This window comes from Varanus komodoensis, unplaced genomic scaffold (assembly GCF_004798865.1).
Source record: "Varanus komodoensis strain SLA01 unplaced genomic scaffold, ASM479886v1 scaffold28, whole genome shotgun sequence".
Lineage (NCBI taxonomy): Eukaryota > Metazoa > Chordata > Lepidosauria > Squamata > Varanidae > Varanus > Varanus komodoensis.
Genome location: NW_025335727.1, coordinates 1,813,345 through 1,933,449, shown reverse-complemented (window position 1 = coordinate 1,933,449; position 120,105 = coordinate 1,813,345). Strand labels below are relative to the sequence as shown.

At 45.2% G+C, this 120,105-nt stretch overlaps 4 protein-coding genes across 4 annotated transcripts in view; all 4 read right to left on the bottom strand.

The window, feature by feature from the left end:
- The window catches only part of LOC123025566 (kininogen-1-like), a 36,745-nt gene extending 18,741 nt beyond the window's left edge, over positions 1 to 18,004 (bottom strand). Inside the window, exons 1-7 of the mRNA XM_044434396.1 lie at positions 17,705 to 18,004; positions 15,236 to 15,346; positions 8,855 to 8,939; positions 5,718 to 5,890; positions 5,266 to 5,373; positions 1,487 to 1,568; positions 98 to 264 (exon numbers count right to left, since the gene is read on the bottom strand). Of these exons, the coding sequence (XP_044290331.1) occupies positions 98 to 264; positions 1,487 to 1,568; positions 5,266 to 5,373; positions 5,718 to 5,890; positions 8,855 to 8,939; positions 15,236 to 15,346; positions 17,705 to 17,890 (912 nt within the window). The 5' untranslated portion in view covers positions 17,891 to 18,004. The remainder of the gene's footprint in view (positions 1 to 97; positions 265 to 1,486; positions 1,569 to 5,265; positions 5,374 to 5,717; positions 5,891 to 8,854; positions 8,940 to 15,235; positions 15,347 to 17,704) is intronic.
- A 15,521-nt stretch (positions 18,005 to 33,525) lies between these two features.
- HRG (histidine rich glycoprotein) lies at positions 33,526 to 49,161 on the bottom strand. Its single transcript, XM_044434622.1, has 7 exons — positions 48,871 to 49,161; positions 40,633 to 40,743; positions 39,789 to 39,876; positions 38,051 to 38,217; positions 36,621 to 36,728; positions 35,922 to 36,011; positions 33,526 to 34,436 (listed from the first exon to the last, which is right to left on the bottom strand). Exons 1-7 carry the CDS (start codon positions 49,096 to 49,098, stop codon positions 33,627 to 33,629), a joined length of 1,602 nt encoding a protein of 533 aa, XP_044290557.1. The 5' UTR covers positions 49,099 to 49,161; the 3' UTR covers positions 33,526 to 33,626.
- An 8,414-nt stretch (positions 49,162 to 57,575) lies between these two features.
- Positions 57,576 to 74,174, bottom strand: LOC123025663 (fetuin-B-like). Its single transcript, XM_044434623.1, has 8 exons — positions 73,877 to 74,174; positions 70,964 to 71,074; positions 69,548 to 69,635; positions 67,359 to 67,525; positions 65,108 to 65,221; positions 63,440 to 63,529; positions 59,186 to 59,297; positions 57,576 to 59,137 (listed from the first exon to the last, which is right to left on the bottom strand). The coding sequence occupies exons 1-8, from the start codon at positions 74,108 to 74,110 to the stop codon at positions 58,731 to 58,733; spliced, it is 1,323 nt and encodes a 440-aa protein (XP_044290558.1). The 5' UTR covers positions 74,111 to 74,174; the 3' UTR covers positions 57,576 to 58,730.
- A 6,594-nt stretch (positions 74,175 to 80,768) lies between these two features.
- On the bottom strand, positions 80,769 to 90,104 carry AHSG (alpha 2-HS glycoprotein). The gene is made up of 7 exons (XM_044434643.1): positions 89,822 to 90,104; positions 88,540 to 88,650; positions 87,102 to 87,186; positions 86,019 to 86,182; positions 84,064 to 84,171; positions 83,254 to 83,352; positions 80,769 to 81,701 (listed from the first exon to the last, which is right to left on the bottom strand). Exons 1-7 carry the CDS (start codon positions 90,029 to 90,031, stop codon positions 81,459 to 81,461), a joined length of 1,020 nt encoding a protein of 339 aa, XP_044290578.1. The 5' UTR covers positions 90,032 to 90,104; the 3' UTR covers positions 80,769 to 81,458.
- Positions 90,105 to 120,105: the final 30,001 nt, after the last annotated feature.

The window sequence follows — 120,105 nt, the reverse complement described above, 5'->3', positions numbered from 1 at the left end:
GTTTGAACAGAATTCAGATCCATATTGAACAGATCACCCCAACTGAACACTGAGTCTGAACAAAATTGAAATATAAATGTAACAGAAATGTTCCAACCTGGCTTGTTGCTTTTGTTATCTGTACGATTGCATAATGGAAGTCATTCTGGCTTTCTGAATTATACTTTTCCAGAGCAGCTGCTAGAGGTTCCTGCAGTTCTGGATTGTGAATTGAAATGCTTACTGGGCATCCAACACAAACAGGAGCAGGAACAATTTCGTCAGCTGTTAAAAAAAACCCCCCACAAATGTTATTCAAATCAAAGGATTCTTGATTTGCAGCTCGGGTTCACGTGTTACTTGGATTAGTTGATCATTCTAAGATGATAAGAGCCATGCAGAATAATGAATATTTGCTGCTGACACAGTGACCAACCGGATGCCTGTAGGAAGCCTGAAAGCAGAACAGGAGAACAGCAGCAACCTCCTGCTCATGTTCTCCAGCAACTGGCATACAGAGGAATATGGCTTCCTATACTGGACATACTAGAGAGCCATCGTGGCTAGTAGCCACTCATAGCGTCATTCCCAGTGAATTGGTGGAAGCCCTTTGAGTGGCCATCACTATGTCCAGGTTCAGACACGACGACAAGCTACAGTGTAAACCACAATTGCATGGCTTGTCATTACGTCTGAACTCAGCAGCAAGGGCAAGTGTGGTAAGGATGGTCTGTATGGACCCACACAGAAGAAAAAATGGTCTATTCCGTGGTTTATCCTATACTTACTGAAATTCATTTGCCAGTCCATAAGCCTGTTCTCACAATATGGAGGGATCCTTTTGATGCTCCTTCAAATACATTTTTCTTTCAAGCACCCTAGATAATTTGCTGTAACCAGCAAACATGGTTCTTCACTGCTCATACCTTCAAATTCCTTTTAATTTTAGCACCCTAAATAATTTGGTGGTAAAAAAAACTGCAGATGGGTCACCACTGTTTATGTCGCTCTGTTGGGAGAAGTTACCTTTTATTTCTGCTTCTTGTTTTAACCAGTTACTGATCCATAAGACGGTCTTTCCTCATATTCCATGGCGGTTACACTTTCTGAGCAGTCTTTGGTGAAGAATTTTGTCAAAACCCTTTTTAAGTCTAGGAAAAGGTTCCAAATGAGTCTTCTTGTTCTCATTTGTTGGTGTTGTATATTAACTGCAAATATCTACGTCCAAGCCCTAGGAAACAAATCCTCCAGCTGCTTTCTGGAAGTCACAAGCAAGTCATAAACGTGATGACCTTCCCTTATTTATTTCCAGCATTCACTATTCAGCTATATACTGAAGGTTCAATTTAGCTAAAATAGCTGTTCACAAAGCCGCCTTCCATTGATCTTTCCATTTTTTCAAAATCTAAGTTATTAGCAATGAAACAGACACCCATGCAGCTGAATACATAAAATGTGGACATGTGAAATTCTTGGCGTTTGAGGCATGGAAGGAGCAATTACAAACCTTTAAGTTTGCAGTCCTGCGTCGCACTCACAAGCTCATTTGTAAAGTGCACATAGGCAGTGATTGTGCAGATACCCTCACGCTGGAGGGGAACACAAAGGGAAAAAGAAAAGAAAAGATGAAGTCACAAGTCCTGGGCACAAATATAAATACTTCTGGTTAGTATTTAAATCTCAAGCTTGACCCTTATAAATACATCTCAAGTTATGTCCTTCTTGGGTGAAGTGGAAAAAGAAGCAGATTAGGAAAAAAGGAATACAGTCCATTGAATCGTAGTGAGATCCCAATTTCTTTCCCCAGTCAAATTCATTTTTCTTCCTTATAAGGCAGCGGAAATTTTCAAAACCAGATTTATTGTTCATTAATGAAGCATCAAAAGAACTCTGCACCACCAACAAAAAGACCTGTGACAGGGAGGGATGAGAATTCCTAGCTCCTTCCAGCTCCTTCTCTGGGAATCTGTAACAATATAGAGACTCAGACTGATAGGAATCCCAATGGCATGCAAATAATCATGCTATGTTGTCTTGGGAAATCTAAGTATATGTGCCCTTTAGCACAGAACACAGAAAGTGCACTAGATGTTTGATTTGAAAGGTAAAGAGCTGAAAGGTAAAATGTATTTCAGAACTTTCAGAAAACAGTGGTACTATCCATGCACATGGTTTATTTAAGTGTTGAGTTACCAAGCAAAGGAGCTTAAACAATATATACAAGCAGCCCCACACCAGAAATCAGATAAATGGATGCAGGCATGCTTATCCTATGGTGTAGTGTAAGGATGGCATAATGTATATAGAAATGCAGGATTGAAATAAAGTTACTGTGCCTACGGACTTGGGCTTACCTAAGCCCAACCCATAGGCAAGATTATTTCTTAGTTCAGAGTGAAGTCTCTAAACTGCTATTCCATTTTGGCTCTCAGCATCTTATGGATCATTTTGCATCTCTATTAAATTCTCTCTCTCCAGTACACACTTAGTTCAGCTGCATTTCTACTTAACAAAGATGTGTGGGTCACGGTCTCAGGGAAAAAGTACCACACTTTCTTCTGGATACACTATCAGCCTTAATCTATCCATGAGACTGAATGCTAGAAAAGGGAGAGAAAAATACCAGCTGTTTCCCCACCAGTAGCTGGTAAATTCCAGGTGAGCCTGGCTGGAATCTTCATGTGTGAAATCAGAGTCCCACTCCTTCCAGCTGCACTGCAGATACAGGCGGCCGAGGATTATTTAGCAACTTCCTTTTTATAGAAATCTCTGCCTCAAGTTAAATTGCTTGCTCTCTTAATCTTTTTATTTCTTTTGGCAACTGTGCCAATGCAGCTCTCTTTGCCAAGAGGAAAGGCACAACTTATTACCGTGCTGTTTCCTGAAGTGCTTTGGCTGAATGTCAAAAAGTCCCTGAAGGGAGGCGGAAAAAAAAACACCTGCTGTAGTCCAGTAGTTAAACAATAGTGCAGCCCTCAAGTCTGCCCCGAAGTTGTCGGAGCCTGTCTCCCTCTACCCCTTTCTCTCCACTTTGGATTTTCGTGCTTTGTAAAATGGGAATAGCACTGGCTCACATCACAAGGTTGTTGGAGCATCCATCACAATAAATATGCCATGCTGGCTGCGAGATGATGGGAATTGTAGCCCAGCACATCTGAAGGGTACCAGGTTGGGAAAGGCTGTTCTAAATGAAAGTACTGCGTAAGCAGGAGGATTTCTGAGGGTTGGTTCAGTCCAGCTGAATGTGTTCCATAGGCTGAATTTATGCAGTGAGAAGCAAGCACGGATGAGTTTATCGTTGCTCCCAGGATACTATGCATAGAGTTGCAGTCATGCAGATCTTAAGAAAACGGCTATTTTGCTATGTCCTCCAGTTTTTTGGTTTGTGTGTATATGTATGAATTAATGTATATGGTAGAAGAGCTGAGTTTGAGTCTGGGGGATAAAACTGGCCTTGGAGACCTGATCTGGCCCCCTGTGGCTCCCCAGAGGGCTGCACATCTTCCCTCACATCCTCAGGTGGCTCCCAATAACCTCTCAGCCACTGATTTTTGGGTAGTTCTCCAGCTTTTGCATGCCCACACCCCACCCTCATTAAAAAATATTAAATTGCCTCTCCTAAGTTTTCGTTACTTGCTGTAGGAGTTTTAGGCTAAAATATGCTAAAATATTGGGAATTTTGACTGAACCCCCCTGCCCTTTGACCCAACCCTCTCTGCTTTGGAGTTCTGTCTAAAAATCTCCCCTGGAAGAAATGTTTTTGACACTCCTGAAACATACTCTGTCATGGCAAGCTCTTGGACACGAACATTAACCACAGTACCACTGGATTTGAGCCTCCATATGGGACTGTTATTCAAGATGGGATCAAAACTGCAGTCTGAAGAGAATTACCAGAAATTATCTCTTTTGCGCCATCCTTTCCACTTTTCAGTTACTTTTCCAATGAGCTCCCTTCCTCCCTTTTTTGAGTAGGTTCTTCCTTTCCTTGCTCCCAAACTCAAATATTTCCATCCCTTATTAAGAGCTGCCTTTTTTTTGGGCAGGGGGAGGCATAGGAGAAAAGGGAGTGGTTCAAGTTAAAGGGAAAATAGATTCACTAAATAAATCTGCACAAAGACACACACCAACAACAACAATGAACAACAGAAAAATTGCAATGTTTGACAAAGAGAAAGATTCTGCAGGGAAAGGGCTTGAGGTAATGCAGAAAGACTGAATCATGAAGAAAACTTGAAATGAAGCGACCCCACTGTATCACACAAGAACCTGTCATTTCGTCGCTAACCTATCACTATTCCAACTATGCTATACAACTGAAACAAAATGAAGGACAGTGAGAATTTTATTGAATAACTCAATAGAACTCTAGTTCTCTCCTAATGTCTGGATTCCCTGGTAAAACATGCCCAAGGATCAGAAAGTGGATCTGTCAGTCACTCAGCTGTATAGTGGTACCTTGGCCCACGAACTTAATCCATTCCAGGACTCTGGTCGTGGCCCAAATTGTCGTGAGCCAAGTCAAATTTCCCCATAAGGGCCAATCTGTTCTGCAACTATTTTTTTACTCACAAAAATTTGAAGCAAAGTGACAAAGAACAACAAAGATCGTGGCCATCTCCCCTGCAGTGATCGTGCAGGGGGGTGGGGGGAGGCGGGCGCGGGCGTGCTCGAGCAGGGAACACAGGAGCAATCGCGGCCATCTTCCCCCCCGCTCGCGATCGTCACCCAATGCAGAGTTCGTGACCTGCAGCAAATCTTTTATGACATTTATGGTTGCGACCCGATTTGGTCGTGAACTGAGGCGTTTGTGAGCCAAGGTACCACTGTACATCCTTCTCCTGGCCAAAGTTTCAAAGAAACAAAATATACGATTTGCCAGAGGTATAAAAGTTCCACATTTCTAAACAGCAGATGCATAATAATAATAATTTAGTGTCAGTTCTGGTTCAGTTTGAAGGAAAGCCAACTTCCCTTTGGGAAGCATCAGCAATGGATAGAAATGTCCCATTTCTGCTTGGGCTTCAAATGAATCTGATGCACATCATTCATGTACATCCTGGATTTTTCCTCTGTCTTATTTTGGACACAATTCCATAGATAGATAGGGCTTCAAATGAATCTGATGCACATCATTCATGTACATCCTGGATTTTTCCTCTATCTTATTTTGGATACAATTCCATAGACAGACAGACATGCACATGCAGAGAGAGAGAGAGAGAACAGAATTGTGAAACTTTTACAAATTTGGGGATAGTAATATATACAAAGAGGCTCACTTACACCTTCAGGAATGGCCTGGCATTCTGGAGTCAGAAGAGGTAATTCAGCCTTGGAACAATTTGTTGTTTTTATGGAATACTGAACTTTGTAATTCCATCCAGCGACCACCTGGAAAAAATATTTAGGAAAGTTTGCAAATGACTCACTAAAGTACCTGCTTGGTAGTTGGAGGTGGTAATGGAGCAGGGAAACAGCTACAGAAAACTGCATGGCCATCATCAGCAATGTTATATGTATTTTTCCAAGCTTTCCATTCATTCATCTAATACTGTTCTTTCCCATTTAAATGTTACAGCTTTAAAATATAAAACATGGTTCAGAGAGAGGATTGAATTTCCCCCTCCTTCTCCCTAGCTTTCTGGACATCTGATTTTGCAGACCTGACCATAAACATACCCAGAAGGCCTCCTTCTGCAAAATAGAAATGGGTCATTCTGACAGCACATACAAACCTGACTCTCTGCTGTTAATATTTTTTTCACTCCAAAAAGGGCATTCTCATCACTTTCATTGTTAAATAGCTCTATGCCATGTTTCACAACTGGTTGCAGCTCTGAAGCCTTGGTGCTTATGCGTGTCCAGCAACCGAGGCATGGAGCTTGGGAGGAGGCCACCTTCCCTGGGGCTGAAAAACAAGCAGATCAGATACAGTGAGCCAACTTCCTTGCATAATGTGTCAAGGTAGCAAGCCCTACAGGTAAGAATAGGGGCATTTAGGGGAAACAGTGATTCCTGATGTCAAATATCTGGTGGAGGTGCAATTCATAACAGAAAAATAATGGTAGGAAAAATGTCCCACTCTGACACACCCCCTCCCTATTGCAGTTGTTTTTGATAGAAATGTAAAGAGAAAAGCAGTTCAGTCACATAGCGTCATCTTTATTGTCCTTCTGGACCAGAGACAGTGTCAGGGCCAAATACAGCTGGAGTCCCAAATCTTTTATTTGGAACCTCAAATCTCTAGGAGGCCAATTGCTGTCCAGGGGCACTTGCTGAAATAAAAGTACGAGGCCCTAAATGAAGGCTGTTGCATCTGATTCCCATTGGATTAGGTGGCTTTTTCCCCACATGGGTTTCATTTCTTGCTGCCCCCCATCTTGAGTTTTTCAGCCCGAGGTTTTTTCCTGAAATCAAATGTCTCCCTAGGAGACAAGATCCTTCCAAGAAACACACACACAGATGCACAAATGCACACACTGACAGACGTACAGACTTTAGAACATATCGAGATTAGCAGATGTGAATCTGTGTGTTTTTTCGGTACCTAGCACCACTCTGGTGGACAAAGTCAACATGCAAAGATTGCGAGTGAGAGGAATAAAGGGGAAGGTACAGCAACTGTAAGGTAAGAATGGGTGGACTTCAGGCTTGTGAGCTCTACTTTTTTCACTTGAATCCTGGGTCCTGCAACTGGACCCCCAGGCAGACAAACATGCACTAAGAAGTAAGGAACAAGGTGTTCATAAGCACATGCTCAGTGCAGGAACTTATAATTGGTATGATAACCTATGGTGTAGGGTGGAGGACAGGAAGGCCTGGAGGAATGTTGTCCATGGGGTTGCGATGGGTCAGACACGACTTCGCGACTAACAACAACAGGGGAGAGAATTTTGACTTCGAACATATGAGTTTTGATTCTCACTTGGCCATGAAGCTCACTGGGTGATGGGCAAGCCCCTCACTCGCAGGCTAACCTACCTCACAGGATTGTTCTTTTGAGGATACAAGGGGGAATACAAGGATTATGGAAGCCAGCTTGGGTTCCTTGCAAGTGGAAAAAAGGTAGGATATACATGTCATAAACAAATAAAAATCGTTCCACATCCAAGTCTACTTCTGATCCACACACCCAGTGTTCTTTTTCAGCAGCCTTATTTAGAGGGCAAAGTCATTTTAGTCGTGGTACTGTTGTTGGCAACTGAAGGTCAGAAGCTCTTGCAGATATATTGCAGATCAACCAGAGAATTATTAGCAGATCTCGGTCTCCCATCTGTTCTTTCCTGCTGTAAACATATACATACTGTTGCTGGACTTGATGGTAGCAATCCTACTCAATTTTAAGCCCCTATTCCTCTGTCCTGTGAATTTTATCTAGATGAAAACAAAGCAGCCTCCATATAATATGCACATTTGGTGCATTTGGAGGAGTAGGGAAAGTTTGTCCATGGTGGTATCCTCCAAGGAGGAACTTCTGCCAGGTTTTGGAATCTCAGCTGTAGTTCTCAGGAGTACACAACACAGATAATTTTCTCAGTTTTCAGAAAGAAGTCAGAAAATCCCGTTGTGGAATATGCACACCTGCAATTTAATGTTGGTGACAACTAGGTGTCACCATTGCCTTATAAGTAAGTTTGAAGCAAGTTGTTAAATAGACTTAAAGTAAAACTGGACCTTTATAAAAGAAGCTTAACTAAGAGGTTTTCAAGCAATGCAGGTTCCTATTAATCTGGGGCAGAAACATAAACCTCCCTCGTGCTCATGTCCTCCTTGTGGATTTTCCGCAGTCAACTGCATGATCGCAGTGGGGACAGAACTGAACTGGACGGTCCTTTGGTCTAATCTAGTATGCCTTTTCTTTTGTTCATGTGAATTAATTAAGCAAGGAAGGGGAAAAGAAAGAAGAATCAAAACAGAAAATACAAGTGAATATACAATTTAATATTCTAGTCCATAAACCAGAGGGAAGGGAGCCCAACTGTCAATTTATTTAAATACAGGTTCTGTCCTAAGGAAGGTGTCAAGCTTTGCAGTCCTGGACTCAGTTACTGGCAGTTGGCTGTGGGGCCACCCCAAATGTTAAATCTGTGGGGGACATAATGTTTCTGCCTCTTTTGCTTCCTTTCCTACTATTTACCAGTCTCCTTATGGCTTGTCTTTTCTGTCTCTGTCTCTGTAACTTTTTCAGAGCCTTCCTTTATAATTCCTGTCTCCTTATTAGTCCAACTCCAGTTTTGTACTGAATTGACACATCATAATCAAACTTGGGATATTTATTTAACTGCAATATTATTTATTTTTTTACTTGTATCCTTACTTTTCAGCTGAGAAAAATAGAATCCAGATTGCTTGCAACCATAAATAAAAGTTGACTGAAGCAATAGCAAACAAATGCATTAAAACACAATTAAAACACAACAACAGAAGAGAAACAATATCCAAATCAACAAGAACCATTTCAGTGCCAAAAGCCTGCTCAAACAAAATGTTTTTGCCTGCTGGTAGACTTTCGGCAGAGACGGTGTAGACCTAGGCCCCCTTCATAGGGAATTCCACCGCTTGGACATCGCTAAGTCAAGAAGGCTTTTTAATCAAATCTTCTGGCACTGCTTCTGTGCCAGATCTTCTGGAGGATGTTTCCTTACTCTAGCCTTCCCCAACCTGGTACCCTTCAGATGAGTCAGACTACACTTCTTATCATCTCCCAGCCAGTATGGCCAATGTGGGAGCATGATGGGAATTATAGTCCAACAAATTCGGAAGACACCAGCTTAGGGAAAGCTGTCCTCCTTTTATATGAACGTTTCTTTTCACCATTCCTAGACAATCCCACTCAGTCCACCTTCTGAGTGCTCCCTTAAAATGAACATACCTAGGTTGATTTGGCATGTCTGCTGAACACTGGAAAGGTTTAAAGAATCATCAATGTGAACTTCAGCTAAACACTCGCCTGAGTCCTACAAGGAGACAAAGGGCAAAATTTAGCTTTCTTCTGCCTTCCATAGAAATGTGGCCACATCATACTTACTCTAGTTTGTGCCTCACCAGCAATTAATAATTAACCCCCACAAATAATAATAATACCAATTTCCTTTTGGTTTCGCAACTGAAATAGAAGATATCAGCAAAAGGGATATTGCCTCTCGATCAGTCTTGCCCTATTCCCCTGCTTCAGGTAATTGAGCTGCTTCTTTGTTTTTAAAGACGCTGTAGAAAGCTCATTTGTTCCTTGCCTTAAAGTGCTAAACTTTTTAAAGTGCTAAACTGTTCCAAGGATTGGGAGATTTCCTGGCTGGCCAGCCATTCAGTACCATGTGCAGATAGCCTCTGCTTCAGTTCAGATCTGCAGAATCCATTTCCCCAACCCTCAAACACAAGGCTGGAATGTTTGGGGTGAATGAAGGGCACTTCCACAGTGGTCTTGCAACTTGTGGCTACCCATAACCTTCCAAACTTGCAAGATTATGGGCATCCTACTAAGAATGGAAAGAGCACGCAGGCAAAGGACACACCTGCTCTTCTAACCACTCCACAAGACACCTGCAGCCAAATAAGTATTTTGCACCTGCTTGTGAGGTGGGCTGCTTGAGGCCCCAACAGAACCTCATGCCTCCCCTTGCCAGTCCTCCAGGAATGTCCTCCCAGAACTACTCACTAGCATAATTTCCCAGGCCAGTCTTCCATCCTCAGAGCTGCAGCCAATGCAGAAAGAACCACACTGACTGTGACAGCAGAGGGAACAGTCCCAGCTCTGAGCTCTCCCATGGCCATCTAGACAGCCAGAGTACTGTATCCTTCAAAATTCTAATACTTCTTGCCACTTCTAGGAAATGTTTTCTTCCTGTGTATCCCTTCTCATTCTCACAGTTCTAAGGAGGATGCTGTGGGTCCTATTCCATTTTCTGCCCTCGTTAAAGTAGCAAGGCCAAGGAGCAGAGCTTTTCCCATCCATCCACTCTATGTGTATGGCCCTGGTACTGCTTTTATATCATTCTGCCAAAAAGTAACATGTTTGCTTCTAAAGCATTTGCTGGTAGCTGGTTGTTCTGATGATCATTGCTGAAATTATTATCTGTGAGTGTTACTGTTTGACCTCTCTGTTGGTGTTGCTAGGTGGTCTCCATTCATAAAAGGTACCTTTACTAATTTTCAGGAGATCCCCTTGCCCTTTCAGAACTCACACCATTCAACATGGTCTGCCAACTCTCTGCTGGTGTTTTTAGGTGATTGGTGGGCTGCAATGGGGAAGAGGGCTGAGGAAGGTCACTTGTGTCATTCCAGTCCACACACCTAAATCTGGATCTAACCCAATGACTTTTAAACCGATCTTTTAGAAGTATTTTACTGACTTTGTAAAGATGTGTTTTAAAAGTTTAGGTGCCTTTGCCAGGCAGAGTGTGTACTTGAAAAATAAATACATACATTATATTTGATGTATGAGCTGATTTAGATAAGTAATTCTTTTAAAAATATTATTTTATACCGTTTCCATCCTGAACTTATCCAGCAATGACTTCTTTACATAGATATCCTGAGATCTGTTGATCTTTTGTTTACCCAAAGGATTAATGTAATGTTGAAAGTAAGCAAGTGAAAACATGTTATCATATAACAGATCATTGCTGGAAACATGGTTTAGGAGGAACGGTGTTATCTATGGTTGGTAGCTTCATGAGAAAAGAAGAGAAAAAGATGAATGTTTACTGGAGAACTGCTTAAACATCATTCATGAAATGACACAGTATTCGAAAAAGATAATCTTGGTTAGCTATTTGAAAGACAGCATGGACGAGTCTGATATGGAATTAATAGTGAGTACATTGATCTCTGTAAACGATGGGATTACCATGGAAATGAAAGTCTTTGGAATTGTCAGCAGCAAATATATCTCTTTTCTAGGGTCCCAGGCAGCAGTGGATTTGCTAGGGATGTAAGGGCTTTGTTCCTGGGTGCTAGCTATCATGTGAACAGATAACCACACAGATGCTGCTTATGTGCAATTGTATTCATTTGTGTGCTTGCTTCAGTTATAGCCTTTTTCTTCCTAGGAGCCCTCGCCTGGAGTCTCAGCTGCTTCCTGTGTGTAAATCTGGGAGTTACATATGCAGATGCCCATCCTTTGTTGTCATAAGCCATCAAGTTGTCTCCAACTTATGAATGAATGCCCTTCAGAATGTCCTGCTCTTGACAACCCTGCTCAGTTCTTGCAAATTCCAAGTTGGAGGTTCCTTTAGGGATTCTGTCCATTGCATATTTGGTCTTTGCTTCCTTCTTCTTCCTTCAGCTTTCCTCAGTGTGATTGTTGTCTCCAGTGACTCTTGTCTTCTCAAGATGTGCCCAAAGTATGACAGCTTCAGTTTTGTCAATTTTGCTTCTAGAGACAGTTCTGGCTTGACTTGATCTGGGACCCATTTGTTTGTCTTTCTGTCCACCCAAGGTATTCACAAAGCACTCCTTTAGCTTTCAAGCAGATCAATTTTGTTCCTTTCAGCTTTCTTCACTGTCCACCTTTCATGCCTGCAGTGATCAGGAATACAATAGTGTGGATGATCTTGGCCTTGGTCTCCAGCGCAACATCCAACATCTTTTCTAGTTCCTTCATTGCTCCCCTTCTAAGATCAGTATTCTAGTTTCTTGGTTTCAGTCTCCCTTTGAATTGATGACTGAGCCAAAGCGTGCTAAATCTTTCACAGTTTCAGTTTCTTCATTGGTGACAGTCAAGTTGTGTGATTTATTTATTTATTTAGAAAATTTCTATGCCGCCCCATTCACCGAAGCCTCGGGGTGGCTCACAAATATATCAGTTAAAATATTATACAATAAAAATATAAAACAAGTTAACAATATAAAATAAGTCGCCCTGGCCGAAGAATAAAATAAATAAACAGTATTAACAGTTAAAATGACGTTTGAATAAAAAGGTCTTCGCCTGGTGCCGAAAAACAAAGGTCTTCTGCAGTCATGGATTTGGTTTTCTTAATGTTCAGCTGCAGTCCCGCTTTTTCATGTTCTTTACTTTCATTGGAAATCCTTTCAGTTCACTGCTCCTTTTTCCCAGTAATATGGTATCATCTGCATATCTTGTGGCTTCCAGCAATTGGTACTCCTTCCTCTGATCCTTATCCAGCTTTTCTTTTCAATCTGTTCTACATACAGATTGAACGGATAGAGAGGTGAAGTACATCATTGTCTGACGCCTTTGCCTGTGGGAAACCATTCTGTTTCTCAATTTTCTGTCCTAACAGTAGCTTCTTGTCCACAATACAGGCTATGAATCAGGACAGTCAAGCACCAAGGCACACCTATTGCTTTCAGGACCTTCCATAGTTTCTTATGTTCCACACAGTTACAGGCTTTGTTGTAGTCTATAATGCACAGATTGAGCTTCTGAAATTCTTTGATGAGCTCCAGTAGCGAATGCATATTTGTAATATCAACTCAAGTATCTTTTGCTCTTTAGAATCCAGCTTGGACATGAGCCATTTCTCACTCAATATTCTTTGTTGCAAATAAAGGGGTGGGTAACAGGAAGAGGGCCCCTTCTGTTGGTGCTCCCCATATTTGGAATGCTCTCCCTAAGGAGATTCTCCTGGCTCCATTTTTGTATTCCTTTTGGTACCAGACTTATATTTAAAAAGTAATTTTAATATCTGGTTCCTCCCATGGATGCCACTATGGCCTGCTGGATTTATTCATTCATTGGAATTTTATATTTTTATTCCAATGAATAGGGTTTTTATTATTTAAAATTTTATTGTTGAGTTTTAACATTGTGTTTTTAGAATGTGTCATTTTAGCAGTGTGAGCTGCCTAGAGATGCTACAGGTGGAGTAGGCAGCATATAAATATTTTAAATAAATAAATAAATAAACAAACACCTTGAGCATCACTTTACTTATATGGGAAATCAGTGTAATGATCCTGTGGTTGTGTGCCGTTGCATCCCTACCTTGACGATTGGAATGTGTACTGAACATTTCTATTCTGTGGGGGAGGGTGTCATTGTTTGTTTTCCATATGTTTTGGCACATTCTTGTTAGGATTTGGATCAGTTCATTCTATGCACGATTATTCTTCAAAGGAGTCCTGCATCTTTTTATCTCTTTGGTATAGTTCCTCCATATATTGTTTCCACCTTCTTTTTATTTTCTCCTGGTCACATAGTATGTTCTCCTCTTGGTCATTCAACCTTCCCAATCTAGGTTTGAAATTCACTCTGCTTAGTTCTTCTGGAGGGGGCCTCTTGTGTTTCCTCTTTTGTTGTTCTCTTCTATTTCTTTGTACTGTTCATTGTAATAGCTCTTTTTGCCTCTTGTTCCCAAGTTGGGATGTGAGATGGCATTCTGCGGGTGCAACAGGCTGCTTTGCGATTTGCCAAAATTGTTACATCACAACCTTTTAATCAAAAATTATCCCAATAATTTGTCTAATTGTTCAATTTATATTTGAATTTTATGCAATGAGTTAAAAGCTTTTTTTAGCTCAATTTGTTCGCCCATAGTATTTATTTATTTATTTATTTATAAAATTTCTATGCCGCCCCATTCGCAGAAGCCTTGGGGCGGCTCACAAATATATCAATTAAAATATAATACAATAAAATATAAAACAAGTTTACAATATAAAATAAGTCACCCTGGCCGAAGAATAAAATAAATAAATAGTATTAACAGTTAAAATGACGTTTGAATAAAAAGGTCTTTGCCTGGCGCCGAAAAACAAATAACGACGGCGCCAGGCGGACCTCTCTGGGGAGCGCATTCCATAGATTGGGTGCCACCGTAGAGAAAGCCCTCCTCCGAGTACTTACCCTCCTAATTTCCTTCACGGAGGGTTCCTGGAGAAAGGCCTCTCCCACAGCTCTCAAGGGGCAGGTGGGCGTATATGGATGTAAGCGCTCCTTCAGGTAACCAGGACCCAAGCCGTTTAAGGCTTTATAGGTCTTCACCAACACCTTGAATTGGGCCTGGACTTCAATGGGAAGCCTGTTGTATTGTCTGTTGCTTATTTTGTGGTTCAAAACTTAGAAATTTGATTTCATCTTCAAATGTAATAGTACTTTTGCTGGGGCCATGAACATAAATCAAACATTTTCTAAGGGTGCAAGGGATTGAAATGTTGGGAACCACTGCTTTACATGATAGTCACTGTATAGTTTCATCCAGGATTCTGACCCTACTTCTGTCACCTTTTGCTTTTGTTTCCCTATGACCCTCTATGCCTTTTGTTTCTTTTAGTTATAGGAATTGTCTTTTGACAGCATTTCCTTGTAAAGTCTGTGCTTTTTTGGTCCACAGTTCTTCTCGCTCATAGTCAGTAATGCAAATCCGTTCTTTATGTGGGCTTTAAATTCCTCAGCAATGTTATTTAAGTTTTATTTTGGCACCTTGCTTGTAAATGATCTTTTTCAGCTTTACTCTGATTTTTGATATTAAGAGTTGCCACAGTCGGCTTCCTGGCCTTGCTTTGGAAGTGAAAAGGGAACTTCTGCATGTCCTGCTTTCAAATACATAGTCAGTTTGATTTCTGTATACAGTCATTTGATTGGTTCCTTGAACTAAGTATTTAGAATATATGATTATTTGTTTCACATATTTCTAAGGGTCATTCTCCTGCCTTTTTTGTCACTCCCAGGCCAAATTCTCCTGCAACATTGGATGCTGCTTTGTCTATCTGCCATGTTCTTCTAATCACATCCCAAGGCTTGCTTCACACGACTATTCCATCAGCCAGTGTTGTTTCTAGACATTTAAAAGTGGTGTTTCTAGACACTTAAAAGCCTCAGAACCCTAGTCCTTAGGTCACAAATCTGCATAAAATGTAAAATTATTTATGGAAATGTAGAAATAATTACTAAGATCTATTTAAATTTCACAGAAGGCAAAACCAGCCAATTATTTTTTTCACCCAAATAATCTCAAATAATTTTTTCAGTGAAGGTGCATCCTGCCCCAGCCCAATGGAAAAAAGTATTTTTTCTAAGCTTAATTGCCATAGAGAAATTGGAGGAGGGCGTATGTTATATCATATGGGGAAGGGGGAGTTAACTCTTGAAAATCCTTCTGCATGGCAATTAAGCCAGTTGCACCAGTATACCCCCAGAGCTCAGAAAAAAGGATTTGGGGCCAGGACCCAAGGCTAGTACTGCTGCCTGCCGATCCTGCTCGAGCTGAAGGCAGCACTGTTTGTTCTCCCACTGTTCCCGCGCGTGCCCCTTGCATCTTGAAGAGGAGGCAGGCAGACGGATACTTACTCCCTCCGAGGCTGCTATGAAGCTGCACTTTTCCCAGGGAATGTCTTCTCCAACGGCACAAGTGCTTTCTCTTATTTGATACTTCACAAGGAAATTTTTGCCAGGGCCTTCCTGGAGAAAACATTTAGGTTAGCAGTCTTCGTGTCATTGTTGAGAGTGAGCCACAGCTTCTTGGGAGGCAGAAGAGTTTCAAAAGGATTTCTTAAGAGTGTATGGCAGAATATTACAATTGCTTCCTATTGTCTGTTATTACATTGCATTTATATCTTACCATTCTTCCTCTTGCCATGAGCCCAAGATGCATTACAAGGATTGATTGATTGATTGATTTTATTTAGGAGATTTATAGGCCGTCCATCACTGTCGTCTCTGGACGGCTTACAGAATATTATGAATCCTAAACAAAATAAATTGGCTATACCATGAACTGAGCATAAAAATGGCGTGGTTTAAATAAAATAAATAAATATACAATTAAAATTGATTAATAGAGGTTCATATCCTCTGCATTGTAACATTGCAGCAACAACCCTGTGAAGTAGGCCAGGCTGAGAGTGAGTGACTAGGCCAAAGCCACCTAGCGATATCCATGGCTGGTGGCATGGCTAGAACCCAGGCTCCCAGTCCAGCACTCTTAACCACTACACCAGACTGGCTCTCATGCTGACATATCTTTTAGCATATCTAAATTTCCTGTCAAGTGTTTACCAAGTTCAAGGACTGTAAGGAAAAGGTACTAAACCTTGAGCCATTACTACTAGAGCAGTACTTGTGCTTAATGGCAAACTGCTGAGATACAGTGCATTTTATGCATGGTTCCAAAGGAGCCCTGTTCCCTGCAGTGACGAATAAGCAGAGATCAGAATGGAAGCTTCTGAAAGTGTGCAAAGAAAGTCGGCCAGCTTTCCCCCAAAACCTTTTTGTAGCGAGTGCTCCCAGGCCGGCCCTCTGCATGGTCGTTTGGATAGCTGCCAAATGGTAGGCCTGCCTCTGCATGTTCTAAATCTGTTCTGCCCCATACTGAGAATGTGGCCCAAAAAAACCCCTTCAGAGAGTAGCAGCTTTGTTTTATTCCTAGTAGGGTGTGGAAGCTCATCTGAATGTTGTTAATTAATTAATTAAAACATTTACATGCTGCCTATTTCAGCCATGGCATCTCTACACAGCTTGTTGCAGAAATCCAGATAGATCCTTATAGAAAAGTGTTGCATATAGGTGCCTTCATAATATAAAATCAAACCTGCAGTGTCCCTACTGCTCTTGCCCAGAAAGAATGCGAATTCCAAGCCAGATTTCCTTTGCTCCCTGAAGTGTTATCAGTGGCCTGTTCATTTTAGAGGCTGCAACTCTCCGCTCACCTGAGACTCTGCTATTTTTAGTTGCAAGTTAAGCTTGTTACTTTATTAGTATTTCACTGCATTGGAGGCTGCAGCAAACTGCCCTATCTTTTTGCATATCAATACCCACACCCAAACCCTGTCATGATTCTCCTTGCCATGTCATTGATATTTATTGTACCATTAGGCCATGTCCCCTCTGCAGTTTCTTCACATTGTTTTGTTCATGAATACGTTATCGGTTGGTAGGTACCCATTATTTGCTCATCATCAACCCTGCTGCTATGTATGGACTCAGAACCTATACAACACTCTGTGTATGTTCTAAAAGCTTGTAGTTGGTGGGCATTCCTCTGTCCAGCAGCACAATTCATAAGGTTTGTCTCTGCAGAGGGTTTTCCTGGGGCTCAGTGCAATTAAACTGCTGAGGTTCATAACAAATATGTCTCCCCGTGGATCCGAGCGTACATTCTCAAAATCTGCGAGTTCAGCATGTCCTGACAGTGTCAAAAGCTGTGTGCAGTTGAGGGCCTCCCAGTGTCCAGATGCTTCAAGCCCGTCTCCCCCTCAGCTGTGAAGCATTGTGGGAAATTGTGGGGAGAGTGCGGTTCTTAGAGCAGGAGCCCCTGCCAGATAGTGGTGGGACTAGGAACACTGGCGTCAGGGAGGTGGTGACAAAAGAAGAAACAAAGAAGCCTCAGGTGACACAAATGCAGACTTCTTTTCTTTTCTTTTCCTTTCCTTTTTGGGAATTCCCACATGTACATCTTGGAAGGGAGGACTACTTCTGCCAGAGCCCACTGGTCCCAATATGAATCATGTGTCCCCACACTTGAGGCAAGCAAGCAAGCAAGCAAGCAAGCAAGCAAGCAAGCAAGCAAGCAAGCAAGCGCAGGGTTGATGACATCTTCATATTGGTATGAATTTCATTTTATTCTGGTCAGATCTATTAAAGTAAAAGAGAGAGAGAGAGTGCCATAGAGGATGATGCCATGCCATGTAAATGGCCCCATTGATTATTATTTTTTTTCTTCTGCCATAAATCGCTAGTCCTTACATGTAAAGGGTACAAAATATGATGTACTCTTATATTCTCTTGTGAGTTATTCTCACTGTTGAAATGTTTACTTACTGTTCTGCTGGCTTCAAGAATCACATTGAGAGCAAATAGATGTCCATTTTTCCTACCCCTGTTGTATTCCTTCAGTGCTATATCAACGGCATTGAACACTTCGTTGTCATTGCAATCCACTTCTTGCAAAGCAATAGCTTGGCTACAGCACAAAATGCAGAGGAACAGTAGAATGAAGAGTCCCATATCTGGGCAAAGAAGCTCCTTCTGAAACAGACAGAATGAAGAGGTACGCTTTAAAAAGCTAACAAGAAACTGCCTTTTGGCAAACTCGACAGCCTGTTCCTGTTTAAAGTAATCAGTCAAAAACAGTGGGCAGGAGTGCTTAATGGACTCAAGTCTCATTCTGTGTACACTGCAAACAGCTTTTTGAGTTTATCCAAACATCTGCTGTATTTTTGCCTACCATGTTATGCTATGTTTGCCCACCTGCTATTCATTTTACAGGCTGAACCTCAGAATGTCAGGGTCAGAACAAAGACTTCCAGCTGTCAGTCAGTTTTGGAACATTCCACAGTCTTGTCAATATGTTGAGTACAAAATACCATTAAATGGAGAGAAAGTAGAGCCTGAATCTTACATTTTAGACTGAAGGCTAGAGGAACAGTGTATAATGGAATTGTAGGATTCAATAATCTATTCCAATACCAACAATGAGCTCTCTTCCCTCTGACCTGGCAACCTTCAGGGAACGTGGGTTTGCCACGCAGTGTCGGGGGCAGAAGCAGCCTAAAAGAGATTCAAAGCCAAGAGACCGGTGGTTCTATGGAAACTGCCAGCTGTTAAAAGCTAAACAGTTCAGCATGGTGCATACGGTGTTAGAGTTTAGATCAGGGAGAGAGGCAGATTTAAATGCTCAGACAGGGAGGCAATCTGGGCAGGTTTGCACATCACACTAATCCAACCTGTGAGTAAGTCACAACAGACAATTGGGCTCACTGTGGGTACTCTGCAACTTCCCCCTTAGTCCTTCTGAGGGTACCCCAGAGGACTCCATGGCAGTACCGAAAGGGCTTCTCTCTCCCTGCTGTGATCACAAGCCCCTTTTGCTCACTATGGACAAGGGCAGCTTGTCTGAGAGCAGCAAACCACCCTGTCAAGCCATGGGTTGTTATAGGGATTGTTGTGCCTTCACTGGGTTGTCATGTCACCTAAACCTGGGCAAGTACCCCTAAATAGGAAACAGCGAGCAGACCTCTCAGCTAGAGTAACAAAACCCCCTTGCTGCTACTCCCCTGCAATTTCTATTACCCGAGATTGCAAAATACCATCTCCAAATTGATAGCCAGCAACAGCCCCTCCAAAGTGCACGTTGGAATGGCTATCACTGGTTGACCACCTATTAAAAATGTGTCTCAAATGTGGACAGGTTTTAAAAAATATTTCTTTGGATCTTTTTTAGTTAGACTTGTGCAACTTGGGAGGTACAAAGTTCCATGGATTAGATAGTGAGAAGCCTTACCTGGGTAATGCCAAAGCACAACTGGTGCCAAACAAGCACCATTGAAATAGAAGGTTTCATTTAGCTTTCAAAAAGCCTCTTTGCTTTGATGCAACATCTGTCAAAGAACAAGCTGGGAAGTCAGAGCAAAGCTATGAGTGACCTTTGCTTGCAAGAAAGAGTAGGCAATGTTTCTGTCCCTTTGCAGCATGATCCTCAGGTTTTTGACTGTCCCCCATAGGTTGTAGGGTGCATGTTCCCTCATAGGTGTCTCCATTGTTTTCACCTACTCCTGAGACTCCACTGGTCTACAAATGTTGGGAAATTATTGACCTCTCAGATAAAATGTGCCAGTTCTTTCATATTTTGATTAGATGAATTTGAGAACAGGTGATAAAGGTGCTGGTTGGCTAAAGTTTTCAACATATTTCACAATAAAGATTTATACACAGGCGAGTATATTTGCCTTCAAGGGAGGGAGGTGTCTGATGATCCACTCCCCAATGAGGACAGGGAAATTTTTTAAAAGTTTCATTTTCTCCCTTATTTTTAACCATTTGTGTAGAGTGGGGGGATTTTGTCATGAAAAGTAGATGGGGAAAGCTCAAATCGTCATTGTTCTAAATTGGAGATGCACATATTTAAACAGAGGCAAGTCAAACATGAGTACAAGCATGGTTGCACTAAGAAGAGGAATGTGCTGTGAGGAGCAGCTATGGATTCTTTTAAGTATTAAAGAAAATAAATAAAACCCTCAGTCACTTTACTGATAAAGAAAGGTAAGTGCTGACTCCACTCCATGCCTCAGAAATGGCACATATACATATACTGACAGACTCTTGGTTTTCAGTTTGCAAGGCATGAACACTCAGACTCATGGGGAAGATCCACACATCTGAACTTCTGTGGCTTTATTGAATTGGGGCCCTAGTTCCTGCAGTAACTAATGACAACATGCTCCTAGGTAGAGACAAACGCAACTACAAAAATCACAGCCCATGTACAGACGCTTTTATAATCTGCTAGTCACATACACCAATACAGAGTGTTAAGTTTCCAGATAATGTTAGTACAACAGCATCTTGATGTCTTTAGGCATGACATAATGTTCTAAACTGATCAGAAATACTGGTAACAATAGTATGGAAAATATTATTGATTGCTTTATTGACATGTCAGTTCAGTATATCCCTTGTAGTTTGGATCGTCCTGTGTCTGTTTAAACATGCAAATGTGTCTGATTGAGGGACCATTCAGGAAAACTGGTTTGACAGCTGCACTGCACAGGCACTTGCTGCTGGGGAACTAGATGATTAAGTGGGTCCATTCAGAAACAAATGGACATCTTTATCTCTGCTCTCTGCAGATGATGGGAATACCAGTATTTTGGTATTTCTCTAGTGATAGCCTATGTACAGCAGCTTCTCAGTCCAGCTGAGAATTCCATCTTCTTAAGGGAACACTAATGCTGAACAGTAACCTGCCTTGGAATGTTGCTGCTTTCTGAGAAAGTGGTGAAAGTTTGATTTTATAACACAAAGGCACATACTCGTAGAAGCAACCTATTTCTACCAGGATTTATCTGAATTTTCTCAACAATACATATACATACTCAGGTGCAAGTCCTCTGCAGGACAAGACGTCTCATCACAGCAGGAGTAGAGAGGACTTGTGCCACAAAGTCCTCTGAGATACATGCTGGGAGCAAGCAGGAGGATGAAGGGGGAAACAGACCTTGGAATGCTCATGAGTGCCTGAACATTTGCTGGCAGCAACACGGCTCAGCAAGTCATCAATCAATGCACCATAACCTGTCACAAGGTCCATACTGTCCCGTTCTTAATTCTGTGCTTTCAGTAAGTAGAGCCATCAGTGCTGATGCTTGTGGCAGCTGCACTCAAGGACCTGACATTTGGCAGCTATAGGGTGTGTTCTCATGCCCCTTCAGCACAGGACTGAAGGACGTACTTCCTCCCTGCACCTCCATGGCCTCCTAGGAGGCCTAGCACAGGGGTCGGCAACCTGTGGCTTCGGAGCTGCATGGTGCTCTTGAATGCCTCTGCTGTGTCCCCGTCGCTCACGTCACAGCCACCGCTGATCTGAGGCCCTTGCCGGCACAGTGCTTTGACAAATCGAAGAAAAGAAAAGTTTCTTAAGAAAACCAAACGTTTAATGATACTTGGGTAGTTTCATTTGCTTTTACTGCTGACGAACTTATAGGGTTTGCTGTTTAATACTTGCAACCCTTTAGCACTGACTTTGACTCTTCCGGAAGCTGTTCTCCTATTCAAAATATATGAAAGGAATCCTACTAGTTTATAATGTAAGATTAAAAACAACAGTTTTTAGTGACTGAACAAGAGCTGCAGCTAAATCATAATGAAGATATACATATCATGAATGTAAAAAACAATATATGCAGTGTTATCTTCATTTCAGAGACCAAAAGGGTTTGCGGCTCCCAGTGTTTTCTTTTGAGTGGGAAACGGGCCCGAATGGCTCTGAGTGCTAAGGCTGCTGGCCCCTGGCCTGGGCGAATGCATCTTGTCACCAGCCTGAATGGCAGGCAGAGCTGATTGTGAAGAGGATCAGGTTTGCGTCAGCTGGCCGAAGTGTCCTCCCTTCCCTGTGTGTTCCACTTGCCATTTCGGGCCACACTGAGAAAGGAGGAAGGTGGAGTCGGCTCGCCAAAGTGGCCTTTTCTTTCCTACCAGGTCCAAATGGCAGCCAGGAACTGCCTGCTGCCTCCTCAAGCTACCAGCAAGACTTGTGGTGTCAGCACACAGTGGAAATCCGGGAAGCAGATGCAGAAGCCCAGAGTGCTGCCATCATCAGAACTGTTCAGGCTTTCTGCTGCTCTTGCCTGGCAGCTCCATACATTTCAGGGTTTCATCTGGTTTGTTATGTAGCCTGCATTTAGGTGACACGGCAACCCAGGAGCGCTGTGTGTTGGAATGGGTTTGTTGCACTGGGCGTGAGCTTGGACGACACACTAAGCCACGGTGACTTCGGTGCTATGGAGGTTGAGCATGATTGCACATTACAGTAATCCAGGCATGAAGTTACCAGGGTGTGGATAACCGGTGGGGCTCTGCTTGTTCATATAGGGATATAGTTGGAAAATCGGCCTCAGTGGATAGAAGGTGCTTCTGGCCATCAGAGTCAAGCTTGTGACGTGAGGAATAACTCTGGATCCAGGAGCACCCCCAGACTACATACTTTGTCCTAAGACTCCATCCAAGAGAGGTTGAGAGTCTCCCAGATGGACCAAGAGCACCCTCATCTTGTCTGGGTTAAGCTTCAGCTTATTGGCCTTCCTCCAGCCCATTACCAAGCAAGTACTGATTCAGAACAGTCAGTGCCTCACCTGGTTTTGATGAAAAGGAGAGATAGAACAGAGTGTCATCTGCATCTTGATGACATCTCAGCCCAAACCTCCAAATAACCTAGAATATGTTTTGAGTTACCCTTAACTCTCAAGTTGAATATTGTCAAACATGTTTGACACAGTCATATTTGTCTAGGAAAGAGGGAATTTCTCTAATGTGTGGAGTTAAAATGAAGCTGAAAGAGGGGAATTAAGACAGTTAAATTTCTCCAAAATGCTTGAAAGGTACTTAAAAACTAGAACAGTAGAAACTCAGCCAAAAGGCACAGTGCCAGTCAGGAAATAAAGTATTCTGGCCTTGAGGACATTGGCATGGTTGACTAACAGTGTCAAGGGAAATATTTGACTAATCTATGGGGCAACCACATGTGACATGCTGTGTGCATTTCCAGTCGTCATACCTCAAAATCATGTTCTGTATCCTTAGGGAAAAGAAAAGGACAGCTAATATGATCCCATCCCTTGGGAAACTACTATGAGGAGATCTGGGTTTGTTTGGGATATCTCTGCCAAGTAAGGGGAGATATGATAGAAATATACCAAATTATGCTTGGTGTGAAGAAAATGGATAGGGAGAAGTTATTCTCATACAATCAACTCAGGGTTCTCTCACGAAGCTAAATGGTGCCAGACTCAGGACAGATAAAAGGGAGTTCTTCACACAGTGCAGATTTAAACTAGGGAAATCATTATTACAAGAAGTAGTCATGGCCACCAACTTGAATGGGTTTAAAAGGAGATTCTTATAGAGGATACATCTATTGATGATTCCTGGCCCTGAATGGCTGCATCTAACCTCCAACATCGGAGGCCGTATGTCTTTAAACATCAGGATGGCCACTGTGAATGGGTTCACACAACCCATCATGAGTTCTTAACCACAAGAGGTTACTGTCACATGGAAACCTAGGCCAGTTTTTGAAGCAAATGAGCTGAGCCAACAGTGCATGCTCTGTTGTACCCATGACAGGTTGCCATTGTGTGTGAACCCAGACAGCCGAAGCCATTATAGGCAAAGAGAACTGATTAGAGAGCTCCATGGTAAGAGCAGCAAAACCTTCCCCTTTGGGGGCTGGTTTTTGGCTGGGACATACAAGGCAATGAAAGTAACATATGAATTCAAGTAGGCTATACATCAAGCATGCTTTGATTTCGACGAAAACATTTACAGTTGCCCCTACTATTATGAAATTGAAAGGATAACGAGCTACTGCCCAGGAGAGAATTCTGCTGTTAACTGTTATAGTTCAATTAAGACAATCAGGCCCAAATTGGGAGGACCTGCTGAATTTGTATCGGAATTGTTTTCCAAGTCCATTTGCCGAACAGAGAGGTGATGCTAGAGGACAAGCAATTTTCATCTCAGACACACACATTTCTTGCATTCCACACCACACAGTAGCCTGAGTTCTTTGATTGCATCTGTACTATGTGAAGTTTTCCCTTCTAACCTCGATTCTTCAAAACCACCGCCTACCCTGGGGTTAGAGCCACAAAGTCTCTGAAAGGAAAGGGTGCTGGGGAGAAGTCCCTAGGTCCAGGTTGAATATCGTACATTTCAGGCAAACAGCTCGCAAGATTCCAGAAAGCAGTAATATTCAGAACTGTGTGTCTGCTATACTTAAAATTAAAAAAAAATATCTGGGTCAGAGTTACCCAATTTGCAAAAAGATGCAAGGATTCACTGATGAAAAACAAGTTATTGCTCAAACATATCTCTTCAACTGTTGGTTGACCAGTTTGTTTAAAAGCTAATATTGCCAAGGCTGGCTAAATTACACAAGTTCTTTACCAAGAGATTGGAAGTGTGTCACTTGCTTCAACTGTGGAAATAGTTTTCTTTGCTATGATTTGTTCTGACCCTGCTCATCATGGTGGGTGGGAGGGTAGGGCAGTGAAGGATTCCAGCTCCTTATTCAGGTGTATTCAGGCATCTCCCCAAACTTTCAACAATATCCCTGCAGCTAAATGGTTTAAAATATTTTTTAAAGCAAAGCTTAGGTTCTAAGAATGCCAAATTCAGTAATCAATTCTAAATCTTGTTGAACAAAATACGAAGATACATGTTTGACTGTATCCTGAATGAAGTCTCTTACCTCTTTAAAAAGAAAAAAAAAAAAAACAAGCCAGACAAAATACTGTTAAAAATTAGAATGATTCTCAAATGCATCTGATTAACTGCTTAAGATTTGGCTATAAATTGGACCTGTAATTGGACACCAAATCTGAGAAGTATATGTTCAAGTCAGACAGTAGGCAAAATTGGAAACAAATGATGCAATATATATGACAATGAAGCAGGAGTCTTAAGATGTTTCTGTAAAATATGGTTTATCTATACCTATATACAAGCTGAAAATAAGATGGAGGACTGGGGTCTAGTGGAGCAAACCGGTCTCTCTGCCTTCTTGCAAGTTCCAGCCCAACAGATTCTATGTGTCTACTATGCTCTAATGCAGCAGTCACTAGAACCCAGGATAGATTTGCCAAGAACAAGTCCTGCCATACCAAATTTTATTTCATTTTTCAGTTGGGTTCATACTGTGGACATAAGTTTCTTGACTTCAGCTGTTAATAGGGACTGATCCATGAGACCGTATTATGCCAGTCCTCTATCAGTTACACTGGTTACTGGTTGAAGTCTGGGCCCAATACAAACTGCTGACGATTTATAAAGCTCTAAACAGCTTGAGGCCAGAATCTCTATAGGGTCGCCTGTCTCCATATGGCCCTACTCAGTCCTTCAGATTGTTCATGGAGGTCCTTCTCCAGGAACTCCCCCTAAAGAGGCAAGGGGGATGATGGTTAGAAGGGCCTTCTCTGTGGTTGTACCTCATCTTTGGAACATGGACCTGGTGCAGTCATTGCTTGCTTTCTTGTGCCAGGTGAAACCCTTTTTTATTTGCTAGGCATTTTAATAGATCTAAATCTATTTTAATAGATACATAGATTTATATTGTTTTATGTGAACTATTTTGCTAGTGTATTCATTTCCATGAGTTGTCAATGTTTCATATTTGGTTTTAGCTGATTATCTGCAGTGTTTCTATTCCTGTTCTTATTCTTATATTTTTCTTATTCTGTAAACCCCGAGGGTGTGGAATGGGCTTCCACGAGAGGTCGTTGAGGCCCCATCGGTGAGGGAGTTCAAGGATAGGCTGGACGTGCACATGGTGGGCATGTCGTGAGTGGAGCCAGCTGGTGCCGGAGGTCAGACTAGATGACCCAGGAGACCCCTTCTGACTCACTCTGTTTCTATGTAAACCACCCAGAGAACCCCATAGGCTACGGGATGATACAGAAATGTAATGAATGAATGAATGAATGAATGAAAGAATGAATGTGTAAGCCGCTCTGGGTTCCTTGCAAGAGGAAAAAGGACAGGATACAAACACAACAACCCTTTAATTACTCTAAGTCACTTTCAGACTGCATTTTTTGTGGGGTGTGAGACATTTCCAGCAGAATCGGGGAAACAGGATGCATGTGGCTGACCCCTGCTGTGCCCCCAGACTTCACTGGGGTGGTTGAGAAGATTTTGGAAGCTGCTCAATTTGAGATGGAACAGAATCTTTCAGGTAGGGCTTCCCCACACAAGGCATTCATTTTGCTCTCGTGACCCCTCACTGACAGGAGCTTGTGGGGCCTGTCAGTGACACCGCTGTCCTCTGCCAAGTTTTTGTGGGTATTTTTAGGGTGAAGAAAAGCTGCTGTTGAATTTTAAATCAGGACAAATTGCGACAGGAGCCTCATGAAAACCCGAAAATCTGCTCTACTGCAACTGTTCCACAGTGCCACCTTGTGGTTAGCTGATAAAATAGGTAGCAAGGGCCAGGAATACGAATCTTCTGCAAAGTGCCAAATGTATTCATTTTTTCTCTGCAATTAATGAATAGACGAATGAATTAAAAACAACAGCAGCTAATGAGAAACAAGACCCTGTCCCAAAATTAATGAATGTTGGTATGTAAATATGGGTCGGGCACAACTTTGTGACTAAACAAAATGTAAATATTGAAGTAACACCATAAATGGAATGTTATCAATTATACATACACTTCAGGTAAAGGCAGACCAAATATCCATGCATAAGTCCCTTCAAAGTGGCATCTATGTGGCATTTTTATCTCAACCACTCAAATATTGAAAGCATTGTTAAGTCTTCAGCCCACTGCATTATACAAGGTAAACGGTTATCTTTCCAGTGTTATAAATGGCCTTTTTCCAAAAAAAAAAAAAAAAAAGATTAAACCCAGTGGTTTTAGGACCAGAGTTAAGCCTGTCTTATGTTGGCTGAAACTCCAGCCAGTCAGGATATTGGAACCCAGGCCCATGCCTCAACTGAGATTCCTGATAATGGACAACTGATAATTTTGTGCAGTGTCAAAACTCTGCATGGTTACCCCATACCCTCCATGAAGCCCCACTCCTCCTTGATTGGCAAAGATGTCCCATGCAATGCTAACCTCATATTGCCTGGGGCTCACTGCTAGATGAAGGCTTTCTGCTGTTTAACCCATCCTGCTCGCTACTGAGGTAAGCGGCAAGCTGACATGTGTCAACTCACAGGTGGATTCTCTCCCAGTAAAGCTCAGGCGCTTCATAGGGCAATGCAGGGCCAGGACAATGTGGGTCATCCTTACTGGTCCCTGACAGGTTGGGCACTGTGTGAGTGATGGACTAGATGGACCCTTGGTCAGATCCAGCAGGGATCTTCCTATGTGCTGAAGATGCTCTAGCTAATGAATAACACATAAAATCTAGCAGTCCGTAAGTCATGCACCCTTTGACTTGGATAGCTTCTAGTATTTGTGTGTTGTCATTTACAGTTCACAGAAATGCTTCTGCATCCATGACTCCCGGTTGCAAACAGGTGATTTCAGCTGACAGTCTAGAACTGTGGATACCTTTGGCAATTGCTCTGGAAATGTATAACCCAGAAAGCAAAGACTGTTTCTATTACGAAGTGGAAGCACTAACCAAAGCTACAAGACGGGTATAACCTATGCTGCCACCCTTGTATTCTGAGTTAGTTAGTTAATGAATTAATTAATTGAAACCTTTCAAATACCCTCATTTATTCTAAAAGAATCTCATGATGATTTCTGTACTTGTTCGTTTGTTCGTTCATTGTTGTTGTTTTGGTTGTTTTCATGAATGTCACAATAAAAAACAAGTGCAAAAGCAAAGCAAAGGCAGTGGCCAACAGCGGCCATGTTGGCTGTACATGGTGGGAGTTATAATCCCACATGTCTGGCGGGCACTAGGTTGGGGAAGGCTGCCTTTACATGCATCAATATGAACCATGTTTGGGCATTCCTAATAATCCCTATCCATCCACTGAGTGTTAATTTGAAGTGTGCACACCTAAGATGGTAATGCCTTTTTGCTGGAGAAGTCTGGAGAAACATCACTGAGAACTTTGGCTGTACAGTGGCCTGACTACTGCAGGGTGAATAAAAGCAGCAGCAATTAGCTTTCCTCTGCCCCATGAAGAAAGCAAGCTGTCATATGTTAACTGGTGCACCATATTTACCCTGTAGTAGTTAGGTACATTAGAATGCAGCAGGAATAAAGAACGCATTATAGATAACACAGAAGCAAGACCTTATCTGCATATTATCTTAAGGTGAAGACAGATGCTCAGTAAAAACAGGGCTGAGAGTGAGCTCTTGCGGCATGGGGGTGAGCTCAGGTTCCATCTGGTTTCAGAACTGAAATAAGGGATGCACATAATTAATATTTGCTGATGACTCCAAACTATTTAGAGTGGTTAAAACCAAAAGGGATTGAGAGGAGCTCCAAAGGGATCCCTCCGGGCTGGGAGAATGGGTGTCAAAATGGCAAATGTATGTCAGTGTATGCAAATGTAAAGTCAATCATGTTGGAGCAAAAGAAATCCCAACTTCAAGTATACACTGATGGGATCTGAGCTAGCAGTAACTGAGCAAGAAAGGGATTTTGGGCCGGGGTGGAGAGCTTGATGAAAATGTCAACCCAGTGGGCATCTGCTATGAAAAAGGCAAACTCCATACTGGGCATAATTGAGAACAGAATAGAAAATAGAACTCTCCTGGTTGCCTATCTGAAAAAGGACATTATTGTGTTGGAAAAAGCACAGAGAAGGGCAATGAAAATGATGAAGGGGCTGCAACAACTCCCCTGTGAGTAGCAGCTACAACAAGTGGGATTGTTCAGCTTAGAAAAAACCGTGAGTTAAGGGAGACATGATAGAGGGATTTAAAATTGCCCATGGTTGCAGAAAGAGGAAAGGGAGACATTTTTCTCCCTCTCCCATAACACCAGAGCCTGGGGTCATCCTATGAAGCTGATTGGTGGGCAGCTTAGGACAGATAAAAGGAATTTCTTCTTCATACAGCATAAAGCAAGGGGTTCACTGCTGTGGGAAGTGGTGTTGGCCACCAATCTGGTTGACTGGAAAAGAGGATTAGACAGATTCATGAAAGGGAAGGCTATCAGTGGATACTCGCCTTGCTGGCCATGTGCTCCCTCCTTGACCAGAGGTGGGATGCCTGCATACACTGGTTGCTGGGGGGCAGGGCAGGAGGAGGTCTTGCACCCATCCTGCTGGAGGGATCCTGTGTGCAGCTGGTTGGCCACTGTGTGTATGGACTGCTGGACTGGGTGGTCTGATCCAGCATGGCTTTTCTTATGCTCTTAATACTGCTTCATCCGTCAGCCTTCCTCTGTTAGCCTGGACCTCTCAGCAGCTTTCGATACTGTTGACCATGGTATCCTTCTGGATAGACTGGCTGACTTGGGAGTAAGAGGCACTGTGTGGTAGTGGTTCCACTCCTATCTGACTGGCCAATTCCAGATGGTGATGTTGGGGGACTATGGCTCTGTGCCATGGCAGCTTTGCCATGGAGTTCTGCAGGGCTCTATTTTGTCCCCCTTGCTATTTAATATCTACATGAAACTGCTGGGAGAGGTCATCAGGAGGTTTGGGCTGCAGAGTCATCAGTATGCTGATGACACCCAGCTCTACCTCTTGTTTTCCACCAATCCAGGTGAGGCAGTGGCTGTACTGAACCGGTGCCTGGCCGAGGTAATGGGCTGGATGAGGGCCAATAAACTGAAGCTCATTCCAGACAAGACGGAGGTCCTGTTGGTGGGTGATGCGGGTGATAGGTGTCATCACCTCCAGGTAGGTGATTTTGACCCAGTTCTGGGTGGGGTAGCACTCCCTCTAAAGGACGGAGTCTGCAGCTTGGTAGTACTCCTTGACCCAGAGCAGTCACTGGAGTTCCAGGTGGCGGTGGTGGCAAGGAGTGCTTTCCTACAACTCTGACTAATCCATCAGCTGCATCCTTACCTGGATGAGCACTCCCTAGCAACAGTGGTACATGCTCTGGTAACTTTCTGCTTGGACTACTGCAACGCGCTCTACGTGGGGCTGCCCTTGAAAACAGTCCAGATACTGCAACTGGTGCAGAATAGAGCTGCCAGGCTGCTGGTGGGGACTGGCCATTACTCTCACATAACGCCAGTCCTCTACCAGCTCCACTGGCTTCCAGTTGAAGTCCAGCCCAATTCAAGGTGTTGGTTTTGACCAATAAAGCCCTAAACAGCTTGGGACCAGGATACCTGAAGGAACGTCTCCCTCCTTATATGCCCTCACAGCCCTTAAGATCTGCGGGAGAAGCCCTGCTCCTGGAACCCTCACTAAGAAAGGTAAAAAGGTCATGAACTCGAAGTAGGGCCTTCTCTGCTGTGGCACCCAGACTCTGGAATGTACTCCCCAGAGAGGTACGCCTGGCGCCAAGTTTATACTCTTTTCGGCGACAGACCAAAACCTTTTTATTTAAATATTATTTTAAAATCTAATAGCTTTGAAGTTCATTCACTCTGTTTCTTTTGTAATTTATTGTTTTGTTCTGTTTTATTATTTATTGAAATAGTCGTTTTAATTGTGCTTTTAAATATTGTAAGCCGTCTTGAGATCTTATATAATAGGACAGCATACAAAAGCTTTTAATAAAGAATAAATAGATAACTTTAAAAAATGCTTAGTAGTTCATTGCCTTCCTATTTTGTTTTTTAAGCCCATGACTTTTGGATTCAAGACTCTTCTGGAGGTTGGAGATGAGATTTCTTCGCAGTATCACCGATGGACAGCCTGACAGTATCATGGACAGCCTGCTTCTCTTTCAAGTTCAAACTTGCTGGAGCACAATTTGGGGAAGCTCAACCCTGGAATAGGTAGGCTGAATTTTAAGCCTAATTTTAGTAATGTTAGCATCTACCTTTCCTCTCAGGGAATGTCTTCTCCTGTTTGTCACTTCCCATTCTTTTGGGTTCTAAAGAAGATGGTCTCTTACATTGTTAGTTGCAAAGTTCTATGACCCAAATGGACCGTAGGTTTCATTTCCTTCTATGCTGTGCCTTTGCCCCAGCTTGTCTCCTAGCAAGGGCAAGGAGTGGAGCTTTTTCAGTTGTTGCATCCACTCTAAGAAATGCTTTCATGGAGACCCACCTCACTACTGCCTATCAGCCAGCAAGTTAAAATGTTTGTTTTCAAAGTATTTCTGGGATCTGCATGGAAGTTCAATTGACCCGTTATGAAAACTATTGTCTGCGAGCGCTACTGTCTGAGTACTATTCCAGTTGCCATTGGGTTGGATCCTGGTTCTGGCTTCTGTGAAGGTTGGGGGCCTTTGTGTATGGAAGGGCTTCCATCTATGGCCACTCCTGCCAGTGTGCTCAGACAGCACAGCCATGGCACAGGCAGTCAGGCAAAGAGGCACTGCATGGGGAACAGCTTTTATTGCCAGTGGTTAAGCTTTGGGTGAGGCAGGCCAGCCTGTATAGAGGGGAGAGTAGTTTGCAAAAGCAATGAAACCATGCACAGAATAAAGAGTCCTTTAGGAGAAAGGGGATGGGTCAATGGAAGGGGTATGGCCTTTTGCAGAACTCTGGAGAACCATATTGAGAGCCTGTAGGTGAGTTGGATTTGTCCGAGAGACCTGAGGTTTGGCGCTCCAACATCAGCCTTTGCAGTTTGCAATAAGCTGGAAACTTGTGGATTCTGGCCTGGCCAAATTGGCTGCCTGCTGAACCTAAAGCCGTTAGCTTCTTGCTACTGATTTTAGGGATCCCATGGTGGAACATACATTCCTCAGAGTTAGGTTTAGGTACTTAAACCAAGTACCTAAATACCTCTTTCCCCACCCTCCCTCCAAGCATAGCAAGACAAGGGGTTTCTAACTACAATCTTTATTATGTTAAAGCTGCTTAGCTAGGTTGGCTGTATGATATAGAAGAAGCATTGTATGAGTCACTACCAAAAGACATCAGCAAAGGCAGAATACCTGCTATTAAAGAAATACGACCTAAAATTAAGAAGTTGATTCCAAATAGAATCCCTTTCCCTTCCCAAAAAGAGCTAGCGCCACTCAGATATGACTCAGTCAGTCTGCTTTTCTGATATGGCACCAGACTACAGGGCTGATTGTAGCGCATCTTTCCCCCTCTGTGCTGGGAGCTGGGTTTCCTGCCCTTCACACATTCAAGGGCACAGACTGTTCCTTTGCAAAAGTTCTTCCTTCACCAAAGTATATCCAATAAACTCAATCACTGCAGAATGAGCATGCACAGAGTGGGTCGCTGAACCCAGTCTAGCAACTGGTTCTAGGAACTCTCTTTTCAAGTAAGTTTGGGCCACATCTGGGAGGATCCCTTTGGAACTGAGTGTGCCTTTTTTCCGCACACCGTCCCTGTAGGTGGGTAACCCTCCTCTCCTGCTGCGCTTCAGCCTGGGCTCAAGAGTCATACCAACTTCGTTTGGCACTGAGAACTCTTCTCACAGACCCCCTCCTGACAGTTGTACATCTTGACAATTTTCAAAGCTTGCCTCAGCACCTGGAGACAGTGGACAGTAGAGCTGGATGAGGCCAGAAGGTCATTGAGTCCAACCCCCACTCAGTGCAGGAGGCCAAGTTAAACCATCCCTCTCAGATGGCTGTCCAGCTGCCTCTTGCATGCCTCTAGTGTGGGAGAGCCCACAGCCTCCCTAGGAAGTTGGTTCCATTGTCATACTGCTCTAGCAGTCAGTGGTTGAAAAGAGATCCTGGCCTTCCTCTTTGCGACAGCCTTTCTGGCACTTGTGCCATCCTATCGCCCTTCAGTCTTCTTAAGGCTAAACACACCCAGTTCTTTCAATCCCAATTTTTCCCAATCCCTGGATCATCCTTGTTGGCCTGCTCTGAACCTCTTCCAGCTTGTCTGCATCTTTCGTAAACTGTGGTGCCCAGAGCTGGACACAGCACTCCAGAGGAGGCCTAACCAGCACTGAGTAAAGGGGAACTAGGACTTCATGGGATTTGGAAGTTATACTTCCATTAATGCATTTGCCCTTTTTAGAGTCAAATTACACTGTTGACTCATATTCCACTTGTGATCGACAACAATTCCAAGATCTTTCTCACTTGCAATATTGTTGAGTCAAGTATTCTCCATCTTTTAATGATACATTTGGTTTCTTTTTCCTAGGTGCAGAACTTGGCATTTGTCCCTATTGAATTTCATTCTCTTGTTTTTAGCTCTGCGTTCCAACCTTGAATCTTCTTTCAGACTTCCAGGGTATTCTCTATCCCACCCAGTTTTGTACATATCATCTGAGCTGAGATTGGCATGACCCAAGAGTGCATGCCAAGAACAACTGCCCATCTCATTCCCAACTCTCTGGCTCTGCCTGTTGCACAAGGTTTCCCTCAGAGCCAGACGCTGCCTGGTTTCACAGGTCTCTTGGCTTCCCCTGGGACATGCTGGCCCCAGCTCTTCTTCTACTTCTGATTCAGATTCAGAGATAATGACTTGGATTGTTGTATTTTGGGAGAAGGGGGCTCTGTCAATCCATGGAGGAATTGGGCTTCAGAAAGATATGCATACCGTAAGAATATTCTTTGAGAGAATTCTCCCCGAAATAAAAGAAATCACAATATTTTCTGTATGTATTTTATTGTTCTAGGTGACAGCTCACATGAAATATACCATATCACCAAAGTTAATGGAATTATAAATTTCTGTATTACAGACATTTTCATTTAAAGGGAATGCACATTATTTCTACATTATGATGGATATAAAGACAAAATGCCTTGTGGCAGCTCAGATTTGGGCTTCCCTGGGCATGACTTTGATTCTGAGGGAACTTCTGGAAAAGGCTGAATTACTGATTTCTTGTGTACTTGTGTGTCAGGAAAAAGGGACTCATTTAGCTTTCCATGTGAGATAGCCGGATGGTTCAGGAAGTTTGCCTCCGGAGCTTGAAGGATGTCATTTTCACTCAAAACTGGAATATGATAGATCATACCAACTTTGTTGTGACAGAAAGAGTCGTGCTCCCTGAAAGAATCAGGCTGTTCTGAGGAGTCTCCTTCTCTTCCTTTTGTGGTATTGTGGCACCAGTGATGATGGTGGCCTCGATGGTGTCCTCTGTGGTGACCATTTCTGTGAAACTTTGGAGGAGGGTGTCCATGTGGCCCATGAGGAGGAGGTCCAACAGGAGGTGAGGGGTATCTACTAGGAGGAAGATGATGTGGGCCACCAGGGGGTGGAGGAGGGTACTGAGGTCCCGGGGGAGGGACGAGGTCAGGATCTCCTTCTTCGTCCTGTTCAGAGGAATTGTGGTGGCCTACAGGACCTGCGAGGCCATCGCGATGATTGTCAGGAGGTGGTGGATATCTATAACGCAGGCCATGTCTATACCTATGATAGTGGCCACAGCCATAGTGGTGATGGCGATGATGATGACGATAATGATGCCATGATGGTCCAGCTGGTGGAAATCTGCATTCATGGTGAGACATGTTGCAGTGATGATGGTGTTCTCCTGAATCATGGTGGAAGTGATGGTGATGGTGGAAGGGACCTCTGCCATACTTTCCATAAGCAAATGAAAGGAACACATCCACCATTGAAATGTTCATGAAGCACGCATGAGGATTGGAAAGAAAGAAGAATTAGCTGAATTAGTCAGAAGTCCTTCACAGGGGATTCGTCTCTTCTGTACCTGTGCTGTGAATCTGTCCAACCTGCTCCATCACTGAAACCTTTTCTGGCAGTGCCTCTCCATCCTTGAGCTGTGGGCTACTCATAAAGGCACCATGTGGAATTGACTTGAAACAGCATTCTTGGGATGTCTCTCCACGCCAGTGCCACCATTTCTGTTATAGGCCGACTCTGGCTGACCCTTGATAAGGTATAAGGTGCACTTATCAGGTGCACTTCTCCAGGGCCTAGTAACCCCCTGCACAGGCTGCAGCCCCATTGTCATGATGCTTACCTGCTTTTCTGTCTGCCATTGTCCCGCTCATGTGAGATTGGATGGTGCCAATTCAAAGCAGAATTAGGAAAAAGCTACATTCTGAGCTGTGCCCCAGGCTTTCTCTGGGACAGAGATAGACAGTCAAACTAGGACTCATAATTTGGGACAGAGGGTTGTGCACTTCCCTTCCCTACTTTCTGTGGAACTACTGGTCCCAGCATTCCTGGTGCACAAGCAGGAAGGAGTGCAAACTGGTGAGAGCAATGAAGCACCATAATCACCTGGAGCACTGATCCCAGGGAAGTGGGAACCTGGACTGCTGGGAGAATTTATAGCAGCCTTCCCTACCTGGTCACCCCGGAAGCTTTTAAGTCAGACTAAAGCTTCTAGCATTCCCGCACATGGGTCATGCTAACGCAGGTTGATGGAACATGGCATCCAAAACATCTGGAGTCCATCAGGTTAGGAAAAGCTGATTTACAAGCTTAAAATATGTGAGTTAATGTCTATTTCAAACATATACTTTAATACTGCACAGTCTGTTGCCTAGGGTGGCTTTGTGTCCTCTTTTACAGGAGTTAGTTCTCCATTTGAAAGACTGCTGGAGTGCACAGGTCACCTGGTCACAGTCTTTGGCTCCATGGTTAGAAGTCCTATGTTTCTATTTAAATCATAACAATTATTTCTAAATTTGCATGGATTACATATAAATGAGGATAAGCAAATTTGTGTCATCTCCTGGTGATGCATTTCTGTTTTTTTGCTAGTTCATAAGACCCTTCCCTACTAGTCAATGAGTCGCTGCAAAGCCCGTTTACAAATGTTATGTGCAACCTGCTTTCAAAACTAACAGCAGCATTTTATCTTCTGTGATTCATTTTATGGAGGCCTGGTAACATCCCACCCAATGCACATACATTCCAAAGATCAAGTAAGAGGAATTAACTCCATAAAGGAAGCCATCACCTTGAACTTACAGGAGCTGAGCAGGGATGTTGTGGACAGGGTATTTTGAAGGGCTTTCACTTGCTATAAGTCAGACATGACTTGATGGCACATAAGGAACCTACATGTTGCTACAATAAGAATAGCAACTTACATGAATATTATAGATTTCACAGGACTCTACTTCAACACCATCAGGGTCTTTTGCTTCTTTAAGCACCTTTCCTCTACAGAATCCCATGTGCTGCAAAGAGACAACAACATACAGAAACATAGAAACAGAGCGAGTCAGAACGGGTCTCCCGAGCCATCTAGTCTGACCCCCGGCTCAGACTAGAGTGCTCCTGCACTGGGTTGCACAATATTGGATGCTGTAGATACTTTTGCCAGGGACCCAGGAACTTTGATTCCTAACCTTTGTATCTAAGCTTCATCAAAACAGCTCATGCAACTATTTCTATAATAGTTGTTTGTATGCGTTGTGCCCTTGAGGAAGAACAACATGCTGAAGTGCACCGAGCGTCTTCTCCCAGCAGTTGGTGCTTTCCCATTTTCCTTTCCTCCTCTCCTCAAGGCTTTCTTCTAGAGCGCTGGTTTTCAGGGATACAAATTTGGCTGCCCAATGTATCTTCCATTGCCTTCTCCATTACCAGCATTAACCACCTCAGCTATTGAAGGCTTCCTCTTGTGATCGGCCTGGCTTTGCCAACTGTGTTGAGCCGAGAGGAAGTTTGCAAACACTTGTGGAATAAAGACGGTGCAACTGGCAGCCTTCTTTGGCATTCTGTGCAGCTGCCCAAATGTGGTGCAGGAGAGAGATGGTGCTTGCGCAAAGGTCCCAGGGGTTCCTTACCGCACGTCTGCAAGGCCCACATTCTGACTCATGTGCTGGAGAAACGGAAGAGGGGCACACAGCCTCCTTTATGGTAAATTCAATGATATACACAGTACGACTAGCTACCTGCATAGAACAGACAGAGCATGAGAATCCAGAGCATTAGCAAAAGCAATTAAAACACCTGGCAATTTATTAATTTCATTAATTTAATATATTCCCATGCCATCCAACAGCTGAAGCTATCTGGACAGTTCCCAAATATCAAACCCCTAAAATACAATATGAAAAAACATAATATAAAACTTTACATGCAAACATTTAAAACCTATTTGCAACTGCAGAAAATAATTTACAATGACATGCCGGGACCCAGTGGAACAGAAAACAAACAAAGTTATAAAAGTCCCATCGTATACCGTATGTTTCCGTGTATAAGACGCTACTTTTCTTAAAAAACATTTACCTAAAAATGGAGGTGCGTCTTATACACGGGGGGCCAAGAGGAGAACCGCGGGTGCACTCAGGGGTGGGGGGGGGAGACTGGCACAATCACATGCGCACGGGAGGGGGTGGCGAAGCGGCACGCATGGGCGGCAGCAGCTTGCTTGCTTGGAGATCGGTAGGAAAAGTGCGGGGCATCCTGTACATGGGGGCATCTTGTAGATGGAAAAATACGGTACTTTCAAATGCCCAGGCTTCACACAGTTCTTAACCTGGTGCCGAGAAGATAATGATGACGGGCACCTGGCAGCCCTCACTTGGGAGAGCATCTCACATTCAGTGGATCGCCACCAAATGTATCCCTTGACAGCCATGCCAATTAGCAGATACATAGGCAATGTAAATGAAAGCTTCTAGGGTGGCCATGTGTCCTACTTTACAAAGGATAGTCCTCTGTTTGAAGGGCTATCCAGTCCAAGTCTGGACTGAAATTGAGAGAGAGAGCCTAACAAGAATGCAGATTTGCACCCAGATGGCAGAATGAGGCACCCCACGAGTCACCAGGTCCCCCTCTTCCCCACTGTGGCAAGATGTATGTTATTTAAATCATAGTAATAATTTTCTAATAGGTGATGCAAAATTTCATAGATCTAAATTTCCAAATGATGCATTCCCTTTTGTTTCACCACAGAAGATGCAGGCATGGTCATTAGGAAAGGTTCATCGGGTGATTTTTTCACATAGCAGGCAGCTGTTAAGTAAACAGGGCCAGCTCCAGCTTTCCAAGGACCCTAGTGAAAGTCCCATCAGCCAGGTTCACTCCAGTCAAAGGTCCTCTGTGAGGGCATCAGGTTAGGGGAGGTTTTCTCATTTCATGCCAACAGTATAGCATGAAGCTGGACTACAGGTAATGTGCAAACCAGCCTCTAGGAGTTCTGTACTTCCAGGAAGTCCCAAAAAACCCCCATTCCTTTCAATGAATTTTAGGGCACATTGATACGTACCGCACTAAAGACTTTCTGGACTTTTTCCACCATGAAATTGCGTGTTTCATTGCTCTCCTGCTTATATTTTCCAAGGATCCTCTTGGCTGCTTCTGCAAACTCTTCAGTATCTTGTAAGACTGTTACTTTTACTGGACAGTCCTTGCATGGATACAAGTGTGGTGGCACTGTGAAAAAGTACACAGTCATTAGCATTACAACCCCTTTGCTCCAGATTGTATTTGCACAAACTAGAGCTGCAACAAAGAAATGCAGTCTGCCAAAGATGCATCAAGGGGACAGAAGAAGCTTCTGACCAGGTAGACGGCAAGTGAGCTTTGTCACGTTGTTTCCTGACTTCTGCCTGTAGCTCCTTCACAGGTAATTTCTGTGGCCAGAAAGCAACAGCATCTTTGTAGGGCCAGACCCATGGCCTTGGACTCTGTCCAAGAGAACTTCTGCCATCTTGAGAAAGGCTGCATCAACTTTCTGTGGGCTAAAGTACCAGCAAACAGAAGTTTAAAGCTCTTATTGCTAGTAATTGAGCCTTAGGAAGGAAGATCAATTATGGGATGGATGTATTCTATAAAGGAAGCTTCAGCCTTGAACTTAGAAGAGCTGAGCAGGGCTGTCATGGACAGGATAATCTGGAGGGTTTTCATACAGCTGCCATAAGCTGGAAACAACTTGATGGCACATAACAGCAACAACAAAGCCTTAAGAGAAGCATTTCAACCTTGTCAAATGTGAAGGAAGAATCGCACAAAACCCAAGAAGCCACCAGATGTTTGGTGGTTGAGGAAAGGCGGATGGGGCTGGGAGAAGGGATGTGGCCCTTAAGGCGCAGGCCATTGGTTTACTGACAGGCACAATGTGATTCCATTGCGCATTTGCTTATTGCTGTTTGGAAAAGGTTTAAAGTAGAAAAAACCGGGACAGCTTTCCATGATATGCATTCACACAGGCCTAGCTCAAAGAATTTTGCCAGCTCAGGTGAGGCAGCAGCTGCCTACTCATCCCTGCCCTCTCATGACCCAAGCCTTTCTTGCCTCCCTGCTTGTTTGCCTTCTTTTCCACACCTTTTCCAGGGTACCCTCTTGGCTGGCCACCCCTCCCTCCCTCCCTCCCTCCTTTTTTCACACAATCAGTCAAGTAGCTAAGCTGGTCACCACTCCTGCCTCATGGATCAGTTGTGGGGCTTTCATGAGATGCCAACCAAAACATCTGGGGCACAAAGTGGTAGTAACTGAGCTAGCAGCCAGCTGGGCAAGCAGTCTGAGCAGCCACAGCAATGACCAGCAGTCCAGCATGTGGCTGGCTAGTTGCTGGGCAGGCAGCCACCTGTGGCAAGAAGTGGTGGCTGGTGGTGGACCTGGCTGTCCGTTGCTGTCTTGCTGCAGCAAATGCCACAGCAGGAGAGCAGGTGGAAGAGCCTTCAAGAACACGTGCTAGATATGGTGGGAAGCCAGTGGTGCACCCTCCTGTGGGGGTGGAGGAGGACAGCTGTGTAATTTGCTGCTCTTCCTGCTCTGAATATGGGGGCATCAGCCCACATCATGGCAGGGCTGGTCCTGTATACACCCTCCCCCCAGTCAGTAATGCCTCTTGGAAACCCCAGCTGAAAACTGCCAGAACTGAGATCATTCTAGGAGAGAAGTCTGTACATCTGCTGGCATGCAGTGATTGAGCTGACTCTCTCTGAAGCTATGCTTGCATTCTTCCGGATAGAGCCACAACCTTTTTCACGAGGTGTGAGTACCTGGGCTCATAGTGCAGTTGTATCCATGCAACTTCTTTCTGTTTTGAAAGTGGTCTAAGGACATGACAGTTTTGCATTGCCCAAAGTCCTGGAGGAAGCAAAAGAGAAAATGGGTGGATCAGGACTTATTGCTGGGCTCGTAGGTCTCTGCACTGGGATGCTCTTATACCCCTGCCAGCTCTGACATGAGAACAGTGGGGACCAGAGAAACATTTACTGTATGTCAGGTGTTGCCTGATCTGATTACATCCAAAGGGACAACCTACATGGGATCTCAAATATATTAAACAGGTCGTACATTTAACTTGTGGGTTTTTCATTTTAATAAAATAGCAACTACCATCAGTTGCAGCGAGGTGATAATTCACAATATAAGAGAAAGTGATGAGAAATTTAACTCTTTTCTGGTGCTGAGGAAAATCCCTCTGAAGCAGATATCTTCTGCGGTCCCAAGACCCACATCAGCTATTTGCTGGGGACCACGCATCCATGTCCATGCACTCACATACAACTCATTCTCTCTCACACACACAACTTTCTTACACTCACTCCAGCAGCAACAGATCTTTTTCTCACTGCAAGAGCATCAAGGTTCCCACCCCACTGTGATCGCCAAATAAGAGGAAAAATCCTCCAGGAACAGGCTCTGTGGCTTATGATGTGGAGCTGGAAGCTCTTTCTGAGAGTGTCCCAGAAAGTAGGAGGGAACCTCCAACAGCAGCTCCATTGGATGCTGAGTGAGGCATTAATACCAGTGTAATTTGGTCCTTACAGAAGCACCACATCCCTCACAGGAGGAGAGCACCATGCTGGGACCAGAAGGAACTGAGATACTGTTACTTGCCGTGCTGGGGTAGAACTGCCGATGTCCACAAGTTGACCAGTGCTTCCTGGATAACACAGGGCATTCTGTCTCCAGGACATCGAGAGTTAAATATTCAATGGATGTATTGTGCTAAAAGGGTTATAATGGGAAGAAAACCAATTAATTGAGTTATGGTTCTGTAGAGTAACAGCTTAAGTCAGTGCTATGCCCATTTTGCCTTTCTTCTGGTGGTGCCGGGTGCAGGTGAAGCAGCTTCTGGCCAGGTCTGCCCTTTTGCACAGTCATTCCCCAAGAGGGATTTCTTCATGGAATGGGACTGGGCCACTGAGGCAGCCTAGTGGTAGAACCCAAGGAAGCTTCCTGGGCTGGATTAGGATCTGTGTCCCTGCTGTAGAAGATCTTTGAGCTGAAGGAACAGGCAGATTTGCTGAAATGGCAAGCATCATTTCTACAATCTGTCCTCATCTCCAGCATCCACCCCAGCCTTTTCATCTTGGTTCTTCGTCGTGGCCTCTGTGCATCACACATATGGGTTCTGCGCCTGCGCAGTGCCTTTGGCCGGAAGATTGACAGCTAACGGTTTTTTGGTGGGAAGCTCCGCTTCCCTCCCCCATGGCCTATAAAGAGCGGAGCGTCCGCCATTTTGTTAGTCTTTGTGACCGCCGTTCGCTGTGCCTCGTGCCACTTTCGTCTTTCACTTGACCGTTTCCTTGTAGCTATTGTCTTCTTCTCATTCCCATTTTTTATATCCCTAAAACTCTTGTTACTTCTAGTTTCTTCTTCTATCGTTCTAGTGTTCCATCTCTCCTTTAAAAAAACAAAAAAACCCAACAAAAATATATTCTTACCCTCTGCACTGTCTCCTTTTCTCTTCTCGTTCTTTCTGCGATGGCGCAGCGAGCGGCCTTCCGCAAGTGTGCGGAGTGCGGGTCGAAAATGTCTCCGTCCAACCCGCACGATCTATGCCTCCTCTGCTTGGGGGAGGGGCATAGAACTGACAGGTGCTCCCACTGTCTGGCCTTCTCCAAACAGGCCAGAAAAAACAGGGAGAACTGCCTCTGGAGACTCCTGTGGGATCGGGCTCTCATGCAGTCCGACCCACTGGTCTCTGCTCCGAAGCCTGGCCCGGCTGTGGTGGTACCACCCTCCCGTCCATCGGATGAAGGTGCCTCTGCTTTGAGGGCCCCACCAGCTTCTTCTAAGAAAAAAAGGGAGAAGCGCAAGCATGCCGAGGCTTTAAAACCTGCCAAAAAGGCCAGGAAGGAGAAGCCTTCTAAGTCGACCCCGAAGGCTAAGGATCCGGATCGACCCCGACACCGTACCTCGGGTTCGACAGTAGCGTCAGTACCGGCGCCTCCTACCGTGCCGACACCACCTGAGCTGGCGATCCAGGCAGCCATGAGGGTCACCCCTCAAGGGTCTCCTCGCCGTGTGGCTGACCCCCTGGTTGAACCACCACCAGCTGTCCAACGGGGTTCGATCTCGGATGGAGAGATCCAGGACTCTCCCCCCAGGGCTAGGTCACCAACCCCTATGCCTGCGGCTATACTGGAGGCAGATGTGGTTGACTTCCCACCTAGGACCCGCAGAAGCCATTCTAGGGAGCAGCGGTCCGAGAGGGTCGAGGACTGGCGTCATCCCTACTATCCACCTTTGGACGAGCCATACTCGACCGGATACTATCCCGCTCCAAGGGATCAACCACAATTTCACCTTCGTGACCGCTCGCCCCATCCGGATCCAAGGCGCTCATCCCCAGTACCACGGGATGATAGCAGCCGCTCCGTCTCACCAGCAGAGTCTTCCTCTTTGGCTCCTCCTTATTACGGCACGGATTCCGATGACTCCGATTTGGATTCGACCTCTCCGGATGCTGCGGTAACCTCCCAGGGCCCCGCATCACCGGACGAGTCACATGTGTCCTTTGCGGAGCTGATGGGCAGGCTCGTCCAATCTTTGGATATAGACGCCGTCCAACGGCCAGGGCCGTCTACGGACAAAATATACGACGTCGTCCACGGGGAGCAGTCCACCTCCATCGTCCTGCCACTGATTACCACCTTGTGGCAAGCGATGACCCAACCCTGGGACTTGCCATCCCATCCTCAACCTACATCCCGGAGGTAAGAAGCCATGTACCGGATTCAGGAGGAGGACATTCCATTCCTCCTCCGACACCCCAAGCCGAACTCGGTTGTGGTGGAGTCCTCCCAGGGAAGTGAGGCAAGGGGTCATACCGCGCCGAGAGACAAGGAGGGCCGCAAGATAGATTCACTGGCCAGGAGGGTTTACGCAGCCTCAGGCTTGGGGTTGCGTATCTCTAATTACGAGGCGACGTTGGCGAGATACCAGTATTTCATAATGCAGCGTCTCAACAACGTCGTCTCGACCCTCCCGGATCAACAGGGCAAATTGGCCAAGGTCCTCATCAAAGAGGCGATGCACGTGGCGGTGCAGCAATTGTCCACAGCCAGGCACCATGTGGACACCAATTTGAGGGCACTGGTTGGTGCCGTCTCTCTTCGGAGACATGCGTGGCTACGGAGCGCCAACTTCCCTGAAGAGACCAAACGGCGCATTGCAGAAATGCCCTTCGATGGGTCCGGGCTATTCCACGCTAAGACAGACCACAAGCTCAAGAAACTCCATGAGTCTCGGATGACGGCCCGACGAATGGAGCTTCAGTCGCTGCCCAAATGTAAGTGGCCATGGAACCATCCACCCTACAGGCAGCAATATCACCCCAGGCAACAGCCTCAACATAGGCAGCAACAGCAACAACAACGCTGCCGTCAGCAACCTCAACAAAGATACCAGCAGGGCCGTCGCCGATTTGACGATCGGAGGCAGCGCTGACGGGACTGGCAAACCATTCCTCATGCTCCTCTAATACCCACCCCCCTCTCATCTGGGGATCGGCTCTGAAGCCGACTCCCCATTTGGGAGTCCATCACATCTGACCGGTGGGTATTATCCATCGTTCAACACGGCTATCGAATAGAATTCAACATTGTTCCTCCATTGAGTCCGATCCGGTCAACTTCATGTTCGCCGGTACTTCTCGACAAAATACACCAACTTCTCCGAAAAGGAGCGATTCACCAAGTATTCCCATCTGACAGACTCCACGGATTCTATTCCAGATACTTTACGGTCCCCAAGCAGGACGGTGGTCTACGTCCGATTTTGGATTTACGGGACTTGAATAAGTTTATTATACCGAGAAAGTTTCGTATGACCACCCTTCAAAACATTTTGCCGTTGTTAAGGAGAGGGGATTGGTTCGCCTCACTGGACCTGAAGGACGCCTACTTTCATATTTCAATTCATCCAACTTACAGGCGTTTCCTTCGTTTTGCTGTTGCAAACCAACTTTATGAGTTCAAAGTTTTACCCTTCGGACTGGCTACGGCTCCGAGAGTTTTTACCAAATGTGTGGCTCCTGTCTGTGCCTTCCTACGCCTTCAGGGCATACAAATTTACCCGTACCTCGATGACTGGCTGTTGGTCTCGCAATCCAGAGAAGGACTCCTAGACACCATCCATACAACCCGTACCTTACTAGATAGTCTGGGTCTACGCATTAATACAGAGAAATCTTCTTTTCTTCCGACACAGACGCTCACCTTCATTGGAGCCTGCTTGGATTCGACGCTGGAGAAAGCCTTCCTCCTTCAGGACAGACAGAAGACTCTAGCTCGCCATATCCATCGAAACCGTCGACAGGGAACGGTTACAGCGAGATCCATCCAGAGGGTCCTGGGGTATATGGCCTCCTCAGTTGCCTTAGTTCCACATGCCAGACTTTGGCTTCACCCATTACAACTATTCTTCATCAAGGTGTATCATCCTCAAAGGGACCCACCATCGAAACTGATTCGGATCCCGTCTTCCGTGCTCCACTCCCTGTGCTGGTGGCTGAAGCCAACCAATCTCATGATGGGAGTCCCCTTCAGGGTGCGACCTCCTACGATAACTCTCGGTACCGACGCGTCTCTTCTAGGATGGGGAGCAATATGCTCTGGCCTGTCTACCCAGGGAACGTGAACTCGTCTAGAATCCATGAATCATATCAACTTCCTGGAGCTACTGGCAGTCTTCAAGGCCCTTCGTTCTTTCGAAGACCTCCTTCATCATCAGATCATTCAGATAACTTCGGACACTATAGCGACCGTTTTTTATCTGAACAAACAGGGAGGCACGAAGTCACCAACCTTAGCCAGGCTTTCTATGAGAATTTGGGACTGGTGCATTCAGAGACACATCACTCTGATGGCCGTTCATCTGGCCGGCACAGACAACGTACATGCGGATCTTCTCAGCAGGCACATCTTCATTTCTCACGAGTGGGAACTGGACCCTCGCATACGCAACCACCTGTTCAGGCACTGGGGGTTCCCCGATGTGGACTTACTCGCTACCCAACAGAACAGGGTATGCGAGACTTACTGTTCCAGAGTGGGAATTGGACAAGCATCCCTAGGGGACGCATTTATGATCCCTTGGGACAACATCAACTTCTATGCTTTCCCTCCGATCCCTCTTCTGATGAGGGTCATAGCAAAGATAGTGCGCGACCGTGCATCGGGGATACTAGTTGCCCCTTGGTGGCCACGTCAAGCGTGGTTTGCGAAACTGCTCGACATCTCCCGCGGGGAATTTCTTCATCTTCCAGTGCTTCCATACCTTATAACGCAAATGGACGGCACACTTTGTCACCCGGACTTGCTCTCATTGAACCTGACAGCGTGGCGGATTCGATGATTGACCTTCCATTGGGGCCGACGTCGGATTCGAGAGGCTCGAATCCAACAGCTTCTATTAATCCATCGGTATCGACGATTACTTCAACCGCTTCGGTTCCGATTCTCGAATCCAACCATGCGGGTGCCTCTCACTGCCACAGTCTCTCCGTACCATCCGGTTCGAGACAGCCCCCTTCGAATTCGAATCCAATGCTCTTGCACCCTGAGATTCAGCATATTATCAACTCTGCTCTAAAGCCGTCCACAAGAAAGTCATATACGGCTAAATGGAAACGTTTTTCCACCTTCGCCGAGTCTCATTCGTTCTCCCCACTTGTCTCATCAATTGAACAAATTCTTCAGTTCCTTCTGGAGTTGCATCACTCCAGACTGAAGCCGTCTTCTATTAAAGTATATACGGCTGCACTAGCCTACTACCGTGGCTTAGTCGACGGATCACCCCTATTTTCTCATCCTATCCTCAAGAGATTTTTGAAAGGACTGTATAATCTTAATCCATCTATTAGACCGGTTATGCCCACGTGGAGCCTTTCTGTAGTTCTACAGGCCCTTATGAAGGCCCCCTTTGAACCTTTGGCGACTGTGGATCTCTGATTAGTTTTGTGGAAGACGGCGTTCCTTGTAGCTGTCACGTCAGCCCGGAGGGCCAGTGAACTTTGCACTCTTCGCATCGACTCTCCTTACCTAAACTTCCACAGAGAAAAGGTCGTTTTGCGTCTCGACCCATCTTTCTTGCCCAAAGTCTCTACGTCTTTCCATACAGGACAAGACATTGTACTGCCTGCCTTTTTTCCATCACTGTCGAACCCTTTAGAAAGATCCTTGCATTCCCTCGACGTTCGACATTGTTTAGCCTTTTATCGATCGTGAACAGAGTCTATTCGACGATCCAACAAACTATTCATCAAATATTCTACTAGGGATCAGGGCAACCCAGTCACTCCACAAAGACTTTCTAAATGGATAGTCCACACTATTATCTTGTGTTATCAGTTAGCTAAGCTCGAACTGCCTACAGTTCCCCGAGGCCATTCTACTAGAGCTGTCGCTACGTCTTCTGCATTCGCATCCGGAGTTCCGATTGATGACGTCTGCCGAGCTGCTACTTGGGCGAATCCCTGCACTTTCGCCAAGCATTACCGTCTCGATGTTCGGGCTCGACGGGACTGCTCCTTCGGTAGAGCTGTTCTCTCCTCCGTCCTACAATGAGGACACCTTCCCTCCTCCTTTGATGGTAAGCTTGTTAATCTACCCATATGTGTGATGCACAGAGGCCACGACGAAGAAAAGCAGGTTGCTTACCTGTAACTGATGTTCTTCGAGCGGCCATCTGTGCAGTCACACAACCCACCCGCCGGCCCCGCTCGGTGTCGGTGAGTGGACACATTCATCGGTACCAAAAGTTTCCCATTTTTCTTGGTACCGACCCCTTTTTTTCCTATCTCATACTGAAAATTTTTCCACAAGGGGGCGCACGTTTGGTCGTCAAAGACTGAACAAAATGGCGGATGCGCCGCTCTTTATAGGCCATGGGGGAGGGGAGCGGAGTTTCCCGCCAAAAAACCGTTAGCTGTCAATCTTCCGGCCAAAGGCACTGCGCAGGCGCAGAACCCATATGTGTGGCTGCACAGATGGCCACTCGAAGAACATCAATTACAGGTAAGCAACCTGCTTTTCTGTGCTATCCAACCATTCGTGCCTAATGCTGCTCTGTCAGTTGTGGTAATGACAACTTTGGGATAGAAATGAAATGGAAATAAACCCATATTAAAATTTTGCAAAATTTCATAATTCACATTAGAGTGTGGGGGGAATTTCGGAAATAGAGCAAGGGCCTTAAAATGGCTCGTTCATAGTGAGCACATGGATGGTAGACAGAGCAGCATATGGCATATCGGTCTTCCCCCTATGGTGAGATATATTGTGTTCCTACCTATGTAATAGTTGTCATTTCTAAATTATGCATACAATTTTCTGTGTAAAGCTGTCCGGGTTTTGTTATTTCTCCCAACTACAAGCATATCTAGGCTCATTCAACAGTAAATGCATTACGAACAACATTGCCCACCTCCATTCTCTGCAATATTATTTAATGTGCACAAAGTCATCCTTGTCCTCCTAATCATGATGTGGTTTTTACCACTCCATTACTCTCCCAAATTGGTTTCTTTAGAGTCAACACTTTTAAGGCCATCGTGGTGAAAAGGGTATCAGTTTTGGGGCTGAATTCCATGTATGCTTTGAATTAGCTATCTAATTTATTTGCTTTGAATTAACTATCTAATTATTTGGATCCAGATTTTTAATAGATTTGAATGTTTGCAAGCATATTGCAAAATATCCACGCATGTGGTGCTGCTGGTTGCTTCACCACGCATAAAAGCATGCCTGGATATGTCTGAGGGTGGGGTTTCTTGTCAGCATTAGTGTCCCACCGAACAATATTACTAGTTTTTAACCACACCCTCCAAAAGCTCTCTAGAAATTGAGAAAGGAATTTGGGGAGCAGAAATGCAACCAAGTAAACAAAAACCAACATCACTTTTCACTCCAAATTGCTTGCAAAAATGAATATGCACTTACTTATTTCCTTGTTGCAAAACACAGTGATCACCGTTCTTCGATGAATGTGCACATGGATTTGTGTTGCTATTGGGATCAGCAATGAAATGTCACAGGCTGCTATTCGGGATAGCAGGTACTTCACTCCATTCCTTTTCCCCCACTTTGGTAACAATCAGTTGACATTCTATGGTCACTAAGAACCCAATGGCTTTTCTGGGGGACCTCCACCCCCACCCCACCCTGTTGTGGTTTTGCTTTTCCTCATTGGTTTTGGTACTTTGGACTTTTCCCTAGCCTTCCTTCTTGTGGGTGAGTGGTGACATTTTGTCTAAAAAAACCCAGAGACACTCACGGTCCAGCTATTGGAAACAGAGAAAATGAATGGAAGTGGAAGATGACAGCAGAGAAACTGACTCCATTGAAGGAGCACTAGAGAGTCAAAAGGTTTATAACTCTGCACCAGGAGAAGGAAAACGGGGTGACTCCAAGGGCCGCCCATCATGACTGAGCACAGCCTGGCACACCATCATAGAGCCGTATAATTAGCAATATTCCCACCCAACATTACCAGTTCCAGGAGCTGCTGGATGAGGTAGGAGGCAAAAAATAATTTAACTGAGGAAGCTGATAATTAGCATTATTCCTCTGAAATCCATCACAAGATTTAAGAGCATGTTAAAATCAAGATGTACTTGCTCTGCACTGTACATCTCACCAGAAACCAGATAATTGGCTGGTTATATTAAATAAACAAACATATTGATTTATTTTGTGGTTTAAATGCTTCTCTAATGTATGCCCTGGTGGGCAGATTAGGATACTTATGCTCAGCTCTCCAGAAGTAGTAAAATTAAGAGTCCTTGTTAAGTCACTGCACTGATGCCAGTTTATGGCATCTGAAGATAAAGTCAGCAATGGGACTTACCACACGTTCAGTGTAAGCATTACCGACACGTAACAGGGAAAAAATGTAGCCGTCGCTGCGATGTTTATTGATCAGGTCGAGAGCAAACTCTGCATCTTTTTCTATTTCTACATCATTGCAGTCTGCAGAAGTCACAGAGGACTGGCTTTGAAGGGCAGAGCAGAGCAAGACTGTAATAAACACAACAGCAGAAACCAGTTCCATTTGGACTGTGCGAGGCACTGACATCCCCACCGCACTGCTCCTGTGCCCTGATGAGCTTCTTCCCGAAAAGCCCTTCCAGAGACACACAGGTTGATGCCCAAGAGGACATTTTTCTAACAGACACTGCGTCAAGACCTTAATCTCTGGTTAATAAAGGCAAACAGAAAAGTAATGATTTATGGGGCAAACAGTGAGACAAGAGGACCAAAGAGGGAGACCGAAGCCTGAAAAACATGCAAGTTGGCTGGAATAACACATGGGACCCAAGTGGCCCAAAGGGTAGGCATGTGGCTGCACAGGCTGCTGGAGGGATCAAGGTGAATTTGGCTCAGTGGGTGGAAATAACAAGCCCGCATGCAGGGAAACAAGTGTACTGATTAGCTGTTAGATTTGATGACAGCACGCCAAATTATTGCTCTGCCATGACAGAGATTTCGTCCGCAAAGAATGCATAAGTGGAGTGTGCCAGGCCACATTTCTGTGGAATTAAGGGCAAAAAGTTGGAGGCCGAGTACGCATAAGGCTCTGAAACTGAAGGACTCTTGAGGAGGTTTGCTGCCTTCCCTCTTTGCATCCTCAGGTTGCATCCCAACAGCCACTCACCGAGGGTCTTTGCGCACCAGCTCTTCTCTGCCCACCTCACCACGAGACTTAGGCCATCTTGCAAGCAGCTGATCTGCACTGCAGTTCATCCTGGGCTGCATTCCTATGCAGGGCTCCATAGCTTGGCTTCTTCCTTGATTCAAAAGGCACTAGCTTTCTGGAGTCTGCAGCAAACAACAGAAGAGAGGCACTCAAATTGAATGAAATACAGCAAGAGACATCTTCTCAGAGGTACCAAAGGAGCTGTTTTTTATTTCAACTCAACACATTTCAGAAACAAAAGCGCTGAAGATTTTTTAAGATTGTTGGAGGCAAACACTGAAAACAGATAGGCACAGCCCTCTGCCTAGAGGGCAAGGCAGAATTTTAGGGGCCAGGGGATTGTTGGGGTTGGAGCACTTCTCATCTGTGCTCAGATCCTGCAGGCACACACCCTGGTGGTGGTGAAAGAACCATGTTTTTTCCAAGGCTGTGTCTCCAAGGCTTTAAGAGTGACCATGCAAGGAAGGGTGAAGAGGGTTTTCCAGTGGACAAAGGGGACAAAACCCAAGCTCGGGCTGTGTTGCTACCTCCTTCGCAAAATGACTAGCTTGTCACCAGCTGCTCTGGCTCCTCATTCTCTTTTTCCTCACTGCTCCCACCCACTTGCTGGACAGGTTGATCAAGTTGGCACTTCATCTGCGGCTGCTCTTGCTCACTCTCACCTTCGCTGGGCCAGAGCAGTAGGCAGGCAAGCCAGCAGGCTGCAGTGGGGAAGAGGTGGAACCGCTCTAGAATGGTCTTACAGCAAAGAGGATGCTTAGATGTTCTTTTCCAGGCTTCTTTCATGGCTACTACTAACAACATTCAGTGGTGTTTGTCCTCAGGGGTACAAAGGCTCGTATGATTTTGTTTTGAGGATTGCACAATACAAGGGAGCAATGTGCATGCTTCTCTCCATGTTTGCACTGAGGCCCGGGGAAAAGGTCTGGCTCTGGGTCACAGGGCAAGATCCACATCAGGCAGGGCAGGAGGAAAGTCTGCTCTGCCTGGAAAGTGCACTGCATGAAGAACTAACTGGAAGACTCTTCCAGGGAACTCTTGTTCCAGCCAAGGACTGAGGTCCACTGAGGCTTTAGGAAGCCTCAGGCCCAGGTGAGCCTGGTCTTTTGGCAGTTCCACTCCTGTAGTCAGGCACTGGTTGCAGTTTTTCCAAGGACGAGTGCTAGTTTTTACAGTCTTGTGGGCATGTCTCTTCCTCCTCCTTTGCTTCTCTAGCAGACTCAGATGAGACTTTAGAAGCACAGTCTTTTAAAATTAAAGCTTAACAGTAGTAGTATAAAACAAAATAGCCTTCTGTTGTGATGTGGGGAAGAATCGCCACCAGGTAACTATGAAACTCCTCAGAATCAGATGGATCTCTCTGAGCAGACCGTCACATGTGAGAGCTGGGGCTCCTCTCTATACTCAGTAGGGGAGGCATCCTCAGATTGAGATGATGGGAGAACAACATCTTCTAACTGAATAGGTATACAGAGGGTCCTGAAGTGGAGTCACCTGAGCACTGTCTGGATCCAAGTATTCTTCATGGAATGCAGAGTCTCTGAACCAGGGGACCTGATGGATTCACATCTCAATATGAACTTCCTTAATTCTGCACTTTTGAAACCATATGCAAACCAAATTCTTTGAAATTTGCATGGTTCCAAATTTTGCAATGAAGTTTCTTCAAAGTTCCACCAGCTGCTTGTAGGCTCAACACTTGCCCATCCTGGCTTGTTACCGTTAGTAAGAAGGGGGTAGCAAACTGGATTCAGGAGCCTTTGGGGAAAGGCAGTGGCCAGCCCAGTCCTGAAAAAAGCTAATTTGGACTTAGAAGTGGAGGGAAATTGCAGCCCAGTCACTGAAATCCCCTTCTTACATAACAACATTAGAAAAGCCATGCTGGGTTGGACCAGTGGTCCATCCAGCCCAGCACTCCATTCACTTGGTGGCGAACCAGCAGCCCTCAAGCAGGATGGGTGCAAGACTCCTGCCTGCCCAAACTCTGGTGTATGCAGGTATGCCGCCTCTATTAATGGTGGTTGCATATGGCCAGCAAGGCTAGTAGCCACTGATAGCCTCTTCCTCCATGAATCTTTCCAGTCCCGTTTTTTGAAAGCTTTCCAAATTGGTGGCCATCCAGACTTAGCTCTTCTTTTCATCTATCCCAACTGAGCCTATGGATGTCCTGCAGCAGTGCCTCAGTGGGGGAACTGATGGGATGAGGACCAACAAACTGAAGCTCATTCTAGCCACGATGAAGACACTATTAGCAGGTGTTTAAGCAGTGTCAACTTCTTCCAGAGGGCGCCTTACCTTGGTTCAGTGCTGAATAATAAGGACCAGCATATCATGGTACCAAAATGCACAAAAGCCTGGATTCATCACATGGACCATTGTTCACACACCGCAAACCTGTGAGACTGGTCCTGAGCTCCTCTTTAGACACAGTGCCTTGAACTGTGGGCCAGGGGCCAAGGCAAAGGGACTGCATTGTGCCTCAAGCATAATAATCGCTATGAATAATAGTTCAGGGAAGTGCCCAGTGTCAAGAGCCAAAGAAGGTGAATTTCCTTCAGAAGGTGTAAACCAGGCCATTGGATGATCAACGCCTTCTGTCCCATGCAAACACATCAGCATACTGGTGTCAGCATGATGCCTAGCTTCTGAGAACTTTATTCTCCATGCATTTGCCTAATCTTTCTTTAAAGCCTTTTAAGCTAGAAGCCCTCACCACATCCAGTGGCAATGAATTCTACAAATGGTTTCTCAATAGCTTTCTATTCTTTCCTGATGAATTGCTTTGCGATGATGTTTTTCCTTCTTTCCCTGGCTCAGTCCTGGTGTTCATCTTCTACAGAACTGGCAATCCCTTCCAACTTTATGTAACTGATCTCCTGTCGAGGTGCTGCTCAACATGTAAACAACCCACTCGTTCTCGAGCAATAAAACTAAAGTCCTTTATTGCTACTTGTCTACAAGATTTACAACTCTATAGAGAAGCTCTTCTGCTGAGGTCTTTGGAATGCAGATGTTAATCCTCTAGTGGTGTCTCTCCCCGAGCCCACGTGGGACTAGCCCTCCTGGTCACGCCTTTCTTCCCTCTGGCGTAACAAGGCCTGCCTTTGCTCGTACCTCCTCAGAATGCTACGATTGATTGCTAGGGAAAAGTCTATCACACCCCCTGCGTCTCCTGTGTCATGTTCAGGAAGTTCAGCGTCAGTGGGAGGAGGGACAACCTGCTCTGACTCCTCCTGAGTGGAACTCGCAGTGTCTTTTCCCTCGGGGCTCTCTTGCTTTGATGTGGGCTCGGGTGTTTGCTCAATGGGCAGGGAGTCAGCGGGAGGTGCAGCTCTCTGCTCAGCCACCCCCAAGCTAGGTTGGGGGGTTGGCTTTTGGATACAGGGTCCCAAGCACAAGACCTCCTTGTGGGGTGCAGTCTCTGTTGGGGCTTCAGGCACGACATCTCCTGACTTTTCAGCACCATGCAGTTTTGAACAAATACTTTGTAAGAAGTACAACCTAGCTTGCTTGCTTCCACATTGTTTAGTGTGGAATCACCATGCCCGATTCACTCGCATTTTAGGGAAGGTCCACAGGGACCTCATCCATTCATAAACTGTGTTTTCCCAGTGCTTCTTCCATCTTCTTTCTCACCACAGGAAGTTTGTCTTTAGAAGAGCAGAAAAAAGTGTCATTCCTTACTCAGAAACTATAACATTATATAGGATCCCTGAATATGCTTATGGATTAAATTTTTTTTTCAGATGCTAGAAGGAACACTAATGAAGTCCTGATTCTGGCTCCTGTTCTCTGCTTGCTGCCTCCTAGGGTGAAGTGGGAGCTTTAAATCAGTGTTTTCAACCTTTTACAGTTGGGGACTGTCAAAAATAGGAAAATTATTTCAGGGACTGCTGAGACAGAAATAAGAAGCATTACATAATATACTATTTTTGTGTCTTAGTTTTAAAATCTAATACCAAAAAATGAAAATTCTCTAAAATAACCAGAAACTGAGCGGTAAAAAATGCTAATAAAAGAATAAAATATTGAAATTAAATGTAATTGAAATTTTTAGAGAGCACTATTTAATTCAAATAAGGCTAGTGTGAAGTCTGCTATTGCTTCTTTTCAAGAATTCTTGATAGTCGTGGCTGCAGTGTTGTTTCTAAGAGACAAAGCACTGCAGTGACATCCATTCTGTTTCTGTTAGGTTTTTATCAGTGACAGGACTGAAAAACTCTTTTCACACAAATATGCTGTAGAAAATATGATTAACAATTTAATAGCTCTGTAACTTAGAGACAGATATTCTTTTCTCAGTGATATCTAAAACTGTGACAATGATTGCATTTTATGTTCGGACACCAGAATGGCATCAGAAGATAACTTGATCAATTTTTCTTTTTCATGATGATTAAGTGTGCATGAGTTGATATCTTCCATAAGCGGGTTGTTAATTCAGAGGTTACCTTTGTGGGGATCCTGACTTTCAGGGTAATAATGGTTAAAGTTTTGAACTAACACCTTTAAAAGTTGGCTTGTTATATTAAATATGAATTTCTGGTTGACATCAGCTGCAGTCAAAAATTCTTGCAAATGTGGAAACATTTCTGTATCTTCTTCTTGTACACAACTATCCCAAAGAACCTGTTTCTTTTTCAACACATCCATCTTATTTCTCAGTGTGAAAATATTTGTGCAAAACCGTTGAAGAGAAATATTAAGTTTGTCGAAAAGGCTAAATATATCTGCCATATACGCAAGCTTAGCCATCCATTCCTCATCCAACAAAGGCTCTGCTAATGCAGAGTTCTGCTCTTGCAGAAATTGTTTTACTTCTCCCAGTTCAAAAAGACATGAAAGAACGCTACCTCTTGATAGCCACCTTACTTCGGTATAAAGAAGAAAGTGTTGGTGTTGTGAGTCCATACTTTCACACAGTGTTGTAAACAGCCTGGAGTTTGAAGCTTGACTGCAAATTTCATTTATGATCTTCACTGCATCATTCATCACAGTTTTTAATTCAGTAGAAAATCTCTTTGCAACTAAGTGCTGCTGGTGAATTGCATGGTGAGTGGACAACATTTCTGGATATGCAACCTCCTTTATTTTCACAACTACCCCCGAGCCATGTCCATTCATGCTTGCAACACCATCCATACACACTCTGACTCACTTCTAAGCCCTGTGCTTGAAAATGCTCATTAACAGCATTAAATATTTCTAAACCAGTGGTCCATCCAGGTAAATCCAGTCAACATGATGTTCTTCTCTGAAGTTTCCATCTTCAATATACCTTACTAGGCAAAGTAAAATAGCATGGGTACTCATGTCTGTCGTCAAGCTGAATTGCAAAAATAATAATAATAATAATAATAATAATAATAAAATATTATTATTATTATTACATTTCTATGCTGCCCCTTGCCGAAACCTCGGGGCGGCTTATCTCCTCTACAATTTGCTCTTCAATATTGTTGGCCAAATCAACAATTCTTCCCTGAATGGTATTGTCTGAAAGCAGTATAGCCTCGAGTTTTTGAGCAGCTTGAGGACCCAACATTTTCTGAGTGACATCTAAGATCCAAGGTTTTACCAATTATTTAATTATTTAGAATTTTTGTATGCCATCCCATCGCTTATAGCTTCGGGACGGCTCACATAAATAAACAAACATAATACAAATACAATTAAAACCCAGAAACACCCTGGCTGCACAATTAAAACCTATATATATTATCTAGCATTGTTAAAATATTTTTTAAATAAAAAGGTCTTGGCCTGGCGCTGAAAAACAAATAATGATGGCGCCAGGCAGACCTCTCTGGGGAGCGCATTCCACAGATGGGGCTCCACCGCGTAGAAGGCCCTCCTCTGGGTACTTTGCCTCCTGAGGTCTCTCATGGAGGGCTCCCGGAGGAGGGCCTCTGCTGCCGATCTCAAGGGGTGGGAGGGCAAATATGGAAGCAGGCGTTCCTTTAGGTATCACCATTCTTCACCATTAGTGAACGGTTTCTTTGTTTTCCCTATTCGAAGGACAACTAACTAAGATGCTTGAAGCAGGTGATTTATCTCTAGTCATCATTTTCTTCATTTGAATTTTCTGACTTCATTTGGTCATGTAATCTTTCAAAAAACTAAAGTGGCTTCTCAGTAAGATATCTGTGTGTTGAATGCAAATGATGAGCAAGTTTTGAAGGTTTCATGGCATCATTTGGCAAAATTTCAGAACGTACCACACACAAGAGACGTGCCAATTGTTCTGGGCTATGGTGAAACCAAGTTTTAACTAGTCATTATTGTAATGCCTAACAAAGTCACCTTTTCTTTTTTTTGGTTTCTGTCTCACCGACTGGAGTATCAATATATTTTGTTTTCACTGTTCCTTTTAAACTTGGAGCACCATTACTTGGCTTACTTTTGGTTTCATCAATACTTTTCTTTAGGCTTTTGTTTTCACTTTTGAAGAAGGTTAAAATGTATTGTTGTTTTTCTGTTTCCATTTTATAAGATTCCGTGAAATCTGCTTTCGGGGTCAGGTAGGCAGCAGTGCGGGCTGCAGAAGTGATAGCAGCAGGTGACTTTCTGAATGGCCCTGCCCCTCCTGTGGAGCCGCACCAGCTCTCTCCCTGCTTCCTGCTAGGATCGGCTTGGTTCCCCTGGCAGTGACGGCGGCAGCACTGAGTGAGCGGGAAGAGCAGGCTGAGCACGAGTTGCAGCTCTGAGAATGCTGCTGCCCCCACTGCTGCCCCCGCCACTGCCCCCTCAGCACGTCATGCGAGTGGCCCCAAGCTGCCTGGCTCGGGTCTTGTGCCACATGACAAGGCGAGCAGCTCAGCTGTCTTCCAGGTGCTCTGGCACACCAGTGCAGCCTGCTGTTGGAACATCGGGCTGGCACACGCCGTGGCATGGTTCTGGCCAGGGCTTTTTTTGTCATAGAATGCACCGGAACAGTGTTCCGGCACCTTTTTTTGACGGATTTTTCCATGTGATTGTGAATCGCCCTGTCGGGCGTAGCAGGTCGGCAGCAAAAAGCATTAACGTAGTGCCTGCGGGCTGCGTGTCTGCCCGCGCTGCTTGTGAGGGCGCTGCTCGGCTCAGGACGCTGCTCAGCTTGGGATCGGTCGTGTGGTCGCGTGCTGAGTGCTTACTGCCGGCAGCGACCATTATGTTTATGTGTGTGTAGAGTGACTGGCTACCTGTAAAAGGTAAATAAGTTCTTTATTTCAAAAAAAGTTGGTGAATTGAAAATCTTTTTTAGTGTAAAAGTGTGACCCCAGGAGGTGAGTTCCGGCTCTTTTTTTTTTTTACAAAAAAAAAGCACTGCTTCTGGCCACAAGGTTGCAGTGGGGCGACATGCTTGTGCTGCAAGGCCTGGCCGCCCCTCTGCAGCTCCTCTGCAACACTTAGCTCCGCAGAGCGCTGTGCCCCCTGCCCCCCTGGGCTTCCTCATCAGGGCTGTGGGTGAGAGCGCAAGTGGTGAGTGGCCATTTCTAGAAATTTCTGGCAGATCAGTGCCAGTCTGTGGACCAGCGTTTGAAAACCGCTGCTTTAGCTGAATCAGGGAGCGGCAATGCGATGCTGGAGGACAGAACGGTGTCCACCTGAAAGCACCACCTGGCCACCCCAGTAGCTGTGAGGGAAGCTTTGGTGGCCCATCCATCCTGGACACCCTTCCCCCTGCAATTTCAAGATGAAGGTTCTTTGCATGAGTGCTTCCGTTTCTTTTCGAGGAGCCTCTTGGTTTTTTCGACCAAAACAGCTCAACACACATTTGCAAGGGTTTCCTGCAACACCAAGGGCTACAGACACCCTTCCCCTCAAAAGTGATCACGGAAATGGTCTAGTTTCTAAAATAGCCGCTAGAAAGACCATTAAGTCACATTGCCCATTTATTGGGTTATGTTGTAGAATTTGCTGCTACAAGGAAAACGGGCGCTTTTCTCATATTGCAAGGAAGCGGTCTTGAATTGAGCAACAAAGGGAAGAAGAAGGGGGGCGAAAAGAAGGTCACTTTTGCTCTCGTGATGCCACTTGGGGAAGGAGCAGGGAGCATTTGGCAGCCAGGGGGGTCACTTCCGCAATGGAGACGCCCTTACATTCTCTCCGTGGATGCAACTGATGCACTGTTTGTGTTTTCCTGAGTAGGACCACGAGGCATGTAGTTAGAAAAACCCAGCTGGATGGACAGGGACTGGCATGTAGGTTGGGAGGTGGTGGAAATTTCATCTTGAGTTAGTGAAATAGGCCTGACTGAAACATGGGAAGCACACATTTTTACTCCCTTTCCGAGTTTTATACCATAGTGCAGGTGTAGTTCTACACTGGCAGGCTTTCTGCCCCTCAGGCTGCTTTGCTACAAGTCAAGTCCATCAGGGCTTGGAGCGCAAAGACTGGAAGTGCTGGGGCAGTCACATCAGCTTGTTCAGATGCCTGCATGGTCCTGATATAAAGCATGGGACCGGGAGGCCGTCTTTACAGCCAGCGGCATCGTCTGCTCTCCTGTGCTCTTTTCGTTAAGTATTTCCCTCCCAGCCCGTTTTACTTGAAAGGAGACACACTCCCTTCCCAACTCAACCTCACACTGTATATGCAAACCAGCAAGACTCACACATTGTGATTGTAGTTGCCCATCTTACCTAATTTGAACCAAATGGTACAGGGAAAGTGCATTTGGGATCTCATTTTGGGAAAGCACTTTCATTGACACAAATCACTAATGAAATGTAATGTAAACTCTACATCTGTAATGCAGAGCTTCCTCTGGTACCCTTGTGTGTATAATGCAAAATCCACTTGGAGAATGTGTGAATGGGTACAATTCACCATCCAGTGGGGGAGTATGTGAATGGATGCAATCCATGATTAAGTGGGAGAATGTGTGAATAGTCCAGTCCATGACCCAATGGGAGAACATTACCTTTTTAAAGGAAGAGACCCTGAGAACTAGGCTATCCTTTCTTCTGCAAAAGCTTCTCTCAGGCAGCAGTGATGCGCTTCATGTTGACCACCCGATTTCGTGCTCACCGTTATTCTGCTTGGGAAGTTTGCGGGGGTGGTTTTGTGACAGGCCTTTGGCGCAGCTCAAGGCCATGGATATGTATCCTGGTCTCCCCTGGGCATGAATCTGATTCTGAAAACCCCGTGGGGAATGGAATGATCACGTCTGGTCGCCCCACTGGTAGGGCCCCCTCAGAAATGCCGTGTATTTCAGGAAGGGTGGAGTCGATATTTGGGCCTTGCTCCTGAGGGGGAACAGGGCTCCCATCCCATTGTTCTGCTCCAATTTTAGGTAAAGAATGGAGGGACACGTGAGAGTTCGAACGAGGCAGAACGGTCACCCGACCCAGTGATCCACGGTGATGTGGCAGGTTTCGGTGCCCATCTGAGTGATTATGATGATGGTGGTGGGGATGGGGAGGGCCAGGATGGTGGGCATGGGGAGGGCCGGGATGGCGGGGATGGGGAGGGCCGGGATGGCGGGGATGGGGAGGGCGGGGGTGCTGTTGGTGCTGTTCCTTCTCTCTTTGATGATGGCCATGGCCCTCTTCAGAGTCAGCTCCACTCTGTGGATTCTCTTCATGGGTGTTGCTTGCCTAATAGTGCAAAACAGAAGGAAGGTCTCCTCAGGGGTTGATAGAAATTAGATGCTCAAGCGCCAGTGTGCGTGATCATCCCTGCTTGTGGTGATAGTATTTTCCTGCATGCAAATTGTGGCATCCTTCTTGGGGCAGTTTACACATAGCATGTAAAAACTGAAGTGCCTGTTTGTGGTGAGCAGATCCAACCACCTGCTCACTGTGTAGGTCCAGGTACCAAAAGGACACCAAGAATGGAGGAATTGATTGGGCAGCCCTAGAAGAAGGTGGCTTGGATTCAGCCTCTGCTTGTCTCCCATAAGTTCCCAAAGGACATGGCCTTGCGATAAAATGCATTGTAATAACAACATCAAGGCAGACCAGGGGTCCATATGACACACTCTTGTGGATGCCAACTGGGCATGGTTCTCCAGGTTTTCAGGCAAGAGTCTTTCCTAGTCTCACCTGGAGTTGCTGGGACTGAGGCCGAGACCTTCTGCATGCAACTTGGTTCTATCATGAGCTATGGTGTTCCAGGAGCCTATGTGGCTGGCTTACTGCTATAAGGAAGGGAATGTTACCAGTGGGTTGATTTAGGGTCAGTCATCTTGATCAGCAGTAAGATTAGTCTGGTTGTCAATGGTTCCAAGCCATTTCATCTGTGAACATCTATTCTACCTAATCCTGTGCATGCAAGATGTAAAATTGAAAAAAATGCTATCTGGGTGGCACTGGCCTTGAAACCACAAATGTGGATTTGTCTTCCAGGACCTCATAATACTGCTGGCATGAATGTTTTCCACCATTCTTGACTCCCCCAGTCCATTCTGTCTGGAAACTTTGGCTGGGTTCACACATAACGACAAGCCATGGTAGTTTCCACTGTAGGATGGTTTGTCGTTCATCTGAACCCTGTCATGGTTTTCTATGCGCTCCATTTGGTTTCTGTGGAACCAAGGCGAAAAAGAGGGGTCTGTTGTATGGTTTCCATGCTTCCCCATGGCTTATATAGTCAACAATTCAGCTTCCAAACGCCTACCATGGAGCCTGGTGGAAACAGTAGCAAACACAGGCGCAACGCCAGCCATCCAGCCTCTATTTGCAGACCAGTGAGGAAGAGGCTGGTGATGTAGGCAAGTGCAGGGCACCCTCGGGTTGAATTTCAACCATGGCAGCTGATGGGATACGTGCAGTAGATGAAGCAAGCTGGGCGGCATGGCTAGAAACAAGTGTTGCAGGAGCGACTGGCATAGGCACACTAGAGAGAGCTCTCTCTTTCTCACTTTCGTTTTGTACTCTCATTGTACAGGTATTTAGACACTGACTTTGAACCCTTTCAATCCTCTGCTGCTTTGAATTGTTGGGCTGTTTATTTTTAATTGTCCATTGGCATTCTGATACTGTTTTTCTTTTGGTTTATTTTATGGCATGCCACCTTGGGACCCACTCTTTGATGCACATGCAATGCAGTGAGTGGATCTGAGTGCCTCTGAGATGCCAAGAGCAATGCTGCCAGGAGGCCAGGATCTCTCACTCGACTGGTCTCCTGGCAGGGTCAGCCCAAGGTGAAATGGTCAGAATGGGGACACGGACTAAGCTTCATCCACTTGTGCACGGTCACTTCAGCAGAAGAGAATGGGTGTTTCCAAAGGTGATGAGGGTGGAGAAACTCCCAAAGAGCAGCTGCAGGGCAGCAGTGGTGGTTGAAGGCAACCCTGGAAGGTGATCTTTTATAAATAACAGCGGTGATGCTGAAGCTAACTTTCATTAGTGCTGTACAGAAGAAGGCAGCAAAGGTAAACCATTCTGAACATTCTTATTTTGTAAAAGTTATACTTGAAACAAAGATAGTGCCAGAATATGATACTCTCAGATCAGAAGGCACTCAACTAGCAACTACGAGAGAGCAAAGAACAAGTATGAATAGCACTGTTGCTATAATGCAACTAGTTTAAAGCTAAAGGAAGTCTGGTGGCTGACATGGACAGAGGCAAAACAAAAGCCGAATGCTGCACAATGCATAGAATTAGAATGTGGAATGTGAGAAGTATGAATTAAGGCAAACTGGAAACTATAAAGCAAAAAATGGAATGGTTAAGCACTGTAGTACTTGGTACTGCAACATAATGTAGTCTGGAAAGGGGTAGACTTTTCAGACAGACAAGCACAAAGTACTTTCCTCTGGAACTGACAAACTTGGAAGAAATGGAATGGCTCTAATATTGAGCAAAGTTGTCACACAGGCAATAAGGGGTAGAAGGCAAAGTCCAACTGAACCCTATCAATCAGAATTCTCAGAAAACCTATCAGCATAGCCATCATTCAAGTCTATGCTCCAACAGTAGAAGCTGTGAAAGAGGAAATTGAAAACTTTCGTGCGGGCAACTGATAATATTCCAAAACAAGACATGCCTGATCATCATAGGTGACTGGAGCGCAAAAGTAGGAAACAGAGTCCAATGTTGTGGGAGATTTTGGCTTAGGGGTAAGAAATGAAGCAAGAGACTGGCTCATAGAATTCTGGGAAACTAACCATTTGTCTATGGCAAACACATAGTTTAGGCAACTGATTGGATGACTGTCCGATTGACATGGACATCCCCACTTGACCAATATAAAAATCAAATAGACTATGTAACTGGAAGCAGGAGATAGAGAATCTGTATTCTCACTGCCAAAATAGTACCAGGAGCAGATTGTGGAATTGAGCATGAACTATTAATATAAAAATCAGAGTAAAGATGAAAAGGAGCACTAAAAGAAGCCTAGTGCCAAAATACAACTTAAATGACATTGCTGAGGAATCTAAAGTCTACAAAAAGAACATAAAAGACTCGTTAGACTATGAGCCAGAAGAATTATGAACTAAATCCAGAGACATTATCAGAGAATAATGTCAAAAGAACATTCCTGTAGCAAAAGGAAAGAGAAGGCCTAGACTGTTGACAGAAGAAAGACTCACAATTCCTAAAAATAGTCAAGAAGCAAAAACAAAAGGTGAACGAAAAGGGTCAGAATCCCTTTTTTCAGCACTATCACATACAGATAAAAACAGCTGGCCAATGCAAAGAAATAAACAACAACAAAAGAAGGAAACCAGGACTTTTTCAGAAGATCTAAGAAATCAAAGAAATTCAAACCTAGATTAGGAATGCTAAATGACCAAAAAGGGAACATACTATCTGACCAGGAGAAAGTAAGAGAAGGTAGAAAGAATATACAGGCGTACAGAAGAGATGAAAAGATGACAGACTCCTTCAAAGAGGAATCATGTGAAGAAGAGCCTGCAATGTTAGATAGTGAAGTGAAAGCTGCCCTGAAAGCACTTTGAATGAATAAAGCACCTGGAGTAGATAGAGTACCAATAAAGCTATTCCAAGCTGCATAGAGTGAATTGGTCCAAATCCTAACAAGAATGTGCCAAAAAAGCCCAAAACAAAAACTAAATCTCAAAACAAAACTATGCCCCACAGACTGGAATTTTTCAATATGCATCTCCAAGAAAGGAGATGTAAAAAGCCCACCTACAGGACCATAACATTGATTTCCCATGCAAGCAAAATGATGCTTAAGGTGTTTCAGCAAAGAATGTTACCTTATATTCAGCAAGAAAAGTCTGATGTTCAAGCTGGATTCCAAAAAGGAAGAGGCACTCAAAAGAATAGTGAAAATATATGTTGGCTACTGGAGTGGACCAAATAATTTCAGAAGAAGATCAAATTGTAGACTAAACTTGATCAGGAGTAAAGATGTTTCACCAGAGACCAGGGCCGAGACCAAAGCTGTTGTACTTTGGACACATTATGAGAAGGAAAGACTGACTGGGGAAGACCATTATGCTACAGAAAGTAAAAGGCAGAAGAGGAAGGCTGAATATGAGAGGATTGATTCCATAAAGGTTGCCACAGTCTTGAATTTTCAAGAGCTGAGCAGGACTGTGAAGGACAGGACATTTTGGACAGATTTCATTTATTGGGTAACCATAAGTTGGAGGCAACTTGACAGCACATAACAAGCTCCGCCACCACCTTGGAAAATAGTTGTAGAAAGAATATAAAGGCATTTAAATAAATAAATAAATAAATAAATAAATAAATAAATAAAGTTTATATACTATGGATTATTATTTTCTGTAAATAATGCCTGATGGAATAACATACCTGTCGGGGGAAGAAATCACAGTTTACACGAGTGAACTTCCGATGTTCTATTTGACTGTATACTACAGAGCCTTTGCATAGACCTATTGTCTAGGAGAAAAAGGATACCTTCATTAGTAGGGTATTTAAGGAATCCATTCAAGCTAGCCTAGACATTGTTCCAATATCTAAAATAACCAAGGAAGGCCAATTATCTTACATGACCCAGAAGTAGGTGTGACTCTTCTTCATCAAGGGCTCCCCTTTATTCTTCTTTTTGTCTGATGTGTCATCTCCTTGCCTCAGAATAGATCTCAGGGGAGCTTGAGACAGGTGCATGTACAGTAGTGTTAAATTCTTCAGGCACATCTATGCTAGAGACTCAAAGCTCAGTTCCTATGCTCTCTGGAAGGGTCTTACAGGGGCCATAGGATACTTTGGACCTTCCCCTCTGAGGGTGGGAAGATAGGACTGCTGTCAGAGGAGATCTGACGTAGAATGGGGGATGTGACCATAATCTGCCCCTTTTTGAAAGTGTTGCAGAAGATTCTGCCTTCCAGCTTCTGTGGAAACATCTGCAGTTCTTTGAAAAAGAGATCATGGGTGTGTCCAGGGATGGACATCAGCCCTGGAGGCGCCATAAACAAATTTGTTCCAACTGGTTGGAATGGGACGAGAACCATCCAAAGCCAAGCCGGCATGCTGTCCATCCCTTTCTTTTGCCCTGCTGGTGTGAGCATATGGCCTGCTTCATGATGATAAACAGGGCTGCTTTGTAAACATCTTTAGCAACTCTCCCTTCTCCCTGTAGCCCTGAGAATTGTTATTCCATGAGAGGAAGGGCTGGTGGAGAATTTTCACCATGCTTGCTAACTATAGTCACAGGATTTTTTTGGAAACTGCAAGAGTTAAAGAGTTAGAAAAGTGGTATTTGTTTGAAGGGTAAATATGCTCTTTTGCTGCAGGCTAGCAGGGTGGGGAGGGAGACTAGAGAAGGATATTGAATGAATCTATCTCCTCTCTTTCCCTCTGTTTTGATGCTACCTAACAGAGCTTCTTCTGTTAAGCAGTACAAAAATCAATTGATTAAATGGTTAAATAATCTTCTCCAAATACTGGCTCTGTTTTAAAATTATCTGCAAGCTATGATTGTGGAAGCTTTTGTATTTGCAGCCAGTCTTTTTGGGGGGGGGCAGGTTCTGATATTTATTTATTAAAAGCTTTTGTATGCTGTTCTATTATACAAGATCTCAGGATATCGTCACTTGCACCTGTAAACTTGATTTGGTTATAGAATGGTCCCCTTATGAACTCATAATGTCAACTCTCTGTGGGCCTGGACTTAGGCTTAAGGGATTGCTCCTAACAATCAGAAAGCAGGGTTTAAAAAATGTACAGATCTCCAGCTGTTGGTTCTAGGTAGCTGATGTTCAGTGATCTCCCCAGAGAGGAGGTGACTAAGACTAGATGAAAGTGCTAAGTCTGGCAACCCATCCACAAGTTCATCTTCGTGGTAGGTCTTCTGGTAGAATGCCTAGTCTGTAGGCATAAGCAAAACCAGAACGTGTATGTCCCAAGCTCTGTGATATCAAACCCACCAGAAAAATAAGTTCCTGGAGAACTAATAAATGGTGCGCAATGGCTAGTGCTACACAGGTGAAGTTTTGCACAAAACAGAGGAATACTCACTGCAGTTTCAGGTGGGAGGAGTGGGCACTTGGAAACATCAGGTCCAGACTTGCTTTTGCTGCAGGATGTCTCATGGATGGTAAACTCCACACTTCTTGAAGGACCAACAACCCACTATAAGAAGAGTTTAGGCAAGGGTTTTAGAGAGTTCGCATCACCGGTAGGAGATACCAGTTCATAAGGCTCAAAGGCCTATTGCCTCGTTACAGGTACAAAACAGTTTGAGTTGCAGGGATGTGTGGATTATGTTAAAACTTTTCCATCTATGTTTTGTGGATTGTCAGTAATCTTGCATTCCATCATTCGCCCGTGGATAGAATCAGATGTTTTTAACCAGCATGTCATTGTACTTGCACCAACCTGTTGATGTTTTTCTGCACAGCTCATTCTTTTTATGCATTTTTAGCATGTGCCAAAGCCTTGATAGCTTCACTGGGAACTTGATTTCAGTTTCCCAACTGAAACCTGGCCTTTCACCCCAACTCTAATATAAAGCTGAATTGCTATGCTTCGAGATAGATTTCCATATTGTTGGGCTCTTCTTCTGCACAGCTCATTCTTTCTGCCCATTATACAAATCAAGGTTTCTGGGATATTGATCATGGAACATCCACGGTGTGACAACACTTTGAATACACTTTCAGTTCTGGTCATTGAACTAAAAAATGTATTGTAGAGTTGGAAAGGGGGAGAATGAGGCAACTACAGTGATCAATGGGTTGGAGCATGGGTCCTCAAACCACGGCCTGCGGGCTGGATCCGGCCCGCTGTGCCCGTTTATCTGGCCTGCCTCAGAGGTTCTGGACTCGCCACGTACATGCGTGGGCTCATGGGCATGTGGCAAGGCAGCAGCTTGCTCTCACAGAGATCGTTTCGGACTCGCTTGGAGAAAATGATCTCTGTGTGAACAAGCTGTGGCCTCGCTTCACGCGCGCCCCTGCCACTTCGCCGCGCCTCCCCCTCCACTGGCACCTTTCAACTGCCCCCCTGTTGGAAAAGTTTGAGGACTCCTGGGTTGGAGCAACTCTCTCATGAAAGAGGTCATGGAAAATAGATTTTTGCTAGCAGTGCTGTGTCTGGAGGGTACCAAGTTATGCAGGTTATGAAGTCTTTTCTAAAGGATTTCATCTATTCTGTATTGTATTGCTGTATTGCTGTATTGCTGAGATGCTACAGCAAACATGACATATGAACAAAAAAGCTCTTCCAGATAAAACCAGGGGTCCGTTAAGCCCACCATCCTGTTCGCAAAGTGGTCAACCAGCTGCCCAATGACAAACCTCCAAGCACGACATGAGAAAGAGCATCGCCCTGCCCTTGTTCCCCAGCAACTGTTGTTCATAGCACATATGCTTCTGGACTAATAGACATTGATAGCCTTCTCCTTCATGAATTTATCCCCCCTCCCTTTGAAAGCCTTCCAAATTGGTGGCCATCACTACATCTCATGGAAGAGAATCCCACAGTTTAGGTGCTATGTGAAGAAGTCGTTCCTTTTGTCCATCTAGAATCTCTCGCCACTCAACTTCAAGGGATGACTGCTTTGTTGTTGTTAGTCGTGAAGTCGTGTCTGACCCATCGCGACCCCATGGACAACATTCCTCCAGGCCTTCCTGTCCTCCACCATCCCCCGGAGTCCCCCGGAGTCCACCTAAGCTCACGCCAACTGCTTCAGTGACTCCATCCAGCCACCTCATCCTCTGCCGCCCCCTTCTTCTTTTGCCATCTATTGTTCCCAGCAATAGGCTCTTCTCCAGGGAGTCCTTCCTTAACTGCTTTAGCCTTTAGTAATATGAGATCGGGAGAGAGATGTCGCTCTGTGTGCTTTCTCCAACACTGTACATAATTTGGTACGCTTCTGTTATGTTGCCCCTTAGGGAATTTTTCTGAGCTAAACAATCCCAGATGTTTATCATCAGGGCATTGTTCAGTCCCTCGATCATTTTCATCTCCCTTTTCTTTTTGCAGCTCTACCATACGCTTTTAAAGTTTGATAACCAGAACTTCACACAGCATTCTTGATGTGGTCACCCCACATAACTGCACAAATGAAAGTAGAACCTTGGCTGTTCTAGTTTCACTTCCTTTCCTAATTTTTCCTTTCCAATGACGAACTTGTCTCTTTGCACACTGGCCTAACATTTTCATTGTGCAACCCCAAGATCTCTTTGTTGGTCAGTTCAGGGAATGTGCTGCCCCGACAGGCATCATTTCATGCTGGGTGGTCTCCCACATTGAACTGCTACCTTACCTGGAAACTTGCTCTGGTGACATTGAGGATGGCAAATAAGTGCTCCTGGTTGCTTTCTGCATTGAACTTGGCAAGGAGCTCGGCAGCTGCCTCTTGATATTCGGTCTCTGTTGAATCGCTCTGTATAGGGCAGTCTGGGCAGCTTCTTACAACACTTGCAGAAGAAACTATTTGGAAAGAAAAACAGTAACTGATCAGTACCAGTCAGGCTGGCCTTCTGCAACATGCCACCCTCTTGTATGGCCATTGGCTGAACTCAAATCTTTGGAGCAGCAGGACTGAATTTTATCACTTCTGTGCCAATGCAGTTGAACCATGCACCGGAGCCCTTGCGTCGTGCACGTGTGTGTGTGCAATCTTGCATGGGGATAGCAGAGGTCTCCCATCCAAGGAATCGCTTGGGCTCACATTGCTTCATTGCGCTGCTACTGAAGCAGTAGGCCCTCTTCCTCATTTCTTTCTATTTTTGCTTTCTTCCCAAACCTTTATCAAAATTGAAAGGGATGGGTTATGTAAGTGCTGGGGCACAGGGTTGCAGGATCCTCTTGGAATTTGGCTCCCTTGCACTCTTTGGGCTGCTTTCTCATGCCCAACACTGGCTTAGGAAGTGAGCCAGGCTGAGAACAAGGCTATGGACTCTTATGAATGCTGGCGGAACTCCTCTATGCCCACACGCTTCTAGTGGAGCTCATACACCAAGCCCACAAGTCAGGTGAGTAGGAGAAGGACTCTGCTTGTGCCATAGACATGTGGGCAGTCATGTCACACAATAGGACACAATTCCTGGCAGATGCCTCCATGGACATGGAGTGCACTTGATGCAAAGTTTGACTTGGACCGGAGAGAAAGAAAACAAACTGGAGTCTTGGGAGCCAAGCCAAGGTGATCTGTTAGAGGTGCGCCCTCAACTAGATCCCTCCCACATCACTTCTGGAGTACTAGTTTAGAGTGCAAGGCTAGATGAACTCCCCCAGTGATCTCTCTTCAGGGCAAATGACATCTGAGCACCGTCACCCTCTCTGCCCCAGCACTATTTTCTCCCTAACGGAGTTGCTGGGTGCATCCCCCGGGTGCTTCTGTGAGGAAATCCCCTGACTGTCTGCCTTCTTCCTCACTTGGGAGGTCTAGAACCGTCCTCGCTTGGGAGGTCTAGAACCGTGCAGCGAAGTGACTGTTGGCTTGGCCAGGACACTTTCCTCCATGGGGAGGGGGGAAGTCCCTAGGGCACCACGCACCTCTGTGCATTGCCCCCACTTGTCTGTGCACGGAGGCAGATGGTGATCCTCTTCCTCACAGCTGAGCCCCTCACTGTGCACATCCCCTGCTGTTATTTTCAGTCTTGGACTGGAGAAAATGAGGGGGGCTTTTTACTCAGTGTACACAGGAGAATCCCTGCTATTATCCTTGATCAGAGGACAGAGATAATGGAAGGCATTCCTCCAGGGATGGGACTTGGAGGCCGAGGCTTGTCCCCTGGAGGACTCACAGAAGGTAATGTGGCTCATGGGGGACCCTCTATGGGCTAAATCATGCCTGCAGGACAGAGGTCTCCTTCCCCTGTGTTCCCTGGTCATCTTTAGGCATTTATTTTTACACTTTGCAAGGCCAAGCTACATGTCACTGCAATGCACAATACATTTAGCATATCTTGTTCTAGATCGCAACCTCTTTGGGTGCTGCATACAGCAAAAGCCTCCTTCTTTCTGTGGAACTGCAGTTCTTATCATAATCATCCCCACCCACCTGCCAGCTGCATTTAATATAACATGTAGCTTGACCCTCAGTAACAAAATTAATTGCGGCTTTAAAATGCCATCTTTGTGTCTCATTTTCAAGATCCAAAGCAGGATGTCATCTGGTCATGGTGTGGTTTTGGCCCGGATTATTTGTATTTAAAAAGTAATCATGTACAATTGGGATAGATTTGAGCTTGTCAAAGCTACTGGTTTGAACTGGCTGGCTGAATTGTTCAACAGGTGAGGCTTATGTTGAGTCAATTATGGGTTTATGGCTATAATTCAAAGATCAAATGAGTATCAATTTTTGGCCCAGTAGCCCTGGTGCAACTACATTTTAATGTGCATGGGCCAATCTTTCAAATCGGAATGGGAAGGGGAAAGTGTGGGTGTTTACGAATATATAAGCTTTCTTGCAGTCTTGTATTCAAGCAAATATATAGAAATACGTACTTGGGCGTATATTGCAGTCGTAATGAAGCAGAGTAACTTGTTCCAGAATTTCATTATACGCGAGTGTTACTTTGCACCCCCCATAGACCTAGAACATTAGAATGGTAGCTAAGAGTCACAGAACAAATTTATTTTGTGAATAATTAACTGTTAGCTTAACCAAGCGTCTTGGCTTTTTCCAGACCCAGGACTTAACTTGCAAGGCAGAGTAATTACTTATTTTACTTTTATTACGTTTGTCTACCAGATCCATCCTCTCTAATTCTCTCGCCCTTTCTATGCTTCTCCTTCTCTCTCTCTTCCCCCCTCCCCACAGGGCAGAAAGAGACATTTCCAAAAACAGGCGGCTACTTCATAACCAGTGATGGTGTGCACTGCTCCCCCACCTTCCATAACATCTCTGGAAACTTCTTGGAGGTGTTAGATGGAGTGCGATAGGAGAGCGTCTCACACTAGGTCAGACCACGGAGGTCATGGCCTGGCAGGGGCTCTCCAGCATTTCAGGTTAGTTTTTCCCGCTCTCCCTGAAGATGCAGGCCATTAAACCTGGGACCATCTGAATGCAACGCATATGCTCTAGCAGTGAATTAAAGCCCTGTGTCTCTCCTCCTCTCCACCTCTTCTGTATAGCTCACCTCCTGCACTAATCCCCCTCCCCGGTTTTTCTTTCCATGATCTTTGTCCTGCCACTCAGGGATAGAGGAGAAATTAATTCAGTTTGCATTTTAATTTTGCCCTTTCAAGGCAATATGCAAATTGAAACGCAGCTATTCTTTGACATCTGCTCTCCAAATGTTGGTGTAGAGTTTTTTCTCATCAAACAGATACATGCAGATATGTAAGTGGAAACAACATACTGAAATGAATTCTGTTGGTAAAATGCCTTGCAAAAAAAAAAGTGCATTGGAGGGAAAGTTGCGCACAAAAACGTGTGCAGGAGGGAAAAGGCACACAGAACGCATAGGAATATTTGTGAGCATTGTTAAATCAATGTTCTCGAATGTTGGGGTGAACTCAACCTGGGAAAATGAAAAAATGAACGAAACAGAAACTGGCAGAAACTCCATCCTTCGTGAACCATCTGTTTACCTTTTCCAGAATTTTCTGTGTTGTATGTGCTGTTCATGTACCTGTGTGTATGTATGTACATTCCGTCTACATGGGAAAAATGGTGACATGGGGGTAGTAGCTACAGCTTGCGAGGACTTCAGGGGAAAACAAGCAAGCTATAAAGATATGCGCACAGTGTGTCAGGGGCACAAATCCCCCAGTCGCCAACGTTAATCAGTTTAAACAATCTGATCTGAAATCAATCAGAACCTCTCTGGATCCCATCAAAACAAAACTCCAGAGCCTGTCTCCTTGGTTAACAAACCTGTGCATTCCTTCTCTGAAGTGGATGGATGACTTACTTACCGTCTCATGTGCTGGTCTAATTCCAGCATCTTTCCACGATTTCTGGCTCAGGACATGGCTGTCAGTTTCTACCACATCCAAAGTGAGAAAGAAGATGGAGTCATGGGGCACCTGCAGATGAGCAGACAAACTCTTTCCGGCACAGAAATGGAGCAAGCAATGAAAAGGTCTGGCAGGGTACCTACCATCCTAAATAAATTATATGGAAGTAAGTTGACTTGATGCCAGCCTACGTCCTGTGGGATCATCCTTTTACACTCACAGGCTCCCAGAATACAGTGGTATCTTGGCTCACGAACTTAATCCGTTCCACGACTCTGGTTGTGACCCAAATTGGTTGTGACCCAAGTCAAATTTCCCCATAAGACTCAATGTAAATAAGGTTAATCCGTTCTGTAACTATTTTTTTTAATCAGAAATTTTGAAACAAAGTGACAAAGAACAACAAAGTAACAAGGTACTGTACAGTACTGTACAGTGGAGAAAATGAACCTAGGTGGGGGGGGGGGGAGGTTATTGTTTTGAGGGAGAGTCCCCCTCCATAAGGACACTGGGGAGATGTCTTTCAGGAGTTTCCTCTCTTCTTTGTCCCTTAGCTGCAGGTTCAATTTTGGTGAAAAATCTGTCTATAGTCACTTGTTTTTTCCTGTGCTGCATAACCCTCCGGAAATGAGAGACCACGTTATCATTCGTCAGATTCAACACTCTGTTCGTTACAGAGTTATGCTGGGGTGATGCTTCTCAAAGAAATCTTGGCATGGGCATGCTGCAGGAAAGACAGGTGCAATCTTGGCCATCTTCCCTCCCCCTCAAACCAGAACGATCGTGGCCATCTCCCCACCCCCGAGTGGGGAGATGGCCACGATTGCAGTCGTGTTCGTGCAGGGAACACATGTGTGATCGCGGCTGCGCTGCGCTGTGCCCGTCTTTCCTGCAGGAATGTGCCCACTCGGGGGGTGGGGGGAGATGGTTGCGATCTTGGTCGCTACCCAAAGTGGAGTCCGTGGCCCAAGTCAAAATTTTCATGAAATTTTTGTTCTTGACCCAATTTGGTCATGAACCAAGGCGTTCGTGAGCCAAGGTACCACTGTACCCCAAATGCTCTCAAGGGATGCTTTGAGAACATTTTCTTCAAAACCCATGAAGAAGGAGAGCCCAAAACTGGTTTAGCAAGTGTATTTCAATAGAAGAACTACCCTTACGGTGTTTCCAGCAGTGGTTTTTTATGACACCACCACCCTGCCTCACATATGGAATTTTAACTCAGAGTTAGTGCGCTGCAGTGGTTAAGAGTACTGTACTCAGGTGATCTGGGTTCTAGTCCCTGCTCAGCCATGGAGCCACCTGGGTGACTTTGGGCCAGTCACAGACTCTCAGCCCAACCTACTCTCAGTCAGACCTGAGCAGGTACTCCGTATCTAAAAGGATCTGGACAGACTATGGAAGTGGGTCAGGGTTAACAAGATAGCGTTCAATGCAGATATGTGCAAGGTCCTGCACTTGGGGCATAGGCATGGGCATCACAAGTACAGGTTAAGGGACAAGTGGCTGGAGAGCAGCACTTGTGAAAAGGATCTTGGGGTACTGGTTGACTGCAGGCTGAACATGAGCCAGCAGTGTGATGTGGTGGCCAAGAGGGTGAACACCACCCATGGATGCATAGCCAGAAGCATGGCTTCTAGATCAAGAGACGTATTACTGCCACGCTATACAACTCTGGTGCACCTGCAGCTGGAGTATTGTGTTCAGTTCTGGGCCCCTCATTGTTAGAGGGATATAGCAAGGTTGGAATCAGTGCAGCGAAGGATCACTAGATGGTGGCTGGTTTGCAGGAGAAGTCATATGAGGAGAGACTGAGGGAGCTGGGTCTTTTCAGCCTTGAGAGGAGGAGACTCAGAGGGGACCTGTTAGCCATGTACAAGTACGTGAGGAGGTGCCACACAGATGTGAAACATGATTCTTTTTCCTCTGCAGTGGAGGCCAGGATGCGTTCCAATGGAGCAAAGCTCAGGGAACCAAGATTTAGGGTGGATGCCAGGACCTAACTTCCCAACAACCTAACTTCCTGATGGTTAGGACCCCTAGGGTATGGAATGGGCTTCCACAGGAGGTGGTTGAAGCTTCAACGGAGAGGGTGTTTAAGGATAGGCTGGACATGCACATTGTAGAAATGTCATGAGTGGAGCCAGCTGGAGCTGGGGGTCAGACTAGATGGCCCAGGAGGCCCCTTCTGACTCACTCTGTTTCTATGTTTCTACCTCACAGGGTTGTTGCTGAGGGGATAAGTTTGACAGCAGCAGAAGGAGAATGATGGAAGCTGCTTGAGTTCTTCTAAGAATAAAGGTGGGATATAAATCTAATAAATTAACAAATAAATACATGGATAGAGAGAGGTTTCCAGACATTGTTGTCTTCTGCTTCTAAGGCTCTTGCATTTTCCCACTGCTGCTAGTATCATGTTTCTTATTGCAGGTCAGGCACTAAGAAAGAAGCTTTCTGATTGTTCATGCAAAGAGGTCCCTAGCTGTGAGGTCATTTCCTACCTGCCCAGCTGAGCTCTACTTTCCTGGCACATGCCAGGAATGGTGCCCTTTGCAGTCTATATTACAATCTGAGATGTGACCATTTCAGTTCATCCCTCTCTAGTCCTCTGCCTCAGTTTTCCAGCATGGGAACTGGAGCGATCCTTGGCTATGTCTGTCATGTCCTGAGAATGTGGGTGTCCCCCATCAAATGGGATTGTGTTGCTAGAAGCTGGAATGTGTAGGGAAAAGCTGCGGTGCACTGGAGCTTTATGGGCCAGTGTCTTGGAAGCGTGCAGGCATCAACTCGGGAGAAGCAACACATGCCCCTTCCCACCATGCTGTTTTACTGGAATGATGAGAACTCATTCAGACAAGGGAGGCTGCTCACCTGTGTATGCTCACGGACATCGAAGATTCGCTGGAGACTCAAGATGTAGCCCTCTGTTCGATCAGCATTGATTTTGTCGAAAGCCACCTCGGCAATTGTCTTTACTTTAGAAGAATTGCATGATGGGGAAAGAAGGTGTAAAAGTGGGCTCGGCTCTCCTGGGTGTTGCGGTGGATGCTCAGCCAACGAACTCAGGACCTGTATCCCGATCAAGAAGGCAAGTAGAAAGGCCATTCCGGATCTGTGTGGGGGACCGGGCAAGGAGAATCGGGAGCCCCTCTGGAAGAGCAGGCTTTCAAAATGCATGCATGTTCCTTTATATAGTTGAAGGAATCCACTAACATTTGCTTTGCTGGTGCACTGTGGCCATCACCTTTAAACCGATGTGCCCACAGTGCAAACACTGAGTCAATTATTAGAAGGTTCTGTGCTCTTGGTCTGATTCACGGACAGCTCGGAGCCCCAGTGCTTGGCTTTAAACTAACTCTGAAACCATTGTAGGTGCACCTTAAGTCCCATTAATTTGAAATAGGACTCTAAGTAGAACTAGCATCAGACACAGCCCTTAAAATCTGTTGAAAACAGTGGCATTGGGTAAGAGGATAACAGTGAACAAGTCGCTTGCTAATGCTAATGAGTACAAAGCAGAAGGCAAAATGTACAGTGCAGTCTTGTGTGTGTTGACTTCAGGCAAAGTCCATTACATCCATGGGGTTTACTCATGCGTAGGTGAACATGGAGGGTTGGATTTAGGCTTGTGCTACTGAGCTGGGGGAAGTAGCCTCAGGCCGTGCTGCGGGGGCACTTTGAAGGCACCCCCATGGCTGTCAGAACAGTGCTTGGGAAAGCAAGCCGGACAGCTTTCAGGATCGCCCAAGGGAAAAGAAGGATGAAGTGAATAAAAAGCTGCGGTGACCTGAAACAACTGGTGATCATGGTGGGGATGTGAGAACAGCCTGTCCCTCTTGTGGTGTCTCGTGGGAAGACGGAGAGGAAAGAAAAGGCGCAACAGAAATGATGATCCTGAGAACTGGGGGGTGGGGTTGAGCAAAAATCATGTATTATTTGCAAGTTTATTTAAAATGAAGCAGTTCAGGCCTATTTCTAACAGAAATGTTGTCGACCAGATCCCGATGTTGCTGGCACGGTCCCCAGGCTGCTCTTACATATGACTTGCATAAGAAAGACTTTGGAACACCACGTTCTCAAACTCTAGCACAAACATTAAGGTTCATATCATCTCTTCTTGCAGGGGGCTTTTCATGTTGCTGTGATATGTGCTTGCACAGGCACTGCCGTGTCCCTTCTGATTTTCTTTTGTTGGGAAAACACTGGTCTACAAATTTTGGGAAATTATCAGCCTCTGAGATAAAATGTGCTAATTCTTACATATTTTGATTAAATGAATTAGAAAACAGGTGATAAAGGTGCTGTTTGGCTAAAGTTTTCAACATAGTTGACGATAAAGATTTATACCCAGGCGAGTATATTTGCCTCCAAGGGAGGGAGGTGTCTGATGATCATGATGCCTTGTAACTTCTCGACAAAGTGCAGTAGAACAATGAAAATGGTACCACATGGAAGTGTATAGATTTATCTTCACTTTGAGACTAAAGATTGTTGCCTAACTGTAATTTATTGTTCTTTTATTGCAAGGTAAATTTGTCTTGGTCAGACCTACACATCATACAGTTACATCTGGTGGCTTGTGAAATATTATAATTGCCTAACATTTCTATGGGACAGTTGTGTAATATTTTCCCTCAGAAGTCAAGATGCCTCCAAACTGTGTAAGCAACGCAAATAGCTTCTGCTACATTTGTGGCGAGGTTACATTTGCATCTCAAAAGTGCAGAATGACGGCAGTGGTAAAAAAGGCAGACCACCCATATTTCGGGTGCAGAATAGGGGATCAGGACAAGAATTGGGCCCCTTGTTATTATTGCATTACATGTGCAACTGATCTGCATCATTGGCTAAACGAGAAGAAAAAGTCCATGCCTTTCACAATCCCAATGGTGTGGAGGAAACCCACCAAGTCCATGGCAATGGAGTTTCTTGGAAACAGCAAGGCAGATGACTATGAAAAACATGTGGAAAATTTGCTTAGGTCCTATAAAGCACTTGGTGCAAACATGTCACTGAAAATTCACTTCTTATACCTGCATATAGACTATTTCCCTTTGAACTGTGGGGCAGAGAGTGATGAGCATGGGGAGAGATTCCACCAGGATATTGCAGGCATGGAGAAGAGATGCAAAGGGAAATGGGGTCCATCCATGCTTGCCGATCACTGCGGGAATCTCTCCAAGGATGATCCTACCGCAGTTCACAAGAGAAAAGCTGAAAAGCACAGTTTAGATACTGAATAAAGACGGAGACTTGTTGTTTAATCTGATGTTAGAGCTTGTCAGTTTTTCATGCAAAAAGCATGAAAATGTTACTTGAAAATGAATGGAATGAATGGAAAGTTATGTTATTCCAATAAATGAATGGAAAGTTATGTTACTGGTATCAATTAAAAGATGAATTTATAATGATTAGTGTGGCACCATTCTCATTGCTATATCACATTTTGAAGAAAAGTTATGGAGCATAATTACACATCCCCCTTGTAATTATGAATTATTTTGATGCACTTTTGACCCAAAGCTGTATCTTGGAAACTGGAGCCAATTAATATTCATGGCTTAATTTTCCTTCATGAGCGACCCAATTCTGGTAAAATTTAGCGACTTTCATTTCTGAAGCTTTCTTCTTGCAGACCAGTGTAATGAGGAAAGAATTAGACCTAGCTGGCAACAGGGGAAGAGGGTGGGTTTGGGGAGTGGGCACAGGACCCCTTGGAAAACCTCTTCTCAGTGGGGAATATCTAGTGTAATGTCCCCCAGCCTGGTGCCCTCTATTGTGCTGGCCTTTGCCATGGGGAGTTGGAGGTGGGTGGGGGGAGTTAGTTGCAGGCCAACACTTCTGGAGAACACCAGGTTGGGGAAGCTAACCTAATGCAAACATTTTTATTATTAACTTTTCCATACTTGTGAAAGACTCAGTTGCCTAATGCTTTCCTTCTTTTTCTGTTACACCCACTCAGCAATTCGACCTTGATTTTGTTATGCAAGTAAGTGAATTTAGGTAACTGAGAACACATTTGTGAGGTTATGCTTCTACATACTGCCCTGGTTTGCACAGAATGGCAAGATGCTATAGTTTTGTTGCAGTTAAAATGAAAACCACAGTTTGGTGCAGCTAATTACATGCAACCCAGGCAATGGGGGTTGTTTGGGTGGTTCGCAACTCCCCAGAATCCATGGCGTGTTTTACAGTTCTGGGTGGTTCTCATGTAAGATCACAAAGTGAAGTATGGTGCCAAAAGAGGGTTCGGATGAAACTCAGTGGGATCTGTCCCTAGGGATGTGGGAAGAACCATTTGGGGATGGGGATCCCACAGATTCCCTGGGCTTGGCTCCCTGGACTCCAGTCTGCTTGGCAGCAGCCATGAGCCTGAGCTTCTGGTGAGCAAACGCGCTGTGCACAGAGCACTCGCTGGGAATCAAGCCACGTGTGCTGTGCAAGCAGTGCCCCTCTTTCACACCACCTGTGGCAGCCCAAACAGGCGTGCACACGGTGTAGAAGAGGGATGCGCAAGAGGTGCTCTCCAGGAATGGAGCCCTGCACATTCACTAGCAATGTCCTGCACCAGGTGCGTGGGATGCTGCACATGGTACGGAAGACAGTTCCCAGGTGTGCAGCCTTCACTCTGCAAGTGTTCGTGGACTTTGTCTTGGCTTGGCTTTCCAGGACCAGGCTGAGCACTAGAGGACGTCCCTGAATGCTAGAGGGACAGCTGGGACTGCAGATGAACATCGAGAAACACCAAATCATGGCTGCAGGTGCCAACACAATGAAGAAACTGTCATTGTGAGAAGTTTTGGATACTTCCTCTCCATCATCCATCAAAGGGAGACTGCAGCCAAGAAACTAGAGGAAGCTAAGACTTGGAAGGGCAGCAGAGAAGGAACTAGAAAAGATCGTCCAGGTATTTCGCTGGAGACCAAGGTCAGGATCATCCCCACCTTGCATTCTGGATCACTTTGTAGGGGTGTGAAATAGTTACAATAGAAATGCAAATTTCCTCACTGGAATGGAGAGCAAGTGACCTCTGAACAGGGTCAGACAGGTGCCCAGTTGTTAACTATAGATGCCATCTCTTCTGGTGGTTCTTCTGGGCTTCAGACAGAGGATGCTTTGAAATAGACTCTCTCTGCAGTAGAGGACATCTGGCCACCGCATTAGAAGTCACTGTTAGGTGGGAGGAGATGGCTGGCCGGCCAGCCACCCTGTTATTTCTCCAACCTCCTCTGCCCCTTTTTTAAAGAAAAATGCTTAGCCAAAACTTTGGCATCATTCTAGTGGATAGTTTATTGTGGGCTTGCAAAAGAGCATGGCTCAGGGACCACAGGTGGCCCTGTGTGACAGTGCTCCAGACCCCAAAAGAGGGGGCACAAAGAAGGTGAACTGCTCTGGGAATGGGCTCTGTGATTCTTCCATGGTAGCTCCGTCACTCATTGCTTCAGTGTCCCCAGTGAGCTGCACTTGAAGGGCTCTGACCCACTTCCAGGGATGTTCCAACAGGGTTTTTCTGGAGTACTGGCTGGGTTTGTTTCAGTTGTAATTATTTGCTTCTTTATACCATTTATATTCCACCTTTTTTTTCCTTCCAAAGAACTCAAGCTGGGTTACACAATTCTTCTCCTCTCCATCTTATCCTCACAACAACTACCCTGTGAGGTAGGCTAGGCCAAGAGTGAGTGACTGGTCCAAAGTCACCCAGTGAGCTCCATGGCTAATTGGGGACTGGAACCCAGTTTGTTGGTGTCCCATTCCCATGCTCCTAACCACTACACCACACTGGTTCTTGCATGCTAGTGGTCTATGAATGTGTGAGTGTATAGGCAGCACACTGCGGCCCAGGCCACCCTGCCCAACAACCAATGCAGCGCTTAGCATTGAAAAGTTTATGCACCCTGGTTTATAATCTTCCAACTTTTATTCCAACCTCCTCCCCTCATTTTCCCAAATGCAAAAGAGTAAGATGTGCTTAAGGACTGATGGCGTGTGTAGCTTACCAGTGTGGTGTTTTGCATTAATCCCACACACCAAGCACCTCAGCAATCAGGGAGCATCCCAGCCAAATTCACTGCCTCATACTCTCCACAAGGCCACCATACCACACTGTCTTGGGGAGCATGCACTCAAAGGGAGACCCCTGCCTGCCAGACCTTCTCAAAGGGCTTGGGCGTCCCCTGCTGGGGCTTCAGCAAGAACGAGGCTCAGCCTCACTCCCACATGGCACACACACAGCATCCAGGAAACATTCGTGTTGCCTTTCAGTCTTACTCTGCATTCCAAGGAGACAAACAGCTTCTTGTTCAACAGGGAGGAAAAATCAGTTTCCCCTGTGGTCATTTTGGGCTGAGCAATTTGACACAAGTAGACCAGTTTTGTGACACGCCAGGTTGTGTCCCATGCAGACAGCCGCGTCCCTTCATCACTGTTTGTAGTGGAATGCATGGGGTTATTTATTTATTTAAAACTTTTATAAAACAAGCAATATCACAATATAATAAAATAATGTATAACCAAGAAAAACAAATCAAATCAAAACTCTCAGGAAATCTCGATTAGCAGAATCAAGAGAATGTACATTTGGATTCACAGGAAGATGCTATGCTCAGTCTCAGCAGTTTATTGGCAGAACACCCAGGTACCCTCCCCCAATAGAGAAAAAAACCAGCAGTGCTATTGGGTAGCCAGTATACCAAACTGACTATGAGCTTCCAGAGCATAGACAGAGTTCTTTATAAGTTGTGGTTCACGTGCACAGTTTCAGGGCAGTTATGAGATTCTGAATGGGTGAAAAGGCAAGGACAATGGGGAAATGCAAGAACATAATACAGAAACACTGAGAAATCATTACAGGCATCAGGAAAAACATCACAACCAATTGAAGGCTTGAGTAATAGATAACAAATAAAACAATCAGGAATTACAGTAATCAAAATGGTATAAAATCTAAAAGATTTAAAACATTGTGTTTTTTGCTATCAGAGATACAAAATTCCTTAAGACAAAGCATGAGCTGACTAGGTATTTTTACATTGCAAAGGAAGCGCAGCTGCCCCTACATCAGCTTGCAGCATTGTTTTAATGCTGTTTCTGCGAGACGCTTGCCTGAGAATGAGCAGATTGTTTGCATGCTTGGGGCTGTTTTTCCTTTTCCCTGAGAAGGAATTAGAAAGGAAAAACCCTGCAGATGGGGAGGGGGAGAGGACAGGTGAGGCTTTCCATATTTTAATGTATAGAACATATAACTTTTATGAGAGCTACTCCAACAATACTTTGTATCAAATAACCTCTGGTGTGCATGGGTTGCTCTGCAAGAAAATGGCCAAATAATGGAGCTCCTGACTCTGTCTCCTTTGCCAGGCATATGGAGTTGGGCAAAAAGTTCTATCCCCTTTGAGTGGAGAGGAATAAGGGTACTGCTGCCAGATTTTATATCAAGGGACATGCAAAAGCATATCTTTGTATCTGAGGATTCATTTGAACTTCCACACACTTGCAAAGAATGAGAAAAGATGATGATGCTTTGTGAAGCATCCACAAGCTACTGTAAATGAAGGACCACAAATGCACAATAAATGCCTTGTGTGCAAGGGTGCTAACATTTAATAGCCATGCCTCAGAGAATTGGAAGGGATACTGAACCTCTCTACAGGCAAAGGCATTGGGTCAGAAGAATCGCCTGAAACCCCAAGCACACCAAGAGATGCTTCAGCCTTTTTAACACCTTGTTACATAACCAGAGGAAAAACAAAAACCACAAGAAGGATTTCAATTTAATGTTTTATTTTTGAAGCACCATCTTTTGGTTGTCCCTAGTGTCAGAATGTATTGCTCTGTAACTTGACATAGCACTTTGGAACTTTTTTGGTCAATCTTAGAGAACACATCTGATAAGTCTTTCTGGTCAATTCCATCCAATGTTGTGTATATTTCTCCCTTACCACATTTTCCCCACCAGACTCTTCATCAAGCTGTTATGTGTTTGTTACCCAAATGGCATGCTGTGTGAATTAGGATATAATTTGTGCAATTCATTCTGATTTTGCTACCCAAGGAGTGGGAAAACAACCAATACATAGGACAGGGTCTCCCTGGTCTACTCTTGTCTTACTCTAGTGATGTCTCCAGATACTGTCTCTCTGCCTTTCTCTTGGTTGTCTCCAATCACAGGAGCAAGAAACTTGCATCTTCAGGAACTTAAGATGACAGAGGAGCTGGTAGATTCTAAATCTGTGGCAAGCACCAGCTTCTGCACTCACACAGAGCAAAGGAACAAATATACACAGCCTGTCTTATCACAGAAAGCAAATTTTGCAGGCTATTGCTATTTTCTGGAACTTATCAGGGCAATCTTTTCTTGGATTCAAGAGTTTGAGTTCAGGCTTTGGAAAATATAAAACGGATTTTATGAATTGCGTGGTTCCATGGCTTCATTTGCTCTTAGCCCTGGACTGTCCTACACATGGAAATGCCTCAACCTTCCAGGACACACCTGGAGTTTAATCTTCCCTTGCACTTCTGCCTGGACTGCTCTTTTGACCACTGGGGCAGCTGGTAAGATTTCAGCAGAATGGGACTCGTGCGAGGCCCATGTGTCATTGTGGGAATGTGCGAGATCAAGAACAGTGCGGCCAATGCCAGGAGAAGGCATGTTTTCCTTTAAGTGATGATCCTGTTGATGGGCCTGGAAAGCTGTATCCTAGAAAAGAAAGCCATACACATCAAGTCTGCTTGGGCCCTTGACGCAGAATGCAATGCCAGTATTATTACTGAAAACAGTAAAGAGCCAGTGGCATCTAAAAAACCGGCAGAGTTATTTGGCAGAAGAGTTCAAGGACAGTGCCTCTTTATGGGCTGCAACTGCCTAAGTGGACAGTGACCCTGCCGAACTATAAACTATTAGGGTGCAATTCCATGCTTGTATAGGCAGAAGAAAGAAGGCTAATGACACCCAGCACCTCCCCAGCCAACATGCCTGACTATTGTTGCTGTTATTAAAAATTCTCCAAAGACTGCTTTCTCCAAAAAAGATAAGGCGTGACTCAAACGGAATTAAACCATGCCGACTTTAAACAGCGGCAACCATTCTTCATTAAAATATCACCACTGCTCAAAGGAACTTCAGTGAACAGGATCACCACAAGCAATGCCACACGGGCTTTCCGGCTGGGAGTTCCAGGCCAGTGCAGAGCCTGGGCTTGACACTGGAGGGGAAGCCTTTGGCGGGTGAGAGCAGTGCAGGGGCGGATGGTGTGGCATCTTCACAGGAGATGGGCAGCTACGTTCCTGGGCTTGGGGCAGTGCTAGGTACTAAAAAAGTCTGGGCTCAAGACCACTGGACAAAAAAGCGCACAATTTGGCATGTGCCAATTGACAAAGGCCCTGCAGTGTCGCTCCCTCATTGTCCCCAAGGACCCTCTCTGCTACAGGCACTGCCATTTGAAAACAGGAATATTTGGTCATGGGAGAAGAGGAAGGGTGGCAAAGCAACTTGCGAAAAGCATGGCGGCAGAGCTCAGCCAAAGGACACCGTGTTCTGCCCCACTCCAACCTGGCAGAACTAAAGAAAGAACTTGGATGCCCAAGAAACTCCAAGCACCGAGGTGGCGAGGTGCCAGAGGTGGCAAGACCACGGTAAGTTTTAACAGCTGTGGGGAAGCAGCCACACTAGCAGAAACTGCTTTGGTCATCACGTCTGCATGTCAAAAAGCGCCTGTTTAATGTTCTTCTTCTGTTGCTCTGTTAATGGTCCCCCTTACATTTAAGTGAGGGTGGGCAGCTCAGACAACGGAGGCCGAGGAGACTTGCCAGTGCAGTCTTTCAAACAGTCTGGGAAATTGTTGGAGGGTGGGTGGGGGAAAAATTCATCAAGATACAGGCATGAAACCAAGAGTTCTGCTCTTTGGCTGATGGATGGAGCTTCTTCATGTGAAGATGCAGTGTGGGCAATTTTATGCTTGAGCAGTTGGGAGTGGTGGAACTGGAGCATCGCTCATTCCCAGCCACTCAGAGCCAAGCATTTGCCAAAGCGCCCCTGTGACCAGCCACACAGAGAAGCAGCGGAAGCCTGGGAGATGCAAGATCTGATGCGAGAGGATGAGAGGTTCTGCCTCTGTCTTTGGGGTCTCTGCACTACCCTCCTTGCCCCTCTCTTTAAACCCTTCCCAATGAACATGGGGGCAGGAACTTGTCGTGTAAATGGATGGGGAAGGAAGAAAGGATGGCATCATTTTTGGAAAAGAAGTTCGTACCTCATGTTCAAAGATGTCACACTGCACCATGTCATTCTCGTCTAAAGGGGCAGAACCTTTTCCTTTCTGGTAAATAGTTGCTTTGCAGAACCCAAAACTCTGAAAGAAGAAGAGGAAGGGAGCAATGAATACACATGAAGAAAGGATACAGGATACCCCTCACTCCCATCTTCTGTTGGACCAGAGTGAACATCCATCTAGTCCATCTTGGCCAGCTCTACAATGCCAAGAAATGGGCAAGCAGAGGATGAAGGCCATGACCTTCCCTCACTGTGTCTCCCCAGCAACTAGTATCCAGAGGTGCACTGTTGCTGAACATGGAGGTTCTGATTCACTACCCTGATGAAAACTTCTCGTATACTTCTTCAGGAATCTTTCTCATTCTATTCCTTCCCCTAGAGGTTGGCTAAGCAGCAAACTGGGAAATGATAAAATCATGCGCTGCATTTAAGAGGCAGACAAGACCAGCTTAGGAAGGACTAACCAGCCTAGCTGGCACATCAAAATAGTCCAAATAGTACATTCTGGATTCTCCTACAAGTGAGAGCTATTGAATGACCCATGGAGGACCTTCCATCCATGGTTTAGTTTTGCTAGCTTTATGTGTCAATGAGGAACCCTGGCTTGTCCTTCCAGCAATGAGGCAGAGAAGGTGCTAGCCCTGACCTGGGCATCTCCTGGCCCACCAATGGTGGTGGTGGATTTATCGGTCACCAAGTTAAAGGCACGGGAGCCCTTTAAATGAAAGAGCCAGCAAGCTGCCTTTGGCCCCAAACAATTCCTTGGGATGGCCCAGCGGTGCCCACTTACCGAGTCCTTGCCGGTCTGCACGTAGCAGTCCTGATGGGCCAGACCTTGCTCGAATGTGCAGTTGGTGGCAGCAATTGCAAACTCCGTGTAGATAGAGTGAGGCATAGGCTGGGAAGACAGCAAAGAATTATTAGCCATTCTTGTGGGGGAAACCGCAGCACTGAGCAGAGTGAGTTATACAAAGGGCAGCATGCGATGCCGGAGCCCTCTGTTTCCCAGGGATATCTGTGCCCCCTCTCATCCCTAAGAGGGTCTTATCCTGATTTGCAGAACTTTGGGCCATCTTGCTCAGTATCAGTGCTGTATGGCCTCAGACAGAGTTCTGGGGCCCGCGTCACAGACCTGCTGGGCACCGAACCTGTCCTCTTATGCATATGCCCTGCTTCTCAGGTATGGGGCTGCCCCTTCTCTTCTTTGACAAGGTACTCAGAGCAACTTACAGGACTCCTAAAAAGAGAGGGGGGTGCTGCGTGCATCTGGAAGGGATGGTGGCATCTCTGAGAGAGACCGGTCTCTTCCACTCCTGGCACAGGAGGTTAGGAGTAGGGTGAGCAGGTGCCAAGGGATGGCCGGTTAAACACTCAGGCTCACTAGCGGCTTCTTTGTGCAGTGTGTGCAAAGAAATTCTTTGTGCAGAGTACTTCCTAAGTAGGCAAGATACACAAAGCCCGCAGGCCACATGTGCAGGAGCAGAATTCTGCTTGCACAGCAGGTGTACAGGCAGCAGGTGTGCAAGCCAGCTTCATGGACTTGTTTGCACTCAATGCCTCCTGTAAGGCCATATTAACACTCCATGAGGAGTAGATTTAGGACGGAGAGAATGCAGGACAGAATCTGGGGAGCCCAGATTTTCCCCAGGCCAACATCGCACCCCCAAGCCGGATTCACTACACTGCATGCCATTTGGAAGCCTACACAGGCTTCCTGAATCCTGAATATAGAGCTGCCCTAAATACTCAAGAATAGGGTTGCGGCGATCTTCCTGGAACCTGTCCCTTTTCTGTTTGTTGGACCTCCAGTGGGAGGAGGAATTCTGGTTATGCAACCTGCATCCTTCCTCTGCAGCCTATGCTGCTCAAACAAAGTCTCAAGCCACACGTGCACTAGAGGAATGCTGCTTGCGGGGTGTTCCCATGAGCTTGACGCCCAGCAGGTGGATGCTTGGCACGCTGAGGGCCAAGTCGGATTCACAGCTGCCGGAAAGCAAGGCCAGAGACCAGGAAGCCAACAGACTCCCACTCCCAATGCAGGTTCCTCATACACCCCTACTCAAGAACACAGAAGAACACTGGCTCAAGTTTTAGCAAGCCAGGTTCTGGCTGAACATCAGGAAGAAATTCCTGCCAGCTAGAGCAGTATGGCAATGGAACCCATGACCCTTACAAGGAGGGGGTGGGCTCTCCCATGCTCGAGGCGTTGATGATAGATGGACAGCCATCTGAGAATGATTGTTTAACTTGGAGTCTTGCACTGAGCACAGGGTTGGTCCTGATGACCCTCTGGCTGCTTCCATCTCTACTGCTATATTTCTAAGAAGAATCATGAACTCCCAGAAGACTTTGTTCGATTAAAACCCCCACTGACCTAGGAACAAGAGGGAAAAAACTGCACTGCACAAACACAGCACAGTTGCTTTAAGTAGGCCACTACAGCATTCCTGTAATGCCTCATCATAACCCTGAGAGCTTTGTAGGACTTTTATTGGAGTCCTACAATAAACTTATCTTGGAAATGTTGGAGAAGGCTCGCTCGGCACTCTTTCCCACCCTGGTACTGCCCAGCTGTCTTGGGTGGGATCTCTCGCCCCTTCGTGCAGACACTCCTGCCCATCTTCCTGGTGCCTTATGGGGTGTTTTGGGCTCCAGGGCCACCCACGCCCGGCCCTGCACTGCTCTCTCCGGGCCGCACCAGCAAGCAGAATGCCGAGCCGGGCAAGGCGGTGCTGCGGGACTTACCACGAACATCCCGCGTGAAATCTCAAGAAGCTTGTAGAAGACTGGAGCGTTGCCAGCATTGAAATCTGCGAGGGCTTTCTCAGCCGTAGCAACTATGTCAGGATTGCTCAGTGGTGCCAGGACAGGACAGTCGGGACATATTTTTGCAAGGTCTTCAACTGAGTCTATAGAAGGAAAAGCAGCGAAAGAGGGGGAAGAAAGAGAGAAGGTTGCCTTCTTAAAGTGTGGTTTCCGTTAGAGGCAACAGCCAGAAAGAGCCACAGGCAAAAGGGTGCGGTGGAAGCATGCATCTGATTGCTTCAGATGTTGGAGCGTGAGTGCATGTGGTTGACTCCAGATTTCTGCTGGATCAAAGGTGCTCGTGAAAGTGGATTTCTAGGAGGTCCATCTTGGAGAGTGGAGAACTCCAAAAATTGGGTGGAGGGGCTCTTCCCATTGTGGAAGGCAGATCCTGGATCCAACCCACAGTCATAATGGAGGAAAATAAAGTTTAAATGGCATTTTTAAAAGCATGCCAAATACTTCAAATGCATCCAGGCACTACAGCAGCACAGGGGAAGGCTGCTTGGGCCATGGGGGCCACTGAGTAGTACTTCTAGGATCCAAGCGGGAAGACCAGCCAGGAAAATCAGCCTGGCTCCAAGAAAATATTCTCATGAGGTTGGGGGTTGGCCTGGATGACTCACTGGGATCCCTGTCAGGCCTTCAGTTCAGCTGCTACTCCTCCTCCTCCTCACATGTGTGATTTCCTTTGGGACTTGGGCATTTCAGGAAAGACTTTGTGTTCTCCCTGCATCCCATGTGCCAGGATTGTAACCCTGCTGCTGTTCTAACCCACCCACCCCAATTTCCTGCTGCGTGCAATGTAGCACGTAGCTTGGCTACAGAGATTTAGCTGCCAGGGACCCTGAGAAGGAAGTTAAACATGGAAGAACATCAGTGCTAGCAGCTCCCACTCGTAAAATGGAAGCGAAAGGCAAAGAAAATAGGACCACACTGGGCCAAGCACAAGCAAATGGCCAGCTATTGGCTCTCTCAGTCCCTCAGCACAGCTGGGAACCCCGCAACAGCCAAATGGATTACCTGGAGATGAATGGCATTTGACAGCAGTCACTTTGTAGTCGTCCTGAACTCTGAGCATTCTGACGTCGCAGTCGGCTTCGACAGCCTGGATGTGGAAACGAAGAGAATCCGAGGTGGCAAGGCAGGCTAGGATGCACTTGCAGAACGAAGGGAAGCTAAGCCCAGTCGGACAGCACCCAGCTAGGAATTTACAGCCCCTTTTGGGGAGAGATGGATGCTGAGGTGGACACAGACGGGGAGAGCAGCAAGGACCAACATCTCTGGCTGGGCTAGTCCGTTGTCGTTCGCCTGGGCACCGGCGATGGGCAAGAAATGCCTCTAGGTGAGCCAGCTAGGAGGCTATGAGGCTTCTTTACATTGGTGCGCAATCCTAGGGGTTTGCCCATCCGCCCCCAAACTTGAAGAGTTACAGCCAATGAGCAGAGTGGGGGGCACAGGGAGGCTCAGGTCGCCCCCATGCTTCTTTGCTCGGCAGGACAGTGAAATGGCTGATGTCTGCTGTCAACGGATGGAGGTTTGGAGCAGGAGGGAAGGTTGCTGAGATGCTACCAGGGAACACGGAACCTTGGCAATGTTGGGCTCCTCCCTTTCCTCCTGCTGGAACACCCCTAAAGCCCCCCTGGGGGTTCCCCTCAGTCGAGCTTGGTGAAGCAGCTGCTGTGATTCTTGCGAAGGGGAAAGCCACTGTACAAAAGCTAAGAAAATGCCAACAACTGGTGGGTGGGTGGGGGGAGGAGGTGGGGGGGAGGCAGGAGATGTGGCCCTCTGGGAACCCCCAGAGGGTCATACTGGGGCTGGAATTGGACCTCATTCTGAAAGAGCATGGGTGAGGAACTGGCAGCCTCCCAGAGGTTCATGGACATCCACTCCTATCATCCCTGGTCCTTGGCCAGGTTGCCAGGGCTGTTGGCCATTAGAAGGCTGCACATGGAGGGCCACAGCCCTGCCTTAGTGCCTGCTGGTTGTTGGGATCCTTGCAGGCTTGGGAAGCCTCTGGCTGAAGGCAGCAAGGTGGCTCCCACGGCCTTCATCAGGGGTCTTGGCCGCCTCTGCACTGCAGCTCCACCACACACACCCTGGAGGAGCTGCTTGTGTCCCCGAAACAAATCAGAGGAGTGGGCTCCTCTCAGAGACTGAGGCCAACCCCAACCTTGCCTTTGGGACCTGACCTGACTGACTCCTTGGACCTTTGCCCCCGTACTGCTGCAAGCAGGACAAAGCTATTTGGGATCAAATGGATTATCCCTTAGCTGCCAACAGATCCCGTGTGGGCATCAGCACTGTGCAAATAAAAATCAGAATAACCGGTGGGCATTGTTCAACTATTGAGTCCATACAGGAATGAAGCAAGCCCATTCTCAGGGTGCTGGTGAAGAAATTCTCTGGATCCAGGCAATCTGAATTCTCTGCATGGTTAAGCAAAAGGGCAGACACTCACGTGACTTTGCAGTGCCCTTACTGTACAGTTTTCAGCAGGCACTGGGCTCACGACATGGCATTCTGTCTCCACTAATTTCAACTCAAGTAAGATTAGCTCTCCAAAGGGTCTCTGGGAAGGAAAAAAAATGAGATAAGACGATTAGAGACGATTTTCTTCATGTATTGGTTTTTCTTGCATGACTGTATCTTGTTTTGTTTGTTTGTTTTAATCAGCACATGACTTTAACCACACATCAGACTTGAATTTTCTCTAGTAACTGACGCACAAAATCCAATGCAGAACAGGAAATGCTGCAGAATGCTTCCAGTAGCTTTGACACTTCTTTCTTGTCAAGAAGCTGAGGTTTATGGTCCATTGCAGTTTTTATTTTGAGCTCTGTAGAACCCACTTTTGGGTGCAAACAAATACATTGAATCCCCATCTGATTCCCCTTGTTCAGGAGGGGCTGCAGGTTTGGTTCAGGATATGTGCAATGGCACCAAACCAATACTTGCCCGACATGTGGAACTGGTACTGTAATAGTGCTACAGGTGAGTAAAAATGGAACCATTAGTGTGCAAAACATTCATCAGAATTATCCCATTAATTTCATTTCTCAATTTGCTCCCACTTGATCAACCCTGTTCTTCCTAATGATTTAGAAATTTGCTTTTGTTTCTATGCTTAAGACCTTTCTGAACAAGAACACATAACGAGTCATGACGGGAAGCCTGAAGACAGGAACCTGTGTGCTTCTGAACAACAACAACAACAACCAAAAGTTAGTTAGCCCAGGAACTATTCCTGGTCCATCTTCATCCTTTCCTGCCTTCGCATTTTTTCCCCTCAAGTGGCAAAAATTGTTAAGTTTATTCCTGGAAAATGATATAAGGACCATGAGCTGGAAAAAGGATGTTTGCATTCCTTACTGAGTAAGAACAGCTCCTGGATTGCACAGTGAACCCCAGCTGTTTGTATCATTCTTCGATGGACAAACCCATGGCTTCCACAGTGGGAGGTGGGAGAAAGAAACCTTTGGTGCTGCAAAGTCTCGGCGTTGCACAGTCGAGAACCTGCCTATGATGCATTTCTGAGTTGGGGCCAGGACCGGGGGACCCCAAACCCAGCAGGGCAGGCTCACCACTTCTTGGAGCAAATGGGGACCTAAACCTTGCCATCTAGAGCATGGCCCCTGGAAGACTGGCAAGTCCACCGCTTGACTTCACTACTGTGATTCTCCAGGTGCGATGCTGCAAATGAGAGCCCCTTGCTTCCATGTACCCTTTGACGAGGCACTTACCCGGGGAAGCACCCTGATATTGTCGATCTGGTTAAGGGCGTGCTTATATCCATGCACAGCATTGTGGTTGATATGATACAGTGCTACGGTGGCCGCTTGTTCAGCCTCGTCGGAGTCACAGTCCGGAAGCCTTGCTTGAGACAGAACCACTGCATGGGCGACGCACCCCAGGGTCAGGCCCAGGAGCACCAAAGCTTGCAGGGATCTCATGGCTCTGGGCACAGAAGAGCTCGGAGGGAAGTTCTGCTGGGCGGGCGGATGGATGGATGGACAGACAGGCCCGAGAGCTCCCCTTTATGTAAGGCGCAACAGCACAGCCATTTGCATACGTGAATCTTTGTCCCAGAAAGTGCCTGCAAACAAGCTAAAGGGAAAAGTAAATATGTGGGAACATGAAGTCAAAGTTTTATTTGACAAGAGCAAAATTGCAAAGTATGCTAAAAAGATCTCCAGGGCAACATTCTTGCACGAACCATATTCCTGGCACATCCCCATGTATATACCTGCACTAAAAGGAAATATTGCATTATCCCTGTACTAAATTATACGGTAAATCATATACAAACTCACTGTGAGCTGTAAACCTGGAAGACTTCTGTTTAAATATCGTCTTAGCCATGAAATCACTTGCTGGTTTTATACAAGCCTGTAACTGCTGAAGAAATGCTCTGTACACATTGCAATAATTACACATAGTACCAAAGTATGTAATTATACTTTCTGCAAAGGAGAAAAGGCTCAATCCAGAAATCTCCACGTGTAAAATGGAGTTACGTGTGATTATTTGGTAAACACGCTATATTTCCAGACAGCATTTAACATAGTCCCATGCTTTTGATGTGTGAGTGAAATTAGAGGCCTGTGGACTTAGGTGGTCAACTTGCAGGAGGCAAGAAGCTCTTGCAGTGCAGGGGTCCCTGAAAACCCATTGTCACCAAATATCCTTCCTATATGTGTACATAAAGTTGCACCTATACACAGGTACACTGAAAAACTTGGAGTACAGGGACCTTTTTTGGCTGTACACACAGTGGATCTTGCACTGTACTTCAGCAAACTGAGGAAATTAATTCAGCCAAGAAGATTATGAATAAATAACATAGCTTTCTTTTGTTGCAGATACTTACAGCAATGTAAGAGCGCAGGACTGGGATTCAGGTGATCTGGGTTCTAGTCCTCACTCAGCCATGTAGCCACCTGGGTGACTTTGGACTAGGGTCTCAGCCCAACCTATCTCACAGGGTTGTTGTTGAGGGGATAAGCAGGAGGAGGTGAATGCTGTAAGCCACTTTGGGTTCTTTGTTAAAAAAATGGAGAGAGTGTATCTTTGGTCATGAACTGGATACCTTCTAGAGGCCACATGCATATGCTGGGTTTGGAGACACACATATGAGTAGGATACAGCCTCCACACACCCCTTGGATTTCCTGGGCCTGCTCCAGATACCCTGCTTGCTGCTTTATTTCGACTTTTAATGGTGGTAAAGACATGATTTGGGCTGCTTCCAGGTTGCTGGGAAAGTCCTGCCCTTGGACTACGAGCAAGGGAATCACCTCTCTCTGCTCTCTTAGAGGAAAAGGAGAGGCAGTGCTACCATGGCGGTAGATGCAGCGGTGTCTGGTAGGCCATCAAACCAGAAATGGCTTGAGGGGCTGCATGTGGCCCATGGGCCGCAGTCTTTGCATCCCTGCTATATATAAAAAGCGACTGAGCATGGATCGTGATTCGCCAGAGCAATACTATCTCCATTTAAGAGGGAGGTATTAATAGAGACCCTAAGGTCTGCTGAATTCTGTATCTTTCCATCTATTTATTTGGGGGAAATCTTGACAGAACTGGGGTGGGAGACACAAAATAGCTCAGTAAAGACTGAGCTTGCTCACTGGCATGAAATACTGACTGACTGGGGCGGAAGAAAGCAGTAAATGTAATGTATCGATAGCAAGTATGACTTACTTGTCAGAATGGCAAGCCGAGCATTCCACACTGGAAGAGCTTCTCGAAGGCCCAGCTTGAGTCACAGAGCTGGCAAAGCTGCAGGAAAAGCTGGCAGAAATTTCCCTGTGAGGTATGATGAAATTTGACTCAACTGGAAAGGAGTGGAGGTTTAGGAAACCGTGTCTGGTATGAAGAAGTGGGGTAGAGAGGTTTTTCACTCCAGAAAATGGCTGTTTCCGCAGTTTGGGCAGGAAAAATATGTGTTCTTTACACATGTTTAATGCATGGAATTTGCTGTCATAAGAAGTAGCCGTTTGCTTAATGAGGCTTTAATGGAAGATTAGACCAATTCATGGAGAAAAGGGCCCATCTGTGGCCACTGATCATGATGTCCATGTGAGCCCTACCTGTGGGTCCTTGGAATAGACACAGGTAGGTTTCCACCTGCTGGGGAAGCAGCAGTGAGAGATGCCAGGGCTAGCCCTCCCATTTGGTGAAATGAGGTGATGGCCTCAGGCAGCCAGTGCCGGGAGGTGACAGAGGTTATGGAGTTGAGAACGATACCACACGATGTGCCCTGCGCCCCTTAACCTGGGATGCTGCCCTCAGGTGTGGTGGAGGATGCCGCCCCCAGCTGATATTGGAAAGTCGAATGGGAGGACACCCTTTTTTCCCAGCCTGGGCAGCTCGATGTCTCGGGCTGGTCCTCTGATTGCTTTCCTTGGCCCCTCTTTGTGGGTTCCCCAGTGTCACCATGGGATTCTTGGGCTTGATCTGATCCAGTCAGCTCTCCTACGATCACTGATACTGCCAAGATATGGGATTATTGACAATGCACAAGAGAAGAAGGGGAATGGGTTCCCCCGGGGCAAGGCATCAAACATGCTCAAAGTCAAAAGCTTAGCTTTAAAGGAGAGTTTATGAACAAGGTTTAAGTCAACAAGCCTGGTTTACACCATTGAAAAATAGCCAAAACCAACAGGACTTGATGTAATCCGTGACAAGTTCATGGCCAGAGAGTTGCAGCAGAAAACTAGTGGCAGTGGGGCGGGAGCGAGGGGGGAAGGCTCCTTCCTCCTTTCTGCAGATTCTGCAGCTTTATTCTTTCTCCGAAGGAGGCCTTCCAATGTGTGGTTTACAGGATGCGCTTTTACACTTACCAGGCACAGCATGGTGGCACTTCTGCCCCCTCTTTGTGTCGTGTGTCATGTGACCGGCCGTGGCCGCATGCAGAGCAGCCGCCTGACCCGCCCCGCTGCCCTTTGGCGCCAGCCGCGCCACGGCTGTGCTGTAGGCTGTTGACGGTACAGAGCCTGCCTGAGGATGGGACATTGCAAATTTTAATTTCCCCCACATTTCAACAGTTCCCTTTTTAACTTTAGTTTTAATATTGCATTTTACCCTGTACTGCTGCTATACCTCTGTGCTGATTTGGTTGCAATTGCAATTTTATTATCTCATGTTACTTTTTTTCTTTCTTCTTTGTGTGTTTTAAACTTTTGTTAACTGCCCAATGAGCCTTGGTGGTTAGCAAATGAAACAAATACATAATAAATAAGACAGATGACTGGGCTTACCATGGGTTGTTCTCCTTCACCTTTCCCCACCCTTGGTTCTCCTGCTGGTGTCCTAGGCAGGGATGTCTGATAGATCAAGTTTGGGGATGGGAATCTGTCATATTTATCTCAGCTCCCCACCTCTCTCTGTCCTAAATCTACCTCGCTCTAAAAGTTTGCTTGGGGATCAGCCAGAAAACATGTTCACATAGAGATCTGCTCCCACATACTTGACTTGCAGGCTTCACATATTTTGCACAAAAATGATGGAATGTATGTATTTTGCACAAAGAATTATATACCCTGTGTATTTTGCACAAAGAAGCTGCTCGGATTCCCAAGCATCTGTGCACTTGATCCTAGCTTGGCACACTCCGTGGCCAGGGCTTAGCATGGGAAAGAACTCTGGTTAGAGTCTGGTTGGAAGAGAGCTGGATTCCAGGCAGCCATTTGCATTCCCCTCCCTTCTGCGAGGACGAGGGCTTTGCATTCACGTCCGCCTCCCCTCCCCCCACCCTGCTTTGCACTGATGCCAAAGTGGCACTTTGGAGCAAGTATCACTGGCTTGTGACCCGTTTTTCAGCAGGTTGGAGGAAGAAATGTGTGCAATTCCATTAGCATGTTGTAAGAGGAAGTCCAGTCCTTCCAGGTCACCCAGTACATGTTCATTTGCTTGGCCAATGTCCTGCGAAGTGTCTGTTATCAAAGTGCTGTAGGCCTCACTCGTGGACATGGCAGCCCTGGGGAAGAGCTATCTAAGAGCAAGCTCTTCCCTCCAGAGCTGGCCTCAGCAAGGTGCGTTTACCTGTATCTTGCCTGATCTCCTGCTTTGCCATGTTGCTGCAGCCATGGATGGACTGTGGATAGATGGGACCTTCAAGACTTGGCTTTCTCTTCTCCGGAAGGGCTGTCCTCTGTATGGTACAACACTTGGCCATTCCACAAAACCTTAAGGACATCTGCCTGCATATCGGAAAGCAGCTGAAATGCCCTCTCCCATTTTCATGGTCCTATGGACATGTGTGTAGTTCTGCATGTAGAGGGGATTTCATTCTGCCTTTAACTTACACAGATCGGAGAGACTCGCACTCTGGGTTGCCTGATACAGTGGAAGCCTCTCTGTGACTAATCTGGGAAAGAGCTGCGCAATTCCCTGGATGCAAACCTGGCACCCCAGGACAGAACCTTGCTTCCTGCACACCTGCTGCAGGCTTCTAGGGAAGGACGTCTCTGCAGGAAACAGTGAAATGTAACACTAGGCAGTTTCAAACAGAGTTGCTGAGTTAGAGGAAGTAATTGTTAGTGAATTAGCAAGTGAGCTACTGAAAGGAGAGACTAGCTGGAAATACCCCTTCCAGAATGGGAATCTCTAAGAAAAAAGGGCCGTAAGGAGCTCCAACATGGGTATCAAAATGGCGAATACATGTCAGTGTGAGCAAAGTATAAGTCAGGCCACGCCGGGGCAAAAGAGCCCAGCTTCATGTATAAGGATAAGCTTATGGGTTCTGAGCTGGGGGCCACTGATCATGAACGAGATCTTGGGGTCCCGGTGGACCGCGTGATGATAACGTCCACCCAGTCTTTCGCTGCTGTGGGACAAGCAAGCTCAATGTTAGGCAGAATTAAGGAAGGACCTGCCAGTCTCCCTCTTCTGTGACTAAAATATGTGCTGTGGCCAGACTTAGAATACTGTGCATCGTTCTGGTCACCACATCTAAAGAAAGGGTATTATAGAGCTAGAAAAAGTGCAGAAAGCGGCACCTCAATTGAACAGGTCTCTTGCAAGGCTGGTGGTTGTTTGCTTAGAAAAAGGGTGAGTAACGGGAAACGTGACAGGGATGTACAGGGCATGTATGGAATGGAGAGAGTGGATGGGGGGAACTTTTTCTCCCTCAGTCACAATACTAGGCCCCAGAGGGGTCATCCCATGAAGCCGATGGGTGGGAGATTCAGGACAGAGAAAAGGAAGGGCTGCTTCACCCCGCACAGAGTTAAGTGATGGATTTCACTGCCACAACATGTAGCCATGGCCACCAGCCTGGGTGGCTTTGAAGGGGGCCAATGCATGGAACAGACCTGATGGCCAGGTGCCTTTTTATTTCGGCAGAGGCAGTGTGCCGTTGCACAACAGTGGCCCGGCAGCATGGGTGGGAGGCTGCTCTTGCACTCACACCCTGTGTCAAGAGTGAAAAACGCACCCAAAGAGAGTCCACGGGGAGTACAATCCAGAGAACATTTACAGTTGATTCTGACATACAGGAAAAAAACGTGTGCTTGTAGGCAATCCCCAAAATGACTACCCATTCGATGACCTACCAGTTACATACAGTTTAGAGGAGCGGTTGGGGTCAGGTGTAGGGTGACATAGGCACTCTGCTAATGGCACAGTAGGGAAAGACAGGAAGGGATGAACAGAATACGAAAGAGAAGAACCTTCAGGAAATGTCTAAGGAGCACCTAGAAAGCAAAACTTGTGTTGCGGTCCAAGCAGAAATCCATGTTGTCTTCAGGACAGGTAAACTATTAGCATATCTAAGATAATTCCTCGCCTTCAGAGGTGAGGAGAGAAATCATCGTGCCCAAGGTGTGTTTGTGGAGCAAGACCTTTAACATGGATTCCTGAACTTCAGGCATCCCATCTTAAGTCTAAAAGCTGTCCTTACAGTGTCAGGCTTTCATCAGCCATTTAATGGCAAAGCCTTTGTTCATTTTGTCCCGACACCTACTTATGGGTGCCTAGGGGGCAGCTGGTGGGCACTGCATGACTGGAATGTTAGACTTTGATCTGATCAAGCATGGCTTTTCCTCTGTCCTCATGTACTTGTGACATAAAGGCTTGCCTTATTTCGCTGAATGTATATCCTGGGTTTTGCCCCCAAATGGCACTCAGTGATAAAATATAAACTTAAAACAGAATCTTTGTTAAAACAGAGCATGCAACTCCCACCCTGCAAAATAACAACAGCCAGCCAATCAAATCTCCTTCAGCAATAAATCAGCTTACATATTACAGCCCTGCCTGAATAAAAATACCTTTGTCTGCTGGGAGGAATGAGGCAGCCCATGGGGGGGCGGGGGGGGGGTTCACAGATGTGGGGTAGCTGCTTCAAAGCCCTGTCTCACATCCCCACTAAATGTGATCCCATGGAGGAGGAGTTTCTTGAACTGATGCAGAATTGCTGACATGTAGATCTGAACAGCCCTTGACCTATCTTTGTGCATTGACAGTGCGTGGAACTGATCAGACAAACCGTGCTTTGGGCTATATACTCTCACAGATAATGGCCATGGAAAAATTCAACCCTCTTCTAAAATGTTGTACAATTCCAGGTCAAATCAGCCTATACTCTGAGTTAAACCATCACTCAAGGTAAGGAGATAAGATCAGTTTATCTTTTGTTTATTTTGCAAAGTCCACAGGGTGCTTCCAAATGAAGCTTTTCATTGTGCAATTGCCCAGCCAAATATGTGGGATTTTAGGATGTGAGATGGAAGAAGTCCAGATATTAGCGTTTTTCATTTTTAATTCTGTGCTTTCCCACCACTCCTTTTGTGATTTTTGTTCCCATAAGGAAGGAAAAATGAAACAGCAGGAAATGCCCTCTTTCTGGAAGTTCTAATAGTTTTGCCCGAGGAAACACAAAGAGAAGCACCCAAATCTCTATTCTTTGTGGGCAACTCTGATTTCGATTGTATCAAAATTATCAGATCTTATCCACTTATCAAATCCAGAAGAATTTCAAGAGGTTTCCAAGGACGTTGCTTGGAATGGCATAAGAGACGTTATATGTGCTGAGGTCAGGAATGTGAAACGTGTGAGAATTGAAATTGCATTAATTTTTTAATCTGATTTTCGTTTCTTACGTTTTCAGTCTGCCCAATAACAAAGGTTCTGCAGATGGCTTAAATAACACTGAAAGAAAAAGATGCAATACAAAGCAATGAGCAGCATAGGAAAAACAATATAAAACATGTAAAAACAGCAATAAAATGGGCAGAGTCTCCTTACCAATGGTGGGAATGAATGCTTGGACTCATAGGGAAGACTGAATCTCCTTGAACCCCAGGGTTTGTATTGGTGAGGTTACCCAGACCCCCTGCAGTTACTGGATCCCTGGCAGTGGTCCTCACAGCCAGAGAGGTCCGCCTGGCGCCGTCGTTATTTGTTTTTCGGCGCCAGGCGAAGACCTTTTTATTTAAGCGTCATTTTAATTGTTAACAGTATTTGCTTATTTATCTGGCCAGGGCGACTTCTTTTATATTGTTATTTATTTTATATTGTTATTCTTGTTTTATATTTTATGTTGTGAGCCGCCCCAAGGCTTCGGAGAATGGGGCGGCATAGAAATGTTTTAATAAATAAATAAATAAATAAAATTTACAAGCTTTTAGAACATATACAGAGTGTTATAGATTCTGAGTCACAGCAGCAGAGCAGATGAAGATGAAATAAGGGGAACACAGTCTACAGAATGTGAGAGATCTGGCTCAATACAATAGCATTGATTACAGGAGATTACCATAAGGATCACTGAGGCACAGGGATTATTGTGGGCCTTGGCACGCAAATAAGGGTGACTGCGATACTGCTAGAAAAACTTGTCTGGCCACCTTATCAGTTTTGTCTGTTGTTAGCCCAAGAATAGCCAGGGGTTAACCTTCCTTGGGAGCCCCATTCTGCAAAGGCTTTGTCCAACCAAAGGTAGTAGCCATCTCTTAAAGGAACAGCTTTGAAAATAATGCTAAACAGAAGCCTGCCTTACTTCTGGCACTTTCTGAGAAAGAGGCACAGAGATGTTGCAGGTTTCTCTTTATGCTTTTAAGATCTCCTTTAACTCTATTGTCATCCAGCAATCCAACTGTCGTCCTTGCTGGTTTTCTGCTCCTGCTATATTTAAAGAATTATTGATTGTTTTCCTTGATGTTGTTATGATATACTCCTAAAATGCTTATCTGCATCTCTTATTGTCTACTTGCATCTCCTGCATACAACCTTGTCCACTGTTTTGTTTTCATCATTTGGGCAAGACTTCCATATTCGGAAGGAAGCCTTTTCCCTGATAGTTTCCTTGATAATGTTTGTCAATGATGTTGGTAATCTCTTTGACTTGGTGTTACCTTTTCTAACCTATGGTAAATCTTCTAGCCGGGCTTCTATTACCGTGGTTTAGAGCACCCTCCAAACATTCTGAGGGGATGTATCCCTCCAACTGGGTCAATTTGCTGTGGACTCCAGCCAAGGTGGTGTGTGTGGCCCAGGAGGGCAACTGGTCCAGGATCTGATGCAACCTACTGCTCTCCCTGCTCACAGGTAATTTTAGATGAAGGTGACGCCAGTCCACGAAAGCCGAAACCGTAGTACGTTTTTCTTTGTGCATGCATGTGTGGGGACGGATTCTTGCAGGAGTCAGAAGTCTCTGTTGCTTTTGTTGCAAACCTAAAGTTGACCACTGTTCCAGAAAGACATAGCTAAGAGACAGCATGGTGGAGTGGTTAGGACTGCCAGATAGGAGATCTCAGGAGATCTGAGCTTTAGTTCCTGCTCAGCCACAGAGCCAGCTGGGTGACATTGGGCCAGCCACAGACCTCAGCCCAACATACCTCACAGGGTTGTTGTGGAGATAAAACTGAGAGCAGCAGGAAGAGAAAGGTGTAAGCTCTCTGAATTCGTTGCATGAAAAAGGATGGGATGTAAATCTAAGAAAGAAATGTAATGAGAAAGTTGCAATGTGCACTTGTGTCCAGGAGATGGCTCTTGTGTTGTTCTGCGCAGGCATTTCTGCTGTTGCCTTTGAAAGGGGCCAATTCAGAAATACAGGAAGGTTTTCTTTTAAATAACAATCCTCTCCGAGTTGTGCTTGCAACGAGCACACGAGTCTCTTTACATGCGGGGTGTTGAGAAGGATGGCCACGGCCCCGTGACTGGGCAGTCCTTTAGGAATTGCTGCATTTCCCGCTTCCTTCACCCACTGTGGAGTGCCGGAGACTTTGTGAATTTTAGAGTTGCCTGCACTCGGTTATAAAAAATTCTCTCTGGTTTGCACAGTGAAGGAGATGCACTTTGAACTCCTTCCTGCAGAGATACAAAGGGCAGTTGGTGGACTATTTTTGGAATGAGACCAATTTTTCTCTCTGCAGTATATATTTTTAATACCATTTATTGCTCTTTGGCCTTCACATGCACACAGGCACTAGCTAATTTTATTAATTCATTTCATTTACATACCATACAATTACTGAAGCTCTCTGGGCAATTAACAACAATTTACAAAATGAATACAATAATAAAAATAGATGCTAAAATACGAATACAGTAATAAAATTCCAGTACAATGAAATGCAGACTAACTTTCAATAAACACAATTTAAGCAACTGCGATAATTCAACTTAAAAAGTGATAAGGATTTTAGAATTGTTGTACATCACAAACTGAATATGAGTAAAAAATATGATGTGGCTGCAAAAGCACATAAAGTACTAGGTCCTCCTTGCGCAATTGCTTAGGCCCCATCTTGAGTTCTGTGACCAGTTCTGGGCATCACAGTTTAAGAAAAATGCAGACAAACTAGAAAAGATTCTGTGGAAGGCAACAAAGATGATTGCGGGATTGGAAACAAAGCTATACAAGGAAGGAATTGGGAACATTTAATCTCAAAAGGAGAAGACTGAGGGGAGATATGATAGCACTCTTCAAATACTTGAAAAGTTGTCACAGAGAGGAAGGCCAGGATCTTCTCTGTGCAGGACACAAAGAGAGGACTTGAGTTACAGGAAGCCAGATTCTGGCTGGACACCAGGAAGGGTGCCCTGATTGTTAGAGCAGATGGTATTTTATTTATTTATTTATTTATTTATAACATTTCTATGCCGCACCCATCGCTGAAGCCTTGGGGCGGCTCACAAGGAAAACAAATAAACAAAGCACAGAACAATATTAAAAATTTGGAGTTCTTGGCGATAATATAAAACCATTAAATAAAACACAGATTAACAATTAAAATATCGTTTATATAAAAAGGTCTTGGCCTGGCGCCGAAAAACAACGACGGCGCCAGGCGGACCTCTCTGCAGAGCGCATTCCATAAGTGGGGCGCCACTGCAGAGAAGGCCCTCCTCCGGGTACTCACCCTCCTAATATTTTTCATGAAGGGTTCCCGGAGAAGGGCCTCTGCTGCCGATCTTAAGGGGCGGGAGGGCATATATGGATGCAAGCATTCCTTTAGATAACCAGGTCCCAAGCCATTGAGGACTTTATAGGTGATAACCAACACCTTGAATTAGGCCTGGACTTCAATGGGGAGCCAGTGAAGCTGACGGAGAACTGGGGTTATATGAGAACAACGCCCAGTCCCCGTCAGCAACCTGGCAGCTCTATTCTGCACCAATTGAAGTATCTGGACCGTCTTCAAGGGCAGCCCCACATAGAGTGCGTTACAGAAATCTAATTGGGAAGTTACCAATGCATGTGTCACAGTCGCCAGGCAGTCATTCTCCAGGTAGGGACGCAGTTGATGGATCAGCCGAAGCTGAAGGAAGGCGCTTCTCGCCACTGCTGTTACCTGAGCTTTTAATGTCAGCTCTGGGTCAAGGAACACTCCCAAGCTGCAAACCCTGTCCCTAAGAGGGAGTGCAACCCCGTTCAGGACAAGGTCCAGGTCCCCCAACCCGAAGCCCGATCCACCTACCAACAGGACCTCCGTCTTGTCTGGACTGAACTTCAATTTATTGGCCTTCATCCAGCCTTTTACCTCAGCCAGGCACCGGTTCAGTACAGCCACTGCCTCACCTGGATTAGTTGAGAACGAGAGGCAGAGCTGGGTATCATCAGCGTACTGATGATTCCGCAGCCCACACCTCCTAATGACCTCTCCCAGCGGTTTCATGTAGATGTTGAATAGCAAAGGGGACAAAATGGACCCCTGCGGTACTCCATGGCAGAGTTGCCATGGTACAGCGCCAAAGTCCCCCAGCACCACCTTCTGGAATCAGCCGTTGAGGTAGGAGTGGAACCACTGCAAAGCAGTGCCTCCGACCTCCAATCCCGCTAGCCTATCCAGAAGGATACCATGGTCGATGGTATCGAAAGCCACTGAGAGGTCCAGGAGAACCAACAGGGATGCACTCCCCCTGTCTCTCTCCCTGCACAGGTCCCATGACCTAGGGAGGTGGCGGGCTCTCCCAAGTGGAGGGATTCAAGGGACAGTTAGACAGCCATCTGTCAGGGATGGATCTGCTGGCTGTATTGGCCTCTTCCACTCTTCTGAGCTTCTATCTAAAGGGTTCCTGCAGAAAATGGACCTCTTGCCCACACGAGAAGAACATAAACACAAATATGCAAAACGCATTGCAAGCAAACAATAGCACAGCCATGCAGTCATGTGTAGCATTTGCTCCAAAGCTGGATAAATGGTCTCTTGACCAAGGCTAAGTAAGTGGCAACAAACAGAACAGGAATCAAACAGGAATCCTTCTTCTCACTTCCTGGACTATTGTTTAGATCTTTCTTATTTTGAACCAGGCCTGGCATAATTTTCTTCCATGCTGTAGATATAGAAACATAGACACAGACCAAGTCAGAAGGGGCTTTCTGAGCCATCTAGTCTGACCCCCCGGCTCCAGCCAGCTCCGTTCATGATATGCCTACCATGTGCATGTCCAGCCTAGCCTTGAACACCCTCACTGAGGGGGCTTCAACCACCTCCCATGGAAGCCCATTCCATACTCTAGGGCTTGGGTCCTCAAACTAAGGCCCACGGGCCAGATCCGGCCCCCCATGCCCATTTAACCAGCCCGTCCCAGAGGTTTTGCACTCGCTGTGCTCATGCACAGGTGCGCGGCTTGCTTTTGAACTCGCTCGGGGAAAACGATCTCCTTGCAAGCAAGCCAGCACCTTGCCCCGCATACCCCCCCATCCCCTGCCCCCTCACCAGCCCGTACCCCCCCGCTGGCACCTGTCAACTGATCCCCTGTTGAAAAAGTTTGAGGACCCCTGCCCTAGGGGTTTGAACTGTCAGAAAGTACTTCTTGGCATCCAAATTGTTTAGAGTTTGAGTGGGGGTTGGATTAGATCTTGTGGATCCAGCGTATCCCCAGATCTGCCCGTGCTGCACTCTGACACTCCCTTTTAGTGTCTCTTGATAATGGAGTTGATTCCATTAACTGCAAGAAAGGGCAGTCGAAGTTTCCTCAGGGGCTGGGAGAAGGTCCTGACATCAGATGACGGTCCAGCTTTGGAGTGGGGAGATGGCTGCCGAAGGACACAAAAGGGATTTTGATGAACACATCACTAGTAACGTGAAGACCAACAATTTCAAAAGTTCTTTAAATATATCAGAAGCTGGAAACTAGTAGGAGGTTAGTTGGACAATTGGTTGACAAGAAGTTAAAGCAATACTAAAGAAAGATTAGGAAAACAAAGAGAATTTTTTTCCATCTGTGTGTGGAAGATATTTGGCAGATACCCCTGTGCTTGAATGGATATTTTCAGGAAGGAAGTTTAAAGAGCTAATGCAAGTAGCACTGACAAGAGACCAAATCAGACAACACTTAAAGCATCGAAATGTAAAATTGCTAACAAAATTGTTCCAACAAAAATATGTAACATGTCCCTAAGATCAACTGTTGTACAAGAGGCAAATAAGTCCAATTTTTAAGAAGAAATCCAAGTGTTTACAGATTAGTAGCTTAATGCCTGTTCCTAGTGAATTGTATTGCTAAAGATAAAACTAGTAAGCTCAGAATAAGTCTTGCTAAGGAAAGAATCAGCATAGTTTCCATAAAGCTAAATTTTGTCTTGCTGTAAATTCACTGAGAGTCTCAATAAACATGTGGGTGAGATTATTTGTAAACAGTATTTACTAGCACTTCTAAAACAAGATATAACATGATTAAGAATTTGGAGGAAGCAAACCAAAGAAATCTGCAATTTGAGAGTTGCGACGTGCAGAAAAAACATCTTTCGCACAAAAATGAACGAACAAACAAGCAAACAGAAGACTGGCATCAGCGTCTGACATAAGCACTCCAACCGTTTCCCTCCCCTGCTTTGTTGTTATGGGTCGCTGTACATGTTAGATGTTGGGAGTGAGAAAGGCGACTGCTTTGGGCACACCATCTCAAGGGCTGCTGGTTGGTCTCCAGAAGAAGAACCAGAGGAAGGAGAATTGATGTGGGTGGAGGGAGACTTGGAATGTGGACCATCCCGAGACGTTGGGATGAAAGAAGCGGAGGTGCTTCTCTCAGAGCCAGATCTGCAGGTGGGCAGGCACTCACTGGGGAGAACCAAGATGTGCAGTTGGCAGGAAGGGCCTAGGGGCAGGGGCGTTTCTCGGAGACAGACGATTTGGGCACTGCTCCTGATCCCATGGCATGGTGTCGTCAGAGCAGGGTGTCTCAATTAGAAGATTGCTGTGCAGAGCGGAAGTGTGCTCATTTTCAGAAGGGCCCTTGTGAAGGGATGGGGCCCAGGCATGTTCATAAGGAGAGTTCCTGGAGGTGAACACTAGATTGGGTTCAACAAACCACTCTGTGCATGCTCAGAGATTCATTCTGGGTGTTTGTGCATCTGGAAAAGACTTTGGTCAATAAAATATATTTTGCAAGAATGGTCTGCAGCTTCGAATGTACAGTGGGAGGAACCCTAGCTCTTTACACAAGGGAGATTTTAGGGATGACCTTTTAAAGGTGTTGCAACATTCTAGTGACACTATTGTTGTTCTTACTATTATTATATTTCAGTACCACTCAATGGGACTGCAGGTGGCGCAGTGGTTTAAACCGCTGTGCTGCTGGGCTGGTTGATCGAAAGGTCGCCGGTTCGAATCTGCACAACGGGATGAGTTCCCATTGCTCCATCCCAGCTCCTGCCAACCTTGCAGTTCGAAAGCATTCAAATGCAAGTAGGTAAAAAGGTACCACTTCGGTGGGCAGGTAACAGCGTTCCATGCACCTCGGAGTTTAGTCATGCCGGCCACATGACCACGGGGACTGTCTGCGGACAAACACTGGCTCCCTCGGCTAGGAAACGGAGATGAGCACCACCCCCTAGAGTCAGGCATGACTGGACTTAATGTCAAGGGGAAACCTTTACCTTTTTACCTTTTACCACTCAATAGCTGAAGTTTTTAGGGTGGTTCACAGTAACACACTGTTTGAGCTTGCTTGAATTGCCTTATAAGGAGGGTTGTGAAAAGTAAGAGCTGGCTTTTCAACAGTAGGAACATACTGGGCACTCATCATTTCTTGCTTACAATTGTTTAAGGTTCTACAGTTAACCCCATGATCCTCCAGTTCAACTCCTGTGCATAACTAGCACTTTGAGCAGGTTTTTTTTCATAGCAGGGCAAATGAGGTATTTAATTGAGATAGCGAAAAAAGCAGGATTTCTTCTTGTGTGTTGTGCTATTCAGCCACACCACAGTGCCATCTAGAGGTTATGTAGCAGAAAAGCAGAGAACGAAGAGCTTGTGCTGTAGTGTATGGATCTCTTGTGACAAAATTGAAAGCAGCTGTAGTAGATTGCCTATTAACAGCCTCAGGGAGAAAAACACTAAGTCTCCTGATTTCTAAAAAGAACAATTATTTGGGTTTAGCATTTGATGGGAAGGCACTTCTCCATACCCCTACTTTCGTGAGAATATTTATTACCCCTCCACACACACTTTTCATATAAGGAACTTGTAGGACACTAGATGGTCTGTCTGCCCCATTCCCACATTTTATCTTCACACCAACCCTGCAAGGGAGTGGCTCTCCATGTTAGGCTGTGGAGATCCTATACTGAAAAAAACACACCTTGTATGTCAAGGGCGGCATGCATCCTCTCTCCCACCATGGAAACTCCCCTCCAGCACCACTGAGAATTTGCTGCTGCCACAACGCCCCTTCCCACACTCTTAGAAGGAAACAAGGTACAGCAGACTCCCAGCTATCTGGCCTAATGCGGCGGAAGGGCAGGCCGGATACCAAAAACCCCCAGATAGGCCGGAGTTCTATAAATGCTCACTTCCTACCCCACCCATACCATTAAAAACACCCTTTTTATACCACAACCCGCTCTTATTCATATTTTCTGACCTCTTAGTACAGGCCAGTACTTTTTAAATGTTTGTTTTGTACTGTACTGTACGTTTTAAAAATTAATTACAGAAAAAGGAAGTCCAAGGATAAAAATATTGTACACATTTTAAGATAAATTTTATAATGTCTAACTTAATTGCAGGAAACAAAATCATGTGCACTGTACAGTATGAATAAATACACTTTTAAAATAAACAAAACATTAATGTAAAATGTAGGCTTAATTATTTCAAAAATTATTTAAACTTCTTTTACTGTTCATTGATAGTTATTTTTTAACTAGGCCGGATGGTATGGAGGCCGGATAGTCGTGAGCCGGATAGTCGAGAGTCTACTGTACATCAGAAACACCCGCCTTGTTAATACGCTGAACCAATGCTCCCGAGAACCCTGCAGGAATCTGATTCTGCAACAGCAATGAAGTTCGGCCATGCTGATGGCGGCAGGGAAGCCTCCCCTCAAAACAGGCAGGTGGGGGCAACATGGCTCAGAGAGCACAAGCTCCCCCCCCCCCGCGTCTTCCAGAATGGAGCCCTGGCACACCACGTCCCAAGGATCAGATTTATCTTGGAGTCGTGGTATAAGCTGCCCATCTCAGTTGCGCTGAGGGTGGCCTCTTCACAAGTGCATCTTCACAAGCCAGCCAGCCAGCCAGCCAGCCAGCCAGCCAAAAATACATCTCTCCATAACGTTAGTTTGCTTTTCCCAAGAATAATATCTTTCATGGTGTGCTGCATTTCTTCCAAGTGGAATTGCTGCAATAAATACAGGAAAGAAGTGGCACGAAACTGGAAGAAACCTGGTTGGGGGCTGATCAATGCATTCATCAAACTGTGATCTGAGGACGTAAAAACCAATATGTTCTATTTGCTTAGTGTGAATGATATTGGAATGGTGCTTCTCCGGAGACCTCAAGTGAATCCCTCTCCCCAGCTGTTGCCTTTGCCTTGGAGTTTACTGACATCAAGTCCATTAAAACTGCTGACGGAGTTGACCCTTTGGACACCTTCCATTAGCCTGTTAGTTATCCAGTAAGCTATGCGATCTTTTCTGTTTAGGTTCAGTGCATAGTGCATAAAGGGTGATTCGCACAGTCCATTTAGTGAGACAGAAGGTTGTTTGAAGAACTCCGAGTTGTGCTGTGCCTTGTGGTGAGGCCTGCATTAAGTGCTTCACTCTGGCCCCCAAAGTGATGTTCCCAAAAAGGAGGATTCATCTAAACTGGGCGAGCAAACAACAGATTCCACCCAGACTGAGTCAACCTATGTGGCAAAATAAAGGGATATAGAAGAAGACTGTACTGATGATAAATAAGAGGAAATGCTCCCCAAATACAAATCTGCATGATACTTGCATATGCTAATATGCATAGAGGCGCATTTAGAAATAATTATAGTTTAAATAGAAATTCAGTGCATTTCACAATCATGGAGCAAACTGTCTCCAGGTGAGCTGTGCACCTGCCCGTGCATTCTGCTGTCCAGGTTCTAACTGGTGAGGGACAACAGTCTTGACAGTTCATTATCTTTAAAGTGGAATGGGATGGGGCAGCCTTTCAAACAGAGGATGCCTCCAAACAGAAGATCGTCCTGTGACAGCCCGTCAAACAGACCACTGTCCTTTGTAAAAGAGGGCACTTGGCCACCTGAAGCAAGTTACAATCTAGCGTGGCAGGGAGGAAGGTCCAGGCCCTGCTCCCTGTGGTGTCCGGTTTCTACTGACAGGCTGAGGTCGTGAATTAGCACATGGACGGCATCAAGATGGATACTAAGGGAGTTTGGAGATTCCTCACCCATTGCAACCTTCCTTTGAGCTGCATAGGAACTCTCCGTGGGTCTGAGCCCAAGCCCCACTCTGTGCTGAGCACCATGGACATCCCCATAACGCTGAAAAGAAAGGCTTTGATGGATGAGATCCCTACTGAGACAGAAGTGTCCAGTCTCCTGTGATGACTATAGATATGGACCAGGGATTATGGGAACTGCAGTCCCATCTGGAGGGCACCAGCTGCTTATCTCTGGTCTAGGCAGAGTACCTGCAATACCATGGATGTTCCAGTAGCAACAGGTCTCTCAAAGGGAGACTGAGAAAGGCTGATACTGGAAGGAGCAAGCCCTGCTCAAGTCGGTGGGCCCTGAACAAGCCAAGAAACAAGTTTTACAAATCTTACAATAACTGGAGTTTCTCAACACACACGCCGCCCCCAAGCAACTCTGACGGAAAGATGTGGACTGCATTTTAAAAATGAAATAGATACGCAGTGTGTCACATTAATCCAGCAGATAACACAACTCTGATAACTCACGAGTTATCGCAAAAACGATGGAAGAAAAATGCCACCAGTAATGTTATGTTTCTTATCGATACCTTTTCTTTTTCGGAAAAATTTTTTCTCTCTGGAGAAAAGCATCTGGATGTGTTCTGGCTTGTGTAGATTTACTACATGGGTTCATGTTTTAAAAGTAAAAGGAGCCTCTTTGTCTTCCATTTGTTCTTTTACCACGACCGATTCATCAGGCTGATGGTGGTGAGTCAACACAAAGGAGAAGTGGGGGGGAAAGAAGGTTATTTATTATCTCCTTTATTTTTCAATGCATAATTTAAGGCCAGAAATATTTTCCCAGAGGCAACACACGTTTACTTTTTAATCAGCTGCTCTACATTTTATTCTTAAAGGGATGTCTTATGATGAAAGAAAGAATCAGATTTGGGCTTGGTGGAACTTCTAGTTGTAAGCTCTGATTCACAAAACAGAATTAAATCTACGGTAGTCTAATCTAAAGCCACCAATTTGTAACAGAGAAAAACAGCTGCACTGTTATCAAAGATCTGATGCGTGATTCACAGCATGTGTGATTCACTTATGCCAGAATTTGCCACCTCCGTTGGTCAATGCGGTAGGAGGGTGGTGGAAGCTGTAGGTTAGGGAAGGCAAATGTATCTTATCTGAGTCTCAATGATGAGTGAAGACTCGATATGTCTCTGGAAGTTGTTGTCAAGGCAAGCCAGAGTCTCATTTTTCATACTTTCAGGAAGCTGTGACAGGAAATCCAGATTAATCTCAGGCATTTAAGATGAATCCCAACTGTTACATGGAACTGTTCCGTTCATTACAGTTTGCTGCGAACATTTGATTTCAGTGTATGCTGTGCTCCAATAAAAGTGATGTGACAGAGCATGACTAGGTGGGTATTAATAGAGAAAGTTCATCAAAATTCCCTTTGAGGCTCATTAACCTCTCTGAATTTGGCCTATAATAGGTGACACGTTGAGTGCAATGAACCTTGGACAATTCTTGGTGTCAGTGATGACTGAAGACAAGATAGGGCTCAGAAGTCCTTGTCAAGGCAAGCCAGAGTGCCGTGTGTTATATTTATAGGCAGCCATGAGGGGAAATCCAGATTAAATGCTGCTGCCACTTCCATTCATGAGGAGCAGCGCAGAACCAAAGTGGTTGTCTTTTCTCACTATTCTGCTTCTGTTTGTTCAGATTCTTTTGTGCTGGTCTTAATCCAAGGGTAGTTGTACATCTATCAACTTTCTAGCACCACTGGATGTGTTAAAACGCAACTCACCTCATTTCCAGCTAGCATGGCTGCCATAAAAGTTGCATTCCAACATGTCTTGAGAGCACTCGGCTGAGTAAAACCAGCCAATGGTTGTTGAGTGTCTGTGTGAACACTTGGGAAAGAGCTCTGGATTCATAGCAGAATGCATGTTTTGTGTATGGTGCATTCCAGTTGTGTCCCTAGCAAGGCAATCTAGCAGGTGTCTCCAATCTTCTTTGGACTGGTGGGGTCCTTTGACATCAGAGATGTATGAGGAACCCATGTTGCTGGTGGGAATCTATTGGCTTTCCTGGGCTTGGCTGCCTGGACTCCGCCCTGCTTCCTTAGGACCATAAGTCCAACCTCTTAGCAAATATGTGGAGTGTTTGCATGGCACCTGCCAGGAAACAATCAGGACCATCCCATACAGCTGCTGTCCATGAGAGGATGAGAGGAAGTCTGGGAACCAAAGAGAAATGGATTCTGGGGAGCTTGTTGCAACATCTAGTTCTTAGAATTCCTATAAGATGGCTGACATAGGCGCAGGGATTGCTCATTCATAAAATGACTGTTATGGTTGGTATGGTAGTCAGAAACCACTCATTTCCCAGAAGGCTTGGGAATGAAAAATTTGGCCAAGTACCTATGAAGAATGAAAAATAACTTGGCAAAGAACCTACGAAGAAGACAGAGATGGGCGCTGAGGTTGAAAATACAACCAGTCTTCTGAACTCCCAAGTAAAGGCAACCCCTAGGCATTATGGCAAACTCCCCATTTAAAAAAAAATGGATTTGGATTCTATGTATTTGCCTTTGGATTAGGTTGCATCATACTCAGTGAAAACAGTTTCATGTCTATTGGTCACTGCAACATCTCTTAGTAAGGGGTGGTTTTGACTGGCTAATTGCCGATGGTAGAATACATTTGGTGCATCTTCAAATGCATGTTTTGGTAATGTCTAACATTTTTTCTCTCTGAGATAAGGTTATTTTACAAACTAAGTTTGTGATTTTGGAACAGTCTTTAATATTCAGCTCATTTAAATTAGTCCCTCGCTTCACAGAAATTAACATATGGTCAGCTTAAATGGATTTTCCATGCCCTTTTGACAGCTAAAAGACTCACGTGACTACATGGAAGGACAAACACTAATCTTCTATAATGTAGTGAATAACACTTTCAATATTTGAGTGGGTGACTTATTGACATCACCTTCAAATGGATACTTATATTGGTATTTGGTCGTTGAAGCCTGTGCTTAATTGCTGGAAAACTGTATGCATTTCATACATACCCATTGCTATGGATATATACAAATCCATGTCTCGATATTTAAAAGATACACATTTTAAAGGGTGTCAATGCTGCCAGATTGGGTACCCCATGTAAGCAGCATCTAAAATGGTAGTGTAGGTTGTATTGATCAGAGTAATCCAATTTTGGAACACCTGCTCCCCCATCCATCTTCTGAGCTAAGAAAAACCCCAGTTCTGTGACTCGAAGCACAATTTATTCTGCATGCCCAAGCTATGGGGTGGGGAAAGGAAAAGACAGGTAATAGTCCAGAAACACATGATCTGTTTAGATTGTGGTGGAGCAATCTAGGTGGCAATGCCCACTGATGGCCATGGAAAACCCCATGACTTATTGTTCAGTTAAGTTACAACAGCCTTGTAGAACTCTTCCCTCAAGGAAGTGGTTCTCAAGGGCCTCTTCCCATGCCAATATTAAGTTTTAACTGGGTTCTAGAAGTTGGACAGGTCCGGAGAAACATGAATGGCTGCAAGGTAGTATAGGCAACTTGTCATCTTCCAGATCTTTTGGTCTACAACCCCACTCAACCCTCACCATTGGTAATGCTGGCGTTGGATTATGGGAGTTGTGGACCAAAAACATCTGGAGGTCCACAAGTAGCACATTCTTGTTGAAATGTATGAAATGGTATGAGCCCCACCTGATCCTTGGAGTTTGGAACTAAAACAGGTAATACTTGAAGAAGTTTTCTACTTCAGCCGCTGGTTGTGTGCTCATCATTCTGTTCTTACAGTCACTTTCAGGTTCCTTAGACAACATTGTGACAGCTCAGGTTTGTTTACATTAGTAGAGAGTGCTTTCTACACATTTTGTTTAGAGCAGGCAAAATGAGGTATTCTTTTTGATGGTGAAAAAAGAACAATTTTCTCCTATGTATTCGAGCTGTTCTGCTGTACCACAGTGCCACCTAGAGGCTCAGTAGCAAAAAAGCAGAAAAGGAAACACCTCTTGCTCAGATCTCAATTTGGCAATGAAACTGAAAATAGATTAACTGTGTATGAAGGTCCTAAGTCCTTTTTAGTGGCTATGTCTTTCTCAGTGCACCACCTATGTTTTATTCTAGAGGAGGTGCAGAATAGATGGGAAACTTTAAGATTCAAATCAGGGTCCTGATTTTACTCAGGCTGAGTAAAAACAGGGAGTTAATGTAAGGGTTTGGTCCTTCCAGAGATCAAACTGTCTTAATTCTGAGTTCTTTCTAGCACAGCCTCTCCCAACCTGGTGCATTCCATATGTGTTGGACTACAACTCCCATCACCCCCAGCCTGTATGACCATTTCCCACTCAGCTTGGGGGAAGGGCTTACTTAACACATTCAAAGCATAATCCTATGACTTTCAGCAAGAAAAACGGCCTACAACCCCCAGCCTGCTCCAGCCACCTGTGGTTGCTGCCTAAACATGCATAGGATTACTGCCTTAAATCAGGAGTACTGCTTTCTCTCTTATGGCTTGCAGATAATGCAGGCAGGCACCCAGCTCTTGGCGATGCTGTTTACAGATATCCTGGTGAATGTGAATATTATACTGATGCATTCCAGCTAAGAACATGCAGGGACTCCGCATGAAAGGAGACAGAGGCGTGGACTGGTGCGCTCTGGCAGTTCCTTCCATCTCGCAAAGATGCATTTGGCTTTTTCTCCAGTTGGAGAGGGTTCCCCCACACCCAGATTTTTTTCTAAACAAATGAGGCCCAAGACTTTCATCAGACTCTCAGCCATGTGGGCATCCATCATTCCACAATCCAGGATCTGCAACCCCTCATCGCGTCGAAGCTGCACTGTCACGCTTTTCAACCTCTAGGTTTTTTCTGGCACAGATGGATGATGCAGAATGAAAGGTTAAAGAGGTGAACAGAGAAAGAAGAAGTTCTGAGCAACTATAAAGACAGGCATTCATTTTCAGAATGGCCTCTCCCTCACCAGTCTCCAGTCTTTGGCAATGCTTCTCCATTGCAATTGTTTCCCCTGCCCATCTTATTATTAACTTTACTGGTGCTTTTAAGAAACGTCTTTTCTCACAAGATCTGTTTCTTCAACTTTATCCCAGCTGGTTCACCCCTAGCTTGTTCTGAACTTGTTTGCTTCATAGTGTTGAAGCTGAGCTGGAAGAAGTATGAGAAAACCACCATATAGTTTGATGTGAGCGCCACAGCAGGATGATTTCTCTGCAATTGTTGTTGCTGGATTTTTTTAGGGATTTGAAAAGGAGTATTGGATTTTTTCTGGGGGACTCCCAGGCTAAGTTTTAAAATACCAATCTTGAGGCTAAATTTTCAATTGCAAGTTGCAAATTTCTGGCTATTTAAGAAAAGCATCCTGAAATGTGCATAGTGAAGTTAGAATCTTGCTGCAGAGTTGTCAAAAACAAAAGCTGATATATCCCAAGAGAAGTGCAGATTTTATTATACAAAATTCAGGTTTTCCACTGTGCATTTTTCCCCTCTTCTAGGAATAACTATTTCCATTGGGTGCCCCTCCTGTGGTCTCTGTAGGTACCAGTGTATTTACGGCTACCTCTCTTGGCATTTGAATGTGTAGAAGAATTCATTTTCCTGGGACCACTGATTACTCGCTGCGGTGAATGCAGTCCAGAAATAGAGCAACAAATTTTATTAGGTTCTATGGCAATAGCAAGCATGATCGAGTGTGGAAAAACAAGAACATCAGCCTGGCAACCAAGTGCAGACCGGTCCGAGTGGTCATTTTTGCAAAAGCAACCTACGGTTATGAAAGCTGGACAATGAAAAAGCTAGACGAGAGGAAAATCGACTCATTTGATAACAAAGCTGAAACTCAGTTATTTTGGCCATGTCATGTGATCAAGCTCATTAGAAAAAGATATAATGCTTGGAATGCTCAGCAGCAAGAGAAAACCCGGTCGCCAAAGAGCAAGGTGGTTAGGCTCCATCAAAAGATGCGGGGACAGAGCATTGTTCAGCTGAAAGAGGTAGCACTGGATCAAAAAGCGTGGCGAGATTTGGCCCATAGGATCGCTTATAGTTCAACATGAAGGAACAACAACCCTTGGCACACTCCGGGCTCCTGTATCCCTCTTAGTTATTTTTATTTTGTAAGATTTTAAATATGTATTAATTTTGATCACATGGAGGCAGGCGAGCGACACAGCCTGGGTTTTCTGTCTGAGAAAGAATGCCAAACTAAAGTGGAGGATTTCCACTCAAAGCGAAACACCACCCACATTAGGGCAGTTCCGTAATTTTAGTACTCCGGACGTAATACTTTAACGGCTGTCCCACCACCAGCCTGGCTTGTCTTCGGCTAGCTGGCCATATGGACTCAAAATGTGGTAAGGAAGCCCTGCTGTGTTTGAAGGCCCTTGCTCTGTTAAGAGGGGCCTTGGATGCTGGCCCAAAATTCTTGCCCTGAAGGAACCACCAAGTAACTGACAATTGCTGCTTGCAAGAGTTGTGCCATCGTATCCCTGCATTGTTTGTTTGTTTCATTTTTATTGTTCCCCATAGCCAAGACTCTCTGGGTGGTTAACACAAGTTAAGAAAAACACACGAACAACAAAAAATCAACCAAATACAACAAAAGAATTGCAACCGAATTAGCATAGCAGTGGTACAGGATCAAAAATTTAAACTGTCAACATGCTGGGAAAATAAACTGTTTTTCACCTGGTGCCGGAAAGAACACAGAGTAGGGGCCAGGCGCACCTCTTTGAGGAGCTCCTTCCAGTGTCAGGGTGCCACAACTGAAAAGGCCCTTCCCTCGCCTCACTTCTTATGGAGAGGACTCCTGGAGAAGGACCCCGAAGATGACCCCAGGGTCTAGGTAGGTACGTACAAGATGAGGTGTTCCTTCAGATAACCTGGCCCCAAGCTATTTAGGGCTTTGAATGTTAATACCAGCACTTTGGACTGGGCCAGGCTTCAACTGGCAGCCAGTGCTGTAAAGCTGGCCTCTTCCCCACCGTCCTTCCGCTTCCAGTGCTTTAAAAGCAGCTTTTTCCTGGCACTGGCTTGTGTCTCTGTGACTTTTGCCTCCCGGACAGAGGTCTGCTCAGCTTGTTGGTCAGGTCACGCTCTGGTGGAGGAATCTAATGTACTGCCAACGTTCCCTTAAGCGCAGAGGATACAATTAGAAGAAGAATGGCCTGATGATTACCATGATAATCGGCTGCAAAGTATAAGAAGATGGTAATGTCATATGCGAACGGCATAATGGCAAGAGGAGTGTTACAAGACTTCAATTCAGTGACACTATTAGGAGGAAATGGAATAATCTTCTGTTTTGAGGGTGGGGGAAATGAGGGCAGCTTGTCTATGAAAGCGAAGGTCATTTGGCTCTTTTCCACGGTGATAAATTGAGGGACATTTAATGCTACTACATAACATTAATTTTGCTTCAGCTCTGCCCGCACAAGCCATTGCAGAACACCCACACAGGGAAAGTGCTGCTTGTGAATCCACTCGTCCGGCGCCTGCACTAATATTCCGCCCAGGTCTAGTTCCATCTTCTTTTCTCCTTTTGCATTGCCTTGTCAGCCCAGATACCTTCAGGGGTTTCATGCTTGCTTTTTGCTGCACTGATAAGAGAATTTGCACAGCTGCACCCATGTGCCTCTCCGTACATTGCGTGCAATACAGCGTTGAAGGGTTAGGGCTGGGTGGATCCCCTCATGGTGGTTCAGTGAGTGTTCCAGATTTGGGGTGACCATGTGGGGGTCAGAAGTGGGCCCTCTGCTGAAGTGTGGACCTTAGCAGGGGCCCGGCAGTGTTGGCCCCTTGGTAAATGATACCATTTCTGGAGAGGCTGGTGGTTCAGCTGCAAACACATGCAGTTGGCATTGACGCAGTGCTGTAGTAACTTGTCTTGGTGGGGGGAGGAAAAGTTTACACCGCGGTGTGGAACTTTTCCAGCCAAAGTCACCTTGGGTAAAGCTTCTGAGGGCTGCAGGCCAGTGCTGGGGAGGCCTAAAATATCCCCCCCCCCCCACAAAAAAAGCAGCATATTTTAGTTGAAAGCTGTTACAGCTAGTAGCTAAACTTTAGGAGAGGAATTTCAGTCTTTCAGACTAGACTGAATGTGTGAACAGGGCCTCCAATCCATTCACTTAGTTTTCAAATGAAAATGGGTGATGCCGCATCCAAAGTAAATCTTTGCTTTTTCTCAGCAGATTGTTGCAAAAGATGTTATACTTACCGAATGCATCATCAATCATACTTTTTCATGCCCTGTTGCCCCCTCCCCCAAGAAAACAAAATAAAAAGGCATCAATAACATACGGCCTTAACTTGGTGATGCAGCAGCAGAAGGGGTAGCTTTGCCTGGGAGACCCAGCGATCTGCGTAGCACATTTGAAAACATCCCCATAAAATGTTTTTGTTGTGCTCAAGTTGGCAGACGCGGTCCTTTATGATGAGTTCATATTTCTCTCTCAGCAGCAAGCCCATACATCACAGCGTCTCTGTTCATTTGGGTTGCTGCTCCGAAAATGACTCATCTTCTGTAGATGCTCTCATTTTGCAGAGAGAGAGAGAGAAAGAGCAGCAACTTCTATTAACCACCCGAGAGCTCAGTTTTAGGAGTCCGCTTTTAATCCCAGGCTCAAAAGCCTGATATTAATACACTTCAGCAAGGATGAAACAATTCCCAGAATTGCTAGACTGTGGAGTGATAGCCAGTCCTCTTCCTAGGATTGCATCTGGAGTTAAAATCCGACAGTGAAAAGAGAAAAGCAAGAGCCCTTCCTTCCACTTAAGTCTTTCAAAAAATAACTTTCTACTTTCTAAGCTATTTTGAGGATCTGAGGATGCGATTTCCTTCTGAAATTATTTTAGTAACAGCATTAGATATTTTCCAGAGGGTTATCTGCATTAGTCAACTGTAGGAAAACTGTAAACAACACTGAGGTGCCAGAGAAATCTGCAAGAGACTCAAATAAGTTCTAATGTCTGAGAATCTCACCTGTGGATTCTGCAGTGGAACATACACTTTTCTTGAGTTTGTGTGGATTCTGTGGACTTGTGGACCAACTTTGAAATTTTTATGGAAATTTAGTCATAGAAAAATACATAAGATGTTAAAAAAACTGGCCAGAAATCAGATTTTCCCCATAGGCTAAAGAGTGAAAATTCACATTTGGGGGAATATGAGCATTTTCAGGAATGAGAATTTGCAAAAATCCAAATTTGCAGAAATCTGTGTGAATGCACTTGCACAAAATCTGATTCTGCTAAGGAGCAGATGTCAGAAGGAAAGGCACCTGGTGATTCATGAAACACCCAATGTTGTTGCATCCCCGTGTTGGGGGGACACCCTAACTGAGAGACTTGTGGCATTTTAAAGACATAGAATCATAGAATAGTAGAGTTGGAAGGGGCCATGAAGGCCATTAAGTCCAACCCCCTGCTGTTGCAGGACACCGATTCACACCATCCCACTCAGATGGCTGTCCAGGTACTCCTTGAATGTCTCTAGTGTGGGAGAGCCCATGACTTCCACAGGCAGCTGGCTCCACTGTTGTACTGCTCTGACAGTGAGGAAATTTTCCCTGATAACTTGCCTGAACCTGGGTTGTTGCAGCTGGAGTTGACTATTCCATATCCTACACTGGTGTTAGCAAGAAGAGATCTTGACCTCCCTCTTTGTGACAGCCTCTGAGGTACTTATAGAGGGATATCATGTCACCCCTCAGTCTTCTCTTCTCAAGGCTGAACATTCCTCAGTCTCTCCTCACAGGGCAGTGTTTCCAAACCTGGGATCCTTTTTTTCCCCTCCTCTGGACCCTTTCGAATTTTTCTGCATCTTTCTTCAATCTTGGTGACCAGAACTGGACACAGTATTCCTGATGAGGTCTGAGTAGTGAGGAGTATAGGGGAACTACTACTTCTTGTGAATTGGAAATAATCTGTTAATGCATCCCAAAATACCATTTGCCCTTTTTGCAGCTGCATCGCATTGTTGGCTCATATTTCGCCTGTTGTCCACCATAACTCCAAGGTCTTTTTCTTTTTCAGTTCTGTTGAGCCATGTATTCCCCATCTTGTATCAATGCATTTGATATCTTTTTCCTAAGGGGAGGACTTGGCACTTGTCCCTATTAAATCTCATTCTGTTGCTTTCATCCCAGTTTATCAAGGTCACCCTGGATCTTCATTTTCTCTTCTAGGGTGTTTGCTATTCCACCCAGTTTTGTATCATCTTTAAATCATTAATAAAGATGTTGAAGAGCACTGGGCCCGGGACTGAACCCTGTGGCACCTCACTAGTTACCTCCATCCAGGCTGAGAAAGTGCCATTGTTAAGCAATATTGGTATCGATTTAACAGCCAATTTTGGATCCACCTAATAGTTTTTCTGTCTACTCCACTTTTTGCTGATTTGCTTATCAGAATGTTGTGGAGCACTATGTCAAAAGCTTTGCTAAAGTTGAGGTATATTATGACCACAGTGTTCCCTCTGTCTGAGAGGTTACCCAGTCAAAAAAAGGAGATTAAATTAGTCTGACAGGATTTATTTTTGATAAATCCATCTTGGCTTTTATTAATCACTGCATTCTTCTTCAGGTGCTTACAGATTGATTTTTTAATAATTTGCTAAAGAATTTTTCCAGGGATTGGTGTCAGACTGACTAGTCTGCAGTTCCAAGGTTCATCTTGTTTCCCTTTTTGGTAGATGAGGACAACGTTAGCCCTTCTCCAGTCATCTGGCACTTCTCCTGTTTTCCAAGATTTATTGAAGATAATAGACAGTGGTTCTGAGAATTCCTCCACTAGCTCTTTCATGACTCTGGGATGGAGTTCATCGGGCCCTGGAGATTTGAACATGTTTATTCCATCTAGGAATTCCTTGAGTATTTGTCTGTCAATCTTGGGCTGCCATCTCTCACTTTCAGCTTGTATTTCCTCTTCATTGTAAATTTTCTTGTGGGAGAAGACCAAGGAGAAGTAGGAATTCAGTGCCTCCATCTATTCTCTGTTATCACTCTGCCATCCACTTTAAGTAGCTGGACACTTTTCTCTTCCACATATCCACATGGTAGGTATTTCATGAGCAGAGCTGGCTGGAGCTGGGGGTCAGACTAGATGACCCGGGAAGCCCCTTCTGACTGTCTCTATTTCTATGTTTCTATGATTCTATGTTTTGGATGTATCTGAAGAAGGCTTTCTTGTTGTGCTTAGCATCCCTTGCTATTCTCAGTTCATTTCCTGCCTTAGCCTTCCTGATGCCATTTCTGCAATTCCTGTATAATCTCCCTTTGTGGCTTGGCCCTGCTTCCACTTCCTGTACATGTTCTTTTTTTCTTTCAGGTTGTCACTTAACTTTTTGTGGAGCTTCCTCTGCTGTCTTCAACACATTTTCCTGATGGAATTGTTTGTAGTTGTGCTTTGAGAATCTTCTTTTTCAAGATTTCTCATTCCTCTTGGACATCTTTCCCCTTAAGGGTGTGTTGCCATGGCACTTCGCTTATCATTGTTCTGAGTTCATTAAAATTGGCTTTCTTGAAGTCCAGGGTATGTGTTTGGCTGCAGTTAACCTTTGTCTCCTTTGTAATTGAGAATTCAAGTATTGCATGGCCACTTTCCCCAGAGTTCCCTGGCTGCTAATTTGGCCACTAGGTCATCCCTGTTAGAATGAAATTGAGGACAGCTGATCCTCTCATTCCTTCCTCTACCTTCTGTTGGAGGAAGTTGTCAGGAATCTCTTGGAGGGCCATGCTTGGCAGAAATTGTCTCCCGGCATATATCATGGAAATCGAAGTCCCCATTGATGATTACATCATTCTTCTTCGAAATGTTGGCTGGGTTGCATCCTTGTCCTCTTTTTGACTGGGTGGTGAGTAATAAATGCCAATGACTATGTTTTTCTTATTTTTCACTCCCTTTACATTAAGCCAGATGCTTTCAATGTGGCTACTAAGATCCTTTTTCTGTACTTTTGTGCAGATGTATGTGTCTCTCACATATAGTGCAACTCCACCTCCCTTTTTGTCCTTTCTATTTGTCTTGAACAGCTTGTCTCCATCAATGTGGTATAAGCTTTCGTGGATTACTTTTGTGAAGCCCACTGTATCAGATGCATGAAATCTTAGGCCAGGCATCTCCAATCTAGGGTTGGGTTAGGGAAGCCACAGTCTTCAAGGTGCCACGGGATTTTTCATAATTGCAAACACAAAGAGCCTATTATACCCTGTAGCAGATCTCAAACTTGGGATGTAGCTGAAAAGGGAACTGCAAGGAACTGAGACCCACCAGGCAGGAATCCCACTCACATGTGATGCTCTCTGGCACACATAAAAGCCCACTCAGTCTTGCTTACAGGTCCAAAGTGTGGCTGCCATATGCCCATACCTTCTGCCCCCATCTGTTTGGCAGGAACAGCTGCATTAAATACAGGAATGTTTAGGAAATTTGCCCCAAATGCTTCCTGGGTTTCCTCGGGCTTCTCTGCATCTTCTACATGTGTTTTTTTCAGGAACAACAGCGACAGGTATGTGTGCAGGCGCATCTCTCTCCACCTGTTTATATAATTCCATTATGTAGCCACAAGGTGGCACTACAGAACAACAGAATTGCAAAACCACAGCTCTGTGTCTTTCTGGTTCATTCTGTCATTTTCAGGTAATACCAAAATTTCCTCACTCTAAATTAAGATGTGGAAATGCTTAGAAAGCACAAAAGATGGCCTGGAGGATGTGATATTATGTAAGACACTTGCAAACTACTGTGAATGAGGAATGACAAGCACAGAATAAATGCCTCAGGCAGGGATACCCATAACTGGGAACAGTTCTCACTGTGGTCGTAGAACCCAGCCACAGTATGGATTTTCAGCAACAGAACATACTAGGTTCCTAGGAGATAGTTATGCATTTAAG

Bases quoted from the DNA above. Each gene is read 5' to 3' on its own strand.
- HRG (XM_044434622.1), bottom strand. From the start codon at position 49,098: ATGTCAGTGCCTCGCACAGTCCAAATGGAACTGGTTTCTGCTGTTGTG. The intron at 40,744-48,870 runs GTAAGTCCCATT...TAACCCTTTTAG, and splicing joins ATGCTTACACTGAACGTGTG to CACAATACATCCATTGAATA. The intron at 39,877-40,632 runs GCAAGTAACAGT...TGCTTCCTCCAG, and splicing joins GGCAGTTCTACCCCAGCACG to GACTTTGGGCAATGCAAAAC.
- LOC123025663 (XM_044434623.1), bottom strand. From the start codon at position 74,110: ATGGCCTTTCTACTTGCCTTCTTGATCGGGATACAGGTCCTGAGTTCG. The intron at 71,075-73,876 runs GTGAGCAGCCTC...GCTCATCTGCAG, and splicing joins ATGTCCGTGAGCATACACAG to GTGCCCCATGACTCCATCTT. The intron at 69,636-70,963 runs GTAAGTAAGTCA...CTAATGTTCTAG, and splicing joins TTAGACCAGCACATGAGACG to GTCTATGGGGGGTGCAAAGT.
- AHSG (XM_044434643.1), bottom strand. From the start codon at position 90,031: ATGAGATCCCTGCAAGCTTTGGTGCTCCTGGGCCTGACCCTGGGGTGC. The intron at 84,172-86,018 runs GTAAGTCCCGCA...CTGTCTTCCCAG, and splicing joins TTTCACGCGGGATGTTCGTG to CCTATGCCTCACTCTATCTA. The intron at 81,702-83,253 runs GTACGAACTTCT...TTTCTTTTCTAG, and splicing joins GTGACATCTTTGAACATGAG to GATACAGCTTTCCAGGCCCA.